We start from the raw sequence: 142,730 nt of genomic DNA, 5'->3' as shown, positions 1-142,730 counted from the left end.
CTCCAGCCGGAAACCTCCAGAACCCAACCGCTGCTATGCTCAAGGCTGTTTCCCACACGCCCCAGCAGAGCCTCATGCATGAGTGCCTGTATTCCTAAACACATCATAAGACACTCCCTACCCATTCTCCTAAGTACCACACCACATTTGATGGCGTACAAATCATAGAGGGAAATATATATACACATATATATGCACATATGCATAGATTTAGAAATATATATGAAAGCTCACATCACTCAAACTTTAACATTCTAAAGAATGTTTTAATGGCCCCTGCCAAAATAGAACAATCTTTACACTGTCAGAAAGAAAGAAAGAAAGAAAGAAAGAAAGAAAGAAAGAAAGAAAGAAAGAAAGAAAGAAAGAAAGAAAGAAAGAAAGAAAGAAAGAAAGAAAAGAAGGAAGCAGCAAGATCCAAAGATCTTTTCCATCTTAGGCACTATATTCTCATGTGTAGGGTCCACCAGCGTTTGAGTTTCAGTCAAGGAACCTGCCCTGGGCTCGCCCTGGCGTGGTCTGACTAGAAATGTATGAGGCCGAGCCACCTTCTGGCCTGCGGCAGACAGCACCTGAGTCCCGTTGTGTGTGTCAGAGGGGACCGTGATGAGAGGCACGGAGAGGCTGCTGCAGGGTGCATGGGTCACTCTGGCTGATTGCTGGTCCCAGGTCCCCAGGATGTGGCACACGTCAGGAGTCTGCACATTGCATCCTTCTACACACTCCCCTCAACACATTCTCGCCCTTCTCTTTCAGCTCCCACCTCTCAGAGACCGGGTGTGAGCTACCAGGTCTGGATACAGAGACAGCATTTGTGTGCTTGCTCGCCTGTTTGTATTTCTTCTTTATCTCATTCCCAAAAGGATCTGAGATAATGTTCGATAATATAGCACGGATACATTTAAAACTCAGGATGTCAGAGGACAGTTTGGCAGGGTCTTACAAAACTAAAAGTATTCTTCGTACACAATACAGCAAGTAAGTTGAAGATATGTCCACACAAAAATGTGCATGCAGATGTTTATAGCACCATTATTCATGGTTGCCAAAACTGGAAGCAACTACGTTGTCCTTCTGTAGGTGCATGTATAAATAAAACATGATATGCCAGCCTGAAGAATAATATTAGGTGCCAGAGAGATAACCAGAGAATACCCAATGGGTATGGCATTTGTCTTGCATGAAGCTGACCAGGGTTTAACTCCTGGCACCCCACATGATCCTCAAGGCCCCATCAGGAGTTATACTTGAGGGCAGAACAAGGACACAGCTGAACACAGCTGGATGAGACCCCAAAACAAAGCAAAAATACAACAGCACTATTTTTTGACATGAAAATGAAATAAACCAATGAACCATGAACAGACATGGAGAAACACAAATATATATTACTGAGTAATAGCCTCTCTAACAAGATACTGCTGAGCCCAACTACATGATAAATTGGGAAAAATCAGATACTAAAGAGATGAGTGGTTTCCAGGAGAATTAGGGGTGGGATGAATAGCAGAACACAGAAGAGTTTTAGAGCAGTGGAACAGGACTGCAGGATACTACGATGACAGATACAAGTCACTGTATCTTTGTCCTCATCTACAGAATGTACATGACCAGGAGCCAAGCATAGACCATGGATGTGGGTGTTAGTGCTGTGTTGATGCAGATTCATCGATTATTATAAATAGGCCTCTGGGAGGAGGGACAGATACTGACAAAGAAGAAGATGTCTGGGGTATCACGGGGTTAACCTCTGTGCCACCCCCTCAACTTTGTTGTGTGACTATAGATGATTTTAAAAAATAAAATCAGTTTTTTTTAATCAAGTTTTAGAAAGTACATGTAGAACTAAAATGCCTGTGAATATAAATAGTCCAGTTTCTCAACTAATCCCAGAAGAGATGCCAAGCTCATGAAACTCTCAGGTATACCAGTATCTGGGCTGAAAAACTCAAGGGCCACCTTGGGCGGGGGACAGGTTGAGAACTGTCCCAGTTTTACAGTTCCAGGGGCTCCTCCTGGTGTGCGCCCCTGCACATGTGGCCACACAATAAGATTCCACAACACCGACAGCCCAGTAGGACTGCAGCAAACTAGATGGGAAGGTAGCATAGAAGGTAACAAACTCAGTAACTGAAAACAATAACACACAAGGCTCAAGTAGCAACAGAAAGTTCAGTAAATCCTCACACAATGACTTTCATAGCACCACTGCGAGGTATAACAATATTCACAAATTTTCTTCCACTAAACTCTTTCTCGACAATTCCACTTACCATTAAGCCTTAACAATTATTCTGTTCCTGCTAAGGAGGTAGGCTTGGAGAGTGGGTGGGAAACTGGGGACAATGGTGGAGCGAATGTCACACTGGTGGTGGGATTGGTGATGGAACATTTAGTGCCCAAAACAACTCTATTACGAGCATCATTGTAAACAAAAAGTGTTTAAATAAAGTTAGTTAAAAAAAAATAAAATGGGGGCTGGAGCACAGTGGGTAGGGCGTTTGCTTGCACGAGACTGACCAGGGTTCAATGCATCCCATATGGTCCCCTGAGCACCGCCAGGAGTGGTTCCTGAGTGCAGAGCCAGGAGTAACCCCTGTGCACCACCAGGTGTGACCCAAAAAGCAAAAAAAAAAAAAAAAAAAGCCTGTGGGAATGCTACTGTGCACATATTCAGTTACCAAAATGAGAGCAGAGATTTCTCAGGGTGAAAACAAAGAGAAACCCAGTCCATTATCATGGCTACTTTTACAAACCTGTGAAATTAAGCTGCAAATTCTATAGGTGCCCTCATGAATTCTCTCAAAAATGTGGGGGACCGATCGGAAAAATAAATTCAAAATGTGGTCAACAATGTGAGATATAAAACTTCCAAGCACATGCTACATATAATATTGCGTACTGCTTATGGTAGCATGCAATATAAATTATGAATTCTGGTATGACTGCCTCCCAAACAGATAATGCCAAACCTTCGGGGATTAAATTCCACCTCTCTTGGTTCTTTCCCAGCTGGGCCAGTAATAAAAAATGGCATCAGGGGGGCTGGAGCGATAGCACAGCGGGTAGGGCGTTTGCCTTGCACGCGGCCAACCTGGGTTCAAATCCCAGCATCCCATATGGTCCCCTGAGCACCGCCAGGAGTAATTCCTGAGTGTAGAACCAAGAGTAACCCCTGTGCATCGCCGGGTGTGACCCAAAAAGCAAAAAAAAAAAAAAGGCATCGGATAAGTTTGCAAAGGAAGATGCATTTCTAGTAAGCCCAGAGGAGCCACAGTGATTAGGCAGGACACAACCTCTGCAGAGATGTAAAGCCCCGGTTGAGAAGCCTTCGGTACCAAGAAGAGAGGACGGGGGAGGCCACATATATGGCAAAGGACTAGATGGCCTTATTATACAGTGGTAGTAAAGGTGAGATTCTCAGAAAGAAAAGGCAAGTACACAATAATCCACACCTGGGTGATATCCCACCCCACCCCACCCATTCAGGTACATTCTACCAGTAAAAACATTTTTTAAAGGCCCAAGAGGGCCAGATGAGATCTGGAGCAGCCGTGCACGACACGGCTGGCCCCTCTGCTCCTTAAAGACTATGATCCAGGAGGTCTACTAACCCATTTTGGCACCCAGAGACTTATAGAAATGCATCTAGACTGTGAGCTGAGCTAAAACAACATAAATCCAAAACCGCAGCCGCGAGAGCTCCTATAATCTTCATTCTCAGCAATGGAAAACAAACTATCAAATGAAGCCTTTTCAGCAGGTTTGATTGTTGGGGGAAAATTCCAAATAATAATAATCAGTTCTTTGTTGAAATATTGAATGTATCCAAAGTACAGAGAGAATAAAATGAAGATTATTGGCCACTCAGGTGTGGGGGGAGGGGGGTGGGAGGAGGGTATATTGGGGTTCTTGGTGGGGGAACAGGTGCACTGGTGAAGGGATGGGGGTTGATCATTATATGACTGAGACTTAAACCTGAAAGCTTTGTAACTTTTGTCACCGTGATTCAATTAAAAAAAAAGTTTAAAAAAAGCAGAAATTAAAAAAAAATTATGGAGAGTACTTGTGCCCCAAATAAAGGCCCAAGAGGATTGCTCTAAGGCTTGGAAGCTAGCCTCACATGCTGGAGGAAGAGGCAGCTGGGATAGAGAAGTGACCTCTAAGTGAATGATGCTTGGAGGGCTCGCTCGGGATGGGAGATGTGTGCCGAAAGTAGACTAAATAGACTATGGACCAAACATGATGGCCACTTACTACCTGTATTGCAAACCATAACACCCAAAAGGAGAGAGAGAGTGAAAAGGGAATTTGCCTGCCACAGAGGCAGTGGCAGGGCAAAGGGGGGTTCTGGGGCGGTGGTGGCAGGAGGCATACTGGGAATATTGAAGATTGGTAGTGGAGAATGGGCACTGGTGGAGGGATGGGTACTTGATCATTGTATGACTGAAATGCTATCACGAAAGCTTGTAAGTCTGTAACACACAGTGATTCATGAAAAACTTTTTTAAAAATTGTTTTAAAAAGGCAACAGTCAGGTGTGGGAAGATAGTACCGTGGGTAGGGAGCTTGCTTTTACATGCACCCCACTCTGGTTTGACCCCCGGCATTCCATATGATCCCCAAACACTGTCAGGGTTATTCTCTAGTGCAGAGTCAGGAGTAACCCCAGAACAGTGCCGAAACCAAACAAACAAAAATGAAAGGGCAGCAGTGTAGAGAACAAAGATCTGTCCTTTGACTAGAGAAAGGCAAAATGATAAGGCAAGGACAAGAGGCACTCCCTTTCTTGGGGTCTTCCCTGCTCTCAGCTCCAAATCATGTCAGAGCAGTGCTCTTGGGACCAATTCTGAGAACCTCGGGGTGTAATGGTTTGGCACTTTCCCTGACGCAAGTTTCCTCTAGGGAACATCGGTCAGAGTCAAGTCAACAGACTTCAGCTGCAACTGTCGAGTTTCATTTCAGACAAGCAAACCCAGGCTGACAGGAAACACCCAAACAACAGCTGTTCATTGTGTCAGAAACAGAGAATGTCCTTTGTACTTTTCTATGTTTTAAGTGGCCAAAATAATTTCTAACTTACCACGACTTAAAAGAATGTCACCACATTAATACACAAGCTGGTCAGAAGATAGATTCCTGGGGGTTGGAGCGATAGCACAGCGGGTAGGGCGTTTGCCTTGCACGTGGCCGACCCGGGTTCGATTCCCAGCATCCCATATGGTCCCCTGAGCACTGCCAGGGGTAATTCCTGAGTGCAGAGCCAGGAGTAACCCCTGTGCATTGCCGGGTGTGACCCAAAAAGCCAAAAAAAAAAAAAGAAGAAGAAGATAGATTCCTGAGGAAGCCCTTTCTTTCCCTAGGGCTGGTGACACAGCCCGGACCTAACTCATCAGCCTAACTCTCATCAGCCTGCCTTTTAATAAGTATAATAAGAAGTTTCCTACGGATGATTCTTAGGGCGTCCCTCAGGGCCAGCTGAAAAGGTACCATGGGAGCAGCCATTTTTTAAGTGGAGGTGGTGAGATGGGAGTTCAGGATAGAACTCCTGTCTCACAGGTATGGAGGCTAGAAAATAATCCTGGTATTGGGATCCACCAGTGCCACAAGTATGGACCACAACTGGGGATGAGAGCCCTCTGCCAAGTGTGTATGAGGGAGAGGAGGAAGGGAGGGAGGAGGAAAGATAGGAAGGAAGAAAGGAAGGAAGAAGGAGGGAGGCAGGGAGGGAGGGAGGGAGGGAGGGAAGCAGGGAGGGAGGGAGGGAGGGAGGGAAGCAGGGAGGGAGGGAGGGAGGGAAGGATGAGCTATTATATAGGATTTGCATTGCCCTGCTTGTTTGAACTTGGTTGAAGTCTTTAAGCTGAACACAAGGCACCCAGCAGCTTAAGAAGTCATCGATGTTGCAGACATATTTCAGTGGGATGGGACATGACTTGAATGTGTGAGGTCCTGGCTTCCTTTCCGGCACTGCAAAGAGAAATTTAAAACTTTGAAGCCATCTATCAAATATTTGAGATATTCCCTGGATCCTAAGATGTTATGCCAGACATCTGCAGGAGAATAGACTCTGTCTCCAATGACGCATAGCTGAGACCACTTAAGCTGGTTAACACTCGCCAACCCTTCCAACTCCTCACCTCACCGTCCTCTCATCTCCCCATTAGCATGCCTCACTTGGTCCTTCCTGGGCCCCTTCGGGTTTCTCTGTGGATCCGCATGCCCTAGTGCAACTCTTTCATCCCAAGCCAATGTGTTTTGCCTTTTTGAATTGTCTCCTGAATTTTTAAGATAGACAAAATCGAAGGCACAAAAGAATAAGCAAGAAAGACAAGAGGCTTGACCCGACCCAGGGGAACTTTATATTAATGTCTAGCATATTCCAGAGCGAGAGAAGCCAGGCAGCTCCGTCTCCCTGGGTGCTCGCATTGCACCATGCTCTCCAAGGTAGCATTTCATCATTGCGAGAGAGGTGAGGGTCAAGGTGATGTCACAGCAATTCATACTGATCTGCCCAGGACATCCCTCCTCTCCCCCCGCAACACCCCCCCACACCTGGCCTAAAGAAAGAACATTTCCCATCATTTTGCCTCTGTCCACAGCAATGGCCCGGTCTGCGACACCCGCCATAAAACGGAGGACATAACGTGCTGGGCATTGGGTGCCAGCATTGACACTTGGAGTTCCCCCAGCATGCTCTGCGAGCCCCCAGCTGTGTGCTTTGGGGGGGCGGCTATAAAGGTCAGAACACTCTTCCCACACCGTCCACCAGCTGTGGCTCATACTACAAGACCCGCACGGCAGCAGCCCTGCACTGGAAAGTCTGGTGGCCCAGTGCTGGGAAGAAGCTCCTTCTCCTGGCTCCTTCCCTCCTGCTGCCAGCACATCTGCCCTTCCAGGAACCTTCTCACCAATTGTCCTCCTCTCCTCAACCACGGGGCCACCACACCTTCCTCATACCTGGTCTCCTGAGTCAGGTGCACTGGTCCCTCTGTCCTTTCCCCACCAATGGCAGCTAGCCCGGAGATGCCTGCCCCCACCCCACCACCCCCTGCCTGGGAGAGCATCTGGGACATCAACGGAGGCGCTGGATCAAGGATCAGACTTGGGGGACAGGAGCTGAGCCTGCTGCGAGGTACAGGAAGGACAGCGAGGGTCTGGGGACATCTCAGACCCTTCCCTGTTCTCTGAACCGCATGAGAAGCTGGAAGTGAGCTGTCAGGCAGATCAGCCGTCTCTGATCTGGGTGGTTGGCGCGACTGGGAAGGTTGTCATTCCCTCAGCAAAGCCTTAGGAACACTGGGTGGTATTTGATTCAAAAGACACGGAAGTACAATTTAGAGCTCATTTTCCCTGCTGGGACCCTACTCTTATCCTGGCCCCCTCCCAGAGTAGCTTTGAATTGGGGGGAGGGTGGACCCCGGCAAAGCGTTTCTGTTTGATGATATAATAGACGCCTGTCACCGGCTACCTGGACACGGAGAGGAAAGCGGGCCGCTGGGGACAAGCTCCCGAGTACCGCTAAGTAGGAAACTGACTGACAGACCCATGCAGACATCCTAGAACTCCGTGTCCTTGGATAATTTGGTCTCAAGTTCTAGAACATGCTGCTGCTAGGATACAGCCAATGAGTAAACACCCTGACTTTCTATTATTATTTCATCAGATCCCAGTCTCGGTGGCTTTATGAAACGACTAGAATGCCCGTGACCTCCTCTTTGTTTCACATCCAGGGACACTTTCGTGTCCCTCCCTGGTGAGACCTGTCGCCGCCCAGGGACTCAGGAGGTCAACTGAATCCCCCCGCATTCCTCCAGAGGAGCCCCACTCTTGCCAGGAGCCTTCGCCCTTTCTCTCACACGATTCCTAAGGTCACCTTTCTTCCTGTCCCCCAAGGCAGAAAAGCAAAATTCTTTCCCCTATTTTCTCAAATCTCTCACCTGGACAGGCTGCCCTAACTTTCCTAGTGACCTCATCCTTGCCACCCCCAGGAATTCAGGACAGGAGACCCCCAGGTCTCTCTGCTGAACTTGTAACAATTGTCCAGTTACTCGTCAACCAGATAACCCCCTGCCCGATCATCTGAGTCTCGGAGCTTTCCTGCTGTGACCCACAGGGGCTCAGGAGTTAGGGGCCTCCCCCCAACTCCCGTGAGCCACCCTCAGCCCTTCCTTCGGTCACAGCCGTCGGACTCAGAGTGACCTGCTAAGCTCTTCTTCGTGCTCATCCCTCTTCGGAGACTCACCATCACTGCATCCTTGTCAGCTCCAACATCTGGAGACAACAGCGGGCCGGTTGCTGGGGGAGACGCCGAAAGATGACATTCTGGGCTTTCAGCACCTCTGCAGCCCACGGGAAGCTCTAAACATCCCAGCACAAAGGCTTATGTGGCCACCTCCGTCAGGCAGGTGCCCCCGGCCGAGAGCAGACCCCGTGTGTGTGGATGCTGCGGTACTTTGCCGAGGGGAACTGGGGGAGAGGGGAAAGGGGGAGATGTGTTTGTCTTCCACATTTACCTTTTTAAGTAAAAGTCCCACCCTGCCACCCCCATTCCACCTGCCCCCAAGCCAGTGACCTTTCAAACGGGCAGACCTGATGACAGGAGCGGTGCCCTGTGCTTTGCTTTGGCAGTTTATGCTTGGTCTAAAGCAACTAACACCTGTTAATTGTCTTCAGCATCTCCTCGGTCAAAAGTGTCAGGATAACCTCTCGGTATCTGTATTGCAAACCATGATGCCCAAAAGGAGGAGAGTGTGTGTGTGTGTGTGTGTGTGTGTGTGTGTGTGTGTGTGTGTGTGTGTGTGTGTGGAGAGAGAGAGAGAAAGGTGGGGGTAAGTAGGAAAGTGCCTGTCAGACAGACAGGCTTGAGGGAGGGTGGCAAGAGGAAACTGGGGACTTTGGTGATGAGAAATGTACCCTGGTGGAGAGACGGGTGTTGGAATACTGTATGGCTGAAACCCAATCATGAACAGCTTTGTAGCTCTGTATCTCACGGTGATTCAATAATTTTTTTCGGGGGCTGGAGTGATAGTACAGCGGGTAGAGTGTTTGCCTTGTGTCCCGTCCCTCAGGACTTGGTCAACGTGGGTAACCGGGAGAGGGTGCGAGAGTGAAAAGGAGACAGACGCAAGGAGAAAGAGACACACACAGACAGACACAAGAATGGGAGAAAGCTCCAACTTTATTTCTCTTAAGCTAGTCTTTTATAATTGATTATATGAGGAAGTGGGCAGAATGGGGAATAGCAAAGAACGCAAACATTAAATGAAACTGGATGTGGGCCCTGATGGCAGCTTCCCTGGGCATTGTTCTGCAACCTTTCCCAAGAAGCGGTTGTTCCTAGTTACAGGTCAGTTTGTACTGACATATTGATTCCCAGGCATGGGTTTCTGGCCATTCCCAGGCATGGGTTCCCAGCAGCCTTGCACACAGCCTACCCGGGTTCGGTTCCCAGCATTCCATATGGTCCCTGAGCACCACCAGGAGTGAATCCTGAGTGCAGAGCCAGGAGTCAGCCCTGAGCATTGCCGGGTGTGACCCAAAAAGCCAAAACAACAACAACAACAACAATAATAATAATAATATATTTTTTTTAATGTGCCCTGGAGTGGATGATAAATTATATCCTCTTCCTTGGAGGACTCTAAAGATCTGATACTTCCTCCCACACTCCACTTAGCTCAGATCCTAAGCTTAACATCAGCCTATTTCTTCAGGCTCTTCCTAACATACTTCAACCTGGCTCTTAAAGGTCCAGAAACGTTGAAGGAGTTTTCACTCCCTTGCTTGCAGACAAGCTATTCTTAGCCCCCAGCTCGCTGTCCATGGACCCTCTACAGGAGTGCACCTCCCCCGGGCACCCCCAGCTCGCCACCTCTCTTTCCAGACTTAGCGATTGTCCACATTTCGGGCCCCCTAAACTTAAGACAGCAAAACCTCCTCTCCAGGGCACGTGCCGTGTTTGCAGCGGGAGCCGGGGGCAGCGCATACACACTCCAGAGCTGGCTCGGAGCCTCTCGAATCCCCGACTAGTGCTCTTGGCGGCACAAGTGTGGGCAGCCACTTCAGCTCCCAACACGCTCCTTTACCTGTTGATCCGCTTTCTAGTGTTTTAAGGATTGTGAATGCGGTACACAAAGGACTCGTTGGCTTTGTTGGTCTGGCGTAGCAGCGGGACTTTTCTTTGTACCTGGAGGCACGCACCGTCCCTTCCCTGCCACCTTCATCGACTCGGCCTGCATTTTCCTCTGCCTTGATCTTCCCCCTTAGCCAGCCTCCCCATCGATTCGCTGTATCTTGGCACGCTCGCGCAAGCCCGGCTTGGGGTGAGCAGGAAGGCTGTGTAAGGCAACAACATGGTGGCAGGAGAGCGCCAGGGCAGCCTCCAAGGCCAAGGGGCCGGGAGGAAGCGCCTGTCATGAGGTGAGCGAGCTTCGAAATGGGCTCCTGGAAACGGCTGGAACAGCCCTGCTAAGTGCTACAACACTGTAATTCAGGTCTGAGCTAGAGCTTGATGTGCAAATAAAACCAGCGTTTGGATAGGGGGTCTCTAGGGAGTTGTATTCTGGAAAATTCCATTTACAAAGCTGTGTGGGTCTCTAATGTGAAAGAAATAGAGCACAGCCACCTCCAGGGAAACCAACACCGCAGGGTGGAGGAGGAGGCCCGAGGAGAGCACTTGCAGGGGTGGAGGGGGGCGCAGGGAGGAGGCCCTGGATTGGCTCCTGGCATCACAGGACCCCCGTGTGTTACTGGGAGTGACCCCTACAAAATAGTAATCAATAGAAAGGAGAAAGAAAAACCGGAAAGTCCTCAAATTCTAAGACAAGTGACCCCTGAGCACAGAGCCAGGAGTATCCCCTGAGCACCACTGCATAGGACCCAAAAAATAAATAAATGAAAGTAGAGGAACGGAAGAAAAGAGATTTAAAAAAAAAATCCAAAGGGGATGGAATAACAACGTGAAAAGCTTGGCTCCATGCATTGGTTAGTACAGTGTGTAGGGTGCCTGCCTTGCACACATGCTGCCCCAGATCTGGGGGACATGTGGTCCCCCCAAAGCCCCTCCAGGAGTGACTCCTGAACACAAAGCCTGGAAAAAGCCCCGAGCACCATCAGGTGTGGCCCCAGAACAAAACAAACAAAACTCAGCCACTTTTGGGGTTTGGGACGAGGTTTGGTGGTCAAGCACTTGCCTTGCTCGGCCCTGGTTTAATCTCCAGCTCTGCCCACACCCCTGCACCCCCCCCCAAATAAAACTATAAAGTCAGCACCTTTGAGATGGGTATATAGTACAGGGCTTAGCACTAATCCCATTTTAACCCTGGAACCACAGTTTCACTGGGTATAGCCCAGGAGGCCCCCAATACCCCCAAGGGTGTCCACAGGGTTCCTGATGGCCCATAGGTTCAGCCCCCCCCCACCGCAGAGACCAGCTAGCTGATACCTTGGAAGACAGACCAAAAATAGGCGCGCTTCTCAAACATCCTGTTGTACAGATATAAAAATACCCCAGAATAAAACGCATATGATTCCCCAGACAAAATTCAAAGCTTCTAAATCCCTTTCTTGTTCCTGCTGTGTTCACGTTCTGGTGCCCCCCACCCCCGCCGACCCCCGCTCCCCCGTACCCTGCCTACTGCTTTGTCTGGTCAGTGCCCACAAGGAGGCAAAGTGGCAGCAGGGGTAGCACAAACGCACACATCAGCTGCCCTGGGGAATGTTCACGTTTGTTTGATTGGGGACCACACCTAGCGATGCTCGACAGTTACTCCTGGCTCTGCACTCAGGAATCCCTCCTGGCAGTACTCAGGAGACCATATAGGGTGCCAGGGTTTGAACCCTGGTTGGCCGCATACAAGGCCAACACACTAAGCACTGTACTATTATTCTGCCCTGGTGAACGTTCTTGGGGTGGTGAAAGGAGGGGAAAGACTGGGGCAGGTAAGTACAGGAAGGAAGGTCCTCAATAAACACCAAATTTGCTGTGTGTATGTGGGGGGAGGGGGAGAGTCCCGTATCTGCGTCGTAGACTCTTTTTTTGTGTTTGTTTTTGAACCTCCCCTTGGTGTTCGGGGGCTATTCCTGGCTCCGCGCCTTAGAGTGAGTATTGTATTTCCGGCCCTTCCATAGAATCTCATGCTCATAAACATACACTATAAATTAATTCACAAACATGGGACTGGAGAGACAGTAGAGCAGGTAGGGCATTTGCCTTATAGACCAACAACCCAGGTTCAATCTTGGCATCCCATATAGCCCCCCAAGAATCACCAGGAGTAAATCCTGAGTGCAGAGCCAGGAGTGACTGCAGAGCATTGCTGGATGTGGCCCCAATTTTTTTAAAAAAAATTAAATTAAATCAATTCAGGAGCTGGGCTGGAGAGATAGCACAGCAGTAGGGCATTCGCCTTTCATGTGGTTGACCCGTGTTCGAATCCTCCGCCCCTCTCGGAGAGCCCGGCAAGCTACCAAGAGTATCGCGCCCGCATGGCAGAGCCTGGCGAGCTACCCATGGCGTATCCGATATGTCAAAAACAGTAACAATAAGTCTCACAATGAGAGACGTTACTGATGCCGGCTCGAACAAATCGATGAGCAACGAGATGACAGTGACAGTGACAGTGACAATTCACGAGCAAATATTTTCTGATTGTTCACAGTGTGCCAAACAATAAACATACAGGGGGAAGAGAGGCGCCCACCTCTGTGTGCATGAGAAAACCAGACGACCTAGGCCAGTGAGGCCCGATCTGGCTCCTGCCGACTAAGGTCATGGGGGCCTCAGAGACACCCACCGCTCTGAGTTCTGCAGTAACGCTGGGCTAAGACAGCCATAGGGCTAGACTCCACCCCCTCGAGAGAAGCTCCTCAGAGAAGGAGAGGTACACATCTAGAAGGGTCCAGATCATTCTCTCTCACAGAGGAGGTTTTGCTCTCCAAAGCGCACGGCTGTAGGCAGCATCCGTGGCCCACATAGAAATAAGGCTTCTCTTTGATCAGTTTGAGGTTTCTGCCGCTTTTCATCTCAGCTCAGAAGCGGAACCTGGGTCGAGATGGAATCACTGTCTCCTTTTGAAATTGTGGAGCTGCCACTGACGGGGTTTAAAAAAAAAAAAAATCATGACTTCCTTTTTCTTCAGCTCTGCATTGTGCTCGGTCTCTAAGCTATTGGAATTTTGCAATCACATTTAGAAAATTTGTAGTGCCGGGTTTGCAAGGTCTTTGGGAGGTTGGAGATGCAGGGAAGAAGAATTTATTTTAGAATTCCTTTTCTCTGTGGTATCGTCAAAAGATTAGTTCCCTATAGAAAAGGCAGCTTCTGACAAGCAGCGGCCACTGGGAGACTCCGGAGCTTTGGAGCTTCGGGCCCCGAGGAATCATTTTGCTGGCCCAGCCTCTCTTTCCAGACCCATCTGTTTCACAAATATCACGGAGAGTCTCCTCATGCCAGGGGTCTTGTCCAGAGAACAGAGGTGGGCCCAAGTCCCCTTCCCTGTCTCACAGATGCTCCCAATGTCTCACCAGTATGAGAAGGGGTGCCACTGTTCAAGGTCCTTTAAAAACCCACCAAGTCGGGGCTGGAGAGATAGCACAGCGGGTAGGGCATTTGCCTGACCTGGGTTCAATTCCCAGCATCCCATATGATATGGTTCCCCAAGCACCGCCAGGAGTAATTCCTGAGTGCAGAGCCAGGAGTAACCCCTGTGCATTGCCAGGTGTGACCCAAAAAGTTAAACACACACACACACACACACACACACACATACACACACACACACACACACACACACACACACACACACACACACACACACACACACAAACCAAGTAACCTGGCTGTCATTCAGAAAATTTCTAAGGCCTTCCCCTCCCTCCCTCCCCTTTACTAGGGAGAAGTCAGGAAAGAGGAAAGTATCCTTGGGGGATCCAGGACACTCCCTTCCTCTGTGATGTTTTATTTTCTTTGTTCTTTGCTTGGGGCCGGGGTAGCTCCCAAGTCGTGCTCAGTGGGCTGGGGGGTGGGGGAGCACTGCTCCTGAGACTTGACCCACCAGGTGAGCAGCTCAGTGCTAGAGCCTACGGGCATGGTGATGCTTGAGACCTGCGGGGCTAAGGCCCACCAGGGTCACCCCGACGGTGCCCAGAGCCTTGAGGGCTAAACCTGGTGATGCTCCTGGGGTCCCTATGATCCAGGAATCAAATTAAGGTCCCTTGCGTGCCAGGCACACTTGTTCGCCCGCCCTCTCTGCCAGCCCCCTGGATGTTTCTTGCCCACCTCTCGTGAAGGATTAAAAAACCCAAGTCGGGAGTGGAGGTCATGCAGCAGGGAAGGAAACCTTGCCCCCAACACACTGAGCCCGGGGCATCCTAAAGCAGGAGAAAGGTGGCTAGCTAGGGATGAGGGCGCACTGTCATGGGGAGGAGAGCCTGAATCTGGGGCCTGTCATGGCGCAGGAGCCAGCATAGACCAGACAGTGCTGGACGGTCGGCCCAGGGCTGGGCTGGGCCACTTCTGGGCTAGATGTGAGGATTATGCCTGAGGCTCACGCCCAGCCTTCCCGCCACTCCGCGGGGAGATTTGGCGAGCTGAATGGACGCTGGGCTGGCCTCTATTGGGTGGTCGTGAGGAGGGGGGGATGCTGAGAGAAGCAGAGTGCCCCTGCATTGACTGTGCCTCTCCGTGGGGTTGCTTGGCTCTCTGAAGGCTGTGCGCCTTGTTTTGTTTTTTTGTGTGTGTTTGTTGCGTTGCCCAGGATGGAACCCAGCTCAGTGGCGCCTGCCCACCGCCCAGCTCTGCAGCTGCCCACTTCCTGCTGCCCTGGGGCCTGTCCTGCTGCTTTCTTGTCTCAGCTGGCTCTTCTCCGCACCCCACACCTGGGTGCTCATTCCTCTCACACACACGACCCCCATCTCACTCCCAAGACCCTTTAGGAAAAGCTCCCCTAGGGGCCAGAGCGATACTGGAGCGATAGCACAGCCGGTAGAGTGTTTGCCTTGCACTCGGCTGACCCGGGTTTGATTACTCCACCCCTCTCAGAGAACCCGGCAAGCTACTGAGAGTATCCCACCTGCACAGCAGAACCTGGCAAGCTACCTGTGGTGTATTCGATATGCCAAAACCAATAACAAGTCTCACAATGGAGACGTTACTGGTGCCCGCTCGAGCAGATCGATGAACAATGGGATGACAGTGCTACAGGGGCCGGAGTAGAATAGCAGGTAGGGCATTTGCCTTGCACGCGAAGGCCTGGGTTTGACTCCCAGCATTCCACATGGTCCCCCAAGCATTGCCAGGAGTAATTCCTGAGTGCAGAGCCAGGAGTAACTCCTGAGCATCACTGGGTGTGACCCAAAAAGAAAAGAAAAGCTCTCCAAGAAGGTTCGTGTTCTAGGGGTGCTAAGACTCTGGTTTCTGTGGACTGAGATCCGGCGGCTCAACCCTCTCCAGTCCAGCCCAGGACCCGGCCGTGCCTTTCTGAGTTCCCAGCATGTGCCCTGCTGGCCCACTTAGTCCTCATGGGCTCCTGGCCTTGTGCGAGTCTCAAAGCACTGCCTGAGCCCCCAAGCCATGACCTTCCCCACAGGGATTCCTTCTTTCTGCCCTGGGTCTGCCCTGTGAATTAGAGAAGGCCCTGTGAGCTCCACCGTGTAACTCCCGATGGTTCCCCCCGCCCCCGTGCTAGTAATCAAACCCAGCCAGTGTTTTTTAAAAAATGTAAACATTTTTTCTGAAGACACAAACAGAAGCTCACAACAAACCCGCACATTTACTATTCTTCCAGCTCAGGTGAGGCAGTGCCCCCTAGGGGTTCTTCTGGGAACTGCCCCCCACCCCGCTACACCGGAAGCGGGTGGTCGCGCTCCCTCTGGCTATGCAATTCCTAGAGGGCAGAATCCCACCTTTGGATTTGTTTGTGACCCGACCGACTCCTGGCTGAAGAGGGAGACGTGATGATTATGCCTGAAGCTCATGCCTAGCATTCCCGCGACTCCGTAGGGAGATTTAGCAAGCTAAATGAGCACTGGGGTGGTTTCTGTCTGGTGGCATGACTAAGAGCGCTGTCTGCTTTGGAGAAGCAGAGTGCCCCTGCATTGACTGTGCCTCTCGGTGGGGTTGCTTGGCTATCTAAAGGCTGCGTGCCTTGTTGTGTGTGTGTGTGTGTGTGTGTGTGTGTGTGTGTGTGTGTGTGTGTGTGTGTTGCGTTGCCCAGGATGGAACCCAGACTCATCCACGCTTAAAGCATGTGCTTCATCACTGAGCTAGGTTGCCCTGTGTGTGGAAGGGAATACTTACTGGAAGGCAGGATTCTTGTCTCATTCATGTCCCAGAACCTAGAACTAGACCTGGAATATAGTGGGGACTCAGTAAACTGAGTCAACAAACTTGAATAGGCTTGGATGGAAGGAGTAGAAATCCTTCCACCACCCCAAAATATTTGTAACATTGTAACAGTAAGTTGCACTCATCTGGAAAAAGAAATGAGATTTCATTTTTTCCTACCTATGATATTTTTTTTAAGAAGCAAGCTTGAATAAGGAGATCTCCCAAAAAAGACCAGAGCTCCCGTACGACCCAATGATACCATTTGTTGGCATCTAGTCCCAAAAGATTAAAATATTTATTCAAAAAGAAATGAGCACAGCTGTGTACACTCAAGCTTTAAGTACAAAATATGGAAACAACACAAATGCCCAGATGTGCTGGGCATTTAATGGGCAACAGATGAATGAATCAAGAGTGTCATCTATGTAAGGAAGAACTAAATCATGCAATTTGCCACAACATGGATGAAACTAGAAGTAAATCATGTTGAATAAAGTCAGTCTGAGGGAAGGGACAGAAACTGAATGATCTCTCTTGTACATTAAAGACACACAGCAAGGGAGCAAGTAATGGCCAAGGGCCACAGAACTGGAAAATTGATCCACAGAACTGGTGGGGGTGGGAAATGTGGAAAAAGAGGGGACATTGGGACATCGGGCACTCTCGTGGTGAGTGTGGTGTTGGAAAGATGTAGGTATGAAACATCACCAGTGGTATTTGTTGGATATTAACCGTAAGAGTTTTAGACTTCATCAGTGAATTTTCCCTTTTCCTCTTGCTAGCATCCCTAATTTAGTTAAAGTTTATCTTTAACCTTTAATTTGTGTTTTACCTCTTATTGTCTCAATTCCCAAGTCAGTCTTGATTACTTAAAAGCCACATTTTCTGGTAATCCTGAAGTACTGTATATTTGTACCTGTTTTTCTATTTCCCCTATAGACTTTTTACATTTTCCTATAGAGCCGTGTTCTTTGACTAAACATAAAAAGACTGTTAATGCTCTGCTCCTAATATTTGGGAGTTGATTGGCTGAACTATATCTACTCCTGGGTGTTGGTCATAATTACTTGACTCAGACTTCAGTTGCTGTAGTTCCTAACAACCCAAGAGGGAAGTCCTGTTCTGGGACTGGGAAGGAGCTGGGGCGAGTGGCAAAGCTACCCTGGCATCAAAATGGGACCGTCTAGAAAGCATAAATTCAAGCGGTTATGACTAGAGAGACAGGACCCCCACGGGGAAGGACAAGTTGAACTGGCCTGAAGAGACTTAGTTTGGGATTTACGGTAAAAGACTTGCTTGCCCGGAGAAAGCCCGGAGAAAGAAGTGTTGGGATCTTTATCTCTTACTGCATTTATCCAAATAACTGCAAATATTGATAAGAAGTAAACTTAATTGTTTAACATATACAACTAGAAGGAAAGACTAGCATTGTAGATGTCTCTGGGAGACAGAGTGTCTCCTTGAGTTAATCTTCCCAAGAGGATTGTCTCTGCCAAATGTTTTATCTCTGATCAATCACACCTATGCCCTTACCTCAACCCCCCTCAGATGTTCTATAAGTATGCTAGCAGCTCTGCATTACATGGGCCACTGTCACTATCAGGCTGTGGTCCCCGTCTCTCTGTCTCTCTGCTGGGGAGGCCTGGGGAGGACAGGAGGGGACTCTTGGCCATGAATGCACGCATCGCACAGCACCCCCATATTTTTTGAATTCACAGTATTGTGGATGACAGTATCTCAATAAGGATTCAGAAGAACTTGAGCTTTTGAGAGTTGTTCTGGCAGAAATGGACTTTTGAGAGCTGTTCTTGCAGAATCCCACAGCGCAGTGTGGGGTCCTAAGGCCTCCTTTGCTGAAGAAGGGCCATGTCCGTGGCACTGGTCAGATGACTGGTGAGGTCCAGGGAGACGTGAGGTGCCACCAAACACCAATATGCCTCCCAAAGATACCCCTATGACATCTTTGGGATGGGACACCAACCTGTGTGCAAACTGCTAACCTGGCAATGCCCCCCACCACCAGGTTCTTCCTGGGAACAGTGGCCTGTCAGGGGTGTGTCCAGGCTGGGTCTAGAACTGGGTGAGAGTTCAAGCCTCTGGTCCAGCAGGAGTCACTAGTGTGGACATGGAAACCAGCATCTTCACTTCAAGCCCCCAGGAAACAGAGCTCCTCCCAGTGGGCTAAGCTGGACTCCTCTCCTGCACCCCTGAGTCCCAGGACTTCTGGTGTCCCCACGCAGGAGGTGGACAAGGTGAGTGGAATCTGCCATGCTCCCCTGTTTGTCCCAACCCCCACAGAGAGCCTGGCCTGGGTAAGGGACTAAAGGCGAGAAGAGAAGGAAATGACATAAACTCAACGTTTTATCCTTCTCCAGCTGGAGAAGGATGTCAGGAGGTGAGGAGGGGGGCGGGGGGGGGCGGGGGGGGACAGTCACCAGGAGGCAGTCCTCAGCTTGGAAGCTTCAGGGAGAGTCCAGAAGGACTGGAGAGTCAAGCATCAATGGGCACAGCCCCGCTCAGTGCCCGGACCCATGTCTGTCTGCACTACAGTGTCTCAGTCTGTTCATGCTGTTAGAACAAGACATGTGGGGCAAGTGACTTGTTGAACATCTGCAAATGCCATGGGCAGACGAAGGAGGAAATGAGGGCCAGGTTGGTTGGTGATCAGTTGCCGTTTGTTCCATTCTCCCCACACGCCTGTTCCAGTCGCACTAAGCTCCTTATTCCCGTCTCCTCCTGTCTCCCTCGCTCGTCTCTCCTGTTCCCACTCACCGCCTTGGTCTCTCTCTCTCTCTCTGTTCTCTCTCAGCCTCCCAGCATTGGGGGTAGCAACCACACCAATCAACATATGAGAGCCCTTCTTGATCACCTGCCGCCAGGAGATCCCCCTCAGAGGGTGAAACACCACCTAGGGTGCATTTCTCTTTCCCTTAGTCTAACAATCATATAAACATTCATCCTAATTCTACTTCTTCATAATATTAGTAATTTTGTATGGACACAGGAAGAGATACATTAAACTTATAGGATTGCTCTCCTGGGGACATCTCACTATAGATCTCAGACTACAGTGCTCAAGCCAGATTAATCTTTCCTAACCCTAGCAGGGTCCTAATCTAGTTACTGCTTTTTTTGGATCAGGACAGAATTTGTCCATGACCATGCTCTTAACATAGTTAAGTATTATGGCGCTTTGGCCTGACCCATATTGATGCCAGAGTAGCTCACAGCTTGCCCTGGGTCCATCCAGTCCCTCGCTGGGACCCTGCTTTTGGGGTACTAGGAAGTAAGGGCAACTGACGCTTATGTCAAGAGAACATGCCCAGGAGTGAATATTATTTGGAGTCAATTAACTCCCAAGTTACAAAAGCAGAGCATTAACTGTCTTCCTGTGTCTACACAAAAAGGACATTGCTCTGAATTATGCAAAGGACAAAAGGAGAAAAGAAAAGCATTATTTACAAGCTAACAGTCTGATTAGGAGATAAAGGTGATTGATCAGTTGGGGAAGCAGAGCACAAAGAAAGAGATTACAGATAAACACAGAGGAATGGGAGCACTGTGATGAGAGTAACCCAATAAACCTAAGCTCCCTGTGGCAAGGCAGATAGGACAAACCAATATTATCCTACATTGTACAGTGCTGGGGGTAGCAACCAAGCACCACTGGGTATGGCCAAAGAAAGAAAATAGAAATGCTTTGCCACCGTGAGATGGCATTTGGGTTTGGGGAAGAGTACAAGGATTTTCCTTCACAAACCAATTTCCTTCACAAACCAATTCACTAATCTGCCGTGGGGCCGGAGCCCTGGTACAGCGGGGAGGGCATTTACCTTGCAAGCAGCTGAACTGGGTTTGATCCCCGGCATCCCATACGGTCCCCTGAGCATCACCAGGAGTTATTCCTGAGTGCAGGGCCAGGAGGAACCCCTGAGCATTGCCAGGTTTGACCCCAAAACAAAACAAAATAAAAACAAAAAGGCTCATCTGCACTCTCTTGAAAGGTGCTGTCTGCAGGGAAGGAAAGGGATTGCCACCAGCATCCAGCACAGGGACTTAGTGCCACCTGGTGGCAGAATGAACACTATTGCGCCTAAGGAAAGGGTCACTGGGGAGATGGGCTTTGAAGGCAAATTTAACTTGCAAGTCTTGCAAATCACAAATTTCTAGATGTTCAGTAAAACCACTCAGCCCCAAATAAGTGGGGAACTCATTCGCACAAGGCTTTATGGTTTTCCTTTCACTGAGACACTTATTCATTGGCAGTCCCTTCATTCATTTCCCTGGACCCCTGATGGGAATGCTGGGAAACCTGGAAGGCAGACACACAACCACATCCGGGCCTTCATCTTCAAGATGTTCTTGTGGCCCTGAAAGAGGCAGCCCTAGGGTCCATTCTGCCCAGGGGAGGAGCTCAAAGGGCAGAGCTTGCAGGTGCAGCCGTCCCTCAAGGCTGCAGGGGGTGGGAGGGTGCGTCATGGGTCAGTCTGAGTGAATGGACCTCACCAGGCAGGATGGGGACCTGCTTCCTAGGATGACAACTGAGATCCAAGGCTTCCCACCGGAACTGCAGCACCCAGGGATGGCTGGGGAGCTTTTGGTATGGGCAGCTCCTTGCAGAAAGTCTCCAGACTGAGAACTAAGCCGTGCCTGCCCAGGAGGGGAAAGGTATTTCTCTCTCACATTTTTTCCTTGCCGGGGGTGAAGGGCGTGGCGACCGCCATATTATGAGGACCACAGATGAGAGTTACAAGCTTGTAATGATCCAATATCTGGAAGAAATTTCCCTGGACTTAGTTGCTAAAATACAGAAATCCAAAATCACGCAGCCGCTATTGCAGTCGTGTGACTTCATATCTCTTCTCAACAAGTCTGACTCTAGTGGGGAACTCCTAACAGTAATAGTGAGGTTTTTGTTGAAATATTGAATGTAAACAAAGTAAAGAGAAAGTAAAGTGAAATTTATCAGTGGGGGGGGGGCGGGATGGGAGGTATACTGGGCTTTTGGTGTTTTTTTTTTTTTGGTGGTGGAATATGGGCACTGGTGAAGGGATGGTTGTTTTAGCATGTATAACTGAGACTTAAACCTGAAAGCATTGTAATTTTCCACAGTGATTCAATAAAATAAAAAGATGTGTAAAAAAATTAAAATTAAAATAATAATAATAATAATAATACTGTGGATGGATGGATGTCCTAGTGCCAGGTCTGGCCCTTGGAATGAACTTTATTGGCATTTAAAGTTCTACAGTTCTCTTGTGACTAGCACAACTGGAGCATGTTTTTGTCAATATGAAAGATTATTCTATTGAGAGTCAACATGAATCCATCATAACCTTGTCACTCTGCTTTGACATGTCTCAGCATAAAACAATAATGATGGGGAGTAGGACAAGGAAGAACAGAACTGGGTCTCTCTGAACCTCAGAAAGGTTGGGGATGCTCTTGAAAGTTCTGGAAAAGAATGGAATAAATGAGAAACATTTAAAGAAGGGGAAGAAGGTGGTGGTTATAAGAGTTCAGAGTTGCCAAATCCTAAAGCAGGCAGGACCTGTGGATGGAGGGAGAGCTGAAATGTTACTTAGATTTCAAATTTTATGGGATTTCTGAGAGGAAACACTTGACTGATAATCCCGTGGGTCTGCTTTATGATAAACAGATCCTGGCAATCCAGGATTTCTAGGTAGCAGCCTAGAGTTTTGGCTTCTGGCAGTTACCAGTGCTCTCAGACATGAGCGGAGTGGGCATGAGCTGGCAGAAGCAGGAAGGGGGTGAGAAGGCTGGCATTCCACAGGCGCAGAGGTGAGTGGGGGAGGGCTGTGTGGGGGAGGGGCTCTTGAGGGGCGGCCTCCACCGGACAGGATTGTAATGAGCAGCCCAGAAGAGACATGGGAGACAGGAGATTCCAGCAGAGGCTGCTGCAGGCAGAGAGACGGGGGTCCTAGTAATGCCGGTTTGGAAATAAAGACACTGTCTGGAATCCAACAAAGGCGTGAACCCATCTGAGGGGCCTGGGAAACTAAGATGCAGAATTCCATGGTTGAACTCCCTGAGAAAAGAGTCTTCTCGCAGCATCAAGGACCATGCTGAGCCTATCAAGGAACCCATGAGCAGTTCTGAGTTCTCCCATTTGACTATACTTTAGCAATAGACTTGGGGTGGGAGTTTGGGAAAACTATGAAAAAACTAACTTGTCAAAGGGAAAGGTGTGCATTCCAGCAAAGTGGAGGGAGCCCAGATCTCTGCCTGAGATGTGTGTCCTCTTCCTTTTGCTTTGTTCTCCATCTTGGGGGTCTTCCTGAAACCCTACTTGGGATGAGTGTTTGGCTCTCCCCACTCCGGAGAGATTCACCTTCTCTCTTGAGACCAGAGCTATATTCCCCTCCTTTCACATCTCTGACGTAAACTAACTCTCATACTTGTCTCCTTCCTGAAATTATTTTCTGTAAAGGTAGGCAATGGACTAAGACTGATTTTTCCTGTTTCCTGCAAAGAGAAAATTCTCACTCCAGCCTGTGTCCATGGCTCCGGGATAGCCCAGTGATGGGGACCAGTTTCCATGTCATGTAGATCAAGTGGGACTCAGATTGACCAATGCTGCCTGGAGACGGTGACGCATGAGGCATTCACAGTGCAGAAGCTTGAAACAAGCTCTATCCATCTCAGACCACGCCGGCACATCCAGGGTGGCCACAGAGGGTGAAGAGGAAGCAGCAGACTCCCCTGAGGCTCCCGCCTCTCTCCTCCACACCTCACATAAATCACGTACAACAACAGGAAACCTGCAGACATGTGGAGAACAGTGATGGAGACAAGGACCTCCTGCCAGGGGAGTGAGAAGAGCATAGGGGTCCCGGATGAACCCCATTTTCTATTTGTGGGAGAGGCTTGGTTCCTAGAGAAAATTCCTGAAAAGGAACCATCTGTTTTCTTTCCAAAGAATTTTCATCCCTCTCTATTTGGTTTTAATTTATTTATTTTAAAATTTTGTTAAAGCTCTATGATTGGCAAAGTTATTCTTAGTTGGGTGAGAGGAACCACCCAACTTTTTTTGGGTGGGGGGTCTTTTGTTTGGGGGGCGTGTCATACCTGGCGATGACAAGGGTCACTCCTGACTCTGCACTCAGGAATTACCCCTGGCTGTGCTCAGAGGACCATATGGGATGCTGGGAATCGAACCCAGGTTGGCTGTATGCAAGGCAAACGCCCTACCCGCTGTGTTATCACTCCAACCCTGAGAGGAACCATCTTGCCGGCAATCCAACTGGTACAGAAATCGGACCAAGAAGCAGGCGGTACCCGAGAGGTCTGAGGGGAGAAACTCAGTTTTATTTTGCATACGAGCTGACACAGTTGTAACATATACAATGATTAGGACAATCAGCAATTAGTACACTTTGCTTTAAGTTCCATCTAGACACTCATTACTTCTATGACCTTGTTCTGTCCCTGCTCAAGTCACCTGATCGAACTTGCTTTCGTGCTCGGTTCTTGTCGTAGCTGTGTGAGTCATGACCCGTTCATCTTTGCCCAGCTCCTAGAATGGGTTCTTCAGAGGTCGGGCCTCAGGTTTCCCACTTCTGCCTCTGGCTTTCCCACTTCAGGATGCCACCAAATGCCACAGGCTGCCACACCCACCTTGGTCAGAGACGAGGAGGAGAAAGTCTGTCTGTCTCATCCTCTCCTTCACAGAGTGCCCCGGTGGGTTTTCCCGGTGCTGAGCAGCCACTGTGCCCGCCTCCTAACTCACACCAAACTAGGGTGGCAGTTGTACACGAAGGAGAACAACATCATCATTTTCTATGTTTTAGAGTTTGAGTATCAGACGTCGCAAGCGGCTAGTGGGGGTCGAGAACAGAAAGAGGGTTCACTCTTCCTTGTGGCCTGAGGTCCAGGTAGAGGAGGTGTCACTTAGGCAGACCAGTAACGTCTGATGAATGAATATTCCCTTTCCTGGCTGAGGAGATAACTCGCGAGCGTCAGCGCACCCCTTTCGTGAGGGATCCCTGGTTCAATCCCCCCATATGGCGTGCTCCCCTGAGCACCAGAAATAGCCTCTTAGCTCCCCTAGTCCCCGCTCCAAAGATTCACCTTTTCCCCCTTGACCTTCTCTTGCTGTGGAACTGTAACTGGGCTTCAAAGAGGAGCGACAGAGCCCAAGGAAGAGCAGAGTTCCTGCCTTGCCAACAAACATATGGCCACAGGCTCTAAGCCCTGGTGCCCCGCATGTGCAAATATGATCCTGGCAGCTCTGTGGTCTGCTGTGCCTCAGTGGTGCAAGCAGTTTCCAACTGCCAGGTGTGCGAGAGCACCTGAAAAGGGAGTGCAAACTTCTGCAAGCCCCATGGCCGAGAGCATGGGCACCCCAGTGAAAATAGGCCAGCGCCACAGTCAGGCTTGGGGTGTGTCCTGGTTACCACTCCAATAGTGAACAGAAGGTGGGGACCGAGGGGAATTCAGAAATAAGTGAATAAAAATGTAACTTCGACACATGAGGCCAGAGCTACCGTGCGCGTTTCTCGCCATCTGGCAGCTTCCTTCGGTAAGTCCTTTCTTTCAATAACTACAAATTGCTTTTGAAATGATCAATAAGTAAATGAGTTTTCAACATGATCGCAAGTTTTCTTCTATTTAGCAAGCTAATTCTTTTTGTTTTGGCTTTTTGGGTCACACCCGGCGATGCACAGGGGTTACTCCTGGCTCATGCACTCAGGAATTAACTCCTGGCTGTGCTAAGGGGACCATATGAGATGCTGGGAATCGAACCTGGGTCGGCCGCGTGCAAGGCAAATGCCCTACCTGCTGTGCTATTGCTCCAGCCCCTATTTAGCAAGCTAATTTAACAGGGGTAGTACATATTTGGTGGTACGGTCTGTCTGATGTGACATCCAGATGTGAGTCACCCACGGGACAAGCTAACAGCAGCGTGTGGAAGAAAGAAAGGAATTACATGAGCTTTAAAATTGCAGCCTGGAAAAGTGATAATGAGTGTGATGAAAGACTCCTCCTGGCATGGCAGAGAACTGGGAAGCTGCGCTATAGCCCAGGTGAAGAGTAAGGAAGACAGCAACACGGGGATGGAGTGAGAGATAACTGTTTTGAGCCTGGTGAGCTTGGTTGCTAGTAGTTAAAACGAACCTGAGTTTTTCTTGAGGAGGCCACATCTTATGAACCTGGGGGGTGCAAAAGTGGGGAGAAGGGTCTGAAGCGACTCCCAGCTATGCTCGCTCAGAATCACCCCTGAGACACTAGAATAGCTGGACAGGGAGCTCTCTTCTGCTGGAGAAATGAGTTGGACGAAGGATCACGCCTAGAGAAACGAGTTGCCACAGGTTATCCAGCCCATCTAGTTCTGGACAGAATAATACAATCCAACGGAAGACACGAGAGTATTCTCGTCTTATCCCCCAACCAGGCCCACGGATGCAGCGTAAGAACCTCCCCCGGCACCCCACCTAGGCTCTAGCTAGAGACGCGCCGTGGGAAGAGCCCCGGAAAGGTGGGGCCTGCCTCTGTCCAGGGAAGCAGGTCAGGGCTTCCTCCTGAGACTGGCGGCGAAGGTGACGCTATTGAACCACATGGAGGGGGCCGCACGGTCCAAGCGGCCACCCTGGGGCGGGGTTGCAGCTTTGCCTGAAATCCTGCACATTGCCTCGGCAGGTGGCCCGGGCCAGAGCCAGAGCCAAACTCCACGGAGCCCAGCCGTGGGCCACGCCTATGACGTCAGACGGCATAGGAAGCAGGGGAGATTCTCACTTCCTGAAATGCTGCCTTAGGAGAGAATCCTGATAAGGAACGTGGGACTAATTCCCATGTTTGCTCAACTGCAATAAAAAAAAATATCTTTTATTATTGTCCTTGGCAAGGATCTGCGGAGTCCCAGAAACACACAGAGTCTGCCAACCAAGCTTCTGCTATCCGGATGTTTGGTTATCGCCAATTTAGATACTGCTTAAGGGGGGCCACGCCCACGCGCACAGCTGGAGAGACACCCAAAGGAAGCCAGGGAGCAGGACTTCCCTGACTCTCTCTTCTCTCTGCCCCTTTGGCATCCATATTACTCTCTCTCTCTCTCTCTCTCTCTCTCTCTCTCTCTCTCTCCTGTGATCACATTCAATATTTCAACACCAGTCCCACCATTATTATTTGGAATTTTCCCCCAACACTCAGACCTGCCGAAAAGGCAACATTAGGCCAACTGTTTTCTATTGCTGGTTATGAATAGCATATGATGTCGTGGAGTCGCACAATCTTGAAATTCTAGCATTTTAATAATGGAGAGATTTCTACCAAGAGCTGCTCGGTTCCGAAATTTGTTTGTGTGTCTCTGGGATCCTGGCTGTTAAGGAGATTAATAAGTAGCCAGGGCGGGTGTTTGTGGGCGGAATCTCAGGGTCCCGTTGGGGAGGGGGAGGAGAAGAACTGGCTCCTCCCCTATCCCATGAGGCCTGGAGCGTGTTGTCACTACTGGCCTGTACCTGGATTTTCCAATGAATTCTGGAAGATAGCGGCCGCCAGGCCCCCAGGGAACAGGCTGAGGGACAGCACCCGCTCCCATCTGGGGTGGCCCAGCGGAGGTGGCCTAATGCAAAGTCTGGAGGCATTTCTGCCAAGAGCCGCTCGGTTCTGAGATTCATTTGTGTGTCTCCTCGTGAGTATTTTTGAAACAAAGATTATGTCGTTCTCAAAGTCTCCTCCCCAAGTTCTTCCACTAAGCGTGTCACGTGGAGATGCTGCAGAATCACTGTATGATAAATATATGGGCTGGAGCGATAGCACAGCGGATAGGGTGTTTGTTTGCCTTCCTCGAGGCTTAACCAGGTTTGACTCTTCCTCCCCTCTCGGAGAGCCCAGCAAGTTACCGAGAGTATCCCGCCCGCACGGCAGAGCCTGGCAAGCTACCCATGGCATATTCGATATGCAAAAAAAGAAACAGTAATAACAAGTCTCACAATGGAGACGTTGCTGGTGCCCGCTTGAGCAAATCAATGAGCAACAGGATGACAGTGACATTGACAGTGATGGATTAATGAAACAAAGAATAAAATAAAATTTAAAATAGTTTTCAGGACCAGGGATGTGGCTCAGTGGTAAAAGTTCATGTCCCACATGCATGAGACCTGGATTTAAGCCCTGGCACTGCAAAAAGTAATATTTAATTTTTTTTGTTTTAATTAATCAAAATTTTAAATAAAAATAAATTTAGAAAATTATTACTAGGACTGCACAGCGGGTAGGACATTTGTCTTGCATGCACTGACCCGGGTTTGACTCCTCCATCCCTCTCAGAGAGCCCGGCAAGCTACCAAGAGTATCCCACCCTCATGACAGGGCCTGGCAAGCTACCTATGGCGTATTCGATATGCAAAAAAACAGTAACAACAAGTCTCACAATGGAGACGTTATTGGTGCCCACTCGAGCAAATCAATGAACAATGGGATGACAGTGCTATGACAGTGCTACAGTGCTATTACTAGGGGCCAGAGAGGTAGTACAACAGGTTTGCATTTGTCTTCCATGCTTATGACCATAATATGGTTGATTCATTCACTAATGCCCACTAAGAGTGAGGCCCGAGCACAGAGTCCGGAGTAAGCCCTGAGCACTGCAAAGTATGATCTAAACAACAACAACTAATAATAAAAGAGAATTTTTACAGGCTCAATTAACACCCTGGTAAATCAGATGAAATATTTTATTGATGTTGAATTGAACATGATTATGTGTGGTTCTGTGCAAGAATAACCACACACACACAAAAATTATACATATATGAAAGAAAAGAGTAACAGTAACTTTGGGAAAACAATATTTGCACAATCTGTATCATCTGTATTCTTTTGACTTCCCTGAGAGTTTGAAACTTTTTGCCAAATGAAAACTATTTCAAAATAGATATTTCAGTCCTTCAATATCTACTCTTCTGGAAACAGGGTTAGGAATCCTCATGCTTAGAAATTCATCCCTTTGAACCTTTGGAAAAGAATTTATTGTAATCACACTAGAGTTGTAATTACAGTTGTTTCAACATACCAGAAGACAATTTGGCAACATCAATAAAATTTAAACGATCGTGGCTAGGCGGATAGCAGTGAGATGTGGCAAATAGAGCAAAACAGTCATCGTAGAGCCTGGCTGGTGAATGTTCACTGGAATGTTCCCTGGAAATACATTCACTGAAAAGAGGAACATTTGCTGGGTCGTTCATTGCGGGGTGAAGAACTCTACGTTTGTGTACACGGGGAGCCCCTGAGAGCTCATGTGACACAGGCTGAGCCGAGAAGGCCTCTGAGACTTGGGATTTGGGCAGAGCCCTACAGACGCGACAGGACTGTTGTGTGCAAGTGGAGAGGTGGGTCAGGGGCACACCAGGCAGTAACAATAACATCACTGTCACTGTCACTGTCATCCCGTTGCTCATCGATTTGTTCGAGCGGGCACCAGTAATGTCTCTCATTGTGAGACTTATTGTTACTGTGTTTATCATATCCAGTACACCACGGGTAGCTTGCCAGGCTCTGCTGTACGGGCGAGATACTCTCGGTAGCTTGCCGGGCTCTCCAAGAGGGGCGGAGGAATCGAACATGGGTCGGCCGCGTGAAAGGCGAATGCCCTTCCATTGTGCTATCGCTCCAGCCCAACAATAACATATTTTATTTTATTTATTTCTATTTGTGTGTGTGTTGGGGCCACACCTGATGGTACTCAGAGCTTACTCTGGGCTCTGTGCTCAGGGATCACTCCTGGCGATGCTGGGGGGGACCAGATGTGGTATCAGGTGTTGATCCCAGACAAGCACCTTCAATTCCTGTGCTGTCTCCCCACCCCCACAATCACTCATTTTAAATCTCTCCCACATAAGATAATGGAAATGGAAATGGCCTAAGAGGTGTGAATAGTAACACTTAAAAGAGAACATAGAGCAAGTAACTTCCTTTGGGGCACGGGCATATGGCGGAAAGTAGCAGTTCTTCCGCACATGTGCTTGGCTGGAGAATCAAGGCAAGCCAAAGAGACAGAGAGAGGCAAGCAGAAGCCAGGAGTGGCACCAGCGAGGGACCAGCAGACCTGGAGACACTGAGCATCCAGGAACGCTGAACCCACAGACTTCAAGGTTTAGAACCAGCGAGAAATCAGCCAGAGGACTGGACGGAGAACATCAGGGACCCAAAACTACCTTTCAAGCTGCTGGGTGGAGGATTCTGTTCACAACCACCGGGAGCACCAGAGATCGCATTTGACACACAGGGCTCAAGGACCCACTAGGGGCTAGACCAGCACCCAGGGTGACCGCTGTCTCCGTGGAGGGGCCGGTGCTCAGAACAGGCCCGAGCTCAGCCTCACGCTGCCTAAGAGGAAACACAGAGGCTGGGAGGGGCTGGGCAGGGCCTGTGCCAGGCTGTGCCCTGCTGTGTTCTCAGCCTGGATCCTGGAGTCCAAGGCAGGCGGCAGCTCCCCCAACCTCAGTGCCTTCCTCCATGCTTTCGGGTCACTCACATCTGAGGAAGGAAGAGGAAACAGTCGCCAGAGGAGTGTCTCTGCTCACTCCCATCTGGTCCAGCCTGCCTGCCTGTTCTTCCCGTTCATCATGGAAGGGGCAGGAATCAGGAGTGTGTGTGTGTGTGTGTGTGTGTGTGTGTATGGCGGGAGGAGGGGAGATAAGGTGCGGCCCTTATAATTGTCCAGCTTGGGGGCTGGGAAGCATAAGGAAATAAGGGGGTTCTGTTTCTTTCACCTTTAAAAAAAAGTGGTTTCAGGGGGCTGGAGCGATAGCACAGCGGGTAGGGCATTTGCCTTGCACGCGGCTGACCCAGGTTCGAATCCCAGCATCCCATATGGTCCCCTGAGCACCGCCAGGGGTGATTCCTGAGTGCATGAGCCAGGAGTGACCCCTGTGCATCGCCGGGTGTGACCCAAAAAGAAAAAAAAAAAGTGGTTTCAGGAAATTCGCATTGTCTCAATTTTATAGGAGAAAAGTGGTTAGGAGACGAAATGTCTAAAGGTCTAAAGAGACTCCTTTGGAAAGTAATCATGAAAAAAATTGATATAGATTTCTCTAGAATAGGACTTACCTATAGAAATATGTGCGGATATATGGAATCAGGGCTGGAGCAATAGCACAGGGGTTGGGCGGTCGCCTTTCATGCAGCTGACCCGAGTTCGATTCCTCCGCCCCTCTCAGAGAGCCCGGCAAGCTACCAAGAGTATCGAGCCCGTGCGGCAGAGCCTGGCAAGCTACCCGTGCGTATTGGATATACCAAAAACAGTAACAATAAGTCTCTCAATGAGAGATGTTACTGGTGCCCGCTCGAACAAATCGATGAGCAATGGGATGACAGTGATATGGAATCAGAACACAACAAAAATCATAGCCTGGGTGGGGCCAGAGGGATGGTTCAGGGGTTAGGTTTGACCCCCAACACCACATATGGTCTCTCCAATTCCTCCCCCCACCCCCATCTCCCTACTCAGCGCCACCAGGCATAACCCCTGAGCTCTGTGCAGAGGCTGGAGTAAGGCCTGAGAGTCACCAGGTGCGGCATAAAAACCACAAAGAGGGAAGAGACTAAGTCTGGGACATTGGCCAGAAGGTTTTTATCTGTTCTTCGAATGACAGTCCTGTGCCAACCTACCCCTGTGATGTCCAAATGAACTACCTCTCCAGCAAGGGGAGGACACACAGACTGTGGGCTACTGACCCCGGAGGTAACTCCAGCAGCACCCTCAGTTCTACACACAAACCTCACCCCAGAAATCAGTAAAGGAAGCAGGTACGTGGGCTGGAGAGTGAGTGCAGGGGGGAGGACGCCTGCCTTGCAAACGGCTGATCCATCCCATGTGGTTCCTGGAGCACTGACATGAGTTACTGAGTGTAGAGCCAGGGGTAATCCCTGAACATCGCTGGGTGTGGCCCAAAGGGGGAAATAAAAGGAACAAAAGAGTGCACCCTGACTATAAAGGGCCCAAACTGTCCTCCTAGGGGGGCAAAACCCGGGTCAGCTACTTAGAAGGCAAGTACCTTACCCCAAGTACTCTCTCTGGGCCTGAGCTATCATCTCTGTAGGGTTCATGAGCCCACAAAAACTCATCCTCCTCCTCCCCTATTTTGGGACTGGGTAGATCTCAACACGTCACCCAGGATTTGGAGTTTAGGGATACAGGGAAGCATCTTTGGAGGAGTCTCTCCAGGGAGGTGCAAAGACATGTGTGGATGAAGAGTAACAAGAATGTTCGGAGGCCAGAGAGCAGACTGTACTCATGAAGGTCTCGACCCGAATCAACCCAGTTCCTATTCTTGGGCACAAACAGACTCTATTTCTCAGCTTCCTGGCTGTGTTAGGTTAGGTGGGGGACGCAGGGCTAGTTTCTGGTCAGTTAAACACGGGTGGAAGAGCACCCCAGGCCTGGCACAATTCCCCATAGGATCCTCCTCAGCATCGTTTTTACTGTGGAGTCAGACAAGTGTAACAAAATCAAGCGAGGACTCCAAGTAGGTTCTAGAACTGCCCTAATAGAGTAGCTACTGGCTACCTCTGGCTGTGACCATTCAAACTGTGGCTGTGTAGATGGAGATAAGCCAAAAGTCAAAAATAGACCCTGGGTTACAAAGACTTAGCGTGACAATCTGTTCCTTCACTATTATTTTTTAATGTGACCACTAGAAAAATGTTCTATTTCATCTGTATCTGACATAGTTCTCTGGACAGCCCTATTCTAGACCAACAGAGCTCAGCTTTTTATTTTTTTTCATGATTATCTGCCAAAGAGGCCTTTTTACACATTTTATCTCCTAACTCCCTCTCTCCTATAAAACCGGAGCAAGGCAAATATACTTCAAACCTTGGCCTTCGAAATATCTAAGACTTTTTTCACTTTCCCTCAAGAAATCTATTTAAATGAACCCTATTTGCATTCAGAACCATATTTAAATGAAATTGAGGCTGGAGAAGTTAAGAGACTGGAGGGCATGTGTAAATCAGTCAACTGCTGGACGGACACCCCTCCTCTCTCCCATGAGAAAGGATGCCTTATCCCCTGTAGTAAACTGGGATTGTGGGCTGTCCAAAGGCTATGTGGGGGGGTTGTTAGCCTTGGATTTGAGTAGGCCCACAAAAGCACTCTTCTGACCCACCCACTTTTGTTGTTTGTTTCCAAACAAACCCTATTATGACTGAAAGAAGAGATGCCTTTGTTTTCTTACAACCAATAGTGCCCATGCCTAGTGTGTGTGTGTGTGTGTGTGTGTGTGTGTGGTGTGGTGTGGTGTGGTGTGTGTGTGTGTGTGTGTGTACCAGAAGAGAGAGGCTTTGGAGATGGAGGTGCCAGAATCCCTGGGTCACCATCTAGAATGCTTTTCAAGAGGAAGAACAAGAAACAAATCTCATAGACCACTGAGATTTCAGGGTGGCTTGTTTTAGATGCCACCATTGATGACTTTGACACTCCAACCCCCAGATTTTATAACATAATCAAAAAGATCAAAGAACTCTTACAGAAGAAAAGCTCAGAGATCCAGGGTCTGGGCAGTAACTCATAGGACTGGGGGGCCTGCTTGGCATGTGGGAGTCCTAGATTCAATACCCAAGCACTATCATGAGGGACCCCTGAATATTGTGCCTGAGTAGCCCTTGAGCATCACCAGGTTTGACCCCCAAAACAAACACGCACAGAGGCTGAAGTCATAACACATTGGGTAAGCCAACTGACCTGGGTTCCATCCTTGCATCACAAATGGTTCCCCAAGCACTGCCAGGAGTGGTCCCTGAGCACAGAGTCAGGAGTAAGTCCTGAGCACCACCAGGTGTGGCCCCAAAACTAAAAATCAAAGCAGAACAAATCAACCAAAATCACACATAGAAAATAACGTCAGGAACCTATAGTACCCAGCCAACCTATTTACACAGAGTCTGCAAATCTCTCCAGGTCACACGGCATGCCGACACCACCCATCGGCCGGTATTTGTTGCTGACTTCCACATGGTGTCTTGCCTTATGGCCACTTCCAACATGATGTGGTGAGGTGACAGTTTCATGGACTGTGCTCCCTTCATTCCCTTGGCAACCCGGGCCTGGAAGGATTCTCTGGTGTGTGTGTGTGTGTGTGTGTGTGTGTGTGTGTGTGTGTGTGTGTGTGACAAATCTTCTAGACTCTGGAAATGCCAACCACTCACCACCACTCCTAGAACACATTGTTGCTGGGGTCAGAGTCCAAACTTTTTAGGAATGAGGTACTCCAGAGAAAGAAACCATTTGGAACAAACGGTAAAATAAAACCAAAACGACCATTGCTAATGTAGGAGAAATCAGAGTATAAAAAGAAGGTAGTCTAGACATATTATGTTGAAGATATTTCACTTGTTTGATTTTGCTTTGTTTGGAGGGCACACCCAGTGATGTTCAGGGGATTACTTCTGGCTCTGCACTCAGAAATTACTCCTGGAGATGCTCAGTCACTTGAGTAACTCAGAAGTCACTCCTGGCGGGGATCATACGATATGCTGGCAAGCATTCTACCTGCTGTACTTTCTCTCCAGCCCTGAAGATATTGATTTCATTTTTGCAAATTTTACAGATGATGAAGTGAATTCTTGCTGGGACTGTTCCAGAGGTAGGATGGAAACCTTATTAAGGGAGGACCCCTAGAAGTTTAACAATTGGAGTTTCTACCAACACGGCCTGTTTGGGGTCTGGAGAAACAGCTCCATGGCTTTGAGCAGTAGCCTCACAAACCATAAGGTTTCAAGTTCAATCACCAGTGCCATCACAAGTGCTGAACATGATTCTGGTGGTTCTGTCAAAGGACCACCACAGCCAGGAAGTGTGAAACCCAGTGAACACCTGTGTGAGCACAGTAGCGGCCCCTGGTAAGCTCCACATCACCAGGCAGGGGGTCAGGTGTTCAAGAACTGAAATCCCATGTGTGACCTCATCAGCACTCCAACTAAAAATGGGTGGGCAACAGTCAGGCGTATGTGTAACCCCCTCATCACAGCAGCGAGTTAACACAAAAATAAGTTTATAAAATGGACCCAGGAGATGGATCAAAGGACTGGAGCAAATGCTTAGAAGGGAGCTCTGGGTTCAATTCCTGGCATTGCTGTTTCTCTGAGCACTGAGCCAGGAGTAGACTCCAGTACCATGCATTGCCACCAGCACCATTCCATGTGACCCAGATACAAATAATAATAATAATGATAATAATGAAAGAGGTTTTATTTATGGGCTGGTGAATAGTATAGTGAGTAGGCATTTGCCTTGCACACAGCCAACCGCCATCACCACATATGGTCCCCAAGCCCTGCCAGGAGTGACTCCTGAGCACAGAGCCAGGAGAAAACCCTGAGCATCACTGTGTGTGACCCTCCCAAACTAAAATAACAACAATAATACTGTATCACGGTAATCCCCTTGCTCATCAATTTGCTCAAGTGGGCTCCAGTAACAACTCCATTCGTCCTAGCACTGAGATTTTAGCAGCCTCTCCTAACTCATCCTTCCCAACGGTGCCGCATTAGAGGCTCTTTCAAAGGTCAGGGGTGTAGGATATCTTTAGTTTGTCCTTTCTCCCTTGCCACAGTTTGGGCTTATCTGGTAATAATCTCTAAACTATTCTAGACTATATTGGTATGTCCTGCTCCCCTTGCCACTAGGAGCTTAGGTATATCAGTCACGCCCATTAAGGCGCTCCTGAGCCACTCCCACTCCTTTGTCTATATGTAATCACTTCCATGCTCTCTTCCCCAACTAGTTAATCAGCTCTTCCTCTAATCAGACTCTGTTAATTTGTAGGGTCAGACCTTGCTAGGACAGTGAACTCGTATTGTAAGTTAATATTGCCTTTCTCCTCTCCTTATGCCTTTTGAGTAGTTTACTTTAAAGCAATATCCTTTTTGTATGGACAAAGAAAGACAGTTGTTAATGTGTTGGTAACATGGGATTTAATTGGCTTCAAATATTATTCACTCCCGGGCATCTGCTTTCTCGACTTAAGCCTCAGCTGCCCTTACTTCCTAGCACCCCCAAAAGCAGGGTCCCGACGAGGAAGGGGACGGACCCAGGGCAAGCGGTGAGTTATGTGCTACCCTGGCATCGAGATGGGCCTGGCCAAAGTGCCTAATGTTTAAATATAAGTTAAGAGCTTGGTCATGGACATGTCATATCATGATCCAAAAGCAACGACAAGACTAGGACCCTGCTAGAGATAGGAAAGACTAACCTGGCCTGAGCACCGTAGTCTGAGGTTGAGGTGACCCCAGGAAAGCAATTCTATAAGCTTAATGCATCTCTTGCTATGTCCATACAAAAGATTAATTTTATGAATACTTATATGCTAGCTGGACAAGGAGAGGAGAAACACACCTATGGGATTCCACTCTTGGGTGGGTGTCCTGCTGAAAGAGTATCTGTCCTAGAAGAAGCATCCCCTGAGGGAAAGAATTTTACCCCTATTGATTGTGACCACACCTATCTGTAAGCCCCAACTCCTCATTCTGGGGGATTTTACTAGGCTGAACGAGTGGGCCGGGGCAAGGCCCAGTGCCAGATCTGGAGAAGCTAGGTCCACATCCAGATCCAGAGGAGAAAGAGAATGGAGTAGCATGGGGGAGGAAGAAGCAGGAGGAGAATCAGAGGAGAATGGAGATAAGAATGAAATAAACTGCAACTGAGACCAACCAGCCTGGCCCTCGTTCCTTCCTTCGCCTGCCTCATCATCGCCATCAACCTCCCTGGTGTGGTGCCCGCTCCCTTTTCTTTTTTGTGTTTTTCACAAGGGGAATGAGACCTATCACTGTTACTGGTTTTGGCACATCAAATACGCCATGGGGAGCTTGCCAGGCTCTGAAAAATATAATGAAAAATTATACTTATCCTAAAACAAAGCTCCATGGTATCAGTCCATAATTTTGCTCAGAGCCTACAAGTCCTTCTCCTGCTGATGCCTTGTCAAAGGCTTTGAAATGAAGACTGGAAACTTTCTAAAGTCAAATTACTACAAAATTGCTACTTGCTTCCTGTGGTGTGCTTAGCAAGTGTGTATTTATTTGCCTGCTCATTGTGATCAAAACTTTAACATGTCCTTTCACTAGAGTCCAAAGAAAGTTATGCTCTCTAGGAACAAAGAGGAAAGGGGAATAAAGGGAGCGGCAGTCAAGGGAAGGAAAGGGGGGAAAAAGCGCGACCAGAGGCCCAAAGACAAGTTTGTGCGAACAGAACTCCAGGCGGGAAAAGTCTGAAAGCCCAGGGGAGCGGGAGCTTCTTCCAGGGGCTCCCGGGAAGCAGAGGTTGGCCAGCCCCGCCCCCAGCAGATCCCTCCTTCCGCCCTTCGCCCCACCTTCGTTAAAAAAAAAACAAACCGGTATTCACTACCCGGCCGACTCCCATAGGCTAGGCAAATGAGCGACTCCAGGGAAGACCAATGGGCTGCGGCCACGGCTTGGCGAGCGCCTTCCGGCCCGCCCCCGCCGCGCCTCCCGGAGCCTGCCAGGACGAGCGAGGGCGGGACGTGGGGCGGCGGGGGCGCGGCGCGGCGGATCCGAGGCCTCGGCGGCGGCGGCGCGGCGCGGCTGTGCGTGCGGGAGGGAGCTCGGCATGGCTCGCCTGGTGCTCGGTAGGTGCGGGGCGCCCGGGGGCTGGGCGGGCGGCTCGAGCGGGCCCGCGTGTGCTTCGGCTTCTGCCCGGGCAACGGACGGGCACGTTGCCGGCCTTGGGGTGGGGACTCACGGGCGCGGCCCACGCGAGGGGGTCCTAGGGGCTGCGGGTGGGGGCGGGGGGTTTGCGGGGTCCGAGGGGGCTCGGGAGAGCGCTGGGATTCGTTGCGAGGCGGTAAAGGGGGGAGGGGAGCCCCGCAGGGCGATCGGGGTCAAGGGGGCCCGGGCCGCCCTAGGCCGGGGCCCCGCGAGCAACTCGTCGGGGCCCTGCAGGACTTGGGGCGCTTGGTGCGGGGTGGAGGGGGGGGGTCGCGTTGGCGGGGGGCCGGGAGGAGGAACTTCCGCAACTTCGCCGGGGGTCAAGGGAGGAGCTTGTGCTCGTGGGCTGCTGGGGGTTGGGCAGGGGCGCTGGGGGGGGGGGTGGATCGGGAGGACCCCCTGGTGGGGCGGGAGCCTTCCCCCCACCCCCCCGGAACCCAGCTCCGGCTCCACCCTGGCGGGCCTTGGGTACAGAGCGGGTGCGAGCTCCAAAGGGGGGCGTCCGGCAGCGGCTCGGGTCCCTCCTCGTGGAATTCTTTTCCTACTCGTAATAAATAGCGAAATTAGCAAACCCTCGGCCGCCCGTGCCGGGTGGATGGATGGATGCGAGAGGGAAGGGAAATGGGGCTCCTCAAAGCCGCTTTCGGGGGCAAGGGCGCTGGGGAAAATAAGAGTGCGAGGCAACTTTTCAAACCAGTGCTTGGGGCGGCCGCCTGCTCTGGAGATTGCAGGGAAGCGGGGTGGAGGCCCCCCCACCCCCCACCCCCGCTCTTGTTCCCTGAGCCCCGGCGAGGCACCGAGTGCCCCGAAGCCGGCCCCACCCCAGGGCTTGCCTCCCGACCACCCTTCCACCCCTCTCCCGCGCGCGCACACGAGCGGTGCGCACCGTGGCGGCGCGCAGCTGAACTAGCCTAGAGGATGCACCAGATAAGAATCTTTGGTGTGCCCCTGTCTGGGGATGCACCAGATTTGAGTCTTTGCTGTGCCCCTGTCCGGGGCATGCACGAGGGGTTGCACCAGGTACGGACTAGTTGTTGCGCCCCTGTCTGCGGCATGCAGGAGGGGTTGATCCCCGGGGGAGATTTTTGTCTCCGTTTAGCTCCTCTCTGAAATTTCGGACTGAGGTCTGCGAGAGTCGGGCTCTGCCCAGGAAGTGCTCGTTCCTCTCCTGCGTGTCGTCAGCCTTCTGCAGGGAGCCCTCGGGGGTGGTTCCGCGCCACTGCTTTTGGGACCCAGCTCGCAGGTGTGGGACATCCGCGGTCGCGGCTGGGATTTCCAGCATCCTTGAGTGCCGTGGAGGAGGAGGGACGGACGGAAAGCCAGATGGCCCAGCCATCTGCTGTCACATTCCAGTCTGGAATCTCCACGCTGCCGAGCTCAGTTTCCCGTCGGAGCTCATTCCCGGGGAGTGGGGTGGTAAGGAGAACGTTAGGGCATGGTTGGTCAGTGTTGACCTGCTTCCTGCGTTTTTTCCCTGAGGGATTTTGTGAGAGGGGTGGTTTCTGACTGCATGCGTGCCATCACCTACTTTTCTGAGTCTTCAGTTTAAGTGCCTTTTAACCCGACTAGCACACAGAGCTTTTGCAGGGACCTAGGGAGCCAGTTAGCTGGCGCCTTCAAAAGAGCAGATGCCTCTTGTAAGGACCCAAGCAAAAATGTGGCAGTAGAGGGGCTGGAGAGATATTATAGCAATGAGGGCACTTCCCCGTACACGCCGGACCCAATCCCCAGTGCAATTCCCAGAACTGATAACAGTCCCCTGAGCCACCAGGAGTGATCCCTGAGCACAGAACTAGGAGCAGGACCTGAGTACCACCAGATGTGGCCCAAGTTTACAAATAGAACAAGTTTAGCCCCGTCAACAGGAACGGGGGACGTGACCTCCGTTTTTGTGTGGAAGGGAAGCACAGTTCTCCAGTAAAAATCGTGGTCCCTTGGGAGCCCAGCCTTTTTCTGAGCACCCAGAAAGGAGCCTGCATTCTGGGCCTGCCTGATGAGCAGGAGAGGGAAAAGGACCCCTCCCGCCCTTATCCACTGAATGCATTGCCTTGGCGTTATGCTCCTGTCCTCTCTTCAACCCATAATTGGGGTTGTATAACCCTGTTCTGTCTCTGAGGATGTGGCTTCAAGCAGGTTACCCTAACTGTGTTTCCATTTCCTGGTCTAAAAATGAACTCGAACCAGACTACAGAGTTCTGAAATGAATGAATATCAGGAGTGTGTAGAATAATGCCCAGTCCAGTGTCATGGAAGTTTCATTAGTTAAAATGGCAGTGTCGGGAGATAGACGGATAGGTGAAATGTTAGCCATACACATCCCCAATTTCGCTTAAGGTTTTCTCCCTAGGAAATCTGAGGGGTAGGAGGCGGGACTTAAGAATTTTTAGTATTGGTCTGTTGGTCATGAAAAAAAAAAGGCAGCAGTCAGACTCTTTGGCGGGTTGAAGACCATTCCTAGCTGTTTGGGGGAATGGTGAGCTGCTGGCTAGCAAACCTGTTTTCCCGATGCAAAATTTGCCTCCCAGCCCCTTTGCTTTCTCCCCGAGCTTGCTGTATCCCCAAGCTGAGCATAGTAATTTAAAATGGTTTCATTTAAAAATTGGTTACATGTAGAAGAATAGACAATATTCAATTTTAAGAGGAAATGTCTGATTTATTTTGAGCAAACAAGGTTACAGACAAATGTATAGTAAAAGTCATTTATTTAAATATATTTAGATTTCTCGGTGGCATGGAGAAATGTAAAAAGATCCACTAAAATAGTGTTTTTCTAGTGGACCATTGACCTTTTGACTTTTTCCATCTTTGAAATTTTCACTATAAGCTCATTGTATTGAACAGCCATCAATTGATCTCCGGGCAGAAAGGTAGTAGAGGGTGTAAGATGCTTACCTTGCCTGCAGCCCACCGTGGTTAGATCCCTGACGCTGTATGTGGTCCTCCCCAGCACCACCAAGAGTGACCCCTGAGCCCAGCCAGGTCTACCTGCCCCCATCCCACCGCCCCTAAAAGGCAGTGGGTCATCATAAAGGATTCTCATTTTCAAGTTTATTCAGAATTAGGACTGTCTCATTTTAGGTGCTTAGTTTGCACGCTCTGTTAAGTAAATCAAACACTTAAAAGTTTCTGGCAGCCAAAAGGGGGAGGAGGGGAGGGAATCTTGGTGGTGGAAAGTGTTCACTGGTGGACTGGTAGAGGGATGGGTGTTGGAGCATTGTATGACTGAAACCCTGACCATGAACAGTCTTGTAGCTGTATCTCACGGTAATTTATTTTTTTTTAAAAGAGTCAAATAATTTAAACATTTGAAGATACTAACCAGTATAAGAAAAATTACATACGGGGCTTACAAGATATTTTAGGATGTAAGATGCAGCCAGGTTTTGCTCCCCAAATAAAGAAATTAAAAAGTTTCTGGCTGCCACTGTGCTAAGAGTAGCATACCGCATTTGATGGGGTATATAATAGCAGGCAGCCTGGCTGGATTTAAAAAAAAAAAAAGTATTTGCAACAGACTCAACTTGTAACAACATGTTAGTAATCCCTTCTACCAGGGCTTAATAGCTCCAGGGTGAGATGCAACACTTCACACACTCCTCTAAGGAGGCTTTTTAGGATCATTTTTAGTGGATTATTCACAGCAAGCAATAGAAAATAAATTATTGAGAGGCAGACTTTTTTGGGGTGATGGGAATATTCGAATTAATGGTGGTGGGAAGGTGTAATAGTGGTGGGATTGGCATTTTAATAGTAAATATAAATAAACTATTGTGAACAACTTTATAAAAATAAAATTTAAAAGAAAAAAAGTTTCTGGCAGCCTTGGAAAGATTATTGAACAGCACCATCCAATGGAAATGTATAACGTGAGCTGTAATTTAAAATTTTCTAGTAGCCAGGAGCGGGAGAGATGGCGGAGCAGGCAGGCACTTGTCTGGCACAAGGCTGACCAGGGTCAGCTCCTCATATGGCCCCATGACGCCCACCTGGAGTGATCCCTGAGTGCAGTCAGGAGTCAAGAAATAATAATTAAAGGAAGGGGAAAATTAATACTGTTGTCAGTTGAACGTCTTGACTTCTTAAACCTTTATCAGGTCATAGCTTTTCTGCAAGTCCTTAAGTACTACATCTTTCAGTGTTCGTTTTTTCATCTTTTAGAAGGTGAAAAGAAAAAGAATCCTGGCTAATGTTGAATGAAATGAAATTATTCAAGGATCTTTATTATAAGCTTTCACTTAACACTGTGGATGGGTTCTTGGAAACTAAAAGACCTATAATAAAACCAGAATCTAGAATGAACATTTTTTTTTTCTTCAGCAACAGGCAGTTGGAATTTTTTTTTTTTCTCATCTGCTTGATAACAAAACGGCATCGAGAGGCCAGAGAGATAATACAGGGTTAAAGTGTTTTGCTTGCCTTTTGCGCAGCGGACCCAGTTCAGTCCTCATATGGCCCTTGGAACACCACAGATTTGGCCCAGTCTCCTACCCCCTAAGCATTGAACAGGAGACTTGTATTTAAGAACTATTATACATTTACTGTTGCAGTTTCTCAAAACTTGCCAGCAATGTTCGATGAGCACTGATTGATTATTTAGACTGTATCTCAGCTACCAGACTAGCCAACAGGGGGACACTTGGGTCACTCTATGGGCCAACAGTGCTATTAGTGATACAGTAGCCTTTTGTACACATGAAAATTCTTTCTAAGCTTAACCAGCAACATTATGAGTCCCTGATGATTTGCTGTGGACAGTTGGTAGAACTAAAAAATTTACAAGAAAAAATTGTCTTTAAGAGTCCTAATCTTAAGGGAGACTAAGTTTTCCTTTAAAAGTTAATTAAAGATTGGGGCCGGAGCGATAGTACAGCGGCGGGGAGGGCGTTTGCCTTGCACGCGGCTGACCCGGGTTCGATCCCCGGCATCCCACATGGTCCCCCAAGCACCGCCAGGAGTAATTCCTGAGTGCAGAGCCAGGAGGAACCCCTGAGCACTGCTGGGTGTGACCCAAAAAGGCAAAAAAAAAAGTTAATTAAAGATTGTATGCTAATATCTCAGTTGAATAACTTGAGGGATAAATCGCATTTGGATTATTCAGGATCACCAAACTAGATTCGATCTCCCAGTTTTTCACTGTCTTTCTTAAAATCTTTTTTTCGATGCAACTTAAGAGATAAGAGGGTGGACTGTGTTACCTGGCTCAGCACTGCACGAGTGGGAGTAAGCTGGCGGCGACTCCGGCTGCAGCAGGAGGGACTGTGACCTGGGCTGTCCTGCCTTGGTCAGTGGCCAGAGCGGGAGCTGCCCAGATTTCCTGTTAGAAGGCAAACTCTGCCGTTAATAATGGTTTATTTTTGTCGTCACTGCAGGTGTGGTGAGCTGTACCTTCTTCTTAGCAGTGAATGGTCTGTATTCCTCCAGTGACGATGTGATTGAATTAACGCCATCAAATTTCAACAGAGAAGTCATTCAGAGTGATGGCTTGTGGCTTGTAGAATTCTATGCTCCATGGTAAGTGTTACAAAATAGTTGTCGTATATTTGTGGTACTTTAGGGAAAAAATAGCACGTAGAAATGCCATTTTATTACTTCATCTCACTTAGCTAGTTAATCGCTTAAATACAGAGAAGTAGAGAGGAAAATGTGAAACTCCACTAGGTTATTAGTAAAGGCCTTGTAGGCAGTCCTGCCCCTCTCCCACATGGCCCCAGTCAGTTTTTTAAGAAGTGGCCAGATTAAGCTAATTGGTGCAAAAGAGCAGAAAGAAACTTCCATAATATTAAGGTATTTCTCTTAGGATGAGAAAGGCTGGAAAACTGATTTTATGAAGAAAATTCATGGTCAGACAAAAGGGAAAGACTAATATTGGCTCCCTTTTCTTTCTTTTTTTTTTTTAAATTTATTTTATTGAATCACCATGTGGAAAATTACAAAGTTCTCAAGCTTATGTCTCAGTTATACAATGCTCAAACACCTGTCCTTTCACCCGTGCCCATATTCCACCATCAAAAAAACCCCAGTATACCTCCCACCCCCAACCCCCAACCCCCCACCCCCGCCTGTATAACTGATAAATTTCACTTCATTTTCTCTTTACCTTGATTACATTCCATATTTTAACACAAAACTCACTATTGTTGTTGGAGTTTCAACATACAACTCACTATTGTTGTTGGAGTTTACCCCAAAAAAATACGGCCCTACTGACAAGGAAGCATTTGGTAATTAGTTTTCCATTGATGAGAATGAAAAGATATGAAGTCTCCTCATTCTCATCAATGGCCACTCGGGTCGAATCTCGGCAGATCGCGAGCTGGTATCAGCCCTGGCCCGAGACTGCCCAAGCGTTCCGCTGTTTCAAGTTCAAAACACTTTTTCTTTTTTTCTCCTTCCCACCAAGTTCATACCTTCTTAAAAGTTCCATAATATGGCAGACGCCACACCGCTTCTTTCCCCAAAGGGAAGAAAAACCGAGGAAGAAGGAGATTTCCCCTTCATGGCCGACATGGGGCAAAGTCTTAGTTCACAGTCTGGAGACATGGCTGCAAGCACTTGCTGGGACCAGAAGTCATGTAGCTGCCTTCTGGATCTTGGTCATTCAGCAGCAAAGCGGCTGTGCAAAAGCATGGCCACCCGGGCTCCCTTTTATTTCTTGAAGAGGGTTTATTTCAGAAATAAGGGGACTTAAAAGATTTCATTTAAGAGTCAGAGCAATAGAACAGCAGACGGGGTGATTGCCTGACACGTGGCCCACCTGGGTTCCATTCCCAGCATCCCATATGGTCCCCCGAGCACCACCAGGAGTAAGCCCTGAGCTTAGCAGGGTGTGACCCCAAAACAACCAACCACCAGAAAATTTCCGCACGTCCACATTCATCTGTCTATTGGAATAAGTACAAAAATTTCAAACAAATGTCTTTTTTTTTTTAATTAATATTAAAAGACAATACATGGACCGGAGTGACAGCATAGTAGGTAAGGCAGTTCTGCCTTACATATGCCAACCCAGGTTTAATCCTGCACCCCCTACGGTCCCCTGAGCCCTGTCCGGAGTGTTCCCTGAGCTCAGAGCCAGGAGTAAGCCCTGAGCATCACTGGGGCTTGGGGTCAGAGATGAACCCAAAATGATCCTGAGCACAGAACCAGGAGTAAGCCCTGAGTACAGCCAGAGGGAAGGGGACAGTGGTGGTGGGATTGGTGTTGGAATGTTGAATGTCATAACAAAGCATCACAAACAACTTAGTAAACCACAATGTTTAAAGAAACGGGGGTAGGGGCGGGAGCAGAAATTAAAGTGCCATTGGAATTAGAGGTGTATAATTATATATAATTAGAAAATATATAATACATTGTTTGTGTAGCTAAAACGTTTTGAATACTGCTTATCTTTAAGAGCCCTTGATTTTTGTTTGTAAATTTTGAATAAGTTAATTCCTTTGTATTGATAAATGTGCAGACCATTACATCCTTGAATACTGTTTTGGTGTGTTTTGGGGGTTCTACCTGGAGGTGCTCCAGGAGGACCAAGCCTGGTTCACTTGCATGCAAGGCAGGCGCCCTGTTTCCTGTACTACCTCTATGGCTCCAGCATCTTTGAGGACTTTTTGGAGTGGGATTGGGAAGAGGCTCCAAGGGGGCCCAGGGGCCACTCCCAGTGACACTCAGCCAACAGGGCTGGTGGCCAGTGCTAAGACCCAAGGACACAGTGCTGCTCAGGCCTTCAGGGCCATCCTGGTGGCCACAGTGGTGCTCAGGAAGCCTGGTGGTGCTGGGGACCAAACCTGGGTCAGGACATGCAAGGCTGTGCCCAAACTCCTCAGCTGGCTCCCTGGCCCTTTCTCATGGACAGATTTTGCAGATTGTATCTTTTCTCTCATGAGCGGTTTGCCTTGTTTGGGAGAGGTATGATATAAGATATAAGATTTTGCCTCCTTTCTGAAGGAAACCAGATAGTTCAGAGGGAAGGATAAGAATCTGGGAGTTGATCATTGCGGCTCCACTGGCAGTTCTGTCTGATGGTGTTCCAAGTGAAAGCATGCTGAATGGGAGCAGGTACTCGGAACCTCGCTGTGGGCTCTGGATTCCTTCCTAGAATAAAACACGGCTTGTCATGTCGCAAAGGAGACCGAACATCTGAAATAACATCGGGCCAGAGAAAATGGGGGTAAGGTGCTTCCACCGCATGGTGCCGGCCATGGCTGGACTCTCCGCGCTGCCGGTGGTCCCTCCAGCACAGGAATAGCCCCAAGCTTCGCCAGGCGTGAACCCAGCCCCGTCCACGCCAAAAAACAGACCGACATTACCAAAGGTTAAAATATTTGTGGGGTGCCCTACTCCATTACCTCTAACGACTGGCCACCATCACTCTGACATCGTCGCCTAATCTGCAACATCCGTAGTGCAGGTTCCAAGAAAACTGCCCTTTTATTCCTGACAAAGCCACACTCCCCAACTCTAGCGTGTTTGTATCAGTGGTGAAAGGCGATCTCCTGAGTTTCGGTCAGCAAAAACAGTGTGGGGCTTTTTGGTTTTTGTTGTTTGTCATCTGAGTTTACAGAGCTTCTAAATTTTAAATAACAGTCCTTTGAGGAGGGAGACCCAGCAGAATCACCCTCAAGTTAGAAGGTAGCCAAATCTTCCATGTATGTATGTAGCATTTTGATTTGTCTTTGTGTTGTTTAATGTTGATATTGAAGGTGGTACTGGAGCAATAGCACAGTGGGTAGAGCGTTCGCCTTGCATGTGGCCGACCCAGTTCAATTCCTCTGTCCCTCTCGGAGAACCTGGCAAGCTACCGAGATTATCCCACCCGCACGGCAGAGCCTGGCAAGCTACCCGTGGCATATCCGATATGCCAAAAACAGTAACAGCCAAGTCTCACAATGGAGACGTTACTGGTGCCCGCTCGAGCAAATCTATGAACAATGGGGTGACAGTGATACAGTGCTATTGAAGGTGGTATATTTACCCTGAAAGTCTCTGTAAGAAACTAAAAATTAAAGAAGTACGATGTTCTGTAAAATTAGGACATTTGAGGCTGGAGCAGTATTCCAATGGGTAGGGCATTTGCCTTCCAGGCAGCTGACCCAGGTTCAATCCCCGGCATCCCATATGGTCACCCCTAAGTATCACCAAGTGTAGCCTAAAAACTTAAATAAAAATGGGACCTTTGAAAGTCTAAGTAGTTCTCCTAAACACATATCTGCAGAAGATGTAAGTATGTAGAAGCTATATGTAAATATGTAGAAGTAGTATATAGCTTGTACATACATCTCCTGGAGATACTTATATCTTCTAGAGAGATGAGTATTTATACATATAAGTAGTATGCGAAGGTGTGTAGAAGCTACATTTCAGAGCATTTGTCTCCCTGAAAGATCTGACTTTTTTTTTTCTTTTTTTGGGTCACACCCAGCGGTGCTCAGGGGACCATATGGGATACTGGGGATCAAACCTGGGTTGGCCGTGTGCAAGGCAAACGCCCTCCCTGCTGTGCTGTCGCTCCAGCCCCAAGATCCTGACTTTCAAAACACACACACTTGAGATGTTGAGGTTTTCTTCCAGATCACTGCAGCAAAGCGAGTATTGCACTAAAGTACGATTTTTCTTTTTGCCTACCCTGTGCATATACAGGTTGTATATGTACAATACCACAGTCCGTTACAAGTACGATGGCATTATTGCTTTAAAAAGCAGTGTATAACATCTTACTTACACAACTCACTGTGAAGTGAGCAGATGCTTCTGGAAAAATGGCACTGATATTTGCTTGGTGCAAGATGGTTGAAAATTTTGGATTTGTTCTAAAAATGCAGTATCTGCAAGTCATAATGAAACAAGATTTACCTGTAGTACCTAGAAGCCCCGACCCCCGTGGAAGGTGACGTTCCTTAGTGATGAAGGTATCGGCGAGCTCAGTCTTTACCTGTGATTCTGGAGGCGTCTTAACTTCTCAGTGTCTGCTTCATCACCTGTAAAATGAAAACAATATGGTCTGTCCGCAGAGTTGTGCTGGTTAAAGGAAATGCTGCAGGAATAGGGCTGGGTGTGGTGTTGGCATATGGCATTTGCTCGCCTAGAGATCCCCTAGAGAGCTAATTAGAGGATTTACTTTGTGTAAAAGAAGAGACCTGGGTGAGGAGATGACTCAGAGGGTTGGAGGCACAGGCTTTGCGTATGGGGAGCGCCAGGTTTGATGCAGGTACTGCATGGTCCCCCGTCTGTCCATGTGCCCTCCCCCCCCCCCCCAGCGTGGCCCGGTGTGGCCCATCCCCAAAAACTGAAAACAGAAGGAATCAAATCACCTGAGTAAACTCTGGTCTCTTCATATGGTGGCTGTTACACAACAAAAAAGAAGAGTATCTGTATATGGTGGGATGAGCAGAACAGGTTGTATGTAGATAAATACATGAATATACACATTTTCTTTTCCCTAAGGCTCTATATGTTTTGCCTCTCACCCCAAAGATACTAGTAGCTAAAAGATCATGGTTGTGGTTTTGGTTTGGTTTTGCTTTGGGGTCCCGCCCAGCTCAGATGTCCGGTGCCGCTGCTGGCTGTACTCAGTGTTGGGGATCAAAGCCAGAGCCTCACTCAGGCGCCCCCAGCCAAATCCCTGAACCCAAGGTTGGAGCCCGGCTGGTAAAACAAAGCAAAATAAAAAAGGATTGGACTAGATCAGAGAAAATTGATAGGATTTCTGTAAGGCTACTAGGTTTAAACATCACTTGCAGAGTTTATTTTAAAATGTAGGTTCTGGGGCCAGAGAGCTCAATAGACTGAACCCTCGCTGTCCATGTGGGGGGCCTGGGTCCCAGCCCCTCAGTTCTCCAAGCTCTACCAGCTGTGGTCCCTACCCACCAAAAAACACTACAAAAAAACAAAAGCAATGTAAGGTTTCCACGGGCCATGGATGTGGCTCTGTGGTAAAGCGTGTGCTTTACATGTATGAAGATCCTGGGTTCAATCCCAGGTACCACAACAAAAAAATTCCCAGAGCTCCACTTTCTGGTTCTTGAATCTTAGGAGTCAGCATTTCGCCTGATAACTCAGACTACACATTGAGTCACACTCAACTAGAGAACTTCTGGCATTCCTATTCAGGCAGAGGATTACAGTTGGAACTGGGTCTTTAAACTCTTGAGATATAATTAAGCTGGAATTTGGAAGCTGTGAAATTACCAGATAAAGGTAAGGAATCCTATGATATGAAAGGATTATTATGGCCAAGTCTTGAAACTGAGCTCCTTCAGGAACTACAAGAGGATAATTTTTGAATTAGGGATCAAAAACTAACTCTTACTTTGTGTTTTCATCCCATAAAAGGTGTGGACACTGCCAAAGGTTAACACCAGAGTGGAAGAAAGTTGCAACTGCACTGAAAGTAAGTTTCAGTAGGGGCTGGAGAGATGGTGCAGTGGGTAGGGGGCTTGCCTTGCACATGGCCAAGCCACATTCTGTCCCCGACATCCCATATGGTCCCCTGAACATCGCCAGGTGTGACCCAAAAACAAAAACAAGTACTTTTCTATGATGCCCCCTTTCGCCTGTCTCTTTAAATCAGCACGAAGCGCATTGATGCATACCGAGAAGCTAATTTGCACAGACATTCAAGATCCTGGTTCTGCTTCCCAAATCTTCAGGAACAAGGGGCAATATACATTTCCATATTGTTCTCTGCGAGGGGTGGGGGATGCAGGAGACGACTCCTGACAATGCGGTTCTGGGGATGGACCTTGGCCTTGCACATATAAGATGTGTGTTCTACTCCTGAGTGCCTTGGTTACTTTATTATTGTTGTGTGAACTATTTCCCGTAGTGCTCAGGGCTTACTCCTGGTTCTGCACTCGGGGATCACTCCTGGCGGTTTTAGAGGACCGTATGTGGTGATGGGGATTGAATCTAGTACTTTTTTTTTTTTTTTTTTTTTAATTTTTATTGAATCACCATGTGAAAAGTTACAAAACTTTCAGGCTTAAGTCTCAGTCATACAGTGATCAAACACCAATCCCTTCAGCAGTGCACATGTTTCACCACCAAGAACCCCAGTATACCCCCACCCCACCCCCTTCCCATCCCACCCCCCCACCTGTGTGGCTGATGATTTTCACTTTCTCTTTACTTACATTTAGTATTTCAACAGAAAACTCACTATTATTATTTGGAATTCCTCCCCGCCCCCAACAATCAGACCTGCCAAAAAGGCATCATTTGATAATTTGTTTCCCATTGCTGAGAATGAAGAGCATATGCGGTCATGTGGCCGCGCGGTTTTGGATTTCTGGTATTTTAGCAATTAAGTCCAGAGAAATTTCTGCCAGAAATTGCATCATTGCAAGCTCGTACCTCTGTTTAATGGGCCTTATAAGATGGCGGTCGCCGAGCTGCTGGGGAAAGGAAAGGTCAAGAGAGAAAAACCTTTCCCCTCCCAGGGTAGCATGGGGCCGTGGCTTAGTTCACAGTCTAGAGGCATTTCTGCAAGTAGCCGCTGGTGCGGAAAGTAGTTAGTGGGCCTCCGGGATCATGGATGTTCAGGAATAGAGGAGCCGTTTGTGTGCGTGCAGCCGCTCGGGGTCACATCTGGGCAGAGAGCGGCTGAATCTATTACTCTTAACTGTGACTCTCTGTGTAAACTTGACCCTTCTCATTATTTTCTTAGCTTAGTTGGCATGAATCCTCAGGTGACAGGGTTTTGTGGCTCCTGCCTCAGATTAAAGAAAGATACTTCCTTTCTTTTTCCATAGGATGTTGTGAAAGTTGGTGCCGTTGATGCAGATAAACATCAGTCACTAGGAGGTCAATATGGCGTTCAGGGATTTCCTACCATCAAGATTTTTGGATCCAACAAAAACAGACCAGAAGATTACCAAGGTAATGACACTCTTCTTGACTACTCCATTCTCCTGACTAGAATTTTAATTTGAGCAAGTAGGTGGAAAGAGAACTTCAGGTTCTGTTAACTTGTTTGCCCTGCTCTCTGCCGGTTTCTCAACACTTTGTGTCTGAATTTCTTCTTCATCTGTACAATGGGTTAGTGACTCCTACCTCTTCTGATAAAGTTTGAGTATATATCTTGTGCGGGTAAAGGATTCTTATTACTGATGCTTGTGTCGACACAGCTCTATGGGCAGTGGGGCTCTGTGTACCCCTCTGTGTTCAATAAAGATTCACAGATGTCTCTGAGCTTTCCTTACTGTAGAAAAGGGATCTGATAGTCTTTGACAGTTGGTAACACTACCAGGCTCGGGGGTTGGGGGGTGGGGTGTGTGTGTGTGTGTGTGTGTGTGTGTGTGCTGGAATGGTCCAGGGGTCTGCCTTACCTTAGGTGTACATTAGAAGGGAAGGGGTGCTCTATGTGTGTTTTTTTTAAAAGGGCAGTAGGCCAATTAAGTTGGAACCTCTGGTCCAACATCTCAGTTTGGACAAACAAGACCTGTCATTTGAAAGTCAGTTTAAATTGTCTGTTCATGTACCTATGGAGTATTTTGCCTGTGAATCCTTAGACCTGTGTACTCGGATTTGCATCTCTGGTTTTTAGTCTCCTAATTATACTAAATTAGTACCACAAATTCTCCCTGTTTTCTGTTTTCTGAGCTGCCCCAGCAGTGCTCAGGGCTTACTCCTGGTCTGTGCCGAAGGATCACTCCTGGTGGAGCTTTGGGGTCCTTAACCTCAGTACTGTCTCTCTGGCACACTGACAACTAAGGGGAGAAATCAGGCTTCAGGACTGCCAGGGCGCAGTATTCCTCTGGTCACCCTCTTCCATCACTTCAGCTCTCACAGACATTTGAGGTCACTGGAGTTACTCGGCAGAGCTTGTGCTTGTGCTTCTCAGGAAAGGGTTGGGGATAGAGTAATACTCTGTTTAAATTTAACACTTTATTTATGTAATACTTTTGTGGATCATTTAATAAAATTGTGGGTTTTTTAGGGGTGGGGGGGTCTCTCCTGTTGGTGGTCTTAGCTCTAGTCAGTGCCAGGGATCAGCCCCAGAGGGGCCCATGTTACATGCTTTCCCAGAGAGTGATCACCTGGGCCCTGGAAAAGTTTTTGTTTTTTCTCTTTAAAGAGAAAGACTTTGGGGCCAGAGTGTTAGTACGGGGGACAGGACGCTTGCCTTGCATGCAGCCAACCTGGATTTGATCCCTGGCACCTCATATGCTTCCTCTAGCACCACCAGGAGTGGTCCCTGAGCACAGGGCCAGGAGTAAGCCCAGAACACAGCCAGGTGTTGCCCAAAAACAAAAAGAGAAAATTTTGGTTTTTTCTCTTCTGTTCCTTGGAACGCGTTAGTGTCCTGCTTTCTGTGAGAAGGATGAGTTTCCAGCAGACGGGCTGAGCTGATTAGTACAAGAGGCATCAGTCAAGTGTAGCCGGGCTTGTCTTGAATTGTATTCCACGTACAGAAAAAAATATATTGAAAAAGAAAAGTGGAGGGAGTGTAGACCCTGGAGTGTGGGTGGCTGCTGGCTGCCTCCTGCACCTGCTAGGCCGCTCGAGGGGATACTTACCTCTCCCGGGCTTGCTCCGTGTCTGCACACTGCAGGAGTGGGAACCAACTTGAGGCCGAGAAATTTCACTGAAGCTGGTATATGCGTGAAGCATGAGACTTGGTTAGTATCCCTGTAGTTGGGTCCCATTACCTGTAGGGAGCTTGTGCTTAGCTAAAGCATTTCTTCTACTCCCGAATCTTTCAAGTTGCGTTAGTATTTCTTTCTTTCTTTCTTTCTTTCTTTCTTTCTTTCTTTCTTTCTTTCTTTCTTTCTTTCTTTCTTTCTTTCTTTCTTTCTTTCTTTCTTTCTTTCTCTCTTTCTCTCTTTCTCTCTTTCTCTCTTTCTTTTTTTTAAAGAAATAAGCAGCTGCTCCCAAACACTGCATGAGGGAAAAACAAGCACGAAATGTGTGAATCTGTAACTGTACCCTCACTGTGACTCACTAATTAAAATTTTTTTTTTTAAATAGGAAAATCAAATTAAAAAAAAGAAATAAGCAGCTGCTTTTCAGCTTTAGAATAATGCATTCACTTTGCTGTGTTATACAAATTTTGTGTTTGGAGAAGGGGTGGCATTTGGTATGCTACGTGCTCTGTTAACAAACTGCCAGGAGTGGGCCCCCGAGACAGTTTGACACAGTCACTGGTGTTCCTTTTTATTACTGGTTGATTGGTTTGGGAGCAGCACTGGGTAGAACTTGGGGGATCATGTGGTGTAGGAGACTGAGCCCAGGGCACCTGTGGGCCAGGCATGTGCCCCAGCCCTTCAGCTACTTCCTCTGCCTCACCCCTAGACTCTTACACAGATAGATTCTAGATGTCACTGTACTGCGTTTCCTTCAAGAGCCCAGTTGGAAATCTTAGGTCTTACTTCTTTCTGGACAGTTTGATTAGGAGATACTTTTTATTTTTTTTTTAATTATTTTTTTTTTCTTTTTGGGTCACAACCGGCAATGCACAGGGGTTACTCATGGCTCTGCACTCAGGAATTACTCCTGGTGGTGCTCAGGGGACCATATGGGATGCTGGGATTTGAACCCGGGTCGGCAAGGCAAACGCCCTACCCGCTATGCTATCACTCCAGCCCCAGGAGATACTTTTTAAAAGAAAGGGGAAAGAGACTGGAGAGCAAGTGAACAGGTAAGGCACTTGCCTTGCTTGCAGCTAACTTGCGTTTGATCCCCAGCACTGTGTATGGTCCCCCAAGCATTATCAGGGAAGACCCCTAAGCACTGCTGGTGTGGCCCCAAAACAGTCCCCCTCCCCCAAAGGAGGAGGGAACACCAAAAGATGAAATGCGTGAAAGAGAGTGTGTGTGTTTTGCCGTCACAGTCTGAAGGTCGGTTTCTGGCAAACATGATCTTGCCCTGCTGAGCTCGTGCGCGCCTTTCTTGAGCAGAGAGTCTGGGGTGGCAGGGCTTGCTGCTAACGGTCAGGATGAAACCAGCTGTAGAACCCCGAAGCTCAAATGCAGTGTTTTCAGTGCGATAGAGAAAACACCAGGTTTGCTTTCCAGGTACTTTATATCCTGCTTTCTCCAGTCTTTTCTTACCTCATCAAGCTAAGTTTCTCCCGTTTTCCTCATATAGTACTTCATACTGAGGAATTTCCCCTTTCCCTAGCTAGATGAAGTTGCTGCAAATGTTACTAAATCCCCAAGAGTAAAATTCTCATGTGCAGGTCAGCAGAAAGTTCTTGTTCCACTAACCTAGTCTGGGGCAGAGGAGTTCCTTGGTTTCCCGGCGTCAGTGCCCTGCAGGATGCATGCTGGAGTGAGATCGCCTTTCCCCTCGACCCGGTGCTGTCGGATCTGGGAACATGGGCTGATGCTGACAGGTGTACGGAGGCACGCCTCTCCTGCCTCCCTTCCACCTGTCCTTCCTCTGTCCCCCTGTAGGTGGCAGGACGAGCGAGGCCATCGTGGATGCCGCGCTGTCCACCCTGCGCCAGCTCGTCAAGGATCGCCTTGGCGGCAGGAGTGGAGGGAGACAAGTAAGTGAGCCTTTGTGGTTTGAGACGCGTGTGACTTGAGCGCCCGAGCGGGGCCTCCTTAGGGAAGATGCCTTTCGTTGTTTTTTTTCTATCTTAAATTGATAAACTTTAAAATACATGGGTGGAGTGCATGCTTCACATGTCCGAGGCGCTGGATTTGATCCCTGGCAAAATAAACACGTGTCTGTCATGTAAGTATGTAAATGACATAGTGTATAATGTGTTGTTTTATATTAATATTTCTATGTAAATTTTATATATAGATTTTAAGATGGAAAATAGAGGTGGTCAGGTTGGTGGCCCCTCCCATCCTGCTGATGTCCCCCCTCAGGACCACAGCTGCAGGCTCTGGCCCCCAGGGCAGCTTCCTGGGCCCAGGCTTGATGGAGTGAGGTTGAACTGCAGAGGGAGAGAGAAGCCTCCTCGCGGGTCCGCTTGCAAAGGCGAGGGAGGACACTGAGAGTTCCCTCTGGAGAGCTGATGGGCAGGCAAGGGTGGACATGGATGGCCTTTGGGCCGCCCTCTAGGACAGTTAGCCCGAGTTCTGTGGCTAGTTCTCTGTAGGGAAGGAGGAGAAATGCTGTCTGATGGGTCGGTGTTTTAGGTGCCCTCGTGTGAAATGTTTTTATGAAAAGGCATTAAGTTCTTATTGATAAATAGGGATAAAATGGCCCTTCGCCTCTTCAGTGAAACTCGCGTTACACAGATTCAGCACTTAGCCGCCGGTCCTCTGCTTTTGCCTTTATCTTACACATTTAATGGGCCAGGCTTACTCCGCACGCAACGGCATTATTAGCTGTGTTAATCTATAGTGCTAGATCTGAAAGAAAATGTTCTGAAAAGTATGAAGGGTTGAATATTATTTTTTTCTTTCTTGAAAGGTAGACGTGTTACGGAAAGGTAGTGGCTGTAGTTAGGCGCAGGCCCTGGGGAGGACAGAGTTTCCAGTACGGAGACTGGAACACCGTGCTTCTACTTTAATTTTGGCAACAAGAGTGGGGAAATAATCTCGAATTTGAGTATCAAAGGGTATTGGAAATTAGGCCCCTGCTTCTTTGACTTTTGTTTGGCTTCTTTGACTTTTGTTTGATCGCACGTACAAAAGATCAAAAAGTTAATTAGAGAGAGATTAGAGTTTTGTTTGAGCCAGGAACTGAACCCCATCTTAAAACCGCAAGTCATGGGCTTGCCCCTGAGATTATTAAAATCTTTGGCCTAAGATTATTAAAACAAAACAAAAATACCCCTGGAATAAACCAGCTTGAATCTGAATTAGGATAGTTTTATAAGGGGGAGGAGAGATAGTGTAGTGGGGAAGGTGCTTACCTGGCACACAGTTGACCGGGGTTTGACCCCTGGCATCCCATACTGTCCGTGAGCATCACCAGGAATGGTCCCTGACGGCCGGGATCAGATGCCTCACCGCTGCTGGGTGTGGCCCGTTAAAACCCACAAATGCAGGTGTTAGGAGCCATGAAACATTGATCTGCGTTGAGGTTTCTGATGAGACCAGAGATACAGCGCAGAGACTTCGAGCCCTATACATAACGATCCCTGAGTTCTGTCCAGCACCACATGCCGCTCCCCCACCCCTCAAACCACAGGGTGTAGCTGCCATCAGCTCCAAGCGCAGCTGTAGTTCAGGCTGGGCAACAGCACCAGTTTGAGTAAAATCGTTTTTTGCTTAAAACTCAAAAGCTTTGTTAAAATATAGAAGCAATTATGTAAAGATAGCTAGATAGAATAGAAATTGTGTTCTTTGGGGCAAAGTTGCAGTTTAATGTTGAATGTCACAAATTACAGGGTAGAAGTGAAAGCACAAGTAAGAAGGACGTGATTGAGCTGACAGATGACAGTTTTGATAAGAATGTCCTCGACAGTGAAGATGTGTGGATGGTTGAATTCTATGCTCCCTGGTGTGGACACTGCAAAAAGTAAGTGCTTCTTACCAACTCCTGCGAGTCACTGCATTCTTAGTACATTCGCAGGATCGTTTTGTTGAGTGGTCTTACCTCTGCAGCCCCCCATTCGTTCCATGAATTTGGTTTTATTTAGTTTAGATTGCACACATAAGAGAATTCCTACAACGCCATGTAAAGAGCTGAACCACGTCACAATACTCAAGATCCCTAGAAAAGTTCTGACTCTAAACGGAATGAATGTTAGACGTAGGCGTTAGTTGCCAAGAATTTCCTGCCTCCTGTTTTCAAAGCCTGACAGGGAAATAGTGAAGCAAATAAGAGCGGTGGACTTCTTTCTTAATGGCACTCACTGGTTTCCGAGTGGTATTTACCTCGAAAGTAACGGACGTTTTCCGGACGTTTTCCTCTAGCCTGGAGCCTGAGTGGGCTGCAGCTGCCTCAGAGGTGAAAGAGCAGACCAAAGGGAAAGTGAAGCTGGCTGCCGTGGATGCTACCGCCAATCAGCATCTGACCTCTCGCTACGGGGTGAGTCTGGCGACTGCCGTGTGAGACGCACGGGACTTACAGCTGGTCCAGTGCTTTGAGTCTCCCATGGAGGGGAGAGGGTTGATGTTTACTCATTTCATAATAAAGTTACATTATTGCTGTACCTGAAAAACAAACTCAGATCCACCAATTTTTATTTTTCTACCCTGTGTTGTACATGCAATGCACATGCAACTCTTCAGGTTTTTACACACTGTTCATGTGGCTTTTGAAGTTGTCCAGTTGGTCTAGAGCCGAGATACTAATGCTAAGTATCTCTCCAGGGTTTGAATCTGGTTAGCTGGGCCTGAAGTCGAGATGTTGAAATCCCTTAGACCTTGGTGCTGCCTGGGGAATGTTTGGGTACTCCTTTTTAAGACGGTTTAAGAAGGCATAAAGATCATCTTATTTCTCACTGAGTATTAATTTGATTTTGGTGAACAGATTAGGGGATTTCCTACAATCAAGATATTTCAGAAAGGCGAGTCTCCTGTGGATTATGATGGGGGACGGACCAGATCCGATATCGTGTCACGGGCCCTGGATTTGTTCTCTGATAACGCCCCTCCTCCTGAGCTGCTTGAGGTAAACCGAGTCTGCCCCTGCTGCTGGGGCAAGTGTTCCTGTCCCAGTAGAAGAGGCGTTCTACTGACTGGCGCTAATCTTCTCCAGTAATCTCTTCCCTTCGCTTCAAAATACTCTGAAGTGTTCTGTTGCTTTTAAGATGGGCAAAATTAGTCTGATAAATTGCTGCTTATCACAGCTTAAGAGTACTAAAACAGACCAAAGTACCGCTGAACTGCTTAAAATAGAATGGACCCAGTCACTGACATGTGCAGTTATGATACTGTGATACTTTTCATAGTTCTTCTCATTTCATATCTTCTTATTTAAATTTTTTTTTTCCCATTTGGGTCATACCTGGCAATGCACAGGGATTACTCCTGACTTTGTACTCAGGAATTACCCCGGCGGTGCTCAGGGGACCATATGGGATGCTGGGAATCAAACCCAGGTTGGCCACATGCAAAGCAAATGCCCCACCTGTTATACTATTGCTCCAGCCCTCATTTAAATTCTTACATGAGACTTAGGGATTTTTTTTTCTTCCATTTACATATGTGGAAACTGAAGCACAGGGATCCTTAAAAAATACAAAAAATAAGCCCATCTATAAATCTGTACGGCTGTCAACCAGGCAATATGTTCAGGCGTTCTGGTTTCATAACCAAACATTAATACATTGCCTGACCACCACTGCGGGTGGCTGAGATAGGAATAAAACATAAGAATCTTCTCGAGAGCATTACGATTGGTACCTAAGGAAGTGGCGGGGAAGAAGCCTCTTGCTCTTATATTGCTTTGTTCTTCAATGGACGTGGTGATGTCTTGTTTCCAGCCATATTCCTGAGTTCCGTAAGGGTCTGGTTTGGGGGCCACGCTGAGCAGTGCCCAGGGTAGACCCCAGAGTCCCTGTTTACAAAACATGTTCCCACCCTTGGAGCCATCTCCCTGGCCCTTGTTTTCGACTTTTCTGGAAGCTGGCCTCCCGACGGTCTGTGTTTGGTCCCGCAGATCATCAATGAGGACATTGCCAAGAAGACGTGTGAGGACCATCAGCTGTGTGTCGTGGCGGTGCTGCCCCATATTCTGGACACGGGTACGAGCAGCGCAGAGCCGCTGTCTGTTAGCTGTTCTATGAGAACACCTTCTAAGTAGATTCATGTTATGAACTCCTTTATTTTCTCTGAAAACTCTCTTTGTCTGTCTAGGAGCTGTAGGCAGAAACTCTTATTTGGATGTTCTTCTGAAGTTGGCAGACAAGTACAAAAAGAAAATGTGGGGGTAAGTTAATGTCGGTGTCATTGGGGTAGGAGAGCATAATACTTTTGGAAAGTGCCAGGTTCCCTCAGTTTTTCTCCACAGTTTTCTATGCACATTTCTGTATTCACATGGACTGTTAAGATACAGAGCTAGGGGCCAGAGCGATAGCACAGCGGGTAGGGCTTCTGCCTTGCACACGGCAGACCCAGGTTCAGTCCCTGATATCCCACATGGTCCCCCGAGCACCGCCAGGAGTAATTCCTGAGCACAGAGCTAGAAGTAACCCCTTGGCCTCGATGTGTGTGACCCTAAAATGCAAAAATAAATAAATAAAAGATACAGAGCTAGTCTAGGTGAAAAGATCTCCCCCCTTACCAGTGTAACAGCGTATTTTTTTCCTACGGGAGTTGTATTTTAAGTGTTAGGGCTAAGGCGGGCAAAAATAACCTAAACCTTCCATTAGTAACATGGTTGAATTCTAGTCACTGTCACTGTCATCCCATTGCTCATCAATTTGCTCGAGCGGGTACCAGTAATGTCTCTCATTGAGAGACTTATTGTTACTGTTTTTGGCATATCCAATACGCATGCATAGCTTGCCAGGCTCTGCCGTGCGGGCTCCATACTCTCGGTAGCTTGCCGGGCTCTCCGAGGGGGCGGAGGAATCAAACATGGGTCGACTGCGTGAAAGGTGAACGCCCAGCCCTGAATTCTAGTACAACCTTAAAATCTAGATGAAAAGGCAGAGAAACTTCAAGATTTTGTTGTTCTTGGTTGGTTGGGAGGGGCACACCTAGTGGTGTTCAGGACTTGACTCGGGGCTCTACACTCCTGGCGGTCCTGGGGTACCCTGCGGGGTTTCAGGAGTTGAACCCAGGTTGGCTGCTTGCAAGACAATCGCCCTACCTGAGGTATCACTGCAGCCTGGAACTTAGATTTTAAAAACCAAGTCTGCATCTGTCTCCTCCCCCCTTTCTTTGTGCTTTGCTTCTCACCCTAACTTATCTGTCATTTCCCGGCTGTGCGAGTCTTCCTCCTGCCCGTCCCTCTCCGATAGACGTGCCCTTCTCCACCAGAGCAGTAGTACTTGGGTGTACCCATGGATGGCGCTCTCTGAGGGTTGTTACTCTGCACCCCTGTAAAATTTGGGTCAAGAATTGTAAGCGTTTTTCTGTGTACATGAATAATGAAGAAGTTAGACTCTGCGAGGAGCAAACAGGGCTGGGGAAGTAAATCAGAGCTAGTGTACGGACTTCACATGTGGGGCCCTGTGTTGGATCCCCACTACCGTGTAATTTCCTGAGTACCGGGATAATCCTGGGCCACCACCATGGGTGACCCCAAAACAGCATAGGAGATTGAAGAGCGTGTGTAGTATCTCAAATGCTATGGGTGGAGCTCCTGATGGACGAAAGGCAGAATACTGAGAGCAGGCCAGGGCGGTGGTGCAGGGGTTAGTACTTAGCCTTGCCTGTGGCTGGCCCAAGTTCATCCCCAGCACTGCATATAGAGTGTCCCCCCGAGGACAGAGCCAGGAGTAAGCCCTGAGCATCTCCAAATGTGCCTCCCCCTCCCCTCCCCTCCCCTCCCTCCCCAAAAAAAAGAATAAGAAGAAAACTTGGGGCCAGAGAAGGTAGCACAGCAGGTAAAGCACTTGCCTTGCCTGTGGCTGACCCAGATTTGGTCCTGGCACCCCACAGGGTCCCCTGAGCCCCACCAGGAGTCATCTCTGAGCATCGCCAGGCATGGCTCCCAGCAAAAAAATGTATGAGGTTAATGAACATCTTGGGGATTGGTGGGGGGCACTGTTTTAGTGGTAAACGAATAGATTTGGGGAGACTTAAGGAGTTAGGATGTGGGGAACATGAGAAACACGGTGGCTAGTTCAGACTGCATTGAGGGCGGGACAGGCTCGGCTTTGGTCCCTGCTGCCCCGTGATTCCCTGAGTACCGCCTGCTGTGTTGTCAGCATCCTTACACTCCTCCTTACCCACCCGACCCCCCGGGTTTTAAATGCACTATTGTTAAGAACAACTAATGTCTACACCAACTGCGTTCTATGCGTTATTAAGTGTGTGATCTTTTGCTTTTTAGTGTCGGTTTGACTGTAACTCATTTAGAAGGGACCTTGACCCCCGCTCTGCTTTCCTAGGTGGCTCTGGACAGAAGCTGGAGCCCAGACTGACCTCGAGAATGCACTGGGCATCGGAGGGTTTGGATACCCCGCCATGGCCGCCATTAATGCACGCAAGATGAAATTTGCCCTTCTTAAAGGATCTTTCAGTGAGCAGGGCATTAATGAGTTTCTCAGGTAATTCCTTGGTTCCTGTTCTTGCCTTGTGTGGTGGTGGTGTGGCTTATTTATTTGAAACCAGGTATAAATAGACGAGGCCTTAACTCACTCACCCTGGCACTGTAGTTGGTGTTTCTCACCATCTGGCAGCCTCATTAAATAGACGCTACTTTCTTTCAGTAAATGAAATTTAAAACGCCGAAATTATCAATAAATCAAGTTTCAACTACATGGCAGCTTTTTCTGTTGTCCGTATTTGGTCCCACATCAGTGGCACACACAGACATCGGCAGCTTCTGTGCAATGATTTTGAACTTGATGCACTCAAGAATGAGATGTTTATAAATCAATTTTTAAATGACCTTTCTGTACCTTGCGTGTCAGATACTCTTTCATGGATGTATGCTGCAGAGGGAACCATATTCCTTTTTCTCCCTGCCCTTGTGCCACCTGTGCCCTTCTGTGCAGATGGCATTACCCGCCTCCTGCTTCTCCTACACGTCTCCCGTCGGCGGGAAGTGCCCGTGTCCCCCAGCCCCCATCCTCGTGTGTTTGAACCATGGTGGTTTCCTCTTCTAGGCCTTGGCTTCAGGGCAGTTTTATGGAACTACATCTCTAGTTACTGCTGGAGAGCCTGGCTTACACTAAGCTCTTGGTAAATATTTTATCAGGAATAGGATTCTTTTCAAAATAGTTCCAATTAGGTAGAACTTCCCTGCCCTCTGGGAACTTACTGCTGAGCAGAGCGCAGCCTGTAGACAAAAGGTTGTACAACAGCACTTCATCCCTTCTCAGCAGCCCCTCGTGTCACAAACCTTAGAAAACAAACGTGAGTGATAAGTAACTGTGGAGTCGAGCCTGTGATGTGTTATTGGGAATTACAGGTTCCCTCACTGACGCTGAGTTTCACCCATACTTACTTTCCAAGTACAGGGACGATAGAGGTGAATGCTCCTCGGGAAAGGTCCGGGGGCAGTAGCATGTGCTAAGCCTGAGACAGTGACATTTGTGTTTGAGATTACGTGGGTCACTAGTTCTCAGATGTCGTGCCTTGGAGGTAGGAAGAAGCCCTAGGACCCAGCCAGCTTCCAGTGGAGAAATGTGTGGGACAAATAGAGAGGCAGCAAAATCGTGCCAGTGTTCCCGCCTGTGGCCCTGAGCCATGTTTCTGAGCAGTGTCTCAAGCACCTGGGGGGTCAGTTTGGAGACCAGCAGACCCAGGGCCACCCTCGGAAGACTCCCAGCCAGACCCCGACCCCCAGTGACCTAGGAGGGCTGGGCCCGGGGCGGTCATGCCCACCTCAGCAGGGGCGGAGCTGCTAGCATTCCTTCCTCTCGGTGTGCATGCGTACCGCTCGTTGGCCAGCCCGCAGAGGGTTAAGAAGCAGTGAGGCTAGGTTAACTGTTTATGGATGTAGTGGCGGTGGTTCGGCTGTACCCCAGCCAAGGCAGTGTCGTGACGCCTGTCTGTCTGAAAGGGACACATTGTGCACTTAACTGGAACTGCAGGCAGCAGTACAGGGCTGTGTGTGTGTCAAAAAGCCAGAAGCGAAGAGAAGGCCTGAATTTTTGTATTCAGTTTGTTTGAGAAGCAGCGGCGGCAGCCACATCCTTCTGTTTTCAGGTACCAGCTCCGTCCACCAGGGACCCATCCCTGATGCCCCTTCGCTGACCTCTGAAGGGAAGAGTGTTTAAAGCACCATGTCTGGGGCAGAGGTGATCAAAGGGTTCAGGTGCTTGCCATGCACTTGTCTGACTCTTATTAGATAGATCACCAGTGCCACATACGGTCCCCCAGCGCTGGGAGTGATCCCTGAGCAGTGCTGGGTGGCTGGCTAGAAAAAAAAAGTGCCCCCAAAATATCCTCTTAAAAACTTTTCTGAGGTCTGTTTTCGACTAATCGCTGTTGGGTTTTCCCGTGATCCAGATTAACGTTTAACAGTCTATGTACTTGATGTGTGTTTCAGAAAAATAAGTTTGCTGTTAATAATTTAATGGGAACTAGCTTGATCCGATGCCAAGGCCTTGGGCGGGAATCAGCTATTGTTGTACCGGAAGTAGAGCTGGTCAGTCATTGTTAGAGAACCCTGGTGTGCCTCAGCTGTCCTCTGACCTGCGCCTGTCTCGGCTGTTTCCTCCTAGGGAGCTCTCTTTCGGCCGCGGATCGACAGCGCCCGTCGGGGGCGGGGCTTTCCCTTCCATCAGCACCAGAGAGCCTTGGGACGGCAAGGACGGCGAGGTGAGGACCGGCGCCTCTGGGGTGCAGGCGCGTCTCCGTCCTGTCCACTCCCCAGTCAGCCACGCCCGCTGTCGGACCTCAGTTTAGCATGTTGCTGCAGTCTCGTCATTGAAGTGCCATCGGGAAGAATCATCTAAGCTCTTCGAAATTGGGAGCTGGAGAGATAGTAGGGGAAACACTGCATGCCTTACATGCAGCCACATGGGCTGTGACCCTGGTTCAAGTCCCCACCACCATATCGCCCTCCTGAGCATGCCAGGAGCACTCCAAGCGTTACTCCTAAGCATAGAATCAGGAATCACCCCTGATTCTGTGCACCAACCGGTGTGGCCTAAGCCTTACCCAAATTTTTAAAAAATAGGGAGAAGAAAAAAGGGGAGTTGAGAGGGAGGGGTGACAACTGAATTTGAAAGAAAACGGTAATAATCGTAATTGGCATTTGGTATACTTCGGGGGCAGGGGGCACGCCTTGCTCAGGCTCTCCTGTCGTGCTGGGGGGCATGAGGCACCAGGGATCATACCAAGGACTCCCCCGTGAGCAGCCTGAGCTCTCTGCACCCAATTGATACCTGTGACAGACACTAAGTCTCCTTGATGACGGTCCCTTCCTGATTCTTAGCCCATCGTGGCAAACATTTAATCTGAGTCTTCATTTACTTTGTTGTAAGGAAATGTCAGATTACAGCTTTAGCATTAGCACTGAAGGTCACACTCCCCACTATCTTCAGGGTAGTGTAGTTAGCTGTCACTTCCTTTGGAGACTAGTTCTGGGCTTGAGCCCAGGCCCTTGGCATACAAAGCACGCACACCAGCCCGGTGAGCGCTCTCTGGCCCTGCTGTCACCGTCACAGACGTCTGGTCATGTTTCCTTTTGCATTCCCACCTCTCCCATTTATGCAGTAGAGACAGTTCGGAGTGGGGCCTGGATCTAGTGTTGTGAGCCCACATTCCTTTATAGAAGTCACTTCGCTGCTCTGCCGAGAGGCGGTTGGCTCCTGACTGGTGGGGACAAGACCCTGCAGGGCTAAAGCAGTGGCTTTTGTTTTCCAGCTTCCCGTGGAAGATGACATCGACCTCAGCGACGTGGAGCTGGACGACCTGGGGAAGGACGAGTTGTGAGACGCTCGGCGCAGACTTCAGTTTTCTTTTCTTGGGAGCGTATTTTTTCAGCAGTGAAGGAACATTCTTAAAATGAGATGGATCTACCAGTGGCCTTTTGAACCGAGAAGTAGCGCACTTGATTGGTCGTTTGAAAACACTGCAACAGTGAACTCTTGCATCTCAAGAAAACATTGAAAAATTCTATGAATTGTTGTAACCAGTGCATTGGGTCATATTCTGTCACATAATATTTTGAAGAAAACTGATGGGCTGTTCAAACACTTTTCCCTCCCTCTGCTGCTTGGATGTTCTTGGAGGTTGTTTCTTATGTGTTTTTTTTAATGTGATTCTTTTATTTGAATATTAATGGATTTTTTTCCATTAAAGAATAAAACAATATTTTGGACAATGCCAATAAAGTGTCCAGATCATAACCTAGAGTCTAATGTTTAGCCAGGAAGTTAGTAGTAGGAAGGGACTGTCCTGATGTCTTCCCTCCGTATGAGTTTGTGATTCGAGTTTTTGTGATTCAAGTGATGCCATCAGGAAGCTTGTCATAGCACCCAGAACACTTGCAAGGCCAGGTTCTCTCAATGTGAGATGAAAAGCAAGTTGATAGATATAATGACAAAAAAAGGACAGTTGTCAGTTATTAGCAGCATTTCACCCCTGATATTTTGCCTTTGGGCCGTCACTGGTGACTAAGAGGGAGTATAGCTCGTTATCCAGTTAGCACAAACAAGATTTTGTGTTACCACTAAGTCTTCACGAAATGCCCATTAAAATGTAAACTAAAGCAGCAGAGTACTAATTCATAGCAGCCCCCGTTTATGTAAAACACTCAGAATGAAGCTTTGAATTATGTTAGAAGATAAGCAAAGAGACAATTCAAAGGAGTAAGAGCCTTTTATTGTAACTTAAAAAAAATAAATACCATACAACTGTAACTAACTTTTGTGAGCCATTTCTCTAAAACTCTAACTTGTGTAGGACAGTCCTAGTAACCTGTTCTCTAGTGCTGGGAAAGAAGCATCTGGTAGTTTGCGTGACTATGAAAGATCTGGTTTCAATTCGTCCTTCTAGTCCAGGAGATGAAGGTCAATGTGGAAGTAGACATAAGGAAAATAGTCTTGATTGTTGAGTTGCAATCCAGGAATCTCTACAGATGCCTGCGAAAGAGGACGGGTGATGTTTAAGAGCCCCGGCACACTCCCTGTGCCTTAAGGTTCTCCAAGCTCTAGCCCATTTTCTGCCCCTCAGCAGCCAGCCTGTCCCCTCACACAGCTCTCCCCGCTCCCCTCTGACAGTGAGGAAGTGTAGGTTTCCAAAGACCATCTCAGGGAAGCCTTCCCCCAAGTGAAAGGGACGTAGAGAGCAGTGGTTCCTGGATCCCATACGTACATCCAAGATGCTGGCAGCGGCAACTTCATCCAGATGTTTGAAGACGGAGTTCAGAACCTCTCGGAGGCGCTTGGTGGAGGATTTCTTGTGAGGCTGCAGGAGCACGGCCTGAAAGTTCACTGGTAGGCCATACCTTCTCAGACAGACAAGACGTGGGGGTAAGGCTCAAGTAAGAACGGCAAGTTTCAGCTAACATACTAAGAAATCAAACTGAGTTGAAAAAAAATATTACTGTGTCAGGTCAGTAGTGAGGCCAATGACAAGATCTTACTGGATAGAAAATTTCAAACCCTGCCACCCCACTGCTAATCATGATCACCTTTTGACACCGAGTTAAAAAGTTATCCGTGTATGATGAATAGGTATGACAGGATGAACAGAGGGTCCAAGGCCAGGGCCAGAGATGTGACTCGGTACAAGGTGCTTGCCTTGCATATGTGAGCCTGTGTTCAAACCCAGCACCATCAGAAAGGGAAAAAATGTTTTTCTCCATCTTTTAAAAAAGCCAACGATCGCGTTTATCATCTTACAGATTCCTTTTGCTGAGCTTGAGTGGACAAAAATGATGCTAGATATGCTCTGTGTGCAAAGTACATTTAAAACTAATTGCTGGCGGCTATACTTACGGTGGCACAGCACCCTGTGCCCCCCCATGTAGCCTTGAGGTCATGGGGGAGGAGCCTCGCCTGCAGCCTCAGGCTTAAGAACCGCATAGCCCACCTCATCTCTTGACTGCGGGGCCTTTCTCTGCCTCCCTCAACCGTAGCCTTGTGTCTTCTGATTAAAAATCAGAACTGCAAGGACTGGAGAGAGTACAGCAGGCTAAAGGCTAAAGGCGCTTGCCTTGCATGCCGCTGACCCAGGTTCAATCCATAACACTATACAGTGAGTGATCCCTTAGCACATCCGGGTACATGCAACCTCCCTTCCCCAAATAATAAAACTTCAGAGGCTAGGAACATGGCTCAGTGGAACAGTGTGTCTGGCGTGCAGGAGACTTGGGTTGGACTCCCCGCACCAACACAAAAAAAGAATTTCAGTTCCTTCAGCTCATTTCCAAATTTGAGTAACCAGTACCTTGTCACCCAACCATCCTTTGAGCCACTACACTCTCTTCCACCAATGATCCTGTGGCCCATCCCTGGGACGTCTGAAACCTTAGCTTTGCATTCGGACTCATTGGTCACTCCCTCCTGCTCCTTTCTGGCACCCCCTCGGTGGGAGAGGTGATGGCGTATTGGGCTGAGACCACCATTCTAGAAGGCAGGCAGGTTGCCCCGTCCACACTGCATGTGGCCCGAGTACTCTATTCTAGCTGGAGTAAACCCCAACCCAATGCCAAGGTTCGTGTTCTAACAGAAGGACACAGGAGCCGAGGCCAGCACTGATGTGTGTTCAGACAAAGCCAAGCACTGACAGCCTCGAGGGGATGAACTATAAGCAATGAAGCAAGTGAGAGCCAGGTGAGCTGGAGGGAGAAAACCGTGGCAGGAGAACAGGACAGGTCTTGGGAGGGAGGGAGGGAGGGAGGGAGGGAGGGAGGAGAGGGAGAGGCAGGGGTATCTCAGCTACCCACAGCCGAGGTCGGGGGCCCAGAGCTAAAAAGCCTGGGGAACCACTGGCATCATTAAAGGTCGGGTGTTTGGGTAATGCCTAAGCCAGGCAGATGCAACGGCTGGGAAACGGGCAGGGAAGGAGAGCTGGGGGTGACAGGCAAGGCGGGTGGCCAGGAAGGATCCCGAGGCAGCCCTCAGAGCAATGGGCAGAGGCGGAGCCCACCACAGGGCCCTCGAGCTGGATGAGCCAGCAGGTAAGGGCAGAGCAAACCAGAGAAGCTTCTAGAAAAGGTTGGAACCAGCTTTCGTGACAGCCCATGTTCCAAAGAGCAGCAAAAAGGCCTTCAAAAATGAAGTCCTGGGGCTGGAGTGAGATAACACAGCGGGTAGGGCATTTGCCTTGCACAGGGCCGACCTGGGTTCGATTCCCAGCATCCCATATGGTCCCCTGAGCACTGCCAGGAGTAATTCCTGATTGCAGAGCCAGGAGTAACCCCTGTGCATTGCCAAGTGTGACCCAGAAAGCAAAAACAAACAAACAAACAAAGTCCTAGGCTGGAGAGGCGGCAGCTCAAGTTCGATTCCAGCACTTGCACACTCCCCACCCCATCCCCTGCCAGCCCCCAAGCCCCGGTTGGGTGTCCTGGGGGGATCCTAACAGCCTGACCGTCTACACACTGGCCAGCTTAGCCAGGCTGGCTGTGGCCCAGGCCCTGGGCACTGCTGGGAGGGAAACCACTTTTTCCTCTTTGATTCCCTTTTCATAATAATGAAGTATGGGCTGAGAGATAATGTTGCTGTTAGGGCCTCAGTCCAGCATATGCCCGACTGGGATTCGACTCCCAGTGCCACATGGTCTCCGAGCATCCCGGACACAGCCCTGACGTTCCCATAGGGCCTGAGCAGCGTCCTCGCACCCCTGCGCTGAACCAACTGCCCAGCTGGCTAAAAAATCACCATTGCATTGGAGACTCTGGACCTCCCAACTGGTGTTGGGAGCTAAAAAAAAAAAAGAATAAAAATTATGCACATCTAGAAACGGCACCAAAAGCAGAAAGCCAAACGGAGGAGTGCCCACCCATGCCGGAATGCTGGTGTGCAAATCACAGGGGGCGCCTGTGTCTGTGCTCAGCTGGTTCTCACAGTCGCCTCAGTGAACCAATTAAAAAATAAAAGCAGGGGCTGGAGCAATAGCACAGTGGGTAGGGCGTTTGCCTTGCACGCGGCCGACCCGGGTTCGATTCCCAGCATCCCATATGGTCCCCTGAGCGCCGCCAGGGGTGATTCCTGAGTGCAGAGCCAGGAGTAACTCCTGAGCATTGCCAGGTGTGACCCAAAAAGCAAAAAATTTTAAAAATTAAATTAAATTAAAGCAGGGCTGGGGCTGGAGAGATAGCACAGCGGGTAGGGCGTTTGCCTTACATGCAGCCGACCGGGTTCAAATCCCAGCATCCCATATGGTCCCCTGAGCACGGCCAGGGGTAATTCCTGAGTGCAAAAAAAGCCAGGAGTAACCCCTGTGCATTGCCAGGTGTGACTCAAAAAGCAAAAAAAATAATAATAATAAAATTAAAAAAAAATAAATGCAGGGACCGGAGAGAGTCCGGGGCTCTGGGGGGCTGCCTTAGAGGGGTGGCCCAGAGCTCGCAGCAAAGAGCAGCATGATATTTGCCTCCAGGCTTGCAGGACCACGGTATAGCAGGGGCAATGGAGCTGGGGGGCTGTGGGCCCCGGAAAGCAAGAGCACGTTCCCAGGATCCCGGAGGTGCAGAGGGAGAGAGGGTCAGGCCAGTCCCGTGGAGGCTGGAGGGCCAGAGAAGGCGGGAGCACGGGCACCCCCAGAGGCGCCCCCTCAACACGCACCTGAGCACGGACTCCACGAACACTCGCAGCGCCTTGATGTGGATCCAGGCAATAAAGGCTTCGCTGAAGTTCACCTTGAGCCAGCGCAGCAAGGGGCCCTGCAGGGACAGGACAGCCCGTGAGCGCTCCCGGGCCGGCCCCCAGCGTCAGGTCCGAAAGAACACGGCTGTGGACAGAGCTGAGAAGAAACGACCCGAAGGCAGCAGAAGCAGAGAGTCGGCTGGACAAGGGCCCCTCCAACCCCCGCCCCCTAAGGCCTCGGACCCTGACCTCCGGGCCGCCTGGTGCCCGGGAAGCTCAGCTGACCAGCTGCCAGGTGGGCAGCTGTCCAGAGGCCCACCTTCTGAAGGCGCTGGCCACCAGCTGCCACTGACCCTCACGGCCACAGCCTCCATCACTAGTGCTGCCGTGGCCATGGGGTGGGGTGGGGGCACCTCAGGCCCTTAGGACAGACCCTAAGATGCCACCCCCCACCTCCAGGTGCCCCCACGGGTCCCGCCAGGCAGCCAGAGGAGAGCTGAGCTGCCCGGACATTCCCCCCACCGGCCTTGCCCGCCACCAGCTCCGCCACCTCCTGGCCACCAAGCCCCGGTCACTGCTGGGGGAGGGGAGGGAGAGCCCCAGAGAGGCCCTCTGCGACCCGGGAGGAAGGCGTGATTCCAGGCTCCTGGCAGAGGAGGCCTCCGAAGCCATCACCCCCAACGCAAGGATTTATGTTGTCAGAAGACACCGGAGCTGGCGAGGCCATGCAAGACGAGCCGGGGAACCCAGGGCCCCCGGGGGCGTGCTTACCTCGCCCTCGCCCTCACTCTCTCTCTCTCTGTCGCTCTGCCCCGCAGCGGGCCTATCGGGGTTACCTAGCGGGGTTACCTTAACCTTGTGGTCCGGGAAGGTGGATGATCCCTTTTTAAGAGCAACACAGGAAGTTTGCTAAAGGCACAGAAATGATTTATTAATCTTTCGGCAGAGAGGGCGCGGCAAACACACAGATGTCATTCTCAGGGCCTGGAGAGTGCGGGGAGGGAGCCAGCCGGAAGGGCAGGCCCGGCTGGGGCGGCTGGTCGAAGGCTCTGGGGGTTCAGACCCCAGACGGAGCTGATGGCTGGCTGGGCGGGTCAGCCTCATCCCCCTTCCTGCCTCCCGGCTGCCGCCACCTCCCCCAAATAGCCGGGAAGGCAGGGGCAGGACCAGGGGCACTGTTGGTGGTGCGGGGAGTGGGGGGTCGCTTAGACCAGGGGAGCTGTTTGTCTGGACTCGCCAGCTTGCCTGGGCATTCAGGGTGCACAGAGCGCCCCACTCCATACCCACATGGCACCCTCTGCCATGTCTCTGCGAGCAGGTGGGATTGTGGGGAAACGCTCCCTTTGCTCTCCTCGGGGACAGCCCGGGACCTTGCCTGCTGCTTCAGGTTGACAAGCCCCAGGAGGACACTTGCTGCTCACCACCACCTCCACACGGTCATGGGGGCGCGGGACTCCCCCAGCGCACTCCCTGCCTGCTTCCACCTGGCAAAACTATAAGTGTCTCTGGGTTCTTCACCATCCAAGTTTCTTTCCCTATGCAGAGATGCCTTCCCTGGGCCCCAGGGCAGGTAGGGGGCGCAGGGGGCAGGGGGTCTACATCATAGGGGCTGGAGCCATAGTATAGCAGGGAGGGCATTTGCCTTGCACACGGCTGACCCGGGTTCGATCCCCGGCACCCTATATTGTCCCCCAAGCACTGCCAGGAGTAATTCCTGAATGTAGAGCCAGGAGGAAGTAAGCCCTGAGCAGCGCCAGGTGTAGACCAGAAACAAAAACAAAAATGAAGAATACACGGCATCTGAGCCCCAGTGGCCCTGAGCCCGGGCAGCAGGTGTCGGCTCTTGGCTATCACTGGCTGCAGGCCCTTGCCTGACACCATTTGGGTACTGTCTGGGCCCTGCCCAGGGGCGTGGGGGTTAGGGCCAGGAATGCACGGAGCAGGACAGAAGCTCCTCAAAGGAGAGCACAGCGTCCCGGGAAAAAGGGCAAGGACAGAGGAGAACGCTGTGGGGTTCAGGCTGGTGGAAGAGCCCCTTTCCCGCCGGGCTGTGAGGCTGCGAGGCCTCGGGGCCCCGGGCTCTGGCTTGGCCTGTGTCTCCACGAGGGGACACCCTTAGGAAGGGGAGAGAGTCGGGGGTTCGGAGCAGACCAGCCCCTCATAAGTGGGGGGCTGCCCTGAACCCACTGTGTCCGCACCCTCGTGGGGGTGCCCCAAGCAGGTGACAGGCACTTCCCCAACATCCGCCCTCGTTCCTCCCAAAGCTGGAGGGACCCCTGAGGAGGGGGGCGGGGGGAGGGGTGGGGAAGCCCATTTCAGAGGGAACATGTCCAGAATCCTGGGGAAAGGCCTTTGGCCAGGTGGAGCTGGACGCGCAGAATCCCTGGGTGGAGGTCCGGAAGGGCCCGGGGCCAGCGCTGGGCGGGGAGCACATTCTCAGGCTGCCCACCTGCACACGGGCCGCCCGGAGGCCTGGGGCACATTCTGTTCATTCCTCCCTCCCAGCCCCCCAGCACCACGGGCCAGCACCGGGGCCGCCCACAACCCTCCCTGGTGGGCACGGGGCCGGGGACCCTAGACGGGGCACACCGCACGGCAGGCCCCTCAGGGCACCGCACTGGACGGTGCTCACCTTTGCCCTAGAGTGTCCCTTCTGCCCATCCCCGAACACAGTGCCCTGCCCCGGGCTCTTGGAAGCGGGGTGCCTCCACGGAGGAGACCGCCGGGGCAGGCACGGGGGCTACAGTGGAGACTTGCCAGCTCCCCGCCTGAAGCTAAGGGGAAGAAATCCCACGGCGAAGGCTGTCTCCAGGGCTTGGAACCATAGTGAGGGGGACAGCGGGTGGCCGACCCTCTCTGGGCGCCCCCTCCTGCCTGGCCGGGCCTGACGGGCAGGGACACGGCAGGATCCTCTCCCAGGGAACACAGGGAGCATCCTGGGGCTCCCCTGCAGTGTAGAGCCCCCAGGGGCTCCTAGGGAGGGTGTGGGGGGGTGGACTGAGACAAGGTCCCAATGGGCAGAGTCCGCACCCACACAAGGCTCGTCCTGGCCCTCCCCCCACCCCCCAGAACAGCTGCCTGGAAATGGCCCCAGGGAGGGGAGGGGCCGGGCCTCTGCCCTGGGGTGGGGTGTACTCACATACTGTTGCTTCTTATCGGACAGCAGGCGGGTCATCTCCTCCCTTTCCCTCTTAATTTCTTTTTCGTCATAGTAAAACTCACGCACGGTGAACCTGGAGGTGGGTGGGGGGCAGAACCACCAAGTCTGTGCGTGCCTGAGAGAGACGCAGTGCGGGGGCGGGGGGGGGGCGGGGCGGGGAAAGCGCCTTCTAGCGCCCACCCGGCCGCGGTCCTTACTTGTTCTCTTTGGCTTTGATTTTGAAATCCTCGATCACCTTCCGAAAGAGCGTCACGGTGAAGAGGCCGCCCTCGCCGTCCTCGGCGATGAGTCTGTGGGAGGGAGAGACAGACGGGATCCCCAGCTGGTCCTGGGCCCGGGGACGTGGGTCAGGGCAGAGGTCAGCCTGGCGGCCTGGGCTGGGGAGCGGGCAGCTGGCCTGGAAAGTCCCCGTGGTTAGTTCCAGACCCCCCGCCCCCTCCCCTCAGGTCCGCCAGGTCTCCTCGCTATGTCCCCTCTGCCCTTGCTTCTTCTCCGGGCTGAGACCTGGGGCACGGGGTCCGAATCAGGCCTAGCAGGGGAGGAGGAGGAGGAGGAGGCCTGAGGCTGGGCCATTGGCTCCTGGAACGCCTGAGAGATCAAAGCTGGTCACCTGGCCTGGAGGACACGCAGGGCAGCACGGCCAAGCTCCAGGGGCGGAAACAGGCTCACCATGTCCACGTCCCGTCCAGCACCCTGGGCTTCTACTCAGACGGCCTCCCTGGCACAGTACTAATGTGACTGCTGCTGACCAGGCCACCCGATGGTGGGGGTCCCGTGGGCAGACTGGCAGGGCCCCCCTTCCTGTTTATCACAGCCCCCTGTTCCAGCCCAGCTCTGGAGGGGCTGACCCCTGACTTGGCCTCCTACTCCTTCAGCCTCACTCCTTCAGGGACCCCGGGCTGCCACTGTCCTGTTTTCTTGGTGAGCAGGTGGCCCGGCCCTGAATGGGTGGGTCAGGGGCTGGAGCCATAGCACAGCGGGTAGGGCATTTGCCGTGCACGCAGCTGACCCGGATTCGATCCCCAGCATCCCATATGGTCCCCTGAGCACCTCCAGGAGTAATTCCTGAGTGCAGCGCCAGGAGTCACCCCTGTGCATCACCGGGTGTGACCCAAAAAGCAAAAAAAATAAAAAAATAAAATAAAACCCCCCAAAAAAACTGAATGGGTGGGTCAGAGGCCAGTGGCCTCCCGAGGCCAGGGGAGGGGATGGAGCCACCCTGCTGCCAAGCTCTGGACCGGGAGGCAGATGCAAGGTTGGGCACAGCTGTGCCCACTCAGTGCTGGCTCTTAAAATGCCAAGCGACGGAAAAGGTGTGGAGACTCACGAATACCCACAGAGCAGCTGATGATGTCAAAGGGTTCTCCTGGGATCATGGATGGTGCTCAGCGTGGTTAGAGCACATGCCCAGCGGTGCGAGGCCCCGAGTTGGATGCCGGGCATTGCACAGCGCCCCCCCCACCACGCCCCAAGCTCTGCCACTGTGTACCCAGGGGGATGCTGCACCAACAGGTTCCTCTGGGCGTTCCCCAGCACTGGGGAGGGTGACCCGTCTAATTCATGCTCATGGTCACAACTGTGAACACTGATTGGGCTGCGGTAGAAACCCAGGGGCCTGCCTTGACCGGTGCCCTATGCTGCCCCGGCCACGCCCCGCGCGGCCCGACCACGCCCCGCGCTCTCGGCTTGGTGCCTCCCAGGGCCCCCAATTCTCCGGTGCTCTGTGCATGCCCAGTCACTGCCGTTTCTGTCCTGTCCACTCAGGGACATTCGCTGCGTGGCTGTGTGCCACTTGCCCTGGGGGCTGGCTCTTCCCCCTGTAATCTCAGGGTGGCGTCCACTGCCCCTTGGTTTTCTCAGGGCTGGGGAAGGGTCAGCAAAATGTGCCTTTGTCCCTCTGCTAACAAGTCCCGCCCCCAGGCCCACACCTGACCCAAGCCCAGCAGCCACCTACAAGACCCTGCCCGGATCCACTCTGCTGCCATCTAACTGGGTCCAGGTGGGTGGGAAAGAATCAATGCCAAGGAGAGGAGACCTAGGCCCCACAGCAGCCAGGGAGGGCTTCCTGGAGGCAGCAACAGGGTTTGCAGAATTCTGGAGGCTGAAAGGAGTTGGGCCGGTATGGCCTGGCAGACACAAAAGGCCCAGCGTCTGCAGGCAGGGGGACAACTGAGGAGGGCTGCGGGGGGGTGGGGGCTCTGTGCATGCTCAGGCGTGTTTGGTGCTGAGTAACCCCAGAGCACTCACAAGTGCCCAGCACAGGCTCTGGGGAGGGGTCCCACTCACTTGGTTGACCTCGGGACCACCATGTCGGAGAGGGATTCGTAGGTTTTCTGCCACTGTGTGTAGCTCTGTCTGCGGGATATAGAAGCATTTGGTGATTTTTGCAGAAAGGCCGTGAGTGGTCAGAGAGACAGCACAGGGGCTAAGGCCTTGCACACGGCCCAGCTGGGCTCAATCCCAGCAACCAAGCACTTGCCAGGAGTGATCCCAGAGCAGGGGGCCAAAGTAACCCCTGAATACAGCCAGGTGTGTCCCCCCCTCAAAAAAAAATTAAAGAAGAGCAAAGGCTGGGGTGTCCTGAGCACTTAGAAACCCAAGCATGCCCTCTTCCCAAGGGGCCGAGGGACCAGAGAGTGCCCGCTAGCCTTAAGGCCCTGCTGCGGGGGCCGGGAACTCCCTGCCAAGCCCCACTCACGAGGTCCAGATGCATATGTGGAGCCCCCACCAAAGGGAAAGGACCCAACCTGTGGGGGCCCCCGAGACAGAGATGCTCCGCCCCCGCCAGCCAGTTGCCTCCAGGGGCTGCTGAGGTCCAGACCATGGGCACCCCCCCCTCTCCCCTACTGGGCCGGCCGGTCCCCCTCCCCCATCATCAATACTTACTTGGGGACGATGACCAGCAGGGTGACGAGATACTCGGAGTCCAGCACAAAGTCCTCCTTGTTCACGATGTCGCTGAGAGTGCGGGTGAAGAGGTTCCCCCTGGGCCCAGGTGGGACGAAGGGGTGGTCAGCGGAAGGGCGGGGGCGGGGGGAGAGGGGCAGAGTCTTCGGGACCCTGAGTGTCCCGCACAGGGTGTCTCCTGCAGACCCTTCCCAGCACAGGGGCCGCAGCGCGCATGCTCCCGGGGCTCCAGCCCACCCCCCCCACCCCCGCACCCCCCGCCCCAGGCCGCCCACTCCCCGTCAGCAAGGCCCTGAAAGGAGCCGGCACGCGAGCCCTCGGGCATCCCAAGCCAAGGCCAACGTTTTAGGCAAAATCTCAGCGCTGTCCAACCGTCCATCCGCCTGTCTGTCTGTCTGTCCGTCCACCCGCCGGGCACGCCTGGTCCGCAGGTACTCACATGGACCTCTTCTCCAGATTTTCCAGGTTGGTCTTCAGGGTGTTGTAGGCGACCGTGCGGGACTTCAGGTCCGTCTCGATCTGGGCCAGTTGCTGTGGGGAAAAGCCAGAGGGGCGAGAGTGGGCCCCGTTCCCACGCCCAGCCCCGCGGCGCCCGCCCGTCTTCGGGGAGCCCACTCCTGCTCAGAGGCAGCCCAAAGAAAGGCCCTGGGAGGCAGACACGGAGTGGACACGGGGGTGCTCCCAGGGCTGCCCAGTGACAAGCCCAACCTCGCCACCTCACGCTGTTGACTGGCCATGGCCCTCATCACGGCCTCAGGCGCGTCAGGCTCCCGCCACCCTGGGCCTGCAGGCCCAGCTGACCAGGCGGCGGAGCACGGGCCCCGGGAACTGCAAGGCCCCAGAGCACTGAATAGCACAATCCTGGTCCCCAAGCACTGCTGATGTGATCCCCCTCCCCCAGTAGCTTGGAAAAACAAAACAAAAATTTTAAGTAAAAGGAAACTAGAACTAGGGATGGGACGCAGTGAGAGAGTACTGCCGCACATGATTGAGGTTCCAGGTTCAATTAACTACTGGCACCACACAAAAAATAATTAAATTAAAAATTTATAGACGCTCCATTCTGGAGTTGCCTACATCCTGGCTCACTGGGGAATTTCTCTTCCTTAAGAAACCAGCCAGGGGTGGGCAGTTGGCTTGGAGGGGCGGGAGGGATACTGGGGACACTGGTGCAGGGAAATTACACCGGTGGAGGGATGGGTGTTGGAACATTGTATGGCTGAAACCCAACCATGAACTCCTTTGTAAAATAATAATAATAATAATAATAATAATAATAATAATAATTTAAATGAAACAAAAATGTAGAAATCAGGCAATGCATAGATGCGACAGATGATGTGGGACATTCTGAATCATCAGATCTTAAATGGGTGATGTATAGGGCAGGAAAAATTTTGGTATCCCCAGTAACCCCCCCATACACACACAGCTGAAGAATATACTTTACACCTGAATGTCTGTTATTTTGGGGGAAATTAAGGGAAACAGTAATGACATGGGAAACAGTAATGACAAGGAGATATTGAACTGTTCTCATATTCTACATTTTGATGTTTGATCTCTAATTTTTTTTACTATTAAAACAACTTTCACTTCTAATTTATCAGTTACACAGGCAGGGTGGGGGGCTGGGGAGGAGGGGTTGTAGGGGGGAGGTTTACTGTGGTTCTTGGTGGTGGAATATATGCACTGGTGAAGGGATGGTTGTTCGAGCATTGTATAACTGGGACTTAAACCTGAAAGCTTTGTAACTTTCCACATGGTGATTCAATAAAATAAAAAAAAAATTTAATTTATGAATTATTATAGCTATTGGAGAAATTGCAAAAATAGTGCAGAGAGATCCAGGGGCCAGTTTTCCCCATTGATAAATCCATAATAACAGGATAACCTCATAACCAGGAAGCTGACAAGGGTCTTTGTTTTTGCTTTTTCAGTATTGGGGATCAAAGTTGGGGCCTCACACATGCATTTTTGCCTATGTCACTTCCTCAGGCCTAAGAATAATATGCACATACATACACACGCACACACATACATACACACATACATACTCACATACACATGCACATACACGCACACCCATACACACAGGCATACATATATGCACATACATGCATGCACACACACACAAACACACACACATGCATACACATATACACTTAGAATGTGCTCATATTTTTAAGGGGGGGTGGGGAAAAACCCAAACAATTCCTACATCTCTTTATTTTCCTGATTTCGCCAGCGCCAATGAGAAGCTACAAAGGAGTGACTGGAAACCAGTGCAACTGGATGGACCCAGGCTTAGGAAAACAGCCAGGCCCAGCTCTGACCTCCGGTTCCCAGCCTGCCTGGCTGTGCAGCCCAGGGCCAGTTGCTGAACCTCTCTGGGCCCAGAGCCACAGTCCTGCACTAGCCAACTCCCCCGCCATCAGCCCCTCCCTGTGACTGAGTCACGGAGGCCAGGTGTGGGTCACACTGTGATTCCTGGCGAGAGGCCAGGCAGGGCACGTGCTCGCCGGAACCAAACCCTTTCCTGCCGCACCTTGCATACGGGAGGCGTCTCCCACTCCCCACCCGGGGCGGCTGCGAGTGGCCCTTGGGCTCCCTCCAGAGTACCCAGAAATGTTTTTGGTGGTGGAGACACTCGGTTAGTGCCCCCCGCAGTGAGTCAGCAGGGATCAGGCCCTACCAGCCACGGGGCACACGTGTGTGGTGAGAATGGGACTTCTGCGTCACCGTGGGGACAGGGCGGATTCTCTGAATGGCAGCCCGGCTTGGCATGCGGGATGCCCAGGTCTGATCCCAGAGCCATGTGGCCTGCCAAATTCCAGCAGGAGTGATGGCCGAGCACAGGGCCAGGAGTAGCCCACCCCGAGCACGGCCGGTGTGGTTCTCAAAGCAGAACAAAATGAAGAAGGAACTGCCAGCCGTGCCCTGTCTCTGGAGATGGGCACCTCACAGCTGGAGCCTGGGCCGGTGACGTGCTGGTCACTGCACAGCCACCCGGCCAGCTGCTTCCGGGAAGGATCACAGGCAGGCTCAGTTCCGGGGTGTTGGCCATGTCAGGCACCGCCGAGAGCCTGAGCATCAGGGCCCGGGGTCCACACCGTGGCTGTGTCCACGAAGGCAGTTCCTGACCAGGCATTCCTGGCTAACAGATTCAGACGCGTGTGACTGCGGCCAGCCCGGCAGACGGTGGCCAGGATGGGGGCAGGTGCCCAGAGCAGGGACTGCAGAGAGGACCCCTGGTGAGGGCCAGGCTCGGGGTAACCCCCCAGCACAGCTCAGGTCAGCAAGACTCCGGGCCCGTGGACACTGGGGCTCGACCCGCGCGCGGCCTTTCAGCTTCTGAAAAGGGAGGAGGGGCCCCTGCACTGTTAGAGCAGGTGGAAGGCCCCCCACCAGGAGCCCCAGGGGCCGACACAGGTCAGGAGAGGGTCAGAACCAAAGCACCCAGGATGCTCACAGATGCTGGGGGCTGCCGGGTGCAGGGGTTTCCTCCCTGCGGAGGTAAGACCACCGGGCCCAGAGAGCCACACTGCGGCAGGAAACTGGGAGCCCCAGGGAGTGGGGACAGAGAGAACAAGTGAAGAGCTCGCAGGCCTGTCCGCGCTGCTGCCACTTCCCTGGTCAGCCGTCCGTTTGTCCTCTGAGCCCCTCCTTCCTTTTCCCGAGTGCAGCCCGTCACCTTCCTGCCTCAGATCCCCGGAGTTAACTGTCCTCTCGGGAGATAAGGATGAGACCACAGGACACAGTCACGTGCCCGGGGACCATTGTGGCTCACGGGCAACCACCAAAGCGGGTGGTGTCTCCTCACCACCACCCACAGAGTCGCTCTTAGGGCCCCCTGGACAAGAGAGGAACCGGGTTCCCCCTCCAGCCCCCACCTCAGTGTCCCCCAATGCAGGCCCAGGTGAGCACGGTCCCTGAAGCACCCATCCCAGGGCGGCCCATGGCCTGACTCCTGATCTGGGAGGTCTAGCGCGGGGCAGACCCCAGCGTGGCCACAGTGGGCGTGGGCTCCCAGGGCCTTCCAGAATCACTGCCCAACTGTCCCAGAGGCACGGGCACCTCTGGGATGCCAGCAGGGCTCCGGGAGCCGCACCCAGATTCCAAGCCTGCCCTCCCCGCCCCAAATTCCCAGAGCCCGGCGGCTGCCGGCGCCCACAGCTGCCAGGAGCTGGCACAGGGCGGGGCGGTCTGCGGCCACCGCCTGCCCCGCCCCGCCCAGCCCTGCCCTGCCACATGGGGTGTCTGTCGCCGCCGCTGTGTGCAACAACGAGGCTTTGTTCCCCGACACCCAGGCCAGCGAAGGAGTGGGTGCGGGCGATCACTGACCCTCAGCCTCAACTCCAGAACTGGGTCCTCACGGGACAGACTGGAGTGGGCGTGGGGGAGGGTGGGGGAGGCCCAGCTGCCCTCACTCTTGGAGGCAAAGCCAGAGGTGGCAGGACCAGGGGGGGTGCACGGGGACGCCCCGTCTGGCCTCACTTATTGTTGCAGGTGCCTCCGTGTCGGGGTGACGCCTCCCATAAATGCCTCCCAGGACTTGGGCTGGGCACCAGCCTCCACCACAGCACATAGCTGGTGTCACATAAACGGTCACCTGGTGGGATGAAGGGGGCGGAGGGAGGACCTCTCCATCCGTACGTTTGCGAAGGGTAGTGACGGAGTTAGCTCCCTGGAGCCACTCCCGTGCACAACACACAGCCCAGGGGCTCAGCTGGCGAGGGACCCCCGCGCCATGCCATGATGAAGCCCGTCACCGTTGGATCTCGGGGCTGTCGCAGTCAGGAGTGTGATCCCCAGTGAGCGCATGTGCCGGCCCCACAAAGAAAGCGTGCAAGCTGGTGAGCACCAGGGCTGGGCAGGTGATTGGCACCATGGAGCGTGCCCACAACAGAGAAAGAAAGGGGAGATCAGGGAGAGAGGGGGACAGTGAATGGGCACCAGGACTGGGTCCAGAGCACGGAGGGGACAGGCTGCCTGCCCGGTGCTGGAGAGGAGAGAGGAGACGGGGAATACAGACACCCTGGCAAAGGCCTCACTTCAGTCCCTGGGCTCCAGCCAGAACTGGAGAGAGGCAGACAGAGCGGGGACCTGGGGTCACTCAGCACAGCCCCGGTCTCCAGCCTCCTGGGAGTCCCTCTAACCTATTTTGTCTGGGGACAAAACAGCCACCGCTGCACCCCGGAGCGAGTCCCCACACAGAAGCCGAGCAGCCGCCCTGAGAGGAAGCATCCCCTTACCTTGGCGAGCGTGTCCACCACACTGACCAGCGGCTGCTTTGCAGGGTACTTGGCCATGTCCCACTCGAAGTGGGTCACAAAGGACGTCAGGTCGACTGGAAGGACACAAGCACATTTCCATGGGTGAGCAGCTCTCCTCTGTCTCCCGGGACACCCACCCAGGACCCCGCTGAGGAACACGTCACCGCCGCTGGGTGCAGTACAGCCCCCGACTCTCACTATGAAGGTGGCTGCTCCCCAGATCTATGTGGGGGTGATGCTGCTTTCCAGCGGGAGAAGCCCCCCACCCCAGGAGCTCATCTGGAGGGGCCGGCCACTCTCTGGCTTTCCTAGCTGGGCCCCTAGGACCACAGAGACAGACCATGGCCCAGCCTGCCAGCAAAGAGTCTCCGCCAACCCGTCCTCTTATTGGTTTTGAATTTTGTCTTGTTTAACTGCAGCAGGCCCAGGGCCCCACACAGGAGACAGACATTTACTGCTCAGCCGTGTCCCCAGCCCCCAGCCCCGACCCCCCACTGGCTCTAGCCTCAACAAGGCATATTCGATGCTGGCCAGACCCTGGCTGGCATGTGTGGATGCCGAGCCCACCCAGTGGGGCTGTGTGGTTCTTGGTGGACATGATCACCCAGGGATGGGGGCACTTGCAGATTTCCTGGGGCGGGGGCTAAACTGGAGGAGAACCATGGGAAAGAGAAGGCGGCAGGAGAGACGGGGACAGGAGAAGCTAAGACGGAGCAAAGTGCCGGGCCGGGAGGAGCCTGTGAGCAGGAGGTTACATTGCAGGAGGGACACTGGGCACCGCCGGGCTGTGCTCCCCAAGAGGACCATCATGATGTGGGCCACCGACGGGAGACGAGAAGAGCTCAAATTGGGATCTCTTGAGTTGGGGATGTGGGTACCTAGATCCCCAAGGAGCAGCTGAAAACAAAACGGAGTTCACCAGAGATACCACTTCTTAGCCTCTACCCCTGAAACATGAATTCGAAAGGATCTGTGCACAGTTGTGTTCACTGAAGCACCAGTACAAAAGCCAAAATGTAGAAACAACCCAAATGCCCAACTACAGGTGAATGGATCAAGAAGCAGTAGTAGATATACACAATGGAACAGTACACAGCTCTAAAAAAGAACAAGAGCACTCCACTTCCAGCCACATGGATGGAACTAGAGGATAGCATGCTGAGTGTAATCAGTGAGCAGGAAAAGGACAGACATAGATTGATCTCTCAAGTGGCACTTACTAAAGATACACAGCTGCAGACCAGAGTGAGAGTACAGCGGGTTGGGTATTTGTCTTGCATGTAGCTGACCCGGGTTCAATCTCCACATCCCACATGGTTCCCCAAGCACTTCCAGGAGTAATTCCTGAGGTGCAGAGCTAGGAGTAACCACTGAGCATTGATGGCTGTGCTCCTCCCCCAAACAAAACAAAAAGATACACAACAGGGTAGCAACAAAGGGCCAAAGGCAACAAACTGACTCAAACAACTGAGTTTGTGAATGAGGGGGTGGGGGGGAGGAAAGAGCCGGGTGCTGGGGTTCTTGGGGGAAGGAGGTGGGTACACTGGTGATGGGTGTGGTGTTGGAACTATGGGCATGAGAAATCATCACTAACAATATTGTGAGTCACAAAACCCAAATAAAGTTTTGTTTTGTTTTGTTTTAAAATAGGGGTTCGGGGGCTGGAGCAATAGCACAGCGGGTAGGGCGTTTGCCTTGCACGTGGCCGACCCGGGTTCGATTCCCAGCATCCCATATGGTCCCCTGAGCACTACCAGGAGTAATTCCTGAGTGCAGAGCCAGGAATAGGGGTTCTAAGCAGCTTTTGGCAGAAATGCATCTGGACTGAGCATTAAACTACAGTGCTGTGCCACCCTGGGTGGGGAAAGGTGTCCCTTCTGCCTTTTCTCCCTGGTGGCGCGGTGGCTGCCATCTTTCCAGAGCCTATTGGATAGCCAGGTATCATGCAGTGACATGACATGAGGGGCCTCTCGGGATGGGGGGGTGGAACCGGCCTCTCTCCTCGCCCTGACGAGGCCCCAAGTTGCTGCCCATTACTAGCTCCTGGCTCCTGAGCGGCCATGATCCCAGAGGCACACAAACCAATCTTGGAACCCGGAGGCTTTTGACGGAAATCCCTCTAGACTTATTACTGAAATATCAGAAATCCATGCAAAGTGGCCACATGACATCATATGCTCTTCATAATCAGAAATAGAAAGCAAATTATCTAATGATCCCTTTTTGGCAGGTCTGATTGTTGGGGAAAGTTCCAAATAATAATGGTGGGTCTTTTGTCTAAATATTGAATGTGATCAAAGTGGAGGGAGAGTCACTTTCTCCAGATGGAGCCCTGGCGACACTGAGCAGCAACTAACACGGCTCCGGGATTCGGGACTGGGACACATCCGAGCCGCAGGGGGGCACTGGAGTGGGGCGGCACCAGCCCAAAACTCCAAGTGGTCCTGGCCGCCGGAAGTCACGCCCTCGACCCACCCTCGGCGCCATCTTCCCACAATCAACAGAGAAGCGGCAGGCATTCTGGTGAGCAACGCGGCCCGGAAAATGCTCCGGACCCGAATTGGGGCCAACAACACCGGGGAGCCGGAAGGAAAAGGTGCAGCCTGCACACCTTCTCCAGATGGAGCCCTGGCGACACTGAGCAGCAACTAACACGGCTCCGGGATTCGGGACTGGGACACATCCGAGCCGCGCGGCCGCTAACGTGGCTGCGTGACCTTTTCTAAAACCTGAAAACACAGAATCTTTTAATGGAAAACTAATTATCAAATGCTTCCTTAATAGGGTTATCTTGTTTGGGGGTATAACTCCCACAACAATAGTGAGTTTTGTGTTGAAATATGGAATGTAATCAAGATGAAGAGAAAATGAAGTGAAATTCATCAGTTATACAGTTGGGGTGGGGGGCAGGGGGTATACCGGGGATTTTGGTGGTGGAATATGGGCACTGGTGAAGGGATGGTGTTTGAATATGGCATAACTGGGACATAAACCTGAAAACTCTGTAACTTTCCACATGGTGATAAAATAAAAAAAAAAATAAAAACAAATCTGAATGACAAACAAAAAAAAAGTGGAGGGAGAGTAAAGTGGGAATCATCTGCCACATAAGCAGGGGGAGGAGAGGCATGGGAGTATACTGGGGTTCTTGGTGGTGGAACATGTGCACTGGTGAAGGGATGGGTGTTTGATCATTGTATGACCGAGACTTAAACTGGAAAGTTTTGTAACTGTTCTCACGGTGATTCAAAAAATAAAAATTTAAAAATAAATAAATTTTTTAAAAATAGGGGTTTGGAGTGGAGGAATGGATGCCAGCAGGTGGGGAGCAAAAAAGTAGCCTCAACTGAAGCTGCTGTGCTTGATACTCCCCCCCCGCCCCCCCCCCCCCCGTAGCCAACACTGCGTGGACCTCAACTACAATACAGGATTTTTTTTTGTAGTGAGAATACTTGAATGACATCTGTTGTCATCCTTTCATAAATAATGTTTATAGCAATAATCATGACAATACATTTACTTGCATTAATAAATTCTTTTTTGTCCTTAAAAAAATTGGTGATTGATTGCCTAAATGCATTGACTTGAAGGAAAACAGCATGTAGATATTCTATTCCTCTGTGGTGGTGTTAATATTTACATTTGAAGTTCTTTTTATAGTTCTTTTTAAAGTTTTAATTAAAAAATGCTTTTAATGAATCACCGTGAAGTAGTTACTGACTTACAAAGTTTCGTAATTCCATTTCAGTCATACAATGATAGAGCACCCATCCCTCCACCACTGCCCATTCTCCACCACCAATGTTCCCAGTGTCCCTCCCACCCCCCCATCACCCCCGCTATGTTTAAAGTTTTAACTATGTTTTACTATGTGCTTCCATGTGCTATTTTGGATAAAGATACCTCATTTTCAATGAAGAAGTAAAACAAATTGAAATGAAAACAAACCTTGGACTCAGTCTGAGCAACTTAGGGCCCCAGGTGGGGAGGTAGAAGGGATCAAGACCTTCAAAAGGGGCAGGGAGTTTTCATCAACTACTTTGGAAGTCTGTTGGTACTCTGATGGGGGCTGTGATGCACTCACATACATCTCCAAAGAGTCAATTCGGGATTGTTTTACTGTACTCTTCCACCCTCTTCAGTACTGTGACCAGCTCTCCTCTGGTGATGTGGACACGGGCATGGACAGAGCCAGTAATTGAAGCTCCACGGTGAAAGGAGACCATGAGCTTCCAGGACCCTGGAACACCTCTGCCCTCCAGCACTGACCGCCGTGCCTGACAGAGGAAGGTCAGGCCAGCACATCGCTGGCCACTGGGGATGACCCAGATGAGAAGAGGCCCTTGGGATGCCAATGGCGAAGGAATGGCAAAAGCACCGCTGGTTTCAGAGCCACAACCAAGGGTGAGATCCCAGCACACAGCCAGATGCACGCGAGAATCCCAGCGAAATGACTGTCCCTCTGGCTGGGCCCCACAACCTAGTATGTGAGAGAGACCCCCAGTCACTGCAGTAATGGTAACAACGGGAAGGGCAAAAGTATGATTGGTTTTTGGAGCGCTGCAGAGATAGTACAGTGGGGAGGGCATTTGTCTTGCATGCAACCAACCCAGGTTAGATCCCCAGAATCCCACTTAGTCCCCCAAGCACTGCCAGGCGTGATTCCTGAGTGCAGAATCAGGAGTGTGCCAACCGCCCCCTTCACAAACAGTTTTTTTTTAAATATGCCATGCAGGGGCAGAGAGATAGTACAAGGGATTAAGGCACTTGCTTTGTATGAAGTTGGCTCCTGTTCAACTCCCAGCACCACACACAGTCCCCTGAGCCCTGGTAGGGGTCACCACTCCATAGGGTCCCCCAAGAACCACCAGGAGTGATTCCTAAGTGCAGAGCCAGAGCTAAGAACAGCCTGAGCACTGCTGGGTGTGGCCCAAACCCCTAAAGGTAGACTGATAGATGGGTTTAACAGAGGCAGATAAATGTAGGTAAGCAGATGCCAGCGGAGAGTAGACTGATGACAGTGACACATACGCCCGACCACAGAGGGGAGCCTATCTCCACGTACCTGGCGCTCACACAGTGGAACACCTGAGCCCTTGACCAGGAGCACTTGGCCGTCTGGAAGCCAGGAGGCGAGACCTCCCTGGGCTCCCCGCCCAAGCACACCCTCACCTCTGGTGTCCAGAACTATGTGAGGTCAGTGGCCACTCCTCAGGCCTCCCAGCACGTCCTATGCAGCAGCCCGGACAGACCTGGGCATGAACGAGGTACAAGTGGGGACTCTGGTATTGCCGCACTGAGTCAGGGACATGTCTCCAGGAGGAGTCAAGCCCAGGAGGAGCTAACGGCAGGCACGTCCGGATGAATGCAGGGGTAAGTCAACGATGAGAGGCACCAGCGGCAACAGCGGGCACAGCGCCACTTCCCGAGCCCCTGGCTGACACTGTCACACGTCCCATGAAAGTTACAGGCTTCCAGCTGGGGGCCAGCACCACCTACAACCTCGGGCCTAGCTCCCTCCGAGTCAAAAGGTGCTGGACACAGCTCGCCAGTCGAGGCACGCTCATCTTGAGAAGAAAAACAGGCCTGCGAGGTCTTCTGCAGAGCCAGAGACCAGGGACCAGGGACCAGCGGGGTCAGCCTGATGGCTTTAGGGTGGTGACGTGCACGCAGGGGCTAGCCAGACGATGGTGAGCTTGCTCATCTCCTGCCATAATCAGAGGGATCTGTGTCCTTCTCTGGGCAGCCGGGCAGAGATGCAGAGAACAGAGAACAAACAAAAGCAAAGGTGCCAGCAGAGAGCTGAGTCGTACGGGACCACGTACTCAGAGAAGAAATTGGGACTGGGAAGAAATCGTGACTCCCAGCGGCCAGCAGCCCTACTCACCCCCCCCCCCCAGGCAGCTCAGTGGCGGGCACTGCCCTCCCCACCACGTGCCCTGGACTTCACAGCGAGCCCCACAGGAGAGCCGATGAGAACGTGGCGGGCCCCACAGAGACAGCCCAGGGAGCGCGCTTTGCACGCAGCTGACCCAGGGTCGATCCCCGGCACCGGCACCGCAGCCAGACTGCCTTGGCCATCATTTACAGGACCCGCAGGATGACCGAGTTTGGGGAATCCTGATTAAGTCGCAGAGACCAACGGGCAGGAGGCCTCAGGCTGAAGAAACACAGTGACTCAGTGATGGACGATGTTGCCCTCCTGGAGAGAGGCAGTCTCTCAGAGCTGGCACCCCTGGAGCCGGGAGGCACCCAGTGGAACTGCTTTGTACGGAGAAAACAGCTCTGTACCTCCCTCTGCTCCTGAAGGCCCTCTTAGCTACAAGCTGCGAAAAGACACTGAGTGATCCATGTAACAAAATATATATATATTTTTATCACCGTCCCTCTCGGAGAGCCCAGCAAACTACCGAGAGTATCTCACCCGCACGGCAGAGCCTGGCAAGCTCCCCGTGGCGTATTTGCTATGCCAAACACAGTAACAAGTCTCACAATGGAGATATTACTGGTGCCCGCTCGAGCAAGTTGATGAGCAACGGGATGACAGTGACAGTGACAGATCAACCTTAGGGCCAAAGAGATAGTATGAGAGGTGAGGTTTAGCATGTGGCTGGCCCTGGGTCCATCCCCGGCACCATATATGGGCTCCTGAGCACTGCCAAGGGGTCGCTCCTGAACACAGAGCCAGGAATACACACACAGCACTGCTGGGTTTGACGCCACATTCCCCTAAACAATAATGGTGATTTTTTGTTGGCATCAACAAATATTCTCAGGGTAAAACACTGCTTTTTAGGGGGCTGGAGTGACAGCACAGCAGGTAGGGCATTTGCCTTGCATGCAGCCGACCCGGGTTCGATTCCCAGCATCCCATATGGTCCCCTGAGCACTGCCAGGGGTAATTCCTGAGTGCAGAGCCAGGAGTAACCCCTGTGCATCGCCGGGTGTGACAAAAGAAAAAAAAAAACCACTGCATTTTAGCAAATCCTGTCTGTGAAGATCTGTCGTGGGGAGGGGCTGGCAAGCGGGCGGCCCCAGCTGGACCCCTGGCCTCGACCCCACAGGCCAAGTGCCAGGCTGGCAGCACCTGTGTTGACTGCAGCCCCCACACCAACATGCAGCAATAGCCACCCCAACCTCCACCGCAGGGAGAGGGCGCCGGCAACCCTCTGAGGAGGGGCTTGCCCGAACCCTGCCAGAGTGAGCAGAGCCCAACACCCAGGGCTGCTCCTAGCACCAAAATCAGCCAAGTCTGGTCTGGGACCGAGGCATCCCCTGAGGCTAGAGGAAGGAAGGTCTTGGTAGGAAGAAGCCAGCCAGGGCACAGAAGGCACAGCCTGGTGGCTCAAAGTCCACAGACGCCCCAAAGAGCAGACCAGGGACACGGGACAGCTGGTGAGTCTGGGAGCCCAAAGGCAAAGGAAGCTGAAATCCAGAGTCAAAGAAGCCCCTGGACCCAGACACACAGGACCACTGGGGACAGGAGACAGGTGTGGGGGGAGGGGCGGGGTGGTGTGAGGGAGAGAGAAGGGAACTGGGAGGCAGGAGAAAAGAGAAGAGAAGATGGGGAGAGGGAGAGGAGAGGAGGGAAGGGAAGGAGAGGAGAGATCGGGAGAGGAAGAGGAGAGGTGGGAAGGGCAGGGGGTGGTAAGGAGAGGAGAGGTGAGGAAAGGAGAGAGGGGAGGAAGAGGAGAAGAGAGGAGAGGAGAGGAGAGGAGAGGAGAGGAGAGGAGAGGAGAGGAGAGGAGAGGAGAGGAGAGGAGAGGAGAGGAGAGGAGAGGAGAGGAGAGGAGAGGAGAGGAGAGGAGAGGAGAGGAGAGGAGAGGAGAGGAGAGGAGAGGAGAGGAGAGGAGAGGAGAGGAGAGGAGAGGAGAGGAGAGGAGAGGAGAGGAGAGGGGAGGGGAAAAGAGGCGGGGATGGGAGGGGAGGATAGGGGAGGGAAGGAGAAAAGATGGGGAGAGGAAGATGAGAGGAGAGAAGGTGAGGAAAAGGAATAGAAGAGAGGAGAGAAGACAGGAGGGGGAGAGGAGGGTAGGGGAAGGAAGGGGAGGCAGGAGGGGAGAGGAGAAGGGGAGAGGGACGAAGGGAGGGGCCAGTTACGGGGACAGGAGGCGGTGTGGGAGGGACAGACACACAATTGCTATCTGCATCATATGGGCATGGTGACCACGCTAAGAGGTGATTACTGGAAAAATCCATCGTAACCTGGTCACTGTCCCCCCACAACCAGATTGAGGGCCACTGTCGGGGGCATGCGGGGGCCACACACAGCACACACACACACACACACAGCACACTGAACACAACCTACTCTTTAAACATTTCATCTTTTCCTTTAGACCTGCAACACAATAGTGGGGTGTTATTAAACAGGATTAGCACACACAGCCCGGTTCCCACTGGGAGGCGAGACGAGCAAGCAAATGCGAGCGTCCCGGACGAGTGGGGGAGCGATGCGTCACAGAGTATAGTGCTAAACTAATACATGCTCTCGTCTTCAGTAGCTGTGCAGGGACGCACGGGCTGAATACTCTTGCAGATAATCAAACACCTCATCGGAGTATAAAGTACCTTTCGGAAGTTTACTTTTCTGGCTTACTTTAAAAGTACTCAATTGTACGTACACAGTTGCACAAACGTCGCTAGGCTCCGCAGCTTTAACCTACCAACACGGGGAGGCCAGAAATCCAATGTGAACCACCACAAAGCATCTGGGCCTCATCTGCCAACTTTCTGGGCACCTTCAGAGTAAAGGCTGGGCTGGAGATCTGCCTTGGCACACAGATCACCTTAGCAGGCTGGGTGGGTGGGCAAGGGGGCACAGATAAGCTTTTCCCACTGACACAAGGTGGAGGTGGGAGAGAGAGGGTGAGAGGGCCAAGCAGTAGATTCTGGCTGAGATGAGACCCCTCGAACCCCACTTTTCACTGGGTATTTCACCGAGGAATTTAGCTACGAGGGAGCCAGGTCAGATGCTTGGAAAATCCAATAGCACAGCTAAGAGCTCGTCACGAGGCCAGCGGCACTGCACAGCTGACCAGGTGCGTCTGGGTCCCATATGTCAACCCAGCCCCTCTCCCCCCGGGGGTGGGGGTGCCCTTATTCTTGAGTCGTGCCACAGCCCAGAGGGGCCCAGGGGCTCAAACGGGAAGAAGGCGGCAGGGACCTACCTCCATTGGCCAGTAGGTTCTCCTGCACCTTTCCTTTGGCGTCTTCCATCACGTCCACCACACTCTGGGCCATTCTCTTTATGAGGCTTTGGGGGAAGAACAGAAGGCTGGTTAAGCAGGGTGGGGGGAAGAAGGGCAGCAGGACACCCCCCCACCCCGAGGGGCAAGCTGGCCCTGGGGATGAGGAGACTTCAAACGTTCAGTGCCTGGGAACCAGTATTTCCACTTCTGAGAAGGCGTGTGAAGGAAGCGGGGCAACAGAAAGTGCATTCTGGAGAAGAAGACGCTCTCCACGGCGCCGCGGCCCAAAGCGAGAAGCTGGAAACCACAGGAAGGTTCCACAATAAGGGATTGTTCTGGGATGGTCGAGTCCGCTGAGGGACGACCAGGCAGCCGCTGAAAATAAGGCTCACAAGGAATTCCTAACGCCACGGAACAAGGCGTGCATTATAATGTTATGGCGGGGGGGGGGGGGCGCAGACTCCCAGATGCAAAACTGTTGGGTCTGCAGCATCTTGAAAATAGTCTTCCTGGGGGCTGGAGCAATAGCACAGCGGGTAGGGCGTTTGCCTTGCAGGCAGCCAACCCGGGTTCGATTCCCAGCATCCCATATGGTCCCCTGAGCACTGCTAGGAGTAATTCCTGAGTGCATGAGTCAGGAGTAACCCTTGTGCATTGCCGGGTGTGACCCAAAAACAACAACAAAAAAGTCTTCCTATACTAGAACCTAGTGTTGCTGGTTTTGACAGTTACAGCATTAAAATGCCTCCAGAGAGTTGGGAATGCCGACTGGTTCAGCCCTTCTGGAAAACAATTTGGACGACTCTCAAAAAATTAGATATTGAATTCCCATTTGACCCAGCAATACCACTGCTGGGAATATATCCCAGAGAGGCAAAAAAGTACAATCGAAACAACATCTGCACATGTATGTTCATCGCAGCACTGTTTACAATAGCCAGAATCTGGAAAAAACCCGAATGCCCCAGAACGGATGACTGGTTGAGGAAACTTTGGTACATCTATACAATGGAATACTATGCAGCTGTTAGAAAAAAAGAGGTCAAGAATTTTGTAGTCAAGTGGATGGGCATGAAAAGTTTCATGCTGAGTGAAATGAGTCAGAAAGAGAGAGACAGACATAGAAAGATTGCACTCATCTATGGTATATAGAATAACAGAGTGGGAGACTAACACCCAAGAACTGTAGAAATAAGTACCAGGAGGTTGACTCCATGGCTTCGAGGCTGGCCTCACGTTCCGGGGAAAGGTCAACTCAGAGAAGCGATCACCAACTACATTGTAGTCGAAGGCCATGTGGGGGAAGGGAGTTGCAGGCTGAATGAGGGCTAGAGACTGAGCACAGCGGCCACTCAACACCTTTATTGCAAACCACAACAGCTAATTAGAGAGAGAAAACAGAAGGGAATGCCTTGCCACAGTGGCAGGGTGGGGTGGGGGGGAGATGGGTTTGGGGAGGGTGGGAGGGACACTGGGTTTACGGGTGGTGGAGAATGGGCACTGGTGAAGGGATGGGTTCCCAAACTTTGTATGAGGGAAGTATAAGCACAAAAGTGTATAAATCTGTAACTGTACCCTCACGGTGATTCTCTAATTAAAAATAAATAAATTTTAAAAAAAAATAAAAAAAAATAAAAGTTTCATGACCACAAAAAAATAAATAAATAAAATAAAATAAAATAAAATGCCTCCAGAGAGAAGGTTTCAGACATGATGAGAAAAGCGCTGAGTCTGGGGTAGGAGGGAGCCGGTCCCCTGGGTCCCCAACCAATCACAAAATAGACCCTTCGGGCCAAATTTATTTCAGCTCTTTGGCGGTTCACCCTAGGATGCAGAACGTGGCCCATTTTGCAAGATTATTGTGAATATGAATTTAACTAAATCCGATTAAACTAATGACCTAATTGGCCCGGTAGGCGAGCGTGTGCGTGCCGGAGGCAGGGGAATTAGAGGGCCACGGGAAAACAGGCCAAACTGGGATCAAAGTTGAAAGGCTCTCGTGACCCAAATCTCTGTCTGGGGCCTGGGAGGGGACTGCATCTGTGGGTCACTGAGTGGGGACTGTCCACCAGGGCCTGTGGGTGCAACCTAGGAACGTTGGGGCAAAGACAGCATGGGCAACGCCCCCCCAAACCGTGGGGGAGGGAACATGCAGGTTTCCTACTGGTGCAGCCTGTATCCAGGACCCGAGTCTGAAAACGACAACTACAAAAAGTAATTAATAATAAAAAGAATTGCCAGAGGCCCAGGGTGGGTGATGGCTCACAGGGCTGGAGCACACGCTTTACGTGCAAGAGTCCATGGCCAGCACCAGCAGGTGAGGCCCCTGAGCAAGCACCAGGCATGCACCCCCCAAAAAATTAAATTAACTGTCAGGGAGACAACTCCAGTGGCTCTGGCTGGAAGTAAACTTTATTTAAAAAAAATTAAAATTAATGAACCAACACATACACATGAGAGAGAGAGACAGAGATAGACAGAAGCAGAGACAGACAGACAGAGAGAGACAGAGACAGGGGGCCAAGAGGAATCACAACTCTGGTAAATGTTACCTGGGTTAAGCTTTTCTTTTTTTTTTCTTTTTTTTTGGGGGGGGGGTCACACCTGACGATGCACAGGGGTTACTCCTGGCTCTGCACTCAGGAATTACTCTTGGCGGTGCTCAGGGGACCATATGGGATGCTGGGAATTGAACCTGGGTCGGCCGTGTGCAAGGCAAACGCCCTACCCGCTGTGCTATTGCCCCAGCCCCAGTTAAGCTTTTCTTACGGTTTGCAGAATCTATCAACGTTACAGAACATCTTATAGTCATTATTTCAAGCCATCCTGAGGAAAATTCTAGAAAGGATGTGTGCCCATCCCAATCCATAGGTGGAAAGACTGAGACCCAGAGAGCGCATCTGCCGCTCCCCCATCCCCCCAGTCTGCCTGTGGACCCTGAAGCTCTTGGCCGACAGGCTACGAGTCACCTTCACCGTCGCTGTGATGCAGGCTGACATCAAAGATGCTGACGTCTCCTGAGCAGCTCTGCCCCTCACTCCTTATGACGTGGGCACGTGACCTAGTCCTTCTCACGGTGCTTCCTTGTCTGTACAATGGGCACGACAGCCCTCACCTCACAGCTAACCCGCTGCCGTTAGCGCAAGGCTTCTAAAGGAGCAGAGCCTGGGAGATTGCTCAGGAATCTTCCGACAGCAGAACATGGGCAAGAGGAGAGCAGGCTGGCTTCCTCCCTCTTCCGGCACCCCCTGACTTCCTCCCCTCCCCCTCAGAGCTATACCTCACTCTCCAGCCCCCCCTCATCCCCATCCCCCACTCCCGATTATTCTCCTGTGTGACAGTGTCCTCAAAGGCCTATTGGGGAGGGACCCTGGCTGAAGCCTGCGCTCAAGGGCGGGTGCAATCCTTCAGCCAATCCCATCTGTTCGGCACCTGCGTGCCACAGTGCTATGAACAGAGATGCAGTGCATGCACTGAGGACGTGGCTCGGGGGGACAGGACGCACCTCACCTGTGTGAGGCCCTGGGTCCCAGCCCGGCTCTCAGAGCTGCTGTCCCTTACGCCAGGGCAGCTCCTCTTGGTTTACAAGGAGGTGTGTGTGTGTGTGTGTGTGTGTGTGTGTGTGTGTGTGTGTGTGTGTGTGTGTGTGTTGGCTCCCAGCAGCAGCTGGGTGTGGAACCTCACCTACAGTGACCTCACTTCCTTCAGGACCGACACACAGGCAGTGCTCCCTCGTCACGTGACCACATTTCCTTCACGAAGACATAAAGGAGGAGTTTGCTCGTCCCACCATTCACAATTCTTTGTACCTCTCAATTCCAGCCTCTAGGAAGAGTTTGGTGGCATGGACTGTCCATGGTAAGGCATGCAAAATTATCAGTGGACAACTCAGGGCTACGTGGTCCAATGAAGCTGGGGGGGGGGGTGAAATGTACATTGCATATCTCCCTGAGCCCAGGGATGTAACCCGGGGCGAGAACACATGACTTAGGCACCCTAGGTACTGCCTGGTGTGATAAGCAGATCCCATCACTGATGCAGAGACCCTCCCGCCCCAGAAATATAAACTAAAAGAGCCTGGGCTGAGCTACAGTACAGAGCCACAGCCATCGGATTGTGCCGTGAGAACCAGAATGACTGGAAGGAGTCCACAGGCTGCTGCCCTCTCTCTCTCCTCATTAAACTGCGCTTTAGTATACCTCAAAATTCTATGATACATTTTGTGGTCAGGTTGTCTCCATGAAAAAGCACTGAGCTGGGGCCCAGAGAGATGGCACGGGAGGTCAGGCACTTGCCGTGTGAATCCCGACACCACATATGGTTCCTTGAGTGTTGCCAGGGGTCACTCCCACGCATCCTCCGGGGTGGCCTGAATTCACCTTTCCAAACCAATACAAGGGAAAGTACTAATTTTATTTTGTTTGTTTTGTGTGGGAGCCACATCCACAGTGCTCAGAGATGATCCCTGGCTCTGTGCTCAGTCGACCAAACACAGTGCCGGAATGAGGGCCAGCTGCGTGCCCTGTACTATCTTTCCAGCCTCAAAGTACTGATTTGATTTGATTGTTTCTAATATCTTTTTTTGTTTGGGGGCCACACCTGGTGATGCTTAGGGGTTACTCTTGACTTTGTGCTCAGAGATCACTCCCGGCAGATACTTGGGGATATGAGACGCCGGGGATCCAACCCAGGTCAGCTATGTGCAGAGCAAGTGACATATGCCCACTTGGCAAGTACTTCCACATTAAAGTACTAAGTCTAAAAACTACCAACGTATGGGGCTGGAGCAATAGCACAGAGGGTAGGGCGTTTGCCTTGCCCGTGGCCGACCCGGGTTCGATTCCCAGCATCCCCTATGGTCCCCTGAGCACCTCCAGGAGTAATTCCTGAGTGCAGAGCCAGGAGTAAACCCTATGCATTGCCGGGTGTGACCCAAAAAGCAAAAATAAATAAATAAATAAATAAATAAAAACTACCGACGTGGTACAAAGTTTAAGGCACTTGCCTCGAATACAGCTGGCTCCAGTTTGATCCCTGAACACTTTGGGGAATAAGCCCCAAGGACAGAGCTGAGTATAGCCCCAGAGCACTGCCAGGTACAGTCCAAATGATCAAGCACCTCCTCCCTCCCTCCCCCCGCCGCTAAAAAAAATTAACCCAGATAAATAAAACTGCTAACGTGGGCCAGAGTCAGAGCTCAAAGGACTGAGGCCACACTTCGGGTGGTCCAGAATTGAGCCCCACTAGCACCAACCACATGGCCCCAAGGGCTGCAGGACCACTCCCAGAGCACAGAGCCCCGAGCCCCTCCAGCCAGGTCCCTGAGCCACCACAACAGGAATAATGAAAATGAACATTTGAAAACTGAACCATAACTTGAAATTGCCGCACACAGAGAAGGAATGCAGATGGTCCGGCCAAATGCCCTTTCCTTCCGAAGGAGCATGACGCCTTGCAGTCACCAAACGTCTTTCCTACTCAAAGACCAGATAAGACAGACTTTGGGGACTGTTCTGTGAGTGCCTTAGACTGAGCTGCCAGGCATTGGTGATTATATTCATGGAAACTTCGGGGCTTACCTCACAGTGTCCACTGACTTCTGGCCCCGTGCTTCCCACTGACCACAGAGCCTCTCATGCCACAAGCAGTGAGCCACAATGCTGCATCCAGGGACTTCCCCATTCACAGGTCATGGGGAGCACTGTGCACGTTAGGAAAGAGCCAGTTGGACCGTTTCATCCATCACACTACGTTTTTTGTGTGTTTTTTTGTTTGTATCACTGCATCACCATTCCCTACTACCAGACCATTGGGGTTGCATCTGCTTTTATTTTTTTGCTTTTTGGGTCACACCTGGCAATGCACAGGGGTTACTCCTGGCTCTGCACTCAGGAATCACCCTTGGTGGTGCTCAGAGTTACCATATGGGATGCTTGGGATTGAACCCGGGTCGGCTGCGTGCAAGGCAAACACCCTACCCGCTGTACTATTGCTTCAGCCCCCTGCATCTGCTTTCTTTGTGTGTGTATGTGCCACACCCAGCAATGCTTAGGAGTTACTCCTGGCTCTGCACTCAGGACTTACTCCTGAAGGTGCCCAGGGGACCATATGGGATGCCAGAGACGGAACCCGGGCCGGCTCTATGCCAGGCAAGTGCCCTACTTCCTGGACTGTCTCCAGCCCCTGGATCTGCTTTCATAGGCTGCTGCAGTGCTGACACGTTTTGCCCCTGGTGCATATGCCTATCTAGAATATTCTGCTGAAGTAAGTATGTATACGGATTAGAAGTCCCAAATATCTTTTTCTCTCTTTCTCTGTCTCTCTCTCATACACACACACTGACCACACAGCCTTACTAGGTGTGAACCCCCAAAACTACACACACAAGATAAAAATCAGAGCCACGATGAGACCTCATTTCTGTACTTATCTGATGAACAGATTAAAAAGATACTTTTTTTTTTTGCGGGGAGAATTTGTATGGGGCTGGGGTGGTTGGGCACACACACACACACACACACACACACAAACACACACACCAACTACTGAAATAAAGGTCAACATTTACTATGTTAATGAATAAAGCCACACTCACCACACTTAACCACACTCAACACATTCACCTCCCAATACAGAATCAAAGCAATGTAGAGTCCCACCAACAACTTTACACCCTGACAATATCCTGACAATATTCACATCAAGAAGCTTTTAAAGGTTTCATTTTTTTGTTTTTGTTTTTTGGGGTTTTTATGGTTTTTTTTTTTTTTTTTTTTTTTTTTTTTGCTTTTTTGGATCACACCCGGCGATGCTCAGGGGTTACTCCTGGCCCTCCACTCAGGAATTACTCCTGGCGGTGCTCGGGGGACTATGTGGGATGCTGAGAATCAAACCCGGGTTGGCAGCGTGCAAGGCCAACACCCTACCCACTGTACTATTGCTCCAGCCTCATATCAAGAATCTTTTAAATATGATCCGGGGTAATAGTACAATGTGCATGCGACAGACCTGGGTTCTATCCCCGGCAACCCGTATGATCCCCTGAGGACTGTCAGGAATGATTCCTAAGTGTAGAGCCAAAAGTAACCCCTGAGCACCGCCAGATGTGGCCCAACCACCCCAGCCCCATGCAAATTCCGCCGCCCCCCTGCAAAAAAAAAAAAGAATCTTGGGGCTGGAGCAATAGCACAGTGGGTAGGGCGTTTGCCTTGCCCGAGGCCAACCCGGGTTCGATTCCCAGCATCCCATATGGTTCCCCTGAGCACCGCCAGTGGTAATTCCTGAGTGCAGAGCCAGGAGTAACTCCTGTGCATTGCCAGGTGTGGCCCAAAAAGCAAAAAAAAAAAAAAGGATCTTTTTAATCTGCCCATCTGATAAGTACAGAAATGAGGTCTCATTGTGGCTCTGATTTTCATCTTCTGTGTGTGTAGTTGGGGGGGGGTCATACCTAGCAAGGCTCCGGGGGCTATTCCTGGCTCAGTGCTCAGGGAATGCTGTGTGCCAGGGAATGAACCGTGGCTCCCACATACAAAGTATGTGCTCCGCCCTCAGAGCTAGCTCTCTGGCCCTTGATCTTCCTCTAATTATAGCAAGGCTGGCAACCTCTCCAGAGGTTTACTGATTTGCCAAACGCCGTCCCCTATGAAGAGCCTGTTCCTAGCCTTTGCTGGGTTTTCTACCAGACTCATTCTTTTTTTTTTTTCTTTTTGGGTCACACCCGGCGATGCACAGGGATTACTCCTGGCTGTACACTCAGGAACCACCCCTGGCGGTGCTCAGGGAACCATATGGGATGCTGGGATTCAAACCCGGGTCGGCCGCGTGCAAGGCAAATGCCCTACCCGATGTGCTATCACTCCAGTCCCCAGACTCATTCTTTAAGAAAATAATTCGCAAAAACTCTTAAGTTGGGGACCCAGGTAGAGAGTGGAGCAGGTAAGATACTTGCCCTGCATGCCACAGACCTCGTTCGATCTCCAGCATCGCATCTGGTCCCCCAGGAGCCTCCAGGAGTGATCTCTAAACACAGAGCCGGGAGTGAGACCTGAGCGTAACCCAGGAGGTCCACTTCCTGCCCCACGCCCCTCAAAAGACTTAACTTCATTGTTTGCGGGACTCAATTCTTAAAGGAGTATTTGAGCTACGTAAAACATTACAAAGATAACAAGAATTAATATTTAGAGAACTGGGCTGGGAAACAGTGCCCGCCTAGTGTACCCTGACTCAGGTTTGCCCTACACGTCTCCTGAACACACGGTACAGACTGGAGGACCGCAAGCATGGTCAGGGGCAGCTCCGTAGGTTCCCAACACCTCCAGGCTGGACCTGGTGGTTCTCAGCTCTGCAGGACCTTGAGCAGAACCAAGTCCTTGGGGTTTGAGCCACTCAATCCGAGCATCTACCAGAGGGGCCCCTGCCTTCTGGTCACCACTTGGGAGCACCCTGTCCTTCCTTCCCCCCTTAACTTCATCTCTGCCTACCCAGAAAAAACAAAAACACTTAGAGAATTAAGTCACCATGCACGGTTAACAAGTAACAGAGCAAGTATTGCTCCTTATGCTGAATGCTCCAGAGGCCATATCTTCAATTCACTCTAGCACCTCCTTCTCCAACATTTTTTTTTTTTGGTTTTTGGGTCACACCCAGCAATGCACAGGGGTTACTCCTGGCTCTTCACTCAGGAATTACCCCTGGCGGTGCTCAGGGGACCATATGGGATGCTGGGATTAGAACCCGGGTCGGCCGCGTGCAAGGCAAACGCCCTACCCGCTGTGCTATTGCTCCAGCCCCTCCTTCTCCAACATTTAAAACAAACATTTCACTAGAAGGGAAGAAATAGAGATCTTTTTGTTTTTGGAGGCTCCACCCAGAGGGGCTCCTGGTTAACTCTGGGCTCTGGGCTCAAGGATGACCCGTAGTGGGGCTCAGAGGAACATCCAAGGTCAGGGACTGAGCCTGGGCTGGTGGGAGCAAGGCAAGCCCCTGACCTGCTGTCCGACCTCCATGGCCTTGAAATCATTTGTGATCCAAGTGCAGGGGGAGAGGGATGATTCAACAGACTAGCTTGCAGGCTTTGGATGCAGGAGGCCTAGGTTGGCATCCAGCGACCCCCGGGAACCTCCAGGAGGATTCTCAAGCACCAAGTCAGGGACAGGCCCTAAGCATTGCTGGGTGTGACCCCCAAAACAAACAAAAATTGCAGGCAGTATATAATGTTGGTTGGGACACTGGTGCCTCTGCTCTGTGCCCACATGGGCATTTCACTGTAAACACACTTTACCTCATTTGAAAACAATGGGCAGAAGGTGGAGAGAAGACTCGGGTGGGAGAGCAGAAGCCCAGTGAGGGTGGACCCTGATTGGAGCCCACGTCAGGGTCAGACACAGATGGCCCTGAGCCCCCCGCATGGCCAGGCAACCTCCCTATAAAATACTGCTTTCAGTAAGAACCTTTTGTTTTTTTTTTCAAATATTTGCTGTTTTTTTGTCGGATACTACCTTCAGTGACCTAAGTCAGCCTCCCTGGCCGTGAGAAAGATGAACAACCTGTGCCTTCGTGGCATTCTAGCATGCAAGTGCAGAGCCTGAATGCAATCATGAAGAACCAGCGGATGAGTCAAGTTAAGAAACATTTCACAGAACAACTGACCTGTACTCTTCCGCAAGCCCGGGTTTGTGCAAATCCGTCTGGGGCCGGAGAGGAAGCACAGGGGGTGAGGCGTATGCCTTGCATGTGGCCCACCCTGGTTCAGTCAATCACCAGCCATTCCAGTCCCCTGAGCACTGTCGGGTGCAGTGCAATCCTGGAGGCCGCCAGCAGCACAGGGGAGGTCTGAGCAGTACTGCCTCCTTGCACAGACCCACTGCCTCAGTTGGCCCAGAACCGTTGGGAGGGGTCCTTGGGTCTCCTGAGCACGGCTGGGGAGGCTCAAACAAGAAACAAAACAACGTCTGAAGAACGGTTCCAGTTAAATGAAGCAAAAGAGACACAATAAGATTGCGTGGCAGTAATTGCTGAAACTAGCGAGAGAGCCCTGCTCTGCATGGGGTCCCCTGAGCACTGTTAGGAGCGATTCCTGAGCACAGAGCCAGAACTAAGCCCTGAGCACAGCTGTTTTTGGCTGTGACCCCAAAGAAACACAAAAGAAAAGAAACTGGTGGTATCTGATTGAAATCTGTAGATCATATGTCAACACCTTGCTGACTCTGACCGTTGTTCTAAGTTTACATAAGAATGTTTGTTTGGGGTCAGATAGATTATACAGGAGGTAAGACACCTCAATTGTATGGGCTAAGGCAACTGATTCTGGTTTAAATTCCAGCACCACATAGGGCTCTAAGCACAGAGCCAGGAATAGCCCCTGAGCATTGCCAGGCATGAACCCTCCCCCCGACCCCATCCCCAAAATAAAGAGTGTTTGTTTTGCAGACGCCAGAGAGAGTACAAGGGTTAAAGCACATGTCTTTAACCCTGATTCAGTCCAACCCTGATTCAGTCCCTGGCCCCACGTACGGTCATCCAAGCACCTCCAGGAGTGCTCCCTGAGCACAGAGCCAGGAGTAAGCCCTGAGCACACCAAGGGTGCACCCCCTAAAAAAATATTTTTTTTAAATTGGAGAGTAGCACAGGGGCTAAAATGCTTGTCTTGCATGCAGCTGATTCCATTCAATCCCTGGCATGACCGATAGTCCCTGAGTACTGCCAGGAGTACTGACCCCTGAGCACAGAGATAGAAGTAACCTATGAGCACTGCCATGTATGGCCCAAATCCCGCACCCCCCAAAAACGAACATTTGTTTTTAGGGGCTACACAGAACAGTCTTTAGAAATAAAGAGGCATCTTATCTGAAACTCAGAAGACTTGAAGAAAAGTGAGACAGACAAGATCTAGTACATGAGGTTCATCGCTCAAGTAAATTTAGTCGAGTTCATGGACAGTGAGATGACAGTTTTAAGTTTTGCAAAATCAAAACGTTCTAATGTCAGAAAAAATCCAAACACAAGATTGAGGGCTGGGGGATAGCTCAAGGGATTAGAGTACATGGCTGACACACACAGGCCTCAGGCTCGACCCCTGGAGCTACACGAACTCCCTGGCACAGCTGGGTGCCGCCCCAGTGGCCCCCGAGAAGCGCGAGGAAGGCCTACACGAACAAATAAATGAAAAGATCTGGACCCAGGACATAGCTCAAAGGTCCGAGGCAAGTGCTTTGCATCAGAAGCTCTGGGTTGGGTTTCAGTCACAGGTCCCCTGAACCCTGCGAGGAGTGTTCCCCCCCGGGGGGGGAGACACAAAAAATAAATACAAAACCCTGCAATATTGCAATATCTAGTGGTTTACATACCATCACTAAGATATCTTTCCCAGAGGCTGGAGCAGCAAGGGCATTTGTCTTGCACACTGCCAACCCTGGTTCAATCCCCCGCCCCCTGCGCGCGCGCACACACACACACCTACACACGCACACACACACACACACACACACAAACACACACACCTACTCCATATGGTGGTCCCCTGAGCCCCATCAGGAGTGTTCCCTGAGCCCAGAGCCAGGAGCAAGCCCTGAGCATAGATGGTGTGCTTCCCCTGCCCCCACATTAAAAAAAAATAGTGTAATTAAAAATAAACACTTTTTTAAAAAGAGAGACACATTCCCAGAGAGGAGTCTTTGAAGAGCTACAAATAGGCTGAAAGCTTCCTTATAAGCAGTTACCAAAACTAAGTACAGATCACGTCAGGCCAAAAAAAGGGCCTTCAGTCAGGAGTTACGAGAAACAAAGAAGGACATTATATACTAATAAAAGGTTCACTAGAACTAAAGGTATAACAACTATAAACATTTACACACCTACATCACAGAGCACTGGAACACATGAAGCCAAGGCTGACATAATGGAAAGAAGGGGAGTTCTACAATAAGTTAGAAACCTATTTAATGAATAGAAAAGTGATTGTTTTACTGAAATAAATCCCATTTATTGCTAACAAAAAAGATTCTAGGAGGGTACTACAAACAAGTAGAAAATCTAATTAGATAACCAAGGTGAAATGAATATTTAGAAATAAAGTATGCCAAGACTAAATAGGGCTGGAGCGATAGCACAGCAGTTGGGCTTTCGCCTTTCACGTGGCTGACCCGTGTTCGATTCCTCCGCCCCTCTCAGAGAGCCCGGCAAGCTACCGAGAGTATCGAGCCTGAGAGGCAGAGCCTGGCAAGCTACCCATGGCGTATTGGATATGCCAAAAACAGTAACAGTAAATGAGAGACATTACTGGTGCCCGCTCAAACAAATAGATGAGCAACGGGATGACAGTAACAGTGAAGACTAAATAACATATAAATAGAAAATATGAATAAAGCTCTAACAGGTAAGGAGAATGAGAGAATAATTTTTAAAAATCTTCTAACAAAGCCAGGAGGCCTTGTCCTTCATAGGAAGCTTACTAAAGTGGAGAGAATGGTCAGTTCAGAGATGGGAACACAGTGACAATGATAGTGAGAACTGATAACTTTGGATGAGAATGGGGACTGAAGGGATAGGCATGATACCCTTTCAGGAACAGTACTGCAAACCACAGTGCCTAAAAGGGAAAAAGGGGAAAATGCCTGATATAGAGTCAGTCTGGGGGCAGAGGGAAAATGGGGACATCGGTGGTGGGAAATGTACACTGGTGAAGGGACGGGTGTTGGAACATTTTAAGACTGAAACCCAATCATGAACCACTTTGTTACTGCATATCTCACAGTGATTTTATATATATATATATATTTTAATTGTAAATCTTCTAATGAAGAAAAATATCAGACCTGATGGATTCAAGCGTGGTTTACAAAAAAAAAAAAGAGTGGTTTACACTTAACACTTCAAGAAGAACTAATAGAAGTCTTCAACTGAGCCCTGCAAGATGGAACAGATGGGCCTGGAAGAATAGCATTGGGAGGGGTTGGAGTGATAGCACAGCGGGTAGGGCGTTTGCCTTGCACCCAGCTGACCCGGGTTCAATTCCCAGCATCCCATATGGTCCCCCGAGCACCACCAGGGGTGATTCCTGAGTGCAGAGCCAGGAGTAACCCCTGAGCATTGCTGGGTGTGAACCAAAAGCAAAAAAATTAAAAAGAAAAAATAAAAAAAGAACAGCACTGGGAGACAGAGCTGCTGCCTTGCAAGCGTAGGGTCCTGAGTTCAATTCTCCAGAGCCCCACATCTGTGAAGCACAAGCCCAGCAGATCAGCTGTGTGGGCTTGGCAGTTCTCATGCTCAAGACCATAAGACTTGCCCACTGCTATACCCCAGCCCAGTGGGTCCCAACCAGGGAGTGAACCCTGAATACCACCCCACCCCTCACTCACCCCCACCCCTCACTCACCCCTTGTAGCAACACCAACATGACCGATGAGCCTCAGCTCAGAGTGTGATCCCAGAGGGCACGGGGCCAGCACCCCGACTGGCGGTGTGCAAACGTCAGTGAGCCCTGAGCCCCATGAGCTGTGAGACTAAACACCGTGAGAATCGCAGCCAGGCCTGCGTCGTCACTGCAGCTACTGGAATCATGGAGGGAAGGGGAATGGGGAGGGAAAGGAGCAAGGAGATGAGATCCCATGGAAGTTCATCTGCGACAAGGGAAGCGTGGGGAACATCTAGCTCATTTCTACCTGGACACCAAAGTGAGGAACAGACACGCTGTGAACATCCAAACCGTGTGTTCACCTGGACCAAGGAAATGGGCTTCTGAACTACCAGGATGGCTCGTATACACACATCCCATGATGGCATCACACTGATGTCATGGAGCGGGACAAACACGCAGCACCTCCATGGATCAACACGAAAAAGGAATTGAACCAAATGTAAGCGCTCTTTCTGGATGAAAATTTCAAAAATGCTCGACAAATGAGAAATAGAAGGAAACTACCTTCACATGTTAAAATACAAATATAAAAATGTTACAACAGACACCAAACTCCATGGTGAAAGACCGAAAGCTTTTCCACGGGGGCTGGGAAGGAGACATTTTTGCCTCGTCAGCATATTTCTGCCCTGTTTATGTGGGGACCCCTGGGACAGACCCACCAGAAAGTCTTACGGAACAGCACGGACTGTCCTGCCCAACAATTCCACTTGTAGGAACTGGGCCTTGAATATCCTGGCTCCAGTGTGCAAACCGTACACACACTCTGTTGGCACAGAGTATACTGCCAACAACCAGAAGCCATCTCTGCTTTCAGGACCCCGCTGACTCGCGGGATCACTCAAACGTCTCTAAAAATGAGAGTGGGAGGTCTTTTATGGAACATACATCCCGGGGGACAGGAGGGAAAGCCTCTGCAATAACCCCGGTCACATTCTTTGGGTAAAATACAAAACCAAACCGGTCACGTGCCTCTGGCTCCGAGGAGCACCTATGCTTTGCAAAAGCAAAACAAACAAAACCCCATGTGACTCCAAAAGAGGAACAAGCTCGGTGCTACATTGTTGAAATGTGCCCTTTGGGGAGTGTGACTGCAGAAGTAGAATTTGAATGTAAACAATCATGAGGGGCCTGGAGAAAGAGCACAGGGGTTCAGCACGCTTCGCCTCGTGAGCGTATGGTCACGTGTCCAAGCCCCCTGCGTCCCACACGAACCGAGAGCAGTTTGGGCAGCTGCGGTGTCTGTCAATTTCCCATCCCACTGCAGCCACGGGTGCAAGCACCACCGCAGCAGCACTGAAGGGAGGTGGGGGAAAAGTAAATTAATAAAAGCACCAGCATGTATTAATCATTAAAGAGGAACAAACAGCCCAGCAGACCAGTAACAGCCCAGCAAATAAACACAGCAATAAGCTCATGGAGCCAAGTGCGTGCTCACTGGGCACACAGCATCAAGATTACTTTCAAATTCACTGGCCCGATCTTGGTGCCTCTCTGGAAGCCCCCCAAGGAAGAAACGGAGTGAAAATGACTAACAGGGGGGCTGTAGCAGGTGGGATGGCCGAGCCTGGTTCCATCCTTGGCATTCCATATGGTCTCCTGAGCACTGCCAGGAGCAGTTCCTGAAGGCAGAGCTGGGATAAGCCCTGAGCACTGCCAGGTGTACCCCCAAAGCAAAAAAAAAAAAAAAAAAGTCAGCCCTGAGCACTTCTGGGTGTGTCCCCACCCCCAAAAGAGGACGGAGGAGTGAGGGGCATTACCCAGGAACCCTGAGGAGGTGGCAGGCAGGATCCAGACCCCTGACATCCGTTGGGAAGAGTCAAAAAAGATGGGGCATGCCTAGACCATGGGGTATAGGAGGAAAACTCGGTTTTTGCTTTGGAAAAATATGTAGAGATGGTTTTGGTGGGGAGAGCTACTGCTGGGGGTACCCAGGGGCCATCAGAGCTGTCCCTGACGGTGTCTGGGGAAAGGGCAGGCCAAGCCAAGACATGCCTTGCGGTGCCAGAGACTCACGCGTGCAAGGCAGGGTCTTACCTCTTGTGCCATCTCCACCCCCGTTCTTTCCTTTAAAAAAAAACCCACTGGGGGCTGGAGCAATAGCACAGAGGGTAGGGCATTTGCCTTGCACACGGCTGACCCGGGTTCGATTCCCAGCATCCCATATGGTCCCCCGAGCACTGCCAGGAGAAATTCCTGAGTGCATGAGCCAGGAATAACCCCTGTGCATCGCCGGGTGTGATCCAAAAAGCAGAAAAATTAATAAATAAATAAATTTTAAAAACCCACTGAGTGCCAAAGTACTGTGTAAGGCCTTTCATGTGGCTGACCCAGATTCAATTCCTAGTGCCACAGATGGTCCCCTGTGCCCCTCCAGGAGTATCCCTGAGTGCAGAGCTCAGAGTAAGCCCTGAGAACAGCTGGTGTGGCCCCAAAACCAAATAATAATAATAATAATAAAGAAAACTTGGGCTGGAGTGATAGCACAACGGTAGGGCGTTAGCCTTTCATGCGGCCGACCCGTGTTCGATTCCTCCGCCCCTCTCAGAGAGCCCGACAAGCTACCGAGAGTATTGCACCCGCACAGCAGAGCCTGGCAAGCTACTCGTGCATATTGGATATGCCAAAAACAGTAACAATAAGTCTCACAATGAGAGATGTTACTGATGCCCGCTCGAACAAATCGATGAGCAACGGGATGACAGGAATATAGAAAACTTAAAACCCACCGATTCTAAACTTGGGGGTCTCAGGAGGCCCAGGGCGCTCCCTGCCTTTGGAGTGTAGGGGTTACCCACCAGCCTGAGGTAGGGGTGTTACTGAAATCTCTCTCCCTCCTCCCTTCCTGCAACCCCCAGGGGGCGGAGTCTTCCACGGCTGGGTGGGAGCGTGGACAGGGCAGCTCAGGCCGCAGCTCACCACCTCAGGCCTCAGCAAGAGCTGCGGGCCCCTGACAGGCAGGGGGGAGACCTGGCCCCCACACTCCCGAGGACACACCCAAGGCCCCAGCACTGAGGAGTCTGTGTTGCTGGGTGTTGCCATGGCAAACTCTGCCCACCTTCACTTTTCCTCCCCAGCACTGCACACAGGACAGCAGGTGACAGTCTCGGTCCTCCAGGGCACACAGAGCTGCATCCGGAGCCCTCAGGATGAAGAAGGCCACTGTGCGCCTAGGCAGAGGACCCGGGGCAGGCAGGCCCCGATGTCCGGTCTGCGGCAAGCCGCCGGGGCCCGGAGAGAAAGGACCCATGTGGCCTAGCCTGGTTCTACCCCCAGCACCCCCCGCAGCCCTTCCAAGCACCATCACGAGTGATCCCTGAGCAGTGCCGGGAGTCAGCCCTGAGCATGGCTGGACATGGCTCCCCAAACAAAAAGAAATCAATAATAGGCATTATTATAAAGCAAGCCTCCTTTCCAGTCTCCCAGCAGGAGAGCAGAGGGAACCCTAGGCACCCCCCCCCCCTCCCCGGGCCTCTGTCTGGCCGCGGGGAGCCCGGGAGATAAGGCCCAGAAGCTTGCACGAGGGCGGACTCTGCCCAGAGAGGTGACTCACCCATGGGCCCCGGGAAGCTCACCTGCTCCTTTGTCTCGCAACTGGGTCCTTCCATGAATCAGCCGCCCTGCAGCGTCACCAGGAAAATGTGACAGATCATGCAGGGACTTTCTTTTTAGGAAAACAAAGATCTACTGAGCCCTCTGGGAGGGTCTAGGGCAGGGCTGGGGACGTCCAGCCTCCCCGCCACATAAGGCCTGTGAATGCTGGAGTCCGGCCCAGCTCCTGTGCTGTAGGCCTGCGTTCTATGTCTGTTGTCTGTTGATGCCTGTTTGCTGTCTCTGTTGCTATCTGTGTTGTATGTCTATCGTCTGTGTTGATGCCTGTGTTGTATGTCTATCGTCTGTGTTGTTGTCTTTGTTATAAGTCTACTGCCTGTGTTGTGATCTGTGTTGTATGTCTATTGTCTGTATTGATGTGTGTGTTGTATGTCTATTATCTGTGTTATATGTCTATTGTCTGTGTTGTTGTCTTTGTTGTATGTCTATTGTCTGTGTTGATGTCTGTGTTGTATGTCTGTTGTCTGTGTTATTATCTGTGTTGTATGTCTATGGTCTGTATTGATGTGTGTGTTGTATGTCTATCATCTGTGTTATATGTCTATTGTCTGTGTTGTTGTCTTTGTTGTATGTCTATTGTCTGTGTTGATGTCTGTGTTGTATGTCTGTTGTCTGTGTTATTATCTGTGTTGTATGTCTATGGTCTGTATTGATGTGTGTGTTGTATGTCTATCATCTGTGTTATATGTCTATTGTCTGTGTTGTTGTCTTTGTTGTATGTCTATTGTCTGTGTTGATGTTTGTGTTGTATGTCTATTGTCTGTGTTATTATCTGTGTTGTATGTCTATTGTCTGTGTTGATGCCTGTGTTGTATGTCTGTTGTATGTGTTGTTGTCTTTGTTGTATGTTTACTGTCTGTGTTGTTGTCTGTGTTGTATGTCTATTATCTGTGTTGTATGTCTATTGTCTGTGTTGATGCCTGTGTTGTATGTCTGTTGTATGTGTTGTTGTCTTTGTTGTATGTTTACTGTCTGTGTTGTTGTCTGTGTTGTATGTCTATTGTCTGTGTTGTATGTCTATTGTCTGTGCTAAAGTCTGTTCTACACGTCTGTGCTGTCATCGGTACTGATGCCCGTGATGATCCCGGTACTGTATGGTCTGCAAGTGATGTTGTAAATATCCAAATGACTCTGACCAGAGAGAGAAAAGTTTCCTCATCCTTGAAGAGGGTCTTCCCTCCCCCTCTCCAGAATAAAATTCCTTGGCACCCCCTGGAGCTAGGCCTTAAAGCAGCAAACAGGAGGTACCCCCCACTGCAGCCACGGCTGTTACTACACCCTGGACTCTCCCAGGAATCATCCCCCTCTGGGGACTCTGGGGGTCTCCAGAGACTCCAGAAGGTTGGACAAGGACTTTAAGGGGCCCTAGGGGACCTTGGGGACTCTCATCCAGGGCTCTGAGAGGTGGAGGGCCCTAGTGTGCTCTGCAGGAGAGCATTCAGGAGGATCTCTTCAGGACCTTGGGGATCCCTGATTGTGGGGGGGGGCACTTTTTTTGGTTTAGGTTTTTGGGCCACACTCAGGGATCATTCTTGGTTCTGAGCTCAGGGGTCACTCCTGGTGGGGCTCAGGGTGCCAGGGAGTGACCCAGGGATGGCACATGCAAGGCAAGGCCCCTACCTGCTGCACTGTCACTCCGGGCCTCGTCCTGACCACAGATGCATCATGCTTTGCTTTGTTGCTTTTGGTGGTGCCAGGAATCAAACCCAGAGCCTTCTGCACACAAGGCTGGTCAGTGCTCTAGTGCTGAGCTACAGACCTGGGCACCAGACACACCAGGTGAGAATTCTCAGTAGAGACCTACACTTGGATCTTCAGAGAGGTTTTCCCGTCTGCACACTCTGAGAACCACTTGGTGCTACAGAGTTCACTGGGGCTGAGCCAGCCTCATAGGCCTGATTTGTCCATACTTGGTCCACTCAAAGACCAATCTAAGGGGTTCTCAGAGAGAACTCAAAGAGGAGGCCCAGGTTCAATCCCAGACCTCCCTGGGAGCGAACCCCAAGCACAGATTCTGGATAGGCCCTGAAAGCACTGCCAGGTGTGACCCCAACACCTCCCCAGCAACAACAACAAAAAGCCAATCTAGGGACTCGCTCAGGGTTCAGCAGTTGGCCTTCTCCTGCCTCACAGGCATAAAGACAGGGAGACCAAGAGTTAGACCCCCCAGCCTCACCCCACAGGCCAAGGGGGTTCTGTCGCTCGGGACACCTGGTACCCCCATGAAGTGCTCAAGTCTCGGGTACATCACTACCAAGTATACGTGGCCCCAGTCCTCTCAGAACAGCGAGGAAGGAAAGAAGGAAGTCCACTCTCAGAGGAAACTGGACAAGGGAGGTTCCTGCTCTAAAGTGTCCCCAAAGTGGGGCCAGAGGATTCGTATAGTGGTGAGGGCACTTGCCCTGCATGTGGCAGACCCAAGTTTGATCCCCAGCACCCCAGACGGCCCCCTGAGTCCACCAGGAGTGATCCCTTAGCACCCCCCAGTTGTGGCCCCCCAAAGCCCCAAAAAATAATAAATAAAAACAATCAAGTGTCCAAAAGGCTACAGAAATGGCTTGGCGCAGGGAGAGGGGAGCTAGAGCACATGCTTTGTGTCTCAGAGGGCCACGTTCATCCCCTGCGGGGCCAGAAGGGACACTAGAAGTAGCACCCCAGGCCAGGTGTAACCCCATACCAAACATACGTAAATGAATTAACAACAATGTCCCTGAAATGCCTGGGGAAGGCCCCTCCTCCTGCCCCCTGCAGTCTATCAGGAAGAACCGGAAGTTCCCTTGACTGTGGCCATGGGTCTCGCTGGGTCACATAGCTGAATATGGGGGAGGTTGCAAACATTCTTAAAAATTCATTTTAAACTTCTTTACAGGACCGAAGAAATAGCTCAACAGATTGAGCACGTACTCTGGAACCCCGGATTATCTCCTGAACACCACTGGGAATAATGCCCCCAAATACAAATTGCCAGTAAAGCAGGGTGTGGGGACCCCCCCCAAAAAAAAACCCAAGATAATAAATATCTTTATGATTTACTATCAGTCAACATTTGCTTTGGTTTTATTGTTTGTTTGTTTTCATTTTGTTTTGGGTCACACCTGGCGATGCTCAGGGCTTACGACTGGCTCTGTGCTCAGGAATCAATCCCGGTGGTACTCAGGAGATAGGACACCAGGGATCAAACACAGGTCGACCATGAGCAAGGCAAATGTCCTACCTGCTGTACACAATCACTCTGGCCCCAGTGTTGTGTTTCTGTTTTACAGACCTACATACCTGGATCATGTTAAACTTTCTCAGGCAAAAAAGGAGTCTCAAGTGGAAGTTTAAGGAGCCCTGCCCTAAGCAACCAGCTTGGAAAGGTGTGTGCGTAACTGTGTAAGTTCTGGAAGAGTTTGCCAAAGTCAATCCACAAGCAGTTGGGTCACCAGGCCTGGTGAGGGGGTCTCCACCTCTGGACCCACTCCAGGAGCATGAAGAGCACTTGAGCTGGGAGGAAACCCGGAACACAGCCTCCAGCCATTCCAGGGAAATGAACAAAAGGTGTCTGACAGGCCGATAGACCCCATAGGGCCGTGAGCATGCTGGAAGGCGCTTTCTTGCGTCTCCTGGGAGACAGTTCTGTGATCTGTGCAAGCCACTTATGTGCGTGGCTCTTTGAACAGGGACTGCACTTCTGAAGAGAGGCTTCATTTGAGAAGCAAGAACACAAGGATTTACGCAAAGATGCTAATTATTTAGTAGCAGATGTGAGTAGGTGTCCTTTTTAGAACAAGACAGGGGAAATATCCAAATAAAAAACAAAGTTCCATAGTAGCTTGACAGAGTGCAAGTTCACCAGGTATGAGGCCTGAGGTTTGACCCTTGACAATAATAATAATATTATACTGTATTGTCATACTGTCATCCCATTGTTCATCGATTTGCTCGAGCAGGCACCATTAACGTCTCCATTGTGAGACTTGTTGTTACTGTTTTTTGGCATATCAAATACGCCACAGATAGCTTGCCAGACTCTCTGAGAGGGACAGAGAAATCGAACCCAGGTCGGCGGCGTGCAAGGCAAACGCCCTACCCGCTGTGCTATCGCTCCAGCCCAATAATAATAACAGCAACAATAATAATGTGGAAGAATCTCTCCTTCCATTAAATGTTCTTTTTTGTTTGTTTGTTTTGGGGCCACACTTGGTGATGCTCAGGACTTATTCCGGGTTCTGTGCCCAGGGATCACGTGTAGAGCTGGGCACCAAACCCAGTTGGCCCCGTGCTCGGCAAGTCTGCCTTACCCATTGTGCTATCCCTCTGGCCCCCACTAAAACTTCTTCACGTCACCTTAGAGTCATGAAAGTCTGACTCTATTGTTGTCTTCCCACTCAGCATCAAGGCCTGTATCCCAGAGGCAAGGGTCAAAGGGATGAAGGCCACAGAGATCCTTGGAAAGTGTCCAGGACAAAAACAAAGCTCTGAGTGGGGGCCAGAGAGATAGTACTCCAGTGGCCAACGTGCTTTCCTTATGTGGAGCCAGGGATTGCTCCTGAGCAAAGAGCCAGGAAAAGGCCTTGAGCATCCATGGTGTGGCCCAAACATCCTTCATCTCCACCACCAAACCCCCCCCCCAAAAAAAAAAAAACTGAAGCCAACCAACAAACAAAAACAAGGCCACTGGGACAGCTCAGTGCTCCCTACAAGGGGGCCGAAGTGGGGGATGGCTTGCTTTGGGAACTGCTGACCAGAGAGGGAGAGAGAGGGCAGTGAGGGTTGCGTGAATAGACGGGAGGCCAAGGAATCTCCCTGTGGTGAGGTGTGTGAATTGCATCTCAACTCAAACAAAACAAAACAGAACAAAAACATGTCCCTGGACTTTCTCCTGGCTCCCAAGGCAGAGACTTAGCCTGGAGAAGAACATCCAGGGCTGCGTGGGCACCCGACGCCAGTCAGCATGCGACGTCATCCCCTTCTCCGAGGCCCCTGGCTCCCTGCCCTTTCCTTTTCATCGCCACCGTATTTTATAGTTAACCACCAACCCGTCCAAGGCCTGCCCCGGCTCATCAACCTACCCAACCGTTTCATCTCTCTCCCGTGTTCCCTCCACGGCTCCCTCTCTGCTTTCCCTGCCTCTCCCAACCCAGGGCCTCCCTCGGCCCCGTGGCCAGCACGATCTCGAAAACTTTCCATCTTCACGTGCCGCTGAACTGTTTGAACTATGTCAGTGAGGTCCTGAGTTCAGATGTTGATGTTTGGGGGCCGGTGAGACATCTCCGGGGTGGGGGGGGGGGGTGGCTGGAGCACATGCTTCATGGGCAGGTGCCTGAGTTCCAGCCCCAGCACAATACGGTCCCTCAAATACCACAGAGTCACCCCCAAACACTGTACTGGGACTAGCCCTCACTCCCGGCATCCCCAGGTGTGGCCCCAAAACCAAACTACAAAACAGGGATGAGAGAAAGGAGGGGTGTAAAGGCAGAGCGTGAGACACCCAGTGGCCCTCCTCGGGGCGGGTGTGGGAATGTCTTGGAGCCCCCTGACTCCAGAGGAGCCGGGATTCCAGTAATCTGAGATTGGAAAGAGCACAAAAGAGGAGCATGTACACAGAGGAGAATATAGGATGATGCCAACTCAAGACATGAGGCCAAGGACACCAAAAAGGACCTTCAATGGCTGCCCTGTAGCACTGTAGCACTGTCGTCCCGTTGTTCATCGATTTGCTCGAGTGGGCACCAGCAATGTCTCCATTGTGAGACTTGTTACTGTTTTTGGCATATCGAATATGCCACGAGTAGCTTGCCAGGCTCTGCCGTGTGGGCAGGATAATCTTAGTAGGTTGCCGGGCTCTTCGAGAGGGACAGAGGAATCGAACCCAGGTTGGCGGCATGCAAGGCAAACGCCCTACTGCTGTGCTATCGCTCCAGTCCGATGGCTGCCCTGTGTCCTCAAAAACATTTAAACTAAAGACTTCCCTGAGCCTCAGGGTCTGACCCCTGCTCAACAAGGACAATAATAATAATACAGGGAAGAAAAGGTGTGCGGGGGTCAGGGGGGCTGAAAATCCATGATTACCCATTGACCCTACTCGAGGACATTACCTAACAAACCTAGTAATACCACTGTGAAGAGATATGTGCTGCCCCACATTCACTGCAGCACTATTCACAGAACAAGAGCCAGGAAGAGTCTAAGTGATGAGCAGCTAGAGTGGCCAGGTGGTACAGGAGGACGGGCATTTGCCTTGCATCCTGCTGGCCCTGGTTCTATTCCTGGCACCATATATAGTTCCCTGAGCACCACCGTGGGTCACTCCAGAGACAGAGCAAAAAATAGCCCTGAACACCAGTGGAGTGTCCCCAATTCTCCTCCCAAAATATTAATAGAGAAGATGTGACTCTGTGTGTGTGCGTGTGCATGTGCACACACACACACACACACACACACACACACACGCATGCAATGAAGTACTACTCAGCTAGGAAAAAGGCCCTGCCATTTGCAACAACATGGACAGAATGAAATGGGATTATTCTCAGTGAAAGAAAAAGGGTGGCTTCACTCACATGTTGTATACAAAGAAAACAAACACGAGTCATAATATATATATATATGTGCATATATATATATATATATATTTATAAAATAAACTTGCAAACTCTAAGACCCAAACTCACAGTTCCCAGAAAAGGTGAGTGGGTAAACTGGATAAAATGGGAACACTTGTAAGTGAAGGATCGAGTTTTAAGTGGAAATGTCAGGTGGTGCACACGGGTGCCGACCTCAAGTGCCACAGGCCCGAGCCTTGCCCGCAGGTGTGATGCAATGTTAGTCCAATAAAGCAATTTTGAAAAGTCTGATGGAGGCCCTCTCAGCCCTGGAGAGGAAGGAAAGTCTCGGAGGCCGCCGGCCACTCGAGGTATGCAGGGCACCCACGCGGCCTGTGGAGGCGGAACAAGGCTCGGTTCTTTGTTGGGTGCAGCCCTTCCTCCTGCGTGCCGGCATTAAGGAGCCACGGAAATGCGACCCATCCCCGCTCACAGACTCTGGGTTTGCTGGAGCAGCTGGGATGCCCAGATGGGCGGGGGTCCCCGTCTCGAATGGCCTGAGTGAAGCAGACCCCCCTCCCGCCGCCTCCCTACCCTGCCAAAGGGCAGGCAAACAAGACGAACAGCTGAGGCGGGACAGAAGACTCTGCCCAGGCCTGGGCGCAAGGGTGGGGAGAAGCAGCTGCCGAGAGCATGGCCTGACACACACCAGCAGGTCTCTCAACGTCCATCTGTGCTTGGGGTCCAGCTCACCGGGCTGTGGGTGATGTTTCAGGAGGGGATGCGGGAACAGAAGCGCCTGACCCACGACAGGTGAGGGAGAAGCAGAAGTGACCGACACAGGAAGCACCCGCCTTAGCAGGGGCGTAACTCACGACAGCAACAAGAAGGAGGCACCCGGAAGCAAACAGCCGGTGGCGATCCTCAAGGGGGCCAAGGGGGACAGCTCACAAGGGCTGGGGTATGTCCAGGAGGACGGCAAGGGGCAGCAAGTACACACACAAGGATGCCACAGATCTGAAAAACCACTCCTGGGATTGTCCAAGAGACACAGAACAAGAAAACAAAAGGACGGACCCCTCGGAGAGACCCTGGTGCTTTCTCTAAGTAGCAAGAGATCAGGTCATGGGAAAATTTCAATTTTTCCAAAGGAAGGGTCATGGGAAAACTTCAATTTTCCCAAATTTCAAAATTCCCAAAGGAAGAAAGAAGTCACACTTTCCCTGCCAACAGAATGGGTGAGATACAGAAACAAACAAAAAGCTTCCCAGGTGAAGAAAAAGGCATTAAACATGTGCAGAACATGGCGGGGGGTGGGGGGGTGTCGGGGGAGATGAGCATCATGGGAGCACGTGTCAAAGTTAGGTCAAGAAAAAGTCACTACAGTGAATCAGTGGCTGAAGCAAAGGGGAAATGGAACTGACTGCGCACGCAACTCCGAAACCCCTAGCAGGCAAGAGGAGGGAAAGCGGGGAAAGAAATTTAAAGTGAGAAATCAAAAGAGGAAACGGTGATTTAGAAAACCGAGAGAGAGAAACCGTCTTCTCCCAAAGTGGAAAGCGGACAACCCCCCTGGATAACCTGACAAAGCAACCGAACACCTACAAGTGAGAAAGCGCAAAGGGCTGAGACAAGCTCTCAGTGCAAGAGGCCTGAGGAGATCCCCTGGCACTGTGTCCTCCCCTGAGTTCTGATAGGAGTGGCCCCCAAGTCATACAGGTGTGCCTCCCTCCCCGCCCCCCAAAATTAAAACTTAGCAGACAACTACAAAACTGTATGTAGCAATGTATGTTCAAAAACTGTGCAAACAATTTGGAAAAGCTAATGGCGTGAATCGTTTTCTAGGAAAACAGCTCAAAGGGCTGGTGCATCAGCTGTGAATGCAGGAGCCCCTGGTTCCGGCCTCAATACCTCCAGGAGAAATTCCCGGGGAAACAAGCCAGAGCGCTATCTTGGTATGGCCAAAGCTTCTAAATAAACAAATGAATAATTTTCTCAGCTAAAAAAATATGGAAAATAAGTGCTGCTGATAAAAAAAATAAAAGCACGCAAAATGAGAAACTGGTACCCACACACCCCTTACTGCTAGTGATGTCAAATGGATTATCAACAGGATCTTTCATCACCCAGGTGTGAGGTTCTGCCCCCGTGACTTAGCATATATCTTTGAGAAAAAAAAATCAGTGCTTAGCATCTCAGTCCTTCAAGATGTGCAAATATTTGGGCTGAATCATGAATGATTGTGTGTGTGTTTCTTTTGGCTTGTTTTGTTTCACCAAGCAGAGAGCCACAGGAAACCCGAGGAACAGTTCCCTTGCTGTGAGGATGAAGCAGAACTTTGTAATTCTCTTTTTCACACCTCTATATGCCATTTTTAAAAACATTTTAAGTATATTAAGCTTTTTTTCTTAATGTCCGTAATAATTACCTGAGGAAATGACTACAACACAGGCAATACACGTTTTTAATGTGTATATCTTAAAGCACCATACAGTTTGATCGCCAATAATGACAGTGATTGATGATGAATGTTGGGAGGGTAGAAGAGAAGGTGGGAAACCCCCTTTTCAAGTTAATTCATATAAAACCCGGGACACTGGGGCTGGAGGGATGGCTCAAGGGGCTGCAGTGCCTGTGGGGGGCCCATGTTAGCCCAGAATCATGCCAAGTGTAACCCCCCCCCCCGCACCCAAGCATCCCTGTGTGTGGCCCCAAAACCAGACCAAACCAAAAGAACAACAACAAAACACAGGGCACAAAGTATTGCCAGGCCTTGAACCATGTCAAGGCAGGGTGGGCAAAAACAAGCAAGGCCAGAACCGCTGCCCCCAGCCCACCTGCTCTCTCGAAGCTTCCCTTGTAGGGAACAGGGAGAGGTTCGATTAGACCCCTAAGGGCCTGTGCAGGATTTTTCTTTCAGTCCTTCAGTTAGTTCTTCAGATTCTAATTATGCAAATGACTACAATCTAATCTAACTGGGGAGATGGAGATTAGCCAATATTCGCCCCCCCCAAGAAAAGACACAAAGCCACCACGAAGAGGGCCAGGAGGAGGGGGTGCCCTGGGGAGGGGTGGCCCTGGCTCTCTCAAGGAAAGGTGACTGGCAGATGGCTAGCAGTAGAGGTGGCGTGGTGTACAGGAGCCCAGCCATTGATGGATGCGGAGGGCAAGGGTTTAAAAGTCATTCACAAGGGGGCTGGAGTGATAGCACAGTGGGTAGGGCGTTTGCCTTGCACTCGGCTGACCTGGGTTCGATTCCCAGCATCCCATATGGTCTCCTGAGCACCGCCAGGGGTAATTCCTGAGTGCAAAACCAGGAGTAACCCCTGAGCATCGCCGGGTGTGACCCAAAAAGAAAAAAAAAAGTCATTCACAAGAGGGCAGGAAATAGAGGCACAGCGCCGGGGTGCAGGCAGCTGAGAGGAGTCCAGACGGCAAACAGCATTCACAGGCATTTGACTAATATTTGCCTAATGGCACGAAGATCCTCTCCATAGCACATTCTTGCGGTCATGGAGCAGGGGAGCTTGGGTAAATCTTTTTTTTAATTATAATATTTTTTCTTCTTCTCTTTCTAGAATGCCCGTAGGAGGATCTACTCTCTAAGAGTCGCATTGCCAAGCAGACATCTACTCTCAGGCAGGTAGACTCTTTGATCACCCAACCCTCTGTCAACTTCACAGAACCCCGTCGGGAAGTGAACAGCTGCTCCACATGCCAGAGGAGGCGACCAGGGTTGAGGGGCAGTGACCAACAGCCTGCAGAAACCCAGGGGGGTGTCTGAGCGCCAAGACCTTGGGACCCGGAAGAGCTGAACCTGCACCCCAGATGAAGCTACTCTAGAGAGGCTGGGGATGCGGCTCAGTGGCAGGACAGTTGCTTTGCACGTGTGAGGTCCTGGGTTCAATCCTCAACACCTCAAAAAATCAATACAACTATGAAGAGCATTTCTTCTTTTTTTACATTTAAATATTTTTTATTATTATTTTTTACAGACTTACAAACTTCCCTGATTACATTTCAGTTATATAGTATTCGAGTACCCATCCCTCCACCAGTGCCCATTCTCCACCACCAATGTTCCCAGTATCCCTCCCACCCACTGCCTCTGTGGCAGGCACATTCCCTGTTTCTGTCTCTCTCTCTCTCTCTCTCTCTCTCTCTCTCTCTCTCTCTCTCTCTCTCTCTCTCTCTCTCTCTCTCTCTCTCTCTCTCTCTCAGAGCATTTCTTAAAGGGGGGAAGAAGGGAGCCGGCTGGGGAGACAGAACAGGGGTTAAGGGGCTTGCCTCACCGGGTTCGATATCTGGCACCACAAATGGTCCCTTGGGCTCTGCCAGGAGTGATTCCTCAGCATATAGCTAGGAGTAAGCCCTGACCACTGCTGTGTGTGACCCAAACACTAAAATAAAGGATTGGGGGGGGGGGGGAGGAGGGAAGACCTGAGGAGATGACTCAAAGGCCCAGTGGTCAGTGTTTGCATTGCCAGAACCCCAGGTTCCATCCCTGGCCCTGCTGGTCCCTTGAACACCCTGAGCAGAGTCAGGCGTGTACCCCAGACAACACACAACAAGGAGTGGGGGAGGGAGGTGGTTTAGGGATAAAACCTTTCGGTTTCTCAAACGTCCATGGATTCCAATTAGCACCGGGCACTCGGGAGAGGAAATCAAAAAGAAAGGGAGAGCAGTGAGCAGGAGCTGCCTTGCAGCGACACGGAAAAACACTCCGTGCCCCGAGTAAATAAATAATAAAAGGCTACGGAAACAATACACCTTGCAAACTGCTCTGCCTTCTCTGCTGGCCTGGCCAGAAGCAGCGCGGGCAGGTTTGTGCTGCCTCGGTTACAAGCCCGGCGAGCATTATTTACCTAAAAACACTCGAGTCCCTTCCAAAGGACGCAAAGGGCGTTTCTGAGCACAGCCCGTGACTTTAGGCCGAGACCCAGGCCTACCTCCGAATACAGGGTGCTGTGACCCTGCTCTGGAATAGTGCCAGACACAGGCACCCGGGGGTGCTCAGACCACATCCCACCGATACCTCTGACCCAAGAAGAACGTTCCTGAGGGTATAGAGTCACAAGGAAAAAGTAAAACAATCCACAGTGGGTTTCACTCTTACCACACCCAGACTTTAAAAACAACACTGTCGGGGGTCAGAGAGATAACAGGTGAGGTGAGGCATCTGCCTTGCACACAGCTGACCCACGTTTAATCCCCGGCACAAAGGGTCCCCTGGGCACCGCCAGGAGTGATCTCTGAGCACAAAGACAAGAGTAAGCCCTGAGCACAGCAGGATGTGTACTACCCACCCCCCCAAAAAAAACAACAAAAAACAAAAACCAAAACAAACAAACAAACAAAAAAAACAGTAACTCAACAAAAACCTTTAGGACCCAGAGAAATAGTTTAGTGGGCTGAGCACATGCTTTGCATGCCAGAGGCCCAGATTCCAGCCTGAGCATTGCATGGGCCCCTGAGTTCTACCAGCCTGAGCCTGGAGGAGTCCCTAAACACTGCCAGATGTGTCCCCCCGGCCCCCAAAGTAACTGCAGGGCTAGAGATGTAGCTCAAGGACCAAGTACTCGCATGTGTAAGACCCCGGGTTGGATCTCAATAATTTAAATGATTAAATAACTTAAATAAAATAATTTAAGACCAGAGGGATAGTTTGGGTTCTATCCCCATCATCATATGGTTCCCTGAGTATTATTCTCAGGCACAACCCCGAAGCACAGAGCCAGTACTGCTCGTGTGTGCCCCCCAAAGAAACCCATAAAATAAATACATATATTTTAACAACATTTTTAAAAATTAAAATATCTGAAGTCAAATATGTCCTATCAGTTTCACAATTAAAAAATTGTTTTTAGGGCCGGAGCGATAGCACAGCGGGTAGGGCATTTGCCTTGCACGCGGCCGACCCGGGTTCGATCCCCGGCATCCCATATGGTCCCCCAAGCACCGCCAGGAGTAATTCCTGAGTGCAAAGCCAGGAGTAACCCCTGAGCATTGCTGGGTGTGACCCAAAAAGCAAAAAAAAAAAAAAAAAAGTTTTTATTGCTCTTGCTTATTCACACAGTTTAAGTTTTCTTCCTCCTTCCTTCCTTCCTTCTTTCCTTCCTTCCTTCCTTCCTTCCTTCCTTCCTTCCTTCCTTCCTTCCTTCCTTCCTTCCTTCCTTCCTTCCTTTCTTCCTTCCTACCTCCCTTTCCCCCCCTTTATTCCTTTCTTCCTGTGTCAGGGATTAAACTCAGTGCCTCACAAGGCAAGTACTCTATAGCTAAACCACAGCCCTGACCTCTGTATTATTTTTGCCTGTTTGTTTATTTTTGAGACACACCCTGCTGTCTTCAGGGCTTACCCCTGGCTCTGCATTTAGGGATCACTCCTGATGGGGATTGAGGGACCATGTATGGTGCTGAGGACTGAACCTAGATTGGCCATCTGCAAAGCAAGTGACTTACCCATGTTATTTCTTCAAGCTATGCTACACCACCAGCACAATCAACCTGAACAACAAAGAGGCATCCAAGAAACTATACTGAAAAAGTAAAAACAACGTGGAAATATTCATAATCGATAATTAGAGAATTTTAGAGCTTCAGAGGTCACCTTTAATTTTGATAAATAACAGAAGCTAAAAGACTTGTAAGAGGATGCATTTGATGTTAGAGAAAGGTCTAGATAGATAAAATGTTGAGTGGCAATGAAGCCAGCCCTCTGTTTTACTAAGGAGGGGGTATGTGTGTGTGTGTACGTGTGTCTGTCTGTCTGTCTGTCTTTCTGTATGTGTGTGTGTCTATCTGTCTGTCTGTCTGTCTGAATTTTGACCCAAACCAGGCAGTATTTAGGAGCTATCCCTAGCTCTGTATGCAAGAGTTACTCCTTGAAGTGCTCAGAATATCATATGCCGCGCTGGGGATAAAATCGGGGCCTCTCACATGTGAAGCATGCACTCAGGCCACTGAGCTCTCTCCAGCCTGAAGGCAGTCTTTTTATTTTTTTCTTTTTCTTTTTTAAAATTTTATTGAATCAGGATGAGATAGTTACAAGCTTTCATGTTTGAGTTACAATCTCACAATGATCAAACACCCATCCCTCCACCAGTGCACATTCCCCACCACCAATATCCTGGATATACCCCCTCCCTTTCCCACCCTCCCCCTGCCTCTAAGGCAGACAATATTCTACTTTTGGGCATCAGAACTTGCAACACAGACACTGAGAGGTCATCATGTTTGGTCCATTATCTACTTCCAACATGCATCTCCCATCCCGACTGGTTCCTCCAGCCATCATTTTCTCAGTGATCCCTTCTCCATTCCATCTGGAAGGCAGCCTTCTGAAGCCACACGCTGACCCTGTCCTGGCAGCCTCAAGCTTGGCAGGCAGAGCTGCTCAGAAACTGAAGGCAGGGCCAAGGAATAGGGAACAGCTCAGGGATAAAGTAGGTGCCTTGCATGAGGAAGACATATGGACCAGATCCCATGTATCACTGTATCACCGTCATCCCGTTGTTTCATTGATTTACTCCAGCAGGTGCCAGTAACGTCTCCATTCGTCCCAGCCCTAAGATTTTAGCAGCCTCTCCTTACTCATCTTTCCCAATGATTGGAGGGTCTTTTCAGGGTCAGGGGAATGAAACTGTTATTGTTACTGTATTTGGCATATCGAATAAGCCACAGGGAACCTGCCAGGCTCTTCCGTGCAGGCGGGATACTCTCGGTAGCTTGCTGGGCTCTCCGGAGAAGATCCCATGTACCACACACAAAAAATAAGTAAGAAAACTGAAGCCATCTGGGCAGTGGGCGGGCCTTCAGTCTGTCAGGGCCCTCACCTCTATGGCAAGAGAGCTGAAGAGAGGAGCTGCTGGGGCCAGAGCAATAGCACAGCAGGTAGGGTGCTTGTCCTGCACATGTCCAGTCTGGGTCTCATCCCCAGCATCCCATATGGTCCCTGAACACCACTAAAAGTGATTCCTGAGTGCAGAGCCAGGAGTAAACTCCCTAGCATCCCTGGGTGTGACAGAAGGTGTAGGAGGAAGGAAGAAAGGAAGGAAGAAAGGAAGGAAGGAAGGAAGGAAGGAAGGAAGGAAGGAAGGAAGGAAGGAAGGAAGGAAGGAAGGAAGGAAGGAAGGAGGGAGGGAGGGAGGGAGGGAGGGAGGGAGGGAGGGAGGGAGGAGGAAAGAAAGAAAGAAAGAAAGAAAGAAAGAAAGAAAGAAAGAAAGAAAGAAGAAAGAAAGAAAGAAGAAAGAAAGAAAGAAAGAAAGAAAGAAAGAAAGAAAGAAGGAGGGAGGGAGGGAGGGAGGGAGGGGAGGGAGGGAGGGAGGGAGGGAGGGAGGGAGGGAGGGAGGGAGGGAAGGAAGAAGAAAGAAGAAGAAAGAAAGAAAGAAAGAAAGAAAGAAAGAAAGAAAGAAAGAAAGAAAGAAAGGAAGGAAGGAAGGAAGGAAGGAAGGAAGGAAGGAAGGAAGGAAGGAAGAGGGAGAGAAAGAAAAGAAAGAGAGAAAGAAAGAAGAAAGAAAGAAAGAAAGAAAGAAAGAAAAGAAAGAAAAGAGAAAGAAAGAAAGAAAGAAAGAAAGAGGGAGGGAAGGAGGAAGGAAGGAAGGAAGGAAGGAAGGAAGGAAGGAAGGGAAGGAAGGAAGGAAGGAGAGGGAGGAAGGAGGAAAAAGAGCTGGTTCCAGTGTTCTCGAGGCTCATGTATTTTACACCCCCTGTACTATCTCTCTGGTCCAGGATAAAATCACATTTTCTGGATGTTACTTTTTGTTTGTTTTGAACCACACGTACAGCAGCTCAAGGGTTACTCCCAGCTCAAAACCAAGCACCCTGGTAGTTCTGGGGGTCATGCGGTGCCAGAGGCAGAACCCAGTTCTACCCGCTGAGAAGCGTGCATCCAGCTCTTCAAGCCATCACCCCCGTGCCAGGATGTGACCATCTTTAAGAACATGTCCTGGCGCGTATATGCTACCCGAGCCCATGTGCTGCTTGCACCCAAGTAGCCGAGCACATGTGGCACCTGAGCACATGTGTCCCTTGCATCTCCCCTCTTGAGATGTGTACTCTCCTGCTTCCATATCTAATGCTGGGATGTGTGTGTAGAGGCTGTCTCTGCCCTTGGAGAAACCCGGGTTCTCTCTTGAGCACGTTACTCTCTCTCACTTTCTCTCCCTGCTTCCCCTTCCTAAAAACCTCCAAATAAAATCTGTTTTTATTTCAAAAAAAAAAAAAAAAAAAGAACATGTTCTGGGATTTTCTCATACTTGACTTCATATGATTCTGAGTCCCTGAGTTTCTCTGAGACAGCACAGAGAGGAGGGCTGTTACGTCACGATGCGAAAGGAATAGCAACAAGTCTGTGGCAAGGCAACGTGGCTGACCTGCAAAGTTTTATACCCAAATAGTCTGGCCTAGCATGTTTGAGGATCTTTGGGTTTGATCCCCAGCACATCAAAAAAAAATATATATATATATATATATATGTATATATATGGAAAAGGACGTCAATGTAGCAGTGCTTGCCATGGACATCCATGAACCTGTAAGGTGGATGTTTACAAAAGCAAGGTGCAGAACATGTGCTGTCATTTGCATCGAAGTATTCTAAAGAAAATGTCCATCTCTGCTTGTCCATGTACAGGCTGTCTCTGAAAAGCTCTCCTCAGAAAGGACGAGGGCACTGCCTCCAAAGAGAGGAAATGAGGAAACCGGGGAGAGAGGAAAAAATTCATTGCCACTGGAGAGCTTTCCTACTGTCATCCGAATGTTTCACCTTGTGTCCCTCGCTACAAAACCAAAGTCAGAGCCTGGGGGTGGGGGTGTCGGCTACACCACTTACTCTCTGAGTGGTTCCCTCAGGCCACGGGCATTTTCACTTTGAAGGCACACACCTTAAACAGAGATAGAAAGAAAGCAGCCACCTGCACAAAAAGCGATCTGAAGAGGGGCTGGAGAGATAGTACGGAGGGTTGGACACTTGCCACTTGCAGTGCATGTGGCCGACCCAGGTTCGATTCCCAGCAGCTCACACGGTCCCTCAGCACCTGCAGAGTGATTCTTGAGCACAGAGCCAGGAGTAACCCCTGAACATAGCCATGCGCTACCCCCAAACTGAGGGGGCTGGGGGGGGGGCAGGAATCCTATCTGAAGAGCCTCCTGCATGCCCATTGATCAGCACCCCCACCTGCCCTCCCCTGATACTTCCAGTGACTTCTGGTGCCAGATCTGGACAAGTATGCGTCCAGCCAGGACAAGCGCCCCGTGTCCTTCACACACAATGTCAAATTCTCACTTGTATGTAGTAAATAAGAAATAGTTCACCTTTCAGCAAAGGTATCGAGTTTCCCCAGTTCATCAGAGAGGCCGACGAGGGAGTCCAAGGTTCCCACCTAGAGAGACGGCGAGAACATCAGACGGTCACTTTCTGGCAGACAAGTGGAGGGGGGGTGGTGCCTTTTCAACCAAAAAGTCCCGGGACCTCTGCAACTTGCATCTTGAGTTAGTGGCCCTTGGTCAGAAGGACTCATAAGAGAACGCAGTGGGGCTGGGGATTTTCTTTGGCCAAGAGGAGAGACGCCCACATTCCTGCCAGGGGAAGGAATGAGCGTGAGGCCACAGACATCTCAGGGCCCTTTTCTCTGAGGACAGTCTCTGCTAACGAGGTGATGAAGTCCCCTGGTTGAGGACCTGGCCTGGAGAGCAAGCCAAAGGGGGCACCATTTGGGGGCCAGGGAGGTGGCTGTGTGGTACAGCACTTGCCTGATGGGTGTAAGATACTGTATTTAACCCCCAGCACCATTAAAAAATAAAAGGTTATTTCTGGAAACTCTTCTTCTCCAAAATAATCCGGCAGACGCTTTTCTCAGTTTTTCTTTGAGATTATTAACAGTGATCCTGCCCAGTGTGGGCTTGGACTAGCAGCATTTCCGCCCACTCTCATTTTTTTCAGATGAGCTATCATGATCTGTTCCTTAGTGCAGAAATCACTACAAGATCCAAACTGTATGTAAAAAGTCTATTTGCAGGGCCAGAGTGATAGTACAGTGGGTTGGGTGTTTGCCTAGCCTGCAGCTGACGTCCGTCCAATCCCCGGCATCCCATATGGTCCCCCGAGCACTGCCAGGAGTAATTCCTGAGTGCAGAGCCAGGAGTAACCCCTGAGCATTGCTGGGTGTGACCCAAAAATCGGGGAAAAAAAAAGTCTATTTGCATTCTATTAGAAGGCATTTTATCACAAGACAATTTGCTAGATGACCTGATTTGTTTTATCCCTCCACCACTGCCGCCTGCAATGCATTTCTCTCTCTCTCTCTCTCTCTCTCTCTCTCTCTCTCTCTCTCTCTCTCTCTCTCTCTCTCTCTCTCTCTCTCTCTCTCTCTCTCTCTCTGCGTGCGCGAGCACGTGTGTGTGTGTGTGTGAGGGATCGAGCCCAGAGTCTCACCCATGAAGGGTAAGTGCTCTAAATGCAGAGCTGCGTCCCTGGTCACATCTCTGTGTCTCTCAGAAGGAAGCTTCAAGTTTATGCCCCTTGGCATCAGACCACCTCAGAGGCACGCCAAAGAGATGGTCCGTGTCATGCTCCTCCTTCACGCTGGTTTCATCTGAACTCTGTGCACCACAGGGAGAGTACCCAAACCTGCACGCGCCACCGATCTCTGTCCGCCACCTGTCCGGCTTCATCAGAAGTAAGAGGGGCACTGGATTTCCCACCTGGCTCCCATGTCCAGAGCAAGATCGAGGCTCCGAGGCAACACATTTAAACTACCTCGTCGCCCTCCTTAGATGGTGAAGACAAAGCCGAAAGAATTGGAGACTTAACAGGAGACTCAAGTCTATAAAATGCTCTGCCCCACTACTGGAACCACTGCCATTTGTACCTTCTTTCCCCTTTTAATCTTATTTCAATTTACTTATTTTGGTTTGGAGGCTACACCAGCAGTGCTCAGGACTCACTCCTGGCTCTGCACTCCTGGATCTCTCTGGCTGGGCTAGGGGGTCAGATGAAGTGCTGGGGGTCGATCCCAGGTAAATGACTTACCTACCGTAACAATCTCTCCAGCCCCTCCCTATTTATTCTTCCCTGTGGCTCTAAGTCCATCAATATGGCCATGAGTTTTGAACTCGGGCAGCAATTCCGAGCAGACCACAGCCACCCTGTCCACCCTTGCCCCCAGGCTAGCAGTCAGCAATGCTGCTCTTCTGTCCCTTTGTCCTTGGCCGCCTACCCCCCAGTCCATCACCTCCCTCTTCCCTCCCCTGGAATTTTACCTTGAAGTCGGGAATCGCGAATTTGGTGTTATAGGACAGGTTGGACTTGGAGGTTACTGTGTTCATCCTCTCCAGGGCTTGCAGATTTTCCTTATCACCAGGGGCAGAAATTAACCAAAACTCCGACATGCTTCCCAGTCTTCTTCAGGGCAGTTCTGGCCAGAACCACAGCAACACGGGTAAACTGAAAGAGGAGGAGAGAAGTGTCAAATATCTCTACTTTACCCCTCCCTGTCCTCAGAATTAATCCTCTTCGGGATTTGTCACTCGTCCCATTTCTCATTCTTGCCTCTTTTGACCTGTCAGTTTACATTCTACGGCTTCAAGGACACCCATTTGTACGAAGCCAAATGAGAGGCTCTTATCTCCACTTGGAAGGCCCTTGGGGAAGGCGTGAAGATACCCAGGGCTCTGGGTAATTCGGACTGCTTGAAGAAGTAGGTGGGAGCGTGAGCAACAGCACAGGGGGTGGGGTGCTTACTTTGGTCGACCCCGGTTCGATCCTGCACCCCTGAGGTCTCCTAGGCTGCCTGAGCTCAAGAGGGAGGAGTAAGCCCTGAGCACTCCCACGTATGGCAACCCCCTCCAAAAAATTAAATAGGGTGGGATCATTTCCTATTTGGGGATTTTCTTCCCCCGCCCACCCCCAACCCTCTCCACAGAGTGTGTGCTTGCTGTGTTGACTTGGGTGCCTGCTGGAACGTTCTCTGCCGTGCACACGACTGTCTTGGTGGATGCCAAGTACCAATGAGTCAAGGAGGGACTTTCACAAGAGGCCACCGGGGCACACCCCTAAGTCCTAAATTCCAGATCCTGAAACAGGTGCTGGCTTTAGAAACGGACTTCAGGGGACCTCTCTTCTATAAAGTAAGGGCCAGGGAGGGCAAGGGCCTCTGCTGGTAGTCGTCCGGCCACAAGACCAAGTGTCCACTCGGCACAGGTGGGAAACTTGCCGAGCCTCGCAGGTAATTTCTGCCCAGCGTCTGTGGCCTCTGAAGTCGTTCTGCTCATTCAAACGTGGCCACACCCACACCGTTCCCCCCTAGGCCCTTTAGCCGGGGCTGGCTGGGGGTGCGGGGGAGCGGGAGACGCTCGGGGCAGAAGAGCCTCCCCAGCCGGAGTTCTATCGAGCAATATATATATGTATATATATACATATACATATATATGTATATATATATATATATTTTTTCCCCACCCGTTTCGGGCTCTCGTCTTGCTCCAAACCAAGAGTTTTGTTTCTCCCAACGCGGCGCCCCCAAGGCAATATATATATATATATATATATTTTTTTTTTTTTTTTTTTTTCCCGGTCCCGGCTGCAGGCTGGCCCCCGGGGCAGACAAGTGGAGCGAAGGTGGGGGAGATGCCACGAGCCCCCGCGGCCCCGGGAGCGCTCACGCGGGCGCCGGCCTCCGGGTTCCCACGGGGACAGCGCGGTGTGCAGCGCGTCGGCAGAGCCCACGGCCGTGGCCCTCGGCCCCGCGGGAGCCCGACCCCCAGCCCGTCTTACCCGGAGCGGGCGGGCCGCGCGGTCCGGGCTGCGGCGGGAGCGCTCGGCCGGCTCCCGGGAGGCAGCGGCTTCTGCGCGCGCGCCCCGCCCCGCGCTTTTATCCGGCCGCGGAGGCGCCGCCGGCCACGCCCGCCCGCTGGACATTTGCATACTCGGCCACCGCCTCCCGCCCGCGTAGGTGGGGGCCCCCCACCCCGGGCCGGGTCACTGACACCCCGCGTCCCCCCGCATCCCCGCCGCCCAGAGCTCCTGCTGCCCGCCGGGTGGTGGGCGCGACGCCCCCTCCAGAGCCCCTGCCCGCCTGTCGGAGCTGGGTGCCCGTTGGATTGCGCAGCGTTTTCGGAGGGGCTCCCTCGAGACCGGGCGACGCAGGGACAGGGGACACCCGCCCCCCACACCCCAGCCCCGGGCCGCGGCCACTCTCTAGTGACAGGCGGCGGGCTAGGTCTCTAGGGACACCCGGGGACAGGGCTGACCTGTGCAAAGCGACACCGGGGTTTCGCTTATGTTTTGGAACGCTGCACGCAGCTGGGCAGAGGCGCGACGGAGCTCCCGGGCCACGTGGGCGGAAACCTGCCCTGGACGAGGTGCATCGCGCCCACCCCAGCTCCAAACCTCCCCGATGAAGGGGCGAGGGGGGGGGGCGTGGAAACGTACTGCCAAAGTGAACGCACGCTTGGTGCGCCCTGGAGCAAAGAGAGCCCCTCCGCGGTGAACCTGCACGCGTTCGTTAACCAACAAAACTCTGAGAATCCGTTTTCTCTGGAGCCCAGGAGGAAACGGGTGCGTCCTTCTCCCGGCGGAGCGTTTTCCTCGATTTCTGAGAAAGATAGACATCTCAGAATGGTTCTGGTGGGGAGGGGAGGGGGGAGTGTAGAAAGTGCGGCTGCTGCCTCGGGAATGAACTGCCCGAACTTAGAAAAGAGAGCCAGTGAGCGCATCTGTCCGTCTCGCGCGGTGAACGTTGTGTCAGATCCTTGGGAAAGAGGGTTAAGGGGCAGCCCCAGGGCTGGGTCTAGAAAGTCCCAGATGGAGATGGAAAAGGGAGCTGCTAAGGTCACGCCACGCCGGCTGGGCACCTTCGCGCTGTGGCGGCTATGGAACGCCCAGCACCTGCAGCCGCATCATCGGTATTGGGCCATGTGCATTACTCAGTCCTTGCAACACTCTCCCGAAGGAGGACACCTGAAACCGAGGGATGAGGAAACCTGGTGAGGATGGGGAGCTTCCACAGGGATTCCAGGCGAGAGGGCGAGCGCGTGCAAAGCCTGAGGTCTCTCTCTGGACTTTGGTCGTGCCAGGCTATCCAGCCAGAGAAAACGGAAGCATGGAGTTGGCAGCAGACCTCCTTGGCAAGCAGGTGCCGGGTGCCCACAGGAGGTGCATGGGATGCGGGCTGTCCCTGGCTCATGGCAGAGCTAGGAGTCCCTGTCAGCCCAGGGTTTCCTGCCCTCCCTCCCCCATCAGGACCATCCACCTGGCTTCTCAGAGATGGGATGGCCACGCGGGAGAAGTATCCCAAAGAGGTGCCGAGCATCCTTCCTTCAACAAACAGGGTTTCCCCTCACAGCCTTGTTTCTTAAAATAGAAGAACCAGGGGGCTGGAGCAATAGCACAGTGGGTAGGGCGTTTGCCTTGCATGCGGCAGATCCAGGTTCGATTCCCAGCTTCCCATATGGTCCCCCAAGCACCGCCAGGAGTAATTCCTGAGTACATAAACCAGGAGTAACCCCTGTGCATCGCCAGGTGTGACCCAAAAAGCCAAAAAAAAAAAATAGAAGAACCAGACACCAAGTAATGCCTGGGCCTGGGATTAAGAAATAATAGCTTACTGCGCTCCTTGACTTATTCAAAATCCTCCCACTGGGGGCCAGAGAGATAGTACAATGGATATAGTATTCACGTGCACTTGGCTAAGCCAGGTTCAGTCCCGGCATCCCATATGGTTCCCCAAGTACTGCCAGCAGTAATTCCTGAGTGCAGAGCCAGGAGTAACTCCTGAGCGTCGCCAGGTGTGATCCCTCCAAAACTTGGAAAATAAAGAATAAATTCTTCCACTCAAAATCTATCCCCCTCACACACCATCTTCACAGCTTACGATTCTCATTAATTTGGGGGGTTTATAATTGTAATTACTCCTCTAAGGGGAGATTGCCTGGCTTCAAATAACTTTTCTTGCTTATTAAGATTATTCCATGACTTTTATGGAGAATTTGGAAAATGAAGTCGGCAGAAGTACAAATCACCTGAGGAGCTGGGATAAATAGTAGAGTGAGTACTGAGTTTGCTTTGCAAGAGATCAACCCAGGTTCAACCACAGGCACCCCATATGGTCCCCTGAGCTCTACCAGGAAAGATCCTTGAATATAGAGTCAGAAATAAGCCCTCAGCATTTATCAGGTGTAGCCCCCAAACAGAAACAACTCCCCCCCCTAAAATCACCTGTATTTTCATAATTTGAAAATAACCTCTGTTAATGATCAAATCTCTTTTATACTTTTCAGTGTCTATTCCTATATATAGATTTGGGGGTTCCTGGTGCAACTGAGATGATATAGTTTAAATAGAGTTTGGTATCTCAGTGGTGATTACTTTTAAACCATAAGAAAGTCAGATCTATCTTATCAGTACGAGATAACCTGGTGTCATCAGCAATTTTTCAGAGCTCAGAACTTAAGTCAAATACACAGGATTTCAAAGGCAAATAAAGAGATCTTGCTGGACAACTTACATCTTGAAGGACAGAGGAAAAACAAGACCCACTCACTTGCCTAAGGGTATTTTGAATTGTACTTCTCAAAGGTAATCATACACTTACTTATCTGTTTTGAGCCAACTTGTATTAATCTCTCGAGTTTCCCTATAAAAGGGGATCAGCCTTTCAATGCAGAGAAAAAGAGAGAAATTAAGTCAAGCTGTGCTGCCTGATCTCCAGGTATATTGGGGCAATGTAAGACAGCATTTCTAACCTATAAAGAAAAGTTATATACCTTTGCATAGGTCAGCCCACAGCAGATTTTAATGCCCCATTTTTAATCTATTCAAATTCCTCCCCTCCATACACTCCTCCCAGAGTCTCTGAAATCTACTCACTGCTAAATGAGAACAAGGTTCGCTCAGCCTTGAAAATATGCCCGGGGTTATATGAAATGCTTCATAGACATAGCCTGCAAGAACCCAGGTCACAAAGAATACTATCTCTTCCTGGGACTTAAAGACGGGTGAGGAAATGCCTTCCACCTTGAATCCTCTCCAGCTTATTAAGCATTTGACTCTGGCTAGATATTCCAGAAATGCTTCTGCCGTTGGCACTGGCTATGCATTGAGCCAGCTGAGGTCTGCGCAAGATCCCGCAGTCCTGCAGGTCAGAAACCAGAAGGACAAGATGGGTCCAGTCTGTCGGTTTTCTCCACCGCTCCACCTGCTGGGCCCTCTTTAATGCTTCTTTCCTGGAGACAGCCCTCCTAAGATGTTCTTACCCAACTAGCATAGACACATAATTGTGCTTGCCGTCAGCAGGGAGCAAGGGGGGCCGGAAAGGGGCGGATTTCTCTAGACTTGACTAAGAACGCAGCCAAGGTTTTCTAAAGGGCAGATCTCTGGTTGAGAAAAATGAAGAATTGTCCCTTGATAGGCAGCACCACGTTGCAGAAACAGATTAGGCTTTGGGCTGAGACAACTGGATAAGCAGCCCAGCCATACTGAGTGGTTGGGCGGCCATCTGAGGAAAGGAGGACACCTACTTCCGTGCCTTTGGGCTGTACCTCAGAGAGGACAGTTGAACCTTGGAGGCAGGAAGGTCAAGCCTGGGACCTGAAGTGCTCCACAAAAGTTCCCTTCCTCAGGAACACCAAGTAAAGGATGTTGGGAGGACCCACTCGGGTTGGAAGCTGCGTGCTGAAAGTAGACTATAGACCAAACACGATGGCCACTCAATACTTTCATTGCAAACTACAACACCCAAAAGGAGAGAGAACAAAAGAATGCCGTGTTGCAGAAGCCTGGTGGGGTGGTGGGGGATGGGGTGGGGGTGGTGGGAGGGATACTGGGAACATTGGTGGAGGAGAGTGGGCACTGGTGGAGGGATGGGTAAACGATCATTGTATGACTGAAATGCAAACACTAAAGTTTCTAAGTTTGTAACTACTGTACCTCATGGCGATTCACTGTCACTGTCACTGTCATCCCATTGCTCATAGATTTGTTTGAGCGGGCACCAGTAACATCTCTCATTGTGAGACTTATTGTTACTGTTTTTGGCATATCCAATATGCCACAGGTAGCTTGCCAAGTTCTGCCATGTGGGCGCGATACTCTCAGTAGCTTGCCAGGCTCTCCGAGAGGGACAGAGGAATTGAACACGGGTCGGCCGCATGAAAGGCGAACACCCTACCACTGTGCTATAGCTCTAGCCCTACGGTGATTCACTAATAAAAAAAAATTTTTTTTAAAGTTCCCTTCCTCTTTCTCTCCCTATTTAGATGTCAAAGTGCTTCACAGTCTGGGTGGGATACATTAGAATAAAGCCTTAGTAGGGCCCAGAATCTTTCTTCAAAGATCCAAAGTACTTTGATCTTGATAGCTTTAGCCAATACCCTGGTAACTGGAGATCAGCAATCAGGATGGTTTTCACTGTTTCACTGGAGGAAGGAAGGCAGACGACAGTCTCACAATCTATTCTGTCCAAGTGAACAAAGTTCAAAATATTCTTCTGTTGATCCCTTATTCAACAAGCTTGAGGTTTTATTTTCTCAGTATTTGCAAATGACTGTGGAGCACGCAAAAACCAACACACACACACACACACACACACACACACACATCTCCCTCTCATTTTCAGGCTTGTGGTAGCACAAAGCAAGCGTGATAAAAAGAAGCTCCAGGGGCTGGAGTGATAGCACAGCGGGTAGGGCATTTGCCTTGCACGCGGCCGACCCGGGTTCGATTCCCAACATCCCATATGGTTCCCTGAGCACAACCAGGGGTAATTCCTGAGTGCAGAGCCAGAAGTGGCTCCTGAGCATCGCTGGGTGTGACCCAAAAAGCAAAAACAAAAACAAAAAATGAAACTCCAGTGCCCAGTTCCAACTCTCACAAAGATGTGAGCTAGATGCAGGGTGTGAAACCTGCATAAAAATGAGGGATGCATAGAGGCAGGCTGGAGGCAGGTGGGGGCAGGAGCGATACTGGAGACATTGGTGGTAAGAAATGTCCACTGGTGGAGGGATGGGTGATGGAACATTGTATGACTGAAAACTGATCATGAACAATTCTGTAACTGTGTATCTCATGGTGGTTCAATCAAAAAAATTTTTCTTAAATGTGGGATTACATGTTCAAGAAATATGGTGGTCCTCATTTCCCAGATGAGGAACAGGCCCCAGGAGATGAAGTGATCTAATCCAGAGCAAAATTAATGATCTTGCCTTGATGCAATCACTTCAGTTTCAGGTTTTGAGTCTTGAACCCGGTGTTCCTACCTCCCGGGACATTTTGCACAACAATGTCTAAACTACTCTTCTGTGCTGTCCAAGGGCTAGCTCAGCCAGTGCTCAAGGTCCTGGCATTTCTACTCATTAGCAACATGAACTTGGACAAGCTCTTTGATCTTGGAGGATGTCAATCCTCCCTGGTGTTAAATAGTAAGGCCCAGGGACAGGGCCATACCAGTTCAGCATTAGAGTATGCTGTACCTGGGGTTCCCTTGAAACCCCCTCTCCATCTTTCTTTCTCTTGAATCTCATGTCCAAATTCCTATTTCCCCTCTGTGTTTCTTTAGAAGATACAGCTCCCGCCCTCTTCTAACACATGGTCCATTTGCCACACACGTCTTTAGTCATAGTAAATGTGGCTCTGACATGGCTGTCCGGGTGCAGCCAGTGCTTGGGGGGGGAGCAGTGTTCACGTCAACACTATTCACAATAGCCCAAATCTGGGAACAACCCAGGTGTCCAGGAACAGATGGCTGGATAAAGAAACTGTGGTACTCGGACACCATGGAATACTATTGGCCATAAGAAAAGGTGAAATCAGGCAGTTTTCTGCTACACAGGGGAGGGAGCTGGAGAGTATCATAACGAGAGAAGTTAGTTAAAGGAGGATGGACTGAATGATCTCTCTTATTAGTGGGATATAAAGCAAGAATGCAGAGGGATAACAAGTGCCCCAAAGTGACAGAAACTGAGACCTGGTCTTCGTAGGAAGCCTGTCAGGTGAGAGGGGGTGGGGCAGGGGCGGGGCAATGGGGGTGTGTAGGGGGGAAGAGGACACTCTGGGGAAGGGCACGATGTGGGATTGTGTGATGCATGAAACCCTATCTCTAGCAGGATTGTAAACCTGTGTGTTTATATAAAAGTGCCTGTGAAGGAGGCAGGCGGATGGGAGGGAAGCTGGGGACGTTGGTGGAGGGAAGTTGACTTGGGTAGTAGGACTGAGTATTGTATGCTTGAAGCCCAATTATGAAGAATGTTATAAATCATGGTGCCTCAAAAAAATTTTTTTTTGGTTGAGGGCCACATTGGGTGGTGCTCAGGGTTTACTCTGGCTCTGAGTTCAGGATTCACTCCTGGCAGGTCTGGGGAACCATAGGGGATGCCAGGAATCAAGCCTGGGTCGGCCAGGTGCAAGACAAGAACCCTATTTGCAGTGCTGTCTCTTTAGCCCCCACCTCAATAATTTTTTTTTTTTTTTGCTTTTTGGGTCATACCCGGCGATACACAGGGTTTACTCCTGGCTCTGTACTCAGGAATTACTCCTGGCGGTGCTCAGGGGACCATATGGAATGCTGGGATTCGAATCCAGGTTGGTTGCATGCAAGGCAAACGCTCTATCCACTGTGCTATCACTCCAGCCCCTCAATAAAATTTTTTAAATACAATTTTTAAAAAATTAAAATGAGACATGAGAGACATTCAGGTTCTAATATTGAAGTTAAGAGAATCTGCCCTCAAACAGAAGGGAATGCCCTGCCACAGTGGCAGGGTGGGGTGGGGGGAGATGGGATTGGGGAGGGTGGGAGGGATGCTGGGTTTACTGGTGGTGGAGAATGGGCACTGGTGAAGGGATGGGTTCCCGAACTTTGTATGAGGGAAGCATGAGCACAAAAGTGTATAAATCCGTAACTGTACCCTCACGGTGATTCACTAATTAAAAATAAATAAATTTAAAAAAAAAAGAATCTGCCCTCAAATCTCAGTTCTGCCATTTCTTAGCTGTGCCTTTCCACGCTCTTGGTTTTTCTGTAGCCCAGCTTTCTGAAGCTCTCTTTAACTCACCTTTCAGTTGGGGAATGACAAGGGGCCAGTGCCACAGCACAGTGGATAGGGCGCTTGCCTTACATGAAGCCAACCTGAATTTGATTCCTGATATCGTATATGGTCCTCCAAGCCCCACCAAGAGCCCCTAAGCACAGAATGAGGTATAAGTCCTGAACACATCAAGCTGTGGCCCCAAAACCAAAGTAAATGAATTGTAAAATGATAAAGAAAATGAAATGAGTCTTGGCTGAGATTGGGATGAGGATGTAGTTTACTGATAGAGGACTTACCTTGCATGTGTGATGCCCTAGGTTCAATCCCCAACAAGAAAGAGAGAATAAAAGAGAAATAGAAAGAAAGAGAGAATGAGTAAGAGGATGGAAGGAAGGAAGGAAGGAAGGAAGGAAGGAAGGAAGGAAGGAAGGAAGGAAGGAAGGAAGGAAGGAAGGAAGGAAGGAAGGAAGGAAGGGAAATAGAAAAAACTGCGTATGCAAAATATTCAGTGTTTGATCATTTTTTTGCTCAAAATTAAAGGCATCTGTAGTTAGGCACCACTTCTACTTCATTCACTATCAACTTCTTAGTACTGAACAGATGCTCAGTGGGTATTTTTTTGAAGCACCTGAAGCCTGAAGCAGAAATGTTAGAGGTTGCCTGGAGAATCAGGGGAAGCTGGGGAAGAATATTTTGCTCCTTTTCCATCTTTAAAATATTATTATTAGTTCCCCTCTCCTTCCTTTACTCTTGTTATTGTGATGACATGTGATTTTGGTGCTCGTCAGGGGCCAGGCGCTTAAGTTGTGGTGCTTGCGCACATTTTGGTTGTAGTGCTCACCAGAGTTTGAACATGGATTGGGGTGCTCACACACTTTAGTTGCATTGATCCAGAGATCACACACTTTGTGGTGGCACCAGAAATGCCACACAGCAGAGCCTTTGGGATCAGCGCATGTGTGTCCATGCTGGAGATGACACTCAAAGCTTCAAGCTTGCAAGGCAGTTGCGTTGCCTCTAAACTATCCCCAGGTTCCAATCTTCAATCTAATCTGTTCTAGACGTTTTAAGGGATATGGAAATATCATGGGCTGGAATTATAGCATGGTAGGTAGGGCGTTTGCCTTGCATGCGGCCAACCCAGGTTCTATTCCTCCACCCCTCTTGGAGAGCCTGACAAGCTACCAAGAGTATCTCAACCGAACGGCAGAGCCTGGCAAGCTACCCATGGCATATTCAATATGCCAAAAACAGTAACAATAAGTCTCACTATGGAGATGTTACTGGTGCCCGCTCGAGCAAATCAATGAGCAATGGGATGACAGTGATATTGACAGTGATGAAAATATCATAAAGATATAAACTGTGTAAATATTCTATTTTTGTTCAACAGAGACAACATTCATGGTCATTCATTTGTGTTTGCAAGCTTGAAAATTAGAGACAATCTATACGCCCAACAAATGAGGACTGATATAATCATGTAAGTGTATAATTGTTCTATGCACTCATCATAATTCATCAGTGATGAATTATGTGGGCAGATATTTGGCATTGCTGTGATAAGACTCACTTTGTCTTGACTTATACGGAGATGGGTTTTGACATGTAAGTTCAAAAGCAACAGGATATAATTTTCTTTTATATCATTTGTGATTTTAAGCTTATTCTTTCTAGTTTTTATTGATATAAAGTGAGTTTTAAATGGTAGTAAAACAAAATAAGTGCTAAGAAAAAAAGAGAATTGGTAAAATGAATAATGATAGCATCAGGCTGTCATTAAAATGTTGTAGAGGAACATTCAATGACATAGGAAATAATCATGAAATTTTAAGTGGAAAACTCAAAATTAAGTCTTAAATTTTGTGAGGAGTCACAGATGAATAAAATAATGTAACATATACATATACAACTTAAAAGGAAAAAAATTGGTACAGGGGATCGAATTTAGGTCTCACAGAGGCAATCTAAGTGCTCTTGTGCTGAACTGCATCCCTGCCCGATTTGGGTTTGGTTTTGCAGTTGCAGGGACAGAACCCAGGTCTCATGCATGAGCATCACTGCTAAGCCCCTTCCCGTCACCTTCCTATCCCACTCCATCCTTAAGTGCCCGTTCCTGAATCTTCTGGAAATCACATTTCTCAGGTGCAAAGTCCCTGCTGGCCCAACTTCTCACAAGTCTCTTCTTGCAGGACCCCCTGGGCTCCTGGGACCCCCTTTTCTTTGGAGCCTCTGCTCACTGGTGATCTCTCCTGGATCCGGGCCACACACCCTACCAGATACTAGAACTTTCCCCAGTACAGGAGACAGACTCTAACCCTGCAGCCCAATTTGCTGCCACTTTCCCATATGCTTGATGAACTTGTATAACCAAGGGACACAGTTTTGCTTTTCATTTACCTTCGAATGACCAATGGATGCTAGTCGTATTAGTCACAGAATAGAGATACTCACTTAATTCTGCTGTTTGCTGAACTTTTCACACACCTGGGGCCGATGCCTGTCCTGCATCTGGTCCACGCACTGGGAGTTAGGACTCTGGTGGTAGACCAGTAATTGTCCACCATTCTACACCTGTGGGTCATTGGCTGAAGATCATTCCTCTACTGGACAGCACAGCTGGGACACCACCTCTCCCATTTTCAAGGGGGGGAGTATAGGCCCCTAAGTCATTCTTTCCTCAGATATTAGTCCCCCCCTAATTGTCACACTCACCATCAACAATTACGTTTTCACTCTTGGTGATATCACAAGGCCTGGCCTTTTCTTTCCTCCCTCCCCATTCACTTCTGTTCCCTCCTCTCTCCCCATCTCTCTTTCCTCTGTTCCTCTCCACCCCCCCCCCACTCCTTCACTGTCCTCTTACCCCCTCCTCCCCTCTCTCCTGTTTTCAAGGATGAGTACCATGAACCCTTTACTCCAGCATCCTGGCCTCAAAAGTGCCCCATGGGCAGAGAGTACTTAGTCCCTGGCTCTGCATATTTGCCTTCTCTTCTTCCGAACTCAAGGCCACTTCTGCAACCAGGTTCCACCAGATCTTCAGCCAGGTTAAGGAGCCTCTAATCTTTTTTTTTTTTTTTTGCTTTTTTTGGGTCACACCCAGCGATGCTCAGGGGTTACTCCTGGCTTTGCACTCAGGAATTACTCCTGGCAGTGCTTGGGGGACCATATGGGATGCCGGGGATCGAACCCGGGTCGGACGCGTGCAAGGCAAACGCCCTACCCGCTGTGCTATCGCTCTGGCCCCAAGGAGCCTCTAATCTTGATCCCCCTGTCTTTACGGGAGGTGGAGTTACTGGTGAAGCACTGTATGTCACCCATCTGGCATACTCCATACACCCTCCAGGTGTTAGTCGGGACAGAAAGAATTACCCTGGGACTAACTGGGTCCAAATGATGAATACAAGTTATTTGTGCATTGAGTGTAAATTATAGCAAACTGAAGAAAGGAGGTCCAGACTTCTAAACAAAATGTTCCACTTGCAAAGCTGCTTAAAATAAAGGTCTTCCAGAAGCCATGGCACAATTTTCCACTTCGCTAGGAAATATTCCCCCTCTACATGCATGAGGACATATTAAGGTATTCTGTTGGGGTTTACAATGATTACTAAACACATGAAACTTCAAACAACAACAGTGCCTCCTCCCATTCCCAGGCCATGATAAGGCTACGTAATAAAAAGATTAAACTTTCCTGTTGTTCACTGTCATTTGATGTGTATATAAATCTTTGTAAAAGCTACCCAAGCTTCTGGACAGCATTAAATGCCAGAGATATGTTTCCTTAGGGCTAGAAGGTACCCTTTGAAATGAAAGCATCAAGGAAGACGTCTGCCTGTTACTGCTTGCTCTAGAACTATGCAAAAGTTTTATGTTTCCTCCAGTGAGGCAGTTAATGAGCTCAGGTGGCTATCCCGAGTTGCCCATGTAAGACTCAGACAAGGAACAGGACTTCCCTTTCTCCACCTGATATCTCTGCTGTTGTTGTTGTTTTGCTTTTTGGGTCACACCCAGCGATGCTCAGAGGTTACTCCTGGATCTACACTCAGGAATTACTCCTGGCCGTGCTCAGGGGACCATATGGGATGCTGGGAATCGAACCCGGGTCGGCCGCATACAAGGCAAATGCCCTACCTGCTGTGCTATCACTCCAGCCCCCGCCAGCTCATATCTTTACTTCCCTCCTTAAGCTCATTGATCCACCTTTATATCCATTCTTTCATGGCCCTTCAGCAATTTCATCCCTTTATTTGTCTTATAGGATGGGTAAATCTCTGATGATAGTACAGTCCAGCTCTCTGTGAGAATCATGCAGCCACTTCTGTGGTAGGAGGAGATCTGATCACATCGATGGTTCCTGGAAAGAAATCAGAACATGTTGCCCCCAAATATGCCCCTTTGCAGATTGTTTGAAAGATGCTTAAGAAATCATAAGTGCACACAGTGGAATACTGCATGCTTTGAGGAAAAATTAAACACACATGTTTTTTCTGATCATGAAATTCCCTTATAAATGGATGGATATGAAGAGTATCATGCTGAGTGAAAAGAATCAGAAGGAGAGGGACAGACGTAGAGTGATTGTACTCATTTGTGGGATATAAGAAAGACATAGCATGGGACTAATCCCCAAGGACCGTGTAAACAAGGGCTGGAAAGATTGGTCCACAGTTGGAAGTGGGCGTCAAGTCCAGGGGAGAAGGCAGTTGGGATAGAGAAGGGACCGCTATGACAATGATAGTTGGAAATGATCACTCTGAATGAGAACTGCATGTTGAAAGTAGGCAAAGAATCAAATATAATAACCTCTCTGTCAGCACCTGTATTGCAAACCATAATGACCAAAAAGGGAGAGAGGGAAAAAGAAGAAAAATGCCTGTCATAGCCGCAGGCTGCTGGAGGGGGTGGGCACGTGGTGAGAGGGAAACTGGAGACATGGCTGGTGGGAAATGTACACTGGTGGAGGGATGGGTGTTGGAACATTGTATGTCCTAAACTCAACCATAAAAAACATTGTAACTGTGTATCTTATGGTGAAGAAAGAAAGAAAGAAAGAAAGAAAGAAAGAAAGAAAGAAAGAAAGAAAGAAAGAAAGAAAGAAAGAAAGAAAGAAAGGAAGGAAGGAAGGAAGGAAGGAAGAAGGAGGGAAGAAGGAAAGAAGGAAGAAGGAAGGAAGGAAGGAAGGAAGGAAGGAAGGAAGGAAGGAAGGAAGGAAGGAAGGAAGGAAGGAAGGAAGGCAGGCGAGACGAACTAGAGTCAGAAAAAATATTTCAAATCTTTTATGTGGTAAAAGATTTGTAATTATAATATATAAAGAACTATTATAACTTAGCCATAAAAGATAAATAATACAATTTGAAATGGGCAATGAATCTAACACAGAAAGCAAAGACAAATAGTTAGCTAATAGGGCTATGAAAAGATGAGTCACTAGAGAAGCATATATAATTAAAAACCGAGATTTACTACTTCACACCCACTGCTATGACTATCGTTTTTCATTGAATTTTATTTTATTATTTTTATTCATTGTTTTGGGAGCCACACCTAACAGTGCTCAGGGCTTACTCCTGGTTCTATGCTCAGGGATCACTCTCCGCAGTGCTCAGGAGACCATATGTAGTGCTGGGGATCAAATTTTGTTGGCAGCTAACAAAAGGGAGCTCCCTACTTACTCTACTATTTTTCTGGCCTGGCTATAGATTTTTAAAGAGAACAAGGATGTTAACAAGGAAGTAGATAAACTGGAACACTCATACATTGTTGTGGGAAGATAAAAATGGAGTGTGGCTTTGGAAAATCAGTCACGTTTTAAGTGTCAAGCAGAATGATGAGATAACCCGGAAATTTACTTCTAGCTAGGTACTGAAGAAATAAAAACATGTCCCCACAAAAACGTATACATAATTATTAAGGACAGCATTCTTCATAACAACCAAAAAACAGAAACAGCCCAAATGTCCATCAGCTGATGTAGAGATAAATAATTAATGTGGTATCTCTATACCATGAAATATATTCAGTAATAAAACAGAATGGGATAGGCGCCAAATCAACAGTACAGCAGGTAGGGCGTATATTGTTCCCCTCAAGCACTGCCAGGAATAGTGATTCCTGAGAGCAGAGTCAGGGATAACCCCTGAGCAATACTGGGTGTGACCCAAAAAGCAAAAAAAAAAAAAAAAGGAATGGGATATAATTACCTACTTTAAAACTGATGGCCCTTGAGAAGGTTATGCTGTGCACTATTTAAATAGCCAAGATATAATCAATGGTTGCTATCTAGTGACATTTCCTTAAAACCTGAAAAGCACAGGGTTCTGAGAGCTTCTGGTGTAAACACATGGAGACGTGGGGGAGTGGGGTACCTGGAGAAGACACAGAAGCTCCTAGCCCTTCCCCTGGGCAGCTCTTCACGCTGGCTGTTCATAATAAGCCCCTGGTTTCATAAACAGTTTCTCTGAGTTCTGCCAGCTGCTCTCACAAATTTTTACTTTTTTTTTTTGCTTTTGGGGTTATACCCAGAGATGCACAGGGGTTACTCCTGGCGGTGCTTGGGGGACCATATGGGGTGCTGGGAATCAAACCCAAGTTGTCCATGTGCGAGGCAAATGCCCTACCCACTGTGCTATGGCTCCAGCCTCTCTCACAGATTTTTAACCCCAAGAATGAGTCTTGGGAAATCCTAACTGGTCAGAAGGCCAAGCAGCAGCCTGGGCTGAAGCAGGGAAAGGGGGAGTTTTGTGAGACTTAGTCCTTCACTGGGACAATCTTCCATGGGCTTTGTGTAGACAGCGTCACAGTGTCTAAATCACAGCCTACCCAGCTAGTGTCCTAAGAATGATTTAAATACTTCTAGAGAGAAAGCACTGCCTTCTGGAAAAGGTAAACTCAGAACAACAAAGTCAGCACGAGCCTGAGCCACCGGGAAGCTTTTCCAGTGGGGCCTCCTACCCCGTATCACAGGAGCAGTGCGTGAAGCTGGAACTTCAGCGGCTGATTTCCCCATTGCCAGGCCAGAGGCCACACGTTCCCTCTTACTCATCTCTGGAAGAGTTACCCCCACTATCTGAAAGTAGAACATTCCTGTTTGGTGTGGTTTGGGTAGATTGTTTTTAAAGTCTGGAAATACGATTACCATGAACTTATATTGGGGCAATCTGAGCATTTATGACACCCGCCCCCCATAACCTATCAAATTAAACCAAATAGAAATATTCTCATTTGAGGTATTGAGAAAAATCTGTATTTCCAATGGTCAGCCCAAGGCCTACCTGAAAGCAGGTTAAGAGTAAATGTTTGGTGGCTGGAGTGATAGTACAGTGGGGAGGGCATTTGCCTTGCACGCAGCCAACCCGGGTTGGGTCCCCAGCATCCCGTATGGTCCCCCAAGCCCGCCAGGAGTGATCCCTGAGTACGGAGCCAAGAGTAAGCCCGAGTGCCTCTAGGTGTGGCCCCCAAATTTTTCAAGAGAAAATGTTTGTCTCAGAAGTAAATTATCAATGATCTTGAAACATATGCATACATATTTAATACCTATATCAAAAAAAGTATTTAATTATTTAATAAGTATACATTATTCAAGGCCATTAGTAACGCATTGCCATCAATAATATACTCTTTGATTCATAACTTGATAAATATTGCTGAAACTAAGATTCTAGGCACCTGTCACACATGCCAGGCCCTTTGTTTTTGTCTCAGCACCGTGCAGTCAACATTTGCTAGAAGTGAGTCACTGTGTCACAGTAGGAGTGAGTGAGTGGCCTTCCAACTCCAACTCCCTAGTCCAGCTTCCATCCCTTGCTCTGCCCCTCAACTCTCCTTGGGCCTCACCCTGGAGATAGCTCTGTTAGTGACTCAGATTCTTCTGAGCCTTTTTCGGAATCATCTCTGGGCCATGCATCCCACACAGTGAACACGGCATCCCACACACGCTGGGCCTCAGGAAAGGCCGGCATGACTGTCTCTGCCACCTGGCCTGGTCTAAGGAGACCTGCACTCAGCAACCAGGGAAAAGGGAGGAAGACAAGGTAAGGGACACGATGGGCGTATGAAGTGGCCGGTGATGCAGCCTTATTTCTCACTCTTCTGACAGTCTTCTGCCCTTGTGGGAGAGCCAACACCTCTCTGTCCCAGCACCTTGACAGGGCAGTATCGAAAGTTCCCTGCTCCAAGATCCAAAGACTCACAATTCTGAGAGGAAGAGAGCAACATCCCGCAGAGATACCTCTGGACCCCAAAGTCACCGTGCAGTTAAAAATTTAATTCTAGCTGCATCACTCTATTTAAAATCTTAGAATTCCTGGAGTGCGCTGCCACATTTGTGGCCATGCGACATGTCATACTTTATATTAGGGCTTAATGGCTCCAGGGTGGTACAACAATCTTTACACACTTTCCTCTAAGGAAACTGTTTTTGATCATTTTAGTGGATTATTCATAACATGCAATACAAAAAAATTATTTAGGCCCTGCTTTGGGGTCAGGCTTTGGGGATCAGGGTGGAAGAATTCAAAATATGGTGGTGGGAAGGTGTAATGGCAATGGAATTGGTGTTGGAATATTGACTGTAATCAATTATTGTAAGCAATTTTATAAAAATAAAACTTTAAAAAAGCTTAAAAAGAAAGTTCTCTGGGATGTATGAAAAGTGATATCACTGGAGCCATATTAAAAGAGAGCTGGAGAAAGCTGCTGTAAAAATAATTGCTTTAATGTCATCTTCAAACTGGGTCTAACTTAGGATTGGAATAAACACCAACATTCCAAGGAGTGAACAAGAATGAGAATCTCCTCTTTGGAATGACTGACCCAGAGCATTTAAATATACTTTTAGTTTGGGACCACTCCACCTGACCATTACTTCATCTTTTTTTTCTTTGTGTAAGAAAGCCCCCGCCTTCACCCCAACATGGTTTCTCCTTGGAATGTGTTGACTTTTCTAGCAGCCTGAATCTGTGCTCCCTGAATTGTAATTCTCTGCTACTTTCCAATAAATAAGACAGAAATGCACTTGGCTCACTGCTAACCTTCCTGTTCTCTTATTAAAAGTTAATAGGTACAGCGCACCTATGTTCATTGCAACTTTTTATGATAGCCAAGATCTGGAGACAACCCAAGTACCCAATGAAAGATGAGTGGATACAAAGAATGTGTCATATATGCGCACAAGAGTACTATTCAGCAATCTGAAAGAGACATAATCTTGGTTTTCATGACAGTGTGGATGGAATCGGAGGTCAGAAAGAAAAAGAGAAATGCCAGGTGTTCTCGCTCATGCATGACATATAAAGAAACCAATCACGAGAACAGACAACAGCCAATAAAAGCAAGCCTTTAGGCTCTACCACAGAATTAAGTGCCCATGGTAGGTGCT

The 142,730-nt window shown here is 50.2% G+C and overlaps 2 protein-coding genes across 4 annotated transcripts; one reads left to right on the top strand and one right to left on the bottom strand.

The window, feature by feature from the left end:
* The first annotated feature begins 36,806 nt into the window (after positions 1 to 36,806).
* PDIA6 (protein disulfide isomerase family A member 6) lies at positions 36,807 to 64,353 on the top strand. Its single transcript, XM_055122394.1, has 13 exons — positions 36,807 to 36,936; positions 42,385 to 42,526; positions 48,341 to 48,398; positions 49,759 to 49,885; positions 53,404 to 53,498; positions 55,302 to 55,432; positions 55,831 to 55,945; positions 56,390 to 56,530; positions 57,521 to 57,605; positions 57,718 to 57,790; positions 59,922 to 60,080; positions 62,205 to 62,301; positions 63,352 to 64,353. The coding sequence occupies exons 1-13, from the start codon at positions 36,918 to 36,920 to the stop codon at positions 63,418 to 63,420; spliced, it is 1,311 nt and encodes a 436-aa protein (XP_054978369.1). The 5' UTR covers positions 36,807 to 36,917; the 3' UTR covers positions 63,421 to 64,353.
* A 128-nt stretch (positions 64,354 to 64,481) lies between these two features.
* Positions 64,482 to 124,717, bottom strand: ATP6V1C2 (ATPase H+ transporting V1 subunit C2). Of its 3 annotated transcripts, XM_055122458.1 has the most exons (14): positions 124,589 to 124,717; positions 122,642 to 122,709; positions 88,757 to 88,842; positions 87,898 to 87,927; positions 79,566 to 79,660; positions 74,750 to 74,841; positions 74,290 to 74,388; positions 73,690 to 73,758; positions 71,601 to 71,693; positions 71,383 to 71,476; positions 69,015 to 69,152; positions 68,223 to 68,320; positions 64,804 to 64,936; positions 64,482 to 64,571 (listed from the first exon to the last, which is right to left on the bottom strand). In XM_055122458.1, the coding sequence occupies exons 1-14, from the start codon at positions 124,715 to 124,717 to the stop codon at positions 64,482 to 64,484; spliced, it is 1,314 nt and encodes a 437-aa protein (XP_054978433.1). The 3 variants fall into 3 exon arrangements, with proteins under 3 accessions (XP_054978433.1, XP_054978432.1, XP_054978434.1); XM_055122457.1 differs by lacking the exon at positions 87,898 to 87,927; XM_055122459.1 differs by lacking the exons at positions 69,015 to 69,152; positions 87,898 to 87,927.
* Between the last annotated feature and the right edge of the window lie 18,013 nt (positions 124,718 to 142,730).

This window comes from Sorex araneus, chromosome X (assembly GCF_027595985.1).
Source record: "Sorex araneus isolate mSorAra2 chromosome X, mSorAra2.pri, whole genome shotgun sequence".
Lineage (NCBI taxonomy): Eukaryota > Metazoa > Chordata > Mammalia > Eulipotyphla > Soricidae > Sorex > Sorex araneus.
Note: the sequence above shows the minus strand (reverse complement) of the source record. Positions and strands in the feature narration are given on the sequence as shown.

Bases quoted from the DNA above. Each gene is read 5' to 3' on its own strand.
- PDIA6 (XM_055122394.1), top strand. The intron at 57,606-57,717 runs GTACGAGCAGCG...TTGTCTGTCTAG, and splicing joins GCCCCATATTCTGGACACGG to GAGCTGTAGGCAGAAACTCT. The intron at 60,081-62,204 runs GTAATTCCTTGG...GTTTCCTCCTAG, and splicing joins GGCATTAATGAGTTTCTCAG to GGAGCTCTCTTTCGGCCGCG.
- ATP6V1C2 (XM_055122458.1), bottom strand. From the start codon at position 124,717: ATGTCGGAGTTTTGGTTAATTTCTGCCCCTGGTGATAAGGAAAATCTG. The intron at 69,153-71,382 runs GTGAGTACACCC...CTGTGCCTTTAG, and splicing joins CCGATAAGAAGCAACAGTAT to CAAACTTCCTGTGTTGCTCT. The intron at 64,572-64,803 runs GTACGTATGGGA...CCTCTTTCGCAG, and splicing joins CCGCTGCCAGCATCTTGGAT to GCATCTGTAGAGATTCCTGG.